At 41.1% G+C, this 143,326-nt stretch overlaps 7 protein-coding genes and 3 pseudogenes across 9 annotated transcripts; all 10 read right to left on the bottom strand.

The window, feature by feature from the left end:
- Positions 1–39,203: 39,203 nt before the first annotated feature.
- On the bottom strand, positions 39,204–41,427 carry LOC102782243 (perforin-1-like). The gene is made up of 3 exons (XM_087842628.1): positions 41,410–41,427; positions 40,768–41,303; positions 39,204–40,572 (listed from the first exon to the last, which is right to left on the bottom strand). The coding sequence occupies exons 2-3, from the start codon at positions 41,301–41,303 to the stop codon at positions 39,393–39,395; spliced, it is 1,716 nt and encodes a 571-aa protein (XP_087698754.1). The 5' UTR covers positions 41,410–41,427; the 3' UTR covers positions 39,204–39,392.
- Positions 41,428–46,143: 4,716 nt separating this feature from the next.
- LOC102782536 (perforin-1-like) lies at positions 46,144–48,247 on the bottom strand. The gene is made up of 3 exons (XM_006790570.2): positions 48,163–48,247; positions 47,525–48,060; positions 46,144–47,311 (listed from the first exon to the last, which is right to left on the bottom strand). The coding sequence occupies exons 1-3, from the start codon at positions 48,169–48,171 to the stop codon at positions 46,144–46,146; spliced, it is 1,713 nt and encodes a 570-aa protein (XP_006790633.2). The 5' UTR covers positions 48,172–48,247.
- Positions 48,248–55,211: 6,964 nt separating this feature from the next.
- On the bottom strand, positions 55,212–71,285 carry LOC148102612 (perforin-1-like; annotated as a pseudogene). Its single transcript, XR_015719201.1, has 3 exons — positions 71,182–71,285; positions 57,647–58,173; positions 55,212–56,382 (listed from the first exon to the last, which is right to left on the bottom strand). The product of XR_015719201.1 is annotated as a perforin-1-like (transcript).
- A 1,807-nt stretch (positions 71,286–73,092) lies between these two features.
- On the bottom strand, positions 73,093–80,568 carry LOC102785881 (perforin-1-like). The gene is made up of 3 exons (XM_006790839.2): positions 80,527–80,568; positions 79,753–80,288; positions 73,093–74,335 (listed from the first exon to the last, which is right to left on the bottom strand). The coding sequence occupies exons 1-3, from the start codon at positions 80,566–80,568 to the stop codon at positions 73,093–73,095; spliced, it is 1,821 nt and encodes a 606-aa protein (XP_006790902.2).
- Positions 80,569–81,017: 449 nt separating this feature from the next.
- On the bottom strand, positions 81,018–84,627 carry LOC148102611 (perforin-1 pseudogene; annotated as a pseudogene).
- Positions 84,628–91,690: 7,063 nt separating this feature from the next.
- LOC102782830 (perforin-1-like) lies at positions 91,691–102,512 on the bottom strand (annotated as a pseudogene). The gene is made up of 4 exons (XR_015719200.1): positions 102,491–102,512; positions 102,101–102,190; positions 94,138–94,574; positions 91,691–92,861 (listed from the first exon to the last, which is right to left on the bottom strand). The product of XR_015719200.1 is annotated as a perforin-1-like (transcript).
- Positions 102,513–115,413: 12,901 nt separating this feature from the next.
- LOC148102610 (perforin-1-like) lies at positions 115,414–119,113 on the bottom strand. The gene is made up of 2 exons (XM_087842626.1): positions 118,578–119,113; positions 115,414–116,557 (listed from the first exon to the last, which is right to left on the bottom strand). The coding sequence occupies exons 1-2, from the start codon at positions 119,111–119,113 to the stop codon at positions 115,414–115,416; spliced, it is 1,680 nt and encodes a 559-aa protein (XP_087698752.1).
- Positions 119,114–119,855: 742 nt separating this feature from the next.
- On the bottom strand, positions 119,856–123,581 carry LOC148102609 (perforin-1-like). Its single transcript, XM_087842657.1, has 2 exons — positions 123,046–123,581; positions 119,856–121,023 (listed from the first exon to the last, which is right to left on the bottom strand). The coding sequence occupies exons 1-2, from the start codon at positions 123,579–123,581 to the stop codon at positions 119,856–119,858; spliced, it is 1,704 nt and encodes a 567-aa protein (XP_087698783.1).
- A 671-nt stretch (positions 123,582–124,252) lies between these two features.
- On the bottom strand, positions 124,253–128,061 carry LOC148102608 (perforin-1-like). Its single transcript, XM_087842625.1, has 2 exons — positions 127,526–128,061; positions 124,253–125,493 (listed from the first exon to the last, which is right to left on the bottom strand). The coding sequence occupies exons 1-2, from the start codon at positions 128,059–128,061 to the stop codon at positions 124,326–124,328; spliced, it is 1,704 nt and encodes a 567-aa protein (XP_087698751.1). The 3' UTR covers positions 124,253–124,325.
- A 10,049-nt stretch (positions 128,062–138,110) lies between these two features.
- LOC102783118 (perforin-1-like) lies at positions 138,111–140,904 on the bottom strand. The gene is made up of 2 exons (XM_006790572.2): positions 140,369–140,904; positions 138,111–139,284 (listed from the first exon to the last, which is right to left on the bottom strand). Exons 1-2 carry the CDS (start codon positions 140,902–140,904, stop codon positions 138,111–138,113), a joined length of 1,710 nt encoding a protein of 569 aa, XP_006790635.2.
- Positions 140,905–143,326: the final 2,422 nt, after the last annotated feature.

Here is a 143,326-nt window from a genome sequence, read left to right as displayed (position 1 = left end):
AGAGATCTCACGGAGCAAAGCTGATTTTCATCAGACGGCCATATTCTCAAACTCAATTTTGTTGACACTGCAGTAGCAGCTCAAGGGCATGGGGGTGGCGTGGGGCAGCTGGGTGATAAAAGGAGATGGAGGGGGGCTACTTGAGAGACAGAAAAGAGGGAATCAGTTGGTTTGCCCATGAGCTGCGCTTTTAATTTTTTCCCCCTCACGTAGCTCCCTGGTAGGATGTGTGAGTATGGTACAGAGGTGAGCACGCTTCCCTCCCTCCCCCCTGGAAAGCTTGTGCCCAAGAGCTATCCATTTGAACTTCAGTGAGAGGCAGCCTTCTTGTGAGGACTTGAAACAGGCATCTTTGGGAGGCTGTTAGAAGTGCCCAGGCATGCCTTCTTTATCTGATGTGATGTGAAGCTCACTTTTGTTTGATGATTTCATACATAGATACAAACTGGTATCCTTGGCTGGAAAAGAGTGAGAAAAAGGAGCAGAGAGGGGAAAGGAAGATGGAAAGACAAGACAGGTCTGACATTATAGCTGCACCACACCTGTTACAGAGTGTTGCTGAGCCAAGAGTAGAAGGCAAATAAGATTTAGAGGGAAAGCTCTGCTCTCCCCCACCAACAGTCACATGTGTTGAAAGAATTACTAATCACTATAATCATTTGTCATCTCCATGTGGGCCTTGAAATATTCCTTTACTAATGAAATTATACTGTAAAATAGCTGAATACAAATGCTTTGCTTTGTTCAGATCAGGCAGCTGCAAGACTTTGTGAGCTTTATCGATGACCTCCCCATCCAGTGACCGAGCAGGAAGTTTGCTCCCTCTCCGTGGCTTTGTAAGGAAACACTGACTTAAAAAGGAAAGGGGAAGTGAAAGGTACCCTGCTCTCCACAAACAGCCCAAAACAATCCAGAAGAATTCATTGCTGGGGAGTTTTGTAGCTTCACCAGTCAATAAAACAATTTAGTGTGATAAATGAACTCCAGCTTGAACAACAGATCTATGAGTATGAAGGTTTTTCAGACAGTAAAAAGTCCGTTTTTCAATAAACTAAAAAGAAAACACAGCATTTAATAAATTTGGAAAAAAATTCTATCATTTGATCACCGTGACTTTTCGCTATAGAGAAAAATACCGTGTTGTCCTTAAGAACCAGGAACACACATTTGCGTATATGCCATTAATATTTGTTCAATATATGTGAATGGTGATGTCCATGATGCATCATTGGAGTTGTCTGTTGCACAAATCATAGACTGAAATGATGTCCCATTGTTCCTAAAAATGGAGAAAAACTCTGAGATCTATTGTGTCTGTGGAGGTTCTCAGTCATCCAGGTCATCCAAGCTCCTAGACGCCTCTGAGATCTACATGGACACCGGTAACGACTCCAGGCCTAACCCTATGTAGTTTTTTCTTCAACAGTTCTCCCAAATCCTGGAAATCACGGAACAAGTAAAATGATTCCAGGTAAGATAAAAACTACTCACATTTTGTTTTCAAAAAAGCCAAAAAGTCAGTTTTCACATTCTCCAAAATACTGGATTAGAGTTGCTGCCTATTACAAGTTGGACCTCACTGGGTTTAAAATGAGAGATTAATCTCTCTACTGCTATTAAGGAGAAAAGTCTGATTTTTCAGCCTACATAAAAGATTATAATACATCTACATCTGTTGTGTGAGCATTCAGTCTTCACATTGTGGTTAGATAGAGTTATGGAAACTTGACTGTGAAAGTTTGATGTGCCTTTCTCTGTTTCAACATCCATATTTTCCTCTGATACTGAGATGATTTCTCTAGCAAATGTGCGGCAGATGTCTCAACACTCCATGCTGAATACCTAAAATTTCACAGTGCATTTAAGGTTTTTTTACGGCCTTTGTCTGCAGCGGTTGCTGTTCAACTTTGCATGATAATATATCAAAGATTTCCCAATCTAAGTTTGTTTGCCTCTTGAAATGCAGTGTTTGTCTGTGCGCTTTGTAAAAAATTCCCTTTTGAGAGGAGAAAAAGTAGCCCTGGGATGACAGGCATCATGTTAAAATGGCCAAGTAGCAAAAATGTCACCAAAAAGCGCTTTCTGCGTTACTTTTGATGGAGATCCGCCTTTTAACAAGTTCTGCTTTTAAGCTTGTTTCATATCATAAAGAGAGAGAGAAAGGGCAGAAGACAGCAGACAAAAGACCCAAACGCAGAGACTTCACTTCTCTCTTGAAGATGTTAAAATTAGTGTCTTAAAAAAAAAAATCAAAGGCTCAACATTAAACGCAGAAAGATGCTTGAAATGTCGACACTGCAGTGTTTTAGAAAAAAGGACATAAGATGAGAGATACTTGCAACAGACTTTGGTGTCACTTCAAAGCCTGCGCTTTAAGAAAGTGGGCTAATATAATACTGATAGGAGAATCTTTACCTGGCTCTGCTGACCCCGTCTGAAGCTTCTGACAGCCCAGCCGCACATCTCGGGACAATGCCTTCACACCATGAGGTACGGGAGGAGGCAGGGGGGGGATCCGCGAGGGTCTCTGGGTCGAGGGGGCTAGGTTTGACGTGTAACCCCGGAGGTCGTTTTGGTCTCCTGCTTTGTGACGGCCTCTTTCTTTTCTTGTTATGCTTAGAAAAAGATGGCCGCCTTTGAACTCCACAGTAGCTATAGAAACGGCTGGAGTTCCTCCACTTTAGCGCTTGGCTGTCAGTGTCTGACTGGGCTATCGTGATGGGCCAGCATCATTAGAAGCTGCCGCACATAGGACACACATTGACACATTTGCTGAGACAGGGTGTATAAACAAGGCCCCGTGGACGTATGTATGTGCGAGTGTGTTTGTTTTTAGGGGGGTAGGGGGGTCACTTTAATTGGCTTGGCCTACGAACTTACGAGCATCAAAGAACCTATGAGCAACAGAGGCCTGATGTGTTTGGACAACTGAGAACTCACTTTTTCATGTCAGAGATTTAAGACTTCGCCAACAAAATAAAAGTTTCACATCTCTTGTTAGCGTTGAATCATGCTGAATCAGGGACAAAAACCCGTGGCAGCATATCTAAGCCCCCATAGTTTAGCTCCGCTGCCATAGGTGGAAGATCAAAGGTTATCGTCTGCTATATAGCACGATTATGACAAACAAGATGAATAAATTCATCCAACATAACTGTAAGTACTTGACATCTTCAGCTTTGTGTTCCTTCGCCAGCCCACTGAATCATAAAACCTTTCTCCTCCTCTAATTTTTTGTAAAGACTTTAATTTTCCAGTTTCTGGAACTTCAAAGAACTGACGATTCGCAAGTCCACATCCCTCTGAGCACTCTGTGAATCTCCATTCTTTCATTTCGACGGCCCCTTCAGTAAATATGTGCAATCGCCCCGCTTTTCAAACAGATTCGTTTCCCATGTATTTATTTTAAATGAATATTATTAGCTGGCCTGGCAAGAAAAGGTTCTTATGCTAATCCACAGGAATCGCAGGCATTTCCATTTAATGCCTACTTATAGGCCATTCTTTAACGACTATTTGCCTCACAGTCTTAGCAAATGAGCTCTGCACCCCAGACTCCACTGCGCTCCTAATTTCATTGGAAAGAAGAAGATTCCCCCCCCCCCCCCCCACACACACCCCCACCCTCCCCTTTTTACTTTGATCCCAGAATGTGTTTTTGAATTTGCTGGTTGTGTATTCGAACATCAATGGAGCCACGGTTGCAAGTGCTTGCTTTCATTATTTTTCACAGAGATAAAACGAAACAACAGAGGGATGGGAGGGACGTGGTGGGGTGGTGGAGTGGTGTGTGTTGAGGGGGGAGGTGCATGATGGGAGGAAATGAGGGAGGGTAGGTGACTGTCCAGGACGAGCATAACATCACCCGAGAGACTGTGTGAGTGTGTGCGTCAATGTGGAGTTGCATCCTTATCAGATTGTGTACCCTGCTTATTAAAAGTGCTGACCTTCCTGCCAACGCTCCTGTTGCCTTCGCTGTACCTCTCCCGTCTCTCTTTACAGCCTCATCCTTCCCCCTGAGCAAAGAGACAGAAGTAAGCCATTATCTTACCTATACTGTCAATTTGTCAAACTCGTTCTAACATTTTCCTAGATGGCATATTAAAAATGGAAGTAGCCATCGTGCTGTGGCTTTATGATACAGTTTCATCCCCATTCTTTTCTAATGAGCAAAGGGTAAAGCTTACTAAAGTACACATAAAATAATAGAATTTCACTCATTAATCACATGTATACTATTGACACAATTAACAACACAGATATTTGTCAGAAAATTGTATCAAAAATGATCAAAAGACAGAAATTCAACCAAACCAGCTGAGCAATCGGTGTACTGAAATAAGATACCCATCATCTTCAGCTGCCTATGTAAGAACCTGGCTGTCAGAGTGACCGTGTCCGTAATGATGCACAACTTTAAGGTTTGATTACATTTAAAAGAGCAGGGAATTTAGCTATAGGCACCAAAACTGTTTTTTCCTACGCTGTAAATATGTAATTTAATATTTGAAGTGTGACACATTTCCATTCTGACATGGAAGTCTGCATGAGCCTTTTTGGAGGGAACCTCGAGTGGCCATTTGAAGAACTACAGTTTTTGATATTTACACACATGGCTCGTCTTTCAGCCCGGAGGTTTCTGGGTATTTTTTAGCCACTTTCCAGTCTAGCAAGGCTACAATTCTCTGAATTTTAGTACCTAAAGGGATATTTGAGATGCCCTCTTTGTGTTTGACAGATTTCAATCATTTTTGACCTCCACCTGGAATCCTCTGTCCACCCAGCGTGGCATTCGGCACCATGACTGCAGTGAATCTGGATTGAAGCATGCCCACCAAGGTAAAGGTATAATGAGTGACGGGACTTCTTTGATTAATCGAAAGCTTTCATCTTCAGTCAAGGCTTCCAGTGGAAGACGGCACTTTCTCCTTTCCTGTTCTTCTTTGTCTCTTGCCTTGATGTTTGATGGAGAAGACGGAGGGAAAAAGATCTTTAATATGGTCCCCATTCGATTATCACTGTCCTCTCTGTGATTCTCACATCATGCATCCTTTCTCCCTGCCTTCATGGTTTCATAATTGGGATGCCATCACTGAACGGCAGGAGCCAATTTTGCCTGTTGTCAGTGTGCGCTAAAAAGTTAGCAAGGCAACCTTTTTGTGTATGCAACAGCTCAAAATCATTACTGCCCGGGCTCATAACAACCCTCTGAGAGAGGCTTTTTGGGGGGCTTTAAGAGCACAGCGAGTCACTAGGAGGCAAAAAACAAAAAAAGATTTGCAAGATTTGTGGTAAAAAAGAAGCAAACTTGAAAGGAAAACAACAAAGAAAGCATTTGTTCTTTCTCTGTGCTTGCACCCTCAGTCGAGGGTTCTAATCTCTCATTGTTTCAGACCCAAACAGAGACAAAGGAGTCGCAGATCAAAACAAATGACTATCAAGCTATCAAACAAGCACCACCCTGCTATGATTCCAAACGCTGACTGCGGGAGAGCGAGAAGAGAGTCAGAGTCAGGCGGGTCGCATATTGTTTCCAGTCACTTTGATGCAGAACTTAAAACGCTGGCAAAAAAAAAAAAAATCAAACGTCTGCCATAAAAGAAGGAAAGAGGAAAAGGAGAAGAGGGAGAGAGGGGAGAAGAGAAAGAGGGGGCGATGCGAAACATGCTAACACCGCTTGCATATGTGCACTCGCCTTTGTTTCATTAGTGGTCCGGCTGATAACCTTTATTAAGCCTGATCTGGAATTAAACTCGCAGACCAGCGGCGCTTTGAAGCCACTACTGGCTCTTTTCCTGTTTGTGCTGTAAATGCAGGTTGTGGTGTGAAGATAAAGCACTTCTGAAGGATATTAAGACTTGAAAGTCCCTTGGCTATTCACTGGTACATATTTGATGTTGTTCTTTTGCTCCTTGGCTAAATTAGCATATCTCTTTCAAAGCCCCCCACCACCTCCCCCCACTGACAAATGTAATCCTCTGCCATCATGTGTTCACTAAAAGTCATAAATGATAGAAGTACATTATGTACGCCACTGACACATCAAAGTATGATAACACGATTAGCTGTGATGACTTGGGTTTGTTTTCTCCCCTCCCCTCCTCTCTCTTTCTTCCTCATCATTGTAATCAGCACCCGTTTGCTCCCTCCTGTATTTTTGTCTCTTTCATTTTAGCGCACATCATAGTCACTGTTTCAAAGTCATCATACCAGTTGCGATGGGGTGAGACAACCTTTGCCTCGCTTTCATTCAGGCTCTCTCTCCAGAAAATCTTGCCACTATCTAATTTTAGTACGAGATTGCATCGTCTCTCTGTGTGACAGCTCTTTCTTATCCCGCTCCTTCCTCTTCCCAAATCGAGTCATGTGCGGCGGGTGATAGGGCAAATGTGCCACTCTACTGTAGATGAGCAGTAGTCTGTAAGTTAAACTGCAAGGCACATTCTCTGGCTCATCACAGTGCACACATCAGAACAAAAGACAGTGACAGCCCCATTGTGATCTATTATTTAGCCCCCTCCGTATTTGATCACTAGCGCGTGCCATAGTGATGATCATGCAGATTAGGGCCTGTTTCTTGCAGCCGCCCTGCTAAACTTCTTTGCTTTTATTGTTAAGGAATTTTCATTTTTGCCTCTCTTGGAGGTGTCGATGAGCCAAAGCAGCGATACTTTATATATATACCCAAAGAAAGTCTGAAAGTCACTGTAGACCATCAATAACAAAGCACTGCTTAAGCTGCATACACACAACAAGAAAAGTTACTGCCAGGGTGCTTATTGGAGCCATGGAATGACCATATTTGGAAGGCAGGACAGAGTGCTTAGCTATCAGCTAACGCTAGCAAGGCTGGTTACCACGCTGCATCCATAAGGTGTATGGGTGCATCCCAATTCTATAGTAATACTAATAATCACACAGCAAACCATTTCATTTATATTACTTATCGATACGCAATCAACGATACTAAGTTTGGGTAGCAGCCACAGACTGTGCATAAAAGATTTGAAGGTGAAATCCTGTGAAAGCACATGCTGAATATTTTGTTACCTGTCTTCCTTCTTTACCCGAATTTGACCATAATAATGAAATTAACATAATGCATTCAGTAAGACTTAAAACTAGTGGCTTAGACCATAAAGTCATCAGCTATTTACTGAGGCCACAGACAAAGTAGACTAATAGACATTTTCCATAGACTTTTATACAACCGAGTGTTGTTTTGAAACCAAAGGTTTTGCGCTCTGCTGGAGGGTGTAATGCACTTCTGCTCTGGCCTCAGTTTCAGGTCTAGAAGCTGCATTCATCAGTAAATATATCTATATCTGTAACTGTATCTATAACTATCCAGCAAGAGAAATTAAGCAACAGAAGAAACAAAGCAAGGAGAGAAATCTGGAAATATAAGTTGTCTGTGTGTTAGTCTGTGTCTTTAGTTCAGTCTGTGTCATGTTTCCTGTTTTATTTTGAAGGTCCTTGTCTGATGTTAATGTATCTGGTTTCGCTTCCCCTTGTCTCGTTAGGCCTGATTTGCCCCAGCTGTGTTTCCCTCCTGTTACCCATTCCCTGATTGCTCCCTCTGTGTATTTAAGCCCTGTGTTTCTCTGTGTCGCGATCTACCGTTTATCTAGCTGTGTGTTCTGTCAGTCTTCCGGTGTAAGTTTATTTTGATATTTCCAGTTATGTTATATTTGAGTTTAACATTAAAGCTGTTTTGAGTTCAAGTTTTGCCTCCGAGTGTCTGCACACAGCTGTTCCATAACACCTACGAGCTGTCCTGTCTAACAGAGGAACAAACTACAACTTAAAAAAAACAAAGTCCTTATCAGTGCCTCTAAACCAGATCTGGGAGTCAGCTTGTGAGCAACACAAGATGAACTTATTCTTGTATACTTTGAATAGCTTAAATGCTTGCCAATAAAGGAGGGCTTGTAATGTCAGAGCGTACTTGAATGTATCACTAAGACGAATTGGTACAAAATCCTATGTTTGCAGTCATATTACACACAGACACAAACACACACAGCGTGAGACATGCTGCTTATTTCAGGATTTGAAAGGACATTTTCACTCTGTGGTAAAACGAACGAGCTGATTCCCCACCAAATTAGTCCAGCAACACGTCTTGGAAAGCAGTCAGCATTAATACACAGTGTACACCATTTGTGGTTAATGGTTTGTAGATTCAAAACCACAGTTTAGAAAAAGAGAGGGACTGTTTAAACATTTCCCGTCTCAGTTCCTCCTTTGTCTCTCTTTTGCTGTGTTCCTCCCTTTTATTCTCCCAACTCCTGATGATATCAAGTCACTCGTTATTTAGACATAAACACTGACAAAACAAAGACTGTGAGCTTTTTACTTTGCGCCAAATTAGAAATAAAATCCTTCACTTTAAGCCATTTTGCTTAAATCCGAGTTTGGAAAGCATCTGAATTGCAAAAGAGATTTTGCCTTCATCCCCCCCCTCCTCCTTTCAGGCTGACTCCAAGAAAAGAAAGCAGTAATTCAGGTACTTTATTAGGTAAATTATTCCTGAGAGGGCTGAAGGGACACACCAATCAGAGCTAATCTTGTTTGATTCCAAACATGAACGCTGCTCCCTTTAACCTTAACCACTCAGCTGTGCAATTGTTCACTCAGTAGAGAGAGCAACTCTGTACGTAATTAGCGGAAGACCCCTTCATGAATGGAATTAGCATCATCTTTGTACTCTCACCAGGAGTGTAGCCCTAATTATCCATCTGCATGTTCCAAGGGAGGCTATGCACAAGGCAGAGGAGGACAATTGTATTCCGGCCCTTCTGGTGGCTCTCGTTTACTGAGTTGTAAAAAAACAAAAAAAGATTTCGAAAGGAGAGACTTTTTGTCCAGTGAAATGAGGGCAAACTCTCGAGTGCTAATTGAAGTGTGACTGCAGATGGGTCTTGTTAATTTTCCACCACCGGGCCACTCTGTAACCTTAGACATGGGCTTTTAAGCCGGCGAATATGTGTGTTTGTCTAAATGTAGCAATGGTCTGTGTGTGTGTTCGATGAGATCATTTTAAGGGGAGAAGAGGGGGCGCCCAGAGATTAAAGTAACAATCCAGTGCTGGGTGCCTGCACAGCGTCCAGCCTCTCCCCTGATTAAAAATGCTAATGTCCTTCCTTTGTGCTTTGATGTGGGATGAACAATGGTGGCGGCGCTGGCGGGGGGGGATGTTACCATGAGACGATGTAATCCTTTATTTGTCGCCATGCAGTGACACCCAGCTGAGCGCTGTGACAGTCCAAATCAATCATGTCACAGGGAGCCGCCATGAGTCCGCCAGCTAACTATCCCCCCTACTCCTCAACTTCCAAGGCTGCGCAACTCTAATTAGCTTCCCTCTCTCAACATGGTTCAGAAGGGAGGGAACTAAGAAAGATATGAAGAAAGTTCTTCAGCATCGGTGTGAAGTGCAAACATTAAATACACTCGCAGGCAGCACAAACATGAAACACACTATCACTCTATCACACAACAATCAGATGTTTGAGAATAAATGGGAGCATTAGTACAAAATATTTCTGGTTGAGTGCAAAGAGAACAAATGTTTCTTTTAGAAACTCCAGTTAGCTACACACTCTCAGCTGAGATGGTGAGCTAAATGCTATTAAAGCTAAATGCAAAAAGCTAGCTACTGAGAGTAAATGCATGCCTGTGAGCAATCAGAAAGTTAATATATCAGAGACATTATAAGGTAGACACGTGGTTCCTAAATGCAATGTCAAAGATGCAGATTATCCCATTAAATTGTTATCAAACTATAACGTGAGTTTGCACTTTTAAGGCCAGTCACAATGGTCACATCAACACTGTGCTCAACAGGAAAGGTAGAAACACATAGTTTTAAACATATTTGTGGGGAGAGCACTCTTCTTTCAGGACTAGCATTATGTCTGGACTCCTAATAATTCTAAAATAATAATAATAAGCAGCCACCTCTGTAACTTGTAAAGCAGAAATGGCAAATTACCAACTACCCAACATATAATTTATGTGATTATTTTAGTCTGTGTGAATTGAAAACTAGCATTTATGTTAGGTCTGTAGTCTTCGATCATATTTTAGTAAAACAGACCACAGGAAAAACACACGAGTAATTTCTAAATTACATAAGGTTACTGGATCTAGCAGTCCCATGCAAACAGGACTAAAAGTTTTTAAATTATTGTAAAAAAAAGTATCGAGAGCTATGTCTTTTTTTTTTAATCATTTGGACAGTGGCTTTTAAAGCACATTGCTAAGAAGGCTTCCAAGTTTAAGACTTCCTTGTAAAAGCTTTTAGGCAGGTTAAACCCAAAAGCTTAAAACAAAAACTTAAAACAAAATGTGCAATATTTGTTTTTTGTTTTTGTTTTGTCTTTTTTTCTTATATTCGACTGTGCAATAATCACTGTGCAATATACTCACTCAAATGAGCAATCCTATTTATCCATATTGTATATTCTGTATCTATATATGTGTATATATGGTGTATTTATGCTTATATCCTTACTCTCATTCCCCTTAATGTATCTGTAACATGCAACTTCTTTCGGTGCTTTGCTACTGGAAACTGAATTTCCCGGAGGAACCCACCCGAGGGATTAATAAAGTTTCATCTAATCTAATCTAATCTAATCTAAAAGTCTTCTTTCAGCTCACCACCTCACCAACTATTACATTAGTGATTTAACAACCGCACAACAAAAGTGCTCTGTTAAGGTCTGCTTTTTTATGAATCGTCTGCAAAATATAGGCCAATACTAAAAAACTGGAAAAAAAAGTTCATAATCAGTGTAGCAAAAGATTTTTCTCCAAAGGCAGTCAAGTCTTTAACATTTCACGACTTCACTTAACCTAAAAAATAACGAAATTTGAGCACATTTTATATTGAAAGTCTGCCAAATTCTTCTCTTCTTCAGTGAAGAAAAACGTGAGGAACATTCACAGAAGCCCTAAATGTGAGTTTTGCACTAAACCCCCATTGACTAAAAACACAAGTTTAATCCCTGATCTACTGCCTGTTTCTACTTGCTACCATATAATTCTCATGTGATATTTGTTGATCTAAATTTTACTTTTGCAAGTAAATTATGTGCATTTTAAAACTCTCTATAAAAAAAATAGTACAGGTAAAAAAATTATTGAAATATAATAAAGTAAAGAGTAGCTATTGTTGCCTCTTCTGTAATTACAGAACATTGTTTGTGTCACTGTACATGATTTTCAAAAAACATCACATTCCTATTTACCCGCAGACTCCTCCTGAGATCCAGTGTCACTGACACTGTCATTCTGACTGTGGATAGAGACTGTTTCACTTCTCAGACGCTCACGTCCACCCATTGTATTGCTCGCTTTCAGAGTTTTGACCAAAATTTCCTGGCATGTTTACCATGTTTACTCTACTTTCATCGCACCACGATCAGGATGTGACACTGCCGTGACTCTGTTTCAAGACGTCTCCTCAGCTTGAAACCGTCATCGTTGTCACACCCTGGCGATCTGTCGCTCAGCTGCACGCGCACAAAGCTTGAAGATATTCTCTTCAGAGAGAAGTGTGTGTGTGTGTGTGTGTGTCTGGGAGACAGAAAAGGGGGTGCTGGGATATGAAGTAGAAGGGCTTTTATCAGCCTCTGAGTTGGAAGTCTTTGAGGGCCTTCTCAGAAGCTCAGCATTTCTTCCATTGTTCTATTTCCATCCCTCGCTTCGCTCCTGTCACATGTAAAATTACAAAAGGCCTCCTATACCCCTCCGCCCCCCCCCAACCCGTACACCTCCCCTTCACTCATATTCCACCCCTTTCCCCATGTTCCAACGTCACAGAGGCATATAACCCACTTAGATTATTCTCAAAATACTTCACAACTTTACAGTCTTCCTGCCGCAAATTGGAGTTCAGGCAAAGAACTGGAACTGGAAAGCTGAGGTTGTGAACCTCGTTTGGTTTGAAGCATGAAGCACATCTCCCAATTTAAACCAAGACATTCCCACATACTGAAAACTACTGTAGCTCCACTGTGCCACACACTGTGTACACATGATAACTGTGTTATGGGAAGGATTTGTCATCTTGAATCCCCCCACCCTCAACTTTGATTCTGTTATTGTAAATATGTGCAGCTATAACTGGAAACCTGCTGCTCACACAGTCTCCATCTAACCCAAGGGATGGGTGGACAGAGTTCACTCGGTTTGTGCGTGTGATCCTTGGGCAAGATGGCGTATTTACTGTACACGGTAAGTTGAAATCCTATCGCAATGATAGCTGACTCCGTCTTTCTCTCGCAAACATGCATACAAACACTGATATCTGAGACCTTGAGAGGCCTGCCTGCAGGCCCGCACCCGTTAACAGGTGATTCTAGCATGACATCTCATCTACAAGCTGCAGAGGTCTTCCCCAGCTCTCCTTTCTCTGTTTCTATTATAGTCACATTTTTTCTTGCCTTATCTCAGCCATATTTCCCCCTTTCCTGACTCTGTCCCTTCTACTTTCCTTTCTGCTTGTGATCATCCCTTCCCTTCTTTCCACCCTAAGGCAAGAGGTGACTTCAGGTTTCAGTGGCAGTTGCAGGGAAATAAAAGGATTAGTTGGCCATTTCCCTAAACATAAACTGCAGCAGGTGTATTGGAAATACCCCGTCCGTGCCTTTGTGCAGCAGAGATCACCTTTGATTTTTGAGACGCATCGCCTGAGAGCATGTGAATGCAAATAGAGTTATGTTTCCGTCACTGTGCACTAAACATTAACTGCCCATCGCCGCGGGGTGCAATGTCTCCAGCATGCACCGCTGATCCTGCCTCCCCCCCGCTCTTCTGCACACCAACACAGCTGATCCTCTGTCCGATGTAATCAAATATGACACCAGCTTGTGCAAACAACAACTTGGCTATGTAATCTGTGCCATTTTCCTCCCCCCTCTCTCTCTTTCTCCCCCTCCTTCACCCCTCCTTGCCCAGCTACTTTTTCTTCCTCATTCCTTCGCCGTAGATAACCAGAGGTGATTTCAAACCCTCAACAATCATATGTTGCGGGAGAGCTTGTTCTTCTGCATGTCGGCATGTTGTCTGAGAGTTCACACGTGTGTGTGTGTGTGTGTGTGTGTGTATGTGTGTGTGTGAGGTGAATAAAGGTATCATTGTTGGTTGCAGGTGTGTGCTTGTGCCAGGCAGGCTTCAGCAGAGGATCCTGAGAACAATGGCTCTCTGTTGGAGAACACACCTGAGTCACAGAGGGGAGGTGAGAGGGCCCGATCACAGTAAGATTACACAAGAGCAGACTTCATTAAACGTGAGGGGGGCAATGGAGGGATGGAGGGAGGAAAAGATAAAAAGGTGCAGGAACGTGGAGGAGAAAAGGAACGCGGGGGGAGAAACGAACGAGGGGGAATGTGGCGAGTGGAAAAGGAGCTTGTAGTGAGCTCAATGATGAATGAAAACTAATGTAACAATATGAGGACAGAGGAGACAAGGTTACAGTGGATGCACAGCAGGTGCAAGTTCACATGGCAGGCAGTTGCCTCCATTTATTTTGTAGAAGAAGAAAGTAGTCCTGTGTGCATATGTCAACAGATATGGCCACGGACAGACCAGGATATAAAAGCAGCACTGGAATTTGACTCAGTCTCACAACCTGCCGAGGGGTTGTCTCATTAACCTGATGATACCATGCCGTATGTCTGTATTTGTACACTTGTAGCTGCTCATTCACTACTAACTAAACTTTAACACGGCCACATAAACACTGTAAACTACACCATAGATCCACAGCACTGACTGAAATAACCACAACACCAAACAACAATTTGGATGTGAGCAACAGTCGCATTTGTTAAGTTTTAACTTAACTGAGAAATATTTTTTAAAAAACCATAAGACTGTAAACCAGCTTTCTGTTCTTATCCAGGCTTATTTCAGTCAATTAATTCCAATGTACTGACATTTTGATTGGGCCCTCGCATCTCGGCACATGTTGAGGCATGCCGCGGTGAAAGTGTGCTGAGGGTCGGGCGTGGTGCATTCGAGGCATTTCATGCAGTCAATGAGATGTCTTATACCCTCAATTCACATTTGGCTATTGCACAAACAAGTTGCTCATGACATCTTGTGCCCCATGGATGGTTTATTAGAACATAAACTAAATATATGTCATTTTATTGTGTGAAAACATGAATGAAAATTTCATGTAGATTACACACGGTTTATTGCCTGTTGCTGATTTCCCCGCATATACAGTAGATATCTCCAGATTCTGATTCTGATTCAGCATGTAAAGTTTTGTCTAGATAGACAAAAGTATGAATGACAGCAAATCAGAATTTTTGATTTTGAAAACACTATATCTTACATTCAAAATGTCAGACTCCTCTGAGGGTTGAGTTTGGGATATGGGGCTTTTTTGCACATCTTGAGACACACCAAGGGTGGAAACCCGGTCAGTCAGCTAGTGAAAATTGCCCCCTTGGTACTACTTAGTAGTACCATTTAGTAATACATTCCCAGTATTAGGCTACGTCCACACGTACACGGGTATTTTTGAAAACGGAGATTTTCCGTTTTCGTTTTAAAAAATAATCCCGTCCACACGTAAAGGCAGAAATGAAGGAAAACGCTGCTAGGAACATGCCAAAGCAGCAGGTGGCGCTATATTCCTAACCTTGCAGAAATGTTGGCCAATCAGAAGTCTAGAAGCCTTGGTGGGAAAAAGTAAACAAAGCTGGGGCATAGAAGCAGAACCGAGTCGTATGTGTGGAGGGACAGTAACTGTGTGTGTATATGTAAGCATTTAAACACTGCAGAGAGTACAATTAACAGTAACAGTATTGTAGAAATTAATTTCACCGAAACAATAACGTGGCGCACAGTGTGACGTCAAAAAATGCGCACACCTTTGACGCTGCGTTTTCTCCGTTTTTCTCGTCCACACGTAAATGCAAAAACTGAGTTTTCAAAAATATCCACCCTGGCCGGAGTTTTTAAAAATCTCAGTTTTCAGTGACCAAAAACGCCGTTTACATGTGGACGAAAGGTGCAAACGCATAGAAAAATCTGCGTTTTCAAAAATAGCCGGGTACGTGTGGACGTAGCCTTAATCATAAATATTCAAATAAGGTTGAAATCATAATATCTGTAAAGAAATAAAACAGAATGTTACTGAGCTGCTATCATCATTACTATCTTCTAAACTTTAAAGCGTCACTTTGTGAATAAAGTAGACATAAAAAAACACATGTATGTATGGGAAGAGGGTTCAATCCCACCACCTCATCTGTCAAGTCAACATTTAAAGATGAAACACTGCGGCACCGCGCTTTCAACTGTATAGCAGGTCACTTATGGACTAAAGGGATCTCCTTTGCGACTGTCTGTTGATGAAAGTCCATCCCCAAACAGCTGGGGGGATATAAGCAGAACAGTCACTCCATATGGAGAATGTACAGCGCCAGCTCATAAATGGCAGGCTTTGCAACAACACCAGAGCAGCTTAGGTGCAAAGCAAGATGAGGAGTGAGCACGTCACAAGAGGCAAATCGAGATTCATGAGGAAACCTAGAAATCTTCTCCTGTAAATTTTGTTTGATCAAAATGAATCCAAAAAAGAGCCTCATGTGCAGCTGGATGACACTGCAGGTCACTGGTAATATGACCAGACACTAACGCAGACTAATCACATGCATATACTGAGGTCAAAGACATGTATAATGCAGAAGTATTTTAAACAAAAGCCATTAATTGTTGCATGCTGCTCTAATTTTGTAGGCTTCCTGTAATTGTTAACGCCAACTCAGACGTTAGTCAGATAAAGATACTGCTAATGTGACTGTACTAGACATGAAGAATGCTCAGCTCTGTTAGATTACAAATGATTAGAAAGAAAAAGAGAAAATCAAATTCAAAGGCTTTTGTCACTAATTTATGTTCACTCTAAAGTTGGATAAGAGGGAGGAGAAGCGGTGACAAGATGACAAAAGAAAATCCTAGCGAAAAACTTTGAGAGTTATTTCACTCTTCATCTCCCTTCCTCCTCCTCTGTCCTTCAATCATCCCTCCCGCCTCTCTCTATCTCTCTGCAAAAAGTTCAGAAAGTCAAAACATCCCTACTTTCACACAGGATGAGAGCTGTTTCTGTCTAAACTCCTCAAACATGAAACACAAATGGTATGTAAATGTCGTCTTTGATTCTGTTTAATGTATCCGGGGTACAAGGTGCAAAGAAAAAAGGAATCTTCTCCTCTCTGCCTATAAAGCATTACCGTACCCCTTTACAGGACAGTGGACCACCTACTGGGAGGATAATAGGAAGAAATTGTTTTGCTATGAGATGAAGCAATAAAGGAAAAAGTATGATTTTTCAAAGAGTTTTCTTCCTCTCTTCAACATTCTCCACGCGTTCCTTCTGCAGTGCATTAGACAAAAAATTGTTGAGCACTAATTGAGTGATACCTGATTGCTGAAGTGTTCATCTTTGATGTTTTTTTTCTCCTATTTCCCTCATGTTAATTTAACATCAAGAAAGTGGCAGGTGTTTTCAAGGAATTACGACAAAGTTTGAAAGGGGATTTTGTGTGTGTGTGTAAGCATCTACTAACGCGCATGTATGGGTGTAAAGTTTTTAAATCAGGTGGGAAAGTGTGTTAAAGACAGAACATCCAGAGACTGTATATAAACGATGGACTAACCACTGCGATGCATTACTGCCATCTTGGTTTTTCCGCAGCCTGAAGTTACCGTATTTGGACATTAGGTTAATATGTTAAATTATTAGCTATTCTTGACTATATGAATTCAATGCAATATCACAGATACCTATAGTGATACGCAAGAAAAATCACCTACTAAGATTTTACTCACCAAAAACTGGAGCATGGAATTCTTGGATGGTTTATGCAGCATTCCGTTTACAGTAGGACTAGATGGAAAAACACCTTTAAAGTCTTGGCTGTTTACAGAACGGTAACCCTAAAGTTACAGTGTTTAAATGTCACCACTAGATGTCAGTAGATTGCAGATTTTGGTCAACTTTCAAGTGTGTCCTCTTAGCTACGGCGGCCGCTATATGACAAGCAATATTTTAACCCAGCGGTCCCCAACCTTTTTTGCGCCACGGACCGGTTTATGCCCGACAATATTTTCATGGACCGGCCTTTAAGGTGTCGCGGATAAATACAACAAAATAAAACTAGTACCGGTACTGAAAAAAAGAAAATTTATTCGTAACACACGTGAAAAGACCCAGGAAAACCGAGTAAACGATAAAAACGATAACAAAATAACGCTGAAAACCGATAAAAAACCCTGAAAACCATACATTTCACACCTGAGCCTCAACTCTCGCGGCCCGGTACCAAACGACTCACGGACCGGTACCGGTCCAAGGCCCGGGGGTTGGGGACCGCTGCTTTAACCAGCCAAGACCATAACCTCATAACAGCCCCGACCAGCCAGTGTGTTTCTACTTCTGTTTATGTACAAAATTTGTACACACTATCTTGTAACATATGTTAATAATATCAACACTTAGCAATAACTTTGGAATAAATAACAGATATATGTAAATCAAATATTTTATGGTATTTTAAGCTTGTATCCCGGTCGCCTTTCAAAAAATCTGTCCACCATTCACCTAAGTGAGTGTACCCAGAGGTGTGTCCAGATTGGATCCGCGTCAGAGTTTTTCCCTGTCTGTGTAGGCTGTTTACCTCAGTTGTCAATATGCTGGGTGAGAAGCATCCACATCTCTGGAGGAGGCTGTAAAACTTTGTTAAAGGAATCTGATACGACTTGATAAATCAGTGAATCTGAGTTCTGGCTGATGATAGATATGTACTAAGGTAAGTTGTTGAGGATATCCTGAACTATTCTGTTGGTAAGTTCTGCTGTTGTTACCATTGTTAGCTGCTGTTACCCAGTATTAGTGAAGCACATCTAACATAGTTGGACATTTCGGGAATAAACTCTTATATGATGAGAGAATGTAATGAAACTGTTTATCAAAGAGAAAGTGTGATTTTCAGGACACTAACTAGCAGCTAACATTAGCTGCCATAGTGTTAGCTTATAACCAGCAGTTTAGCTAGCTCGTTATCAGATGTCTGAAAATGGAAGGGTTGCATGTCTCATCTGCTGCCACTAAGTTACTGTGACAATATCAGAAACAAATAAGCATTCTTTGCAGATTTTTGTGTGTGTTCAGTGTTGTGGAGTAACGGAATACATGTACCGCCGTTACGTATTTAAAATACAAAATATGAGTAACTGTATTCCATTACAGTTACCGTTTAAAAAGGTGGTATTTAGAATACAGTTACTTTGTTGAAATAAATGGATTACACGGCGGTACTTCCCTGTTTCATATTGTGGCGGGTCAGGACTGTTTGGGTTTTGTTTGACAGCTACGTTCTGACGTTCCAGGCGGCAGCGTTACGGTTGCCATGGTTACAGGGTGTTGTTGTTGTTGTTGTGCTAAGCTAATAGGCAGAATGCTACCAGTATAGCTCTAAAGAATGTAGCATCATAGGCAGTGTAGTCCGTGCTGCAGGGAGAATGGACTGCCATACACGTTATGTGTCTGTGAGCGAGGGAGGGAGAAAAAGGAAAAGTACGAGCTGTCATCGAGCAAAAACGGGAGCTGGAAGCATGTAAATATAATAATAACCACTGCAGCCAAGAAGAGAGCCTGACGAGCCCAGTTGTAAGTAAGCTATTAAGACTCGACTGTACACCGTGTTCATGTTTTCCTCCAAAAACAATAAGTTCCGTTGGAGCAGCCTTTCAACGCCTCTCTCTGTCTCTCGCTAGCAAAGTTGACCTAGACAACAAAGTAAAGCTAGTTTTGGGTTACGAGCCCGACACAGAACCCGCCGTATTAGTCAGAGGTCCCTTTACTACGGTTTGGAGCCGCGGACCTTCAGTAACAGTAATAAATCACAGCAATAGTACATTCACGTAGTTGTAAACAGCATGATAATATATTAAGTAATCCAAAGTATTCAGAATACGTTACTCTCATTGAGTAACGTAACGGAATACGTTACAGAATACATTTTGGGGCATGTATTCTGTATTCTGTAATGGAATACATTTTAAAAGTAACCTTCCCAACACTGTGTGTGTTGGAACCCTGACTTCAGATCAAGGGATGAGGGTTGAGTCAAAAAGGAACAGGATGATGTTTTATGGCTCTAGCCACATACACAAAATGAGATGAGGTGTCCATCATGGTCACTGTATTTAAGATGGTGGGGCAACACAGCGGTTTCCACAAATTGGAAGATGTAATTACACATTAACCAATTGTATATTCAGGAATACATTTTTGTCTTTGAATAAACTAAACAAACATCCAAAAATCAAATTTATCATCCATCAAGTATACTGTTAATGGTTGCCATGATTTCCTCATGGGTAGGCACCGACTTCCTTACACACAATGGTCGTGTCCAAATTCATGGGCTGCATCCTCCTGAGGACCCGGCCTTCGCGGTCTACGTGGGCCGGGTCCTCAGAAGGTCGGGTAGGCCGGAAGTAAACGGCTGTGAAATTGGACGGTCTAGCCTTCTGATTAGCATCACAGCGTCTGTTCCTTGCTATCTAAAATATAACAGGACACTGGCGTAAATTCTCGACCGTCTCATGCTTCTGTTTAATTAGTTTTCTGTTTGACGTTTAGTCAGCTGTGTAAAAACCAAGGAGGAACCCACCCGGGGGATTAATAAAGTTTTATTTTATCTAATCTAATCTAATAACTTTAATCTCAGCCAAACCGATTTACTCACGAACAAACAAAACACTGAAAAAAGCCCAACAATAACATTTTTAGGTTGTCTAAGTGACTTATATATTACGCTTAACCCGAGTAGCCAAAGTCCGCGGTGATCTGAAAATGATGTGCGGGGAGTTGTGCCATTCTCGGCGGCTTCAGTGACCCTCGAGCTCTCGGCTAGCTGTCGAGCTGGTGGGTAGCAGACGTCTCCGAAAACGTCAAAGCACTTTTGCAAATATGCAATATCTTGATAAACCGAGAAGATATTTGATGTTTACACAGCTACTTTCTCGCCTGAAAATATGTTAAAAGTTTATTTTGTGACTCAGAAAGATTAGTATGAGTAATTTTAAAACTTAGCAGCGGTTGCCATTGTTGGAAACTGGAGTTCGGCTGGGCCGCGCTATGAATTCTGGGATATGGTAGGCCACGATGGACACACCCGACCCATCCTTCAAATTCGGGGAAAAGGAGGACGCATTTGTCGGCTGCATTCGGAGGAGTCTACGAATTTGTACAGCCTTCAGCCTTTGTAATTGGTCTACAAATGCGGCCTCAGGAGGATGCAGCCCATGAATTTGGACACGACCAATGATACAACAAATGGATGTAGTTTCGTGGAAAATAGTCCCTAAAACTTTTCACGGCTAGGTGTTGCTGACCTACATGTCTACAGCGCACTAAAGTAGCTTTGAATAAAAAGTTTCCGTTAGTTGCGCGACTCGGGAAATGTGATACTTCCCTTAAAGACTGTACAGAAAGATTTTTTTCTCAGTCCAAACTTGCCATTTATCATAAATAAAAAAAAGAAATGAAAATATGTCTATTATGCACCCTGTTAGTATCATTTTAACATAAATGCTAATATCTTACATAAATGCTACAGACATAAAAGGCCTTGCAAGACATGGGTTTAGAACTGCCTGTTTCAACACCAACAAAGACTGCATCTGACTAGACTGGCAGGCCTGATCCAGCTGGGCTTGACAGCAGAGCACACATGAAAGAAAGGGATGGAGGGATGGAGTGGTGAGCGCAGGGGAGAAAAGCGAGGGATGAACAGAATCACACACTGGGATCCTGCTGTTCACAGCAGCAGGTGCAAGGGGAGAAGGGAAGGGTGTAGAAGTGATGGGGAGGGGGGGTTCAGTGGTTTTGTGGAATGGAAAAAAGAGCATGTGATGGGTTCGTGGGTAGGGGGGGGTAACATATGGGTAGCATTCACTAAATCATACTCACTGCTTATAAGCCAATGAGACGGAGTCCCCACATGGGTTCCAATAAATAGAATCCCTGTTTGATTTTGTGCTAGCGTGAAGCTTTTCATTATGATCCATTGAACTTCTGATGACGCTCCGGACTGCGAGCGGCATTCGAGCCGACACTGCCGACAGCAGGAAGGCACACGCTTTGCTGTCTGCTGCCCGCTGTGTGAAGGTAAACAGCGCAGATAGCAGCGACTGGCTGTCAAAAGGCACATCAAGAAATATCTTTTGACCTAGCTGAAGATTGTAAGTGCAGTCTTTTTTTTTGTTGAATCACATGCCATAAATCTTCCATGTTGCTTGAAATATGTGAACCATGTAGCCACAAAAGTCCCATTTCTCTCTGCTTTTGCCTTTCTGCAAAGCATGAAGCTCTACGATTTGGTTCTGAAATATTGCTTTGAACCTTTTAAGGCACGTGGAAATTAGATATTTAACCTTTAAACAAAATAATTTCATATTTTTGTGAAAACAGACCACGTTTGTGAGAGTGTTCAGCAGGTAAAGAAACCAACTGCAGGGGTTTTTGTGTTTTTTAGTTACTTTTGTCATTAAAAAAACGATAACTAACTGATTGAACCAGTGCTAACGTCTTCGTCTGTGCTCCCCTGAGCTAGTTTGTGCCCTAACAAAGATTTTTTTCAAAAAAAGTAGGGGAGGTGGAGTGGGGAGTGGGGGTGGGGATATATCAAATTACAGTACATCAGTCTTGAGGAGAAGCATCTTTCTTGAAGACTGGGCGTTGACAGACAACAAGCGAACAGGCAAGGGAGGATAGCTGAAGATCTCTGCCTTTGATGAGACGTAACAATATCCAAATCCCCGACCGCCTCTTATTTAAGTTACTGAGGACTCTAAAAAAAGGGAAGTTATTCCAAAGTCGCTCAGAAGCTTGTGCGCTTTAGGTGAAGGGAGGGAATGGAGGGAGGAAGAAGTAGAAGAGGGGTGGAAGTGGGGGGAAAGAAGATAATGTTTATGCATTAGATTTTCAAAGTGCTTTTTTCTGCAAGGAAATTCAGATTCAAAAGGTGTACTTCTTGCAGGAAGATCTAAAGGATTCTTTCTCCCTTTCCCTGTTATTGCTTGAGTGACAAAGTCTCTCTGTAGCTTAGCCAGGACTTTGTATGCACATTGTAACCGAGCGTGAGAAGGCCCTACATAGCTACAGTATATGCACCAAGAGGACCGAGTGATGTATAACTGTATATTTTTTATATAATATTCTCTACGTTCGAACTACATATTTGACATCAAAGAGGAAAGTAAGTCTAAAGAAGCACCTGTGTTAACTCAAGTCAAGCCCCCTGCCGCCCACAAGCAATGCAACCGTGCCCACAATGGAGCCTGAACTGTGTGCCCACAGTTATCGCTCTAAATTCAAACTCATCGGAGCAATATTAACTGAGACTTTTTCTAAGTGGAAGTTTGAACTCCAAAACTTCAGAGGCAGAGCACTTTGAAAGAGCTGAAGGAGCGGAGATGAGAGCGCGAGGGTGTGTATGTGCATGCTTGCGTCGGATAGTTGCTGAGCGCAGCACTCGTACATACGTGTGATTAAAAATTCAAATGAGCGCCTTTAGAATCGATGGAAGGCTTTGAGGCTCCGTAATGAGGCTGATATATGAAGTTTAAACATTCGAAGCTGCTGGAAGTGCCACCGTAGAAAAAGAGACAGAGAAAAGGGGAGGGAGGCAAAGAAAGAGGGGAAGATTTGTGGCTTTGATGCAGGGATATCACCGTGGGGCATGGCTGGTTGGCTGGGGCTGGCTGGTACCGGGATCCGGAGCGCTTTCAGAATGTCTGCAACGCTCCCTGAGATACCATTTCGAGCAATCTCTCGCCAACAGTTTAGGACAAACCAGGAGCGAAGCGGAAGAAATGCAGAAAAAGAGAAAGAAAAAGTGGATGGAAGAAAGCAGAAAGGGAGATGGGTGGATCAAAGAGGAAGAGGAAGAATTCCCGCTATCAGTTTGCCGTATACACCTGTCAGTCACACGCACGCTTGTACACTCAAGTGCATGCACAAACACACACACAATAGGGTTTGGTGTGAGGACTTCGGACAGAAGAGGTAATAGTTCACATGCTACACTGTGTGTGTGTGTGTCCACATAGGGATGCGGTCTCACACACACTGTTCTACTTCTATCTGTGGAAGCAGTGGGAGTCTAGTGCCACTTTGAACTTGCCTACCATTAAAAGCCTGACAGAGTTTTGAAGAGGCCTATTGAAAGGGAACCTGTGCATTTATGATGTAAATGTATTTTTTTCCAGCCCTTTCTTCTTCTCCCCCCCTCCATTTTTTTTTATTTTGACAGCCTTTGAAATTTGTCATATGCACATCCAATTTAACAGCCAGAAAAGACTTCTTTGGCCCCCTTTTTTCTTTTTCGCAACAATCCATTTTCATATCAACTTGAAAGGAATTGGCTGAATATTTTTGCTTGATTTTCTTTAATGTGATCATCACTGTTCCAGTCGCTCAGCGTGTTGGAGTTATATTGTTTTAGTCAGATAATTTTCTGTCAGATTTACTCTCATAACCAATTCTTCAAAGGGAGAAAACAAGTGATTTTCTCAAAAGGACAACAGAACCTTCACTACTTGCGTATCGCCTTTTCTTTCACTTTAAACCAATTCGGGTAACCTTTTCTTTCATATGCGGCACGAGACTTCTTCGACTGCTCCGAAAATAAGTTTCCGGGTTTCTATCAACCCTATTTTTACTGGGTCAAACAGCTCCGGCAGTCTCCATTAAATTGTCAGTCAGCAAAGATATTTAAAAATGATGAGGCTCATTCTAAGGCCTGTGTTGTGGTAAGCCTACATGCTGACCATCTCTGGGTCTGTAGTAATTATATATGCTCATACTAGATGATGCAGGAACAGACAATTTATTTCCAGCACCAACAGTTGCTCTGCTGGAAGTAGTCTACCCTTCATTTTTCAAGAAAAGAGATGGCGTCAAGAGGTGCTGCAAACTTGTGACTTTTAATGAAGACGCCTCCGTCACAGCTAATCCTTGCCACTCAAACTGCAACACTTGGGGCTGAAAAGTGAAGCCAACACAGAAAAAATTGCTATTGTACTAATGGGCACTTAAGGCTAGTTCCGACAGAGAGTAAATCCCTATAAACTTAGGCAAAAAACCCCCCAAAAACGTTGCAACCTGGTCTGTATTTCTCGTTCAGATCAATTGATTTGTTCTGCAGCCATGAATCAACCAACCTCACATGAAAGCACAAGAGACAACAAATGAGCATAATACAATATACTGAAAATTAGAATTTCTAATAATTTTGAGCATCATGTTACTGATAAAACAATATAGACATAAATTGTTCATCGGCGTGATGGATGCTGGAACAAAGCTGTTTTTAAACCTCTTTGCTTTGCACTTTGGTACCAGAAACGTTCGTCCAGGGTGAAGAAAGTGAAACTCACTGTGCAAATTGTGTGAGTCATCAGGAATGCTAGGTTCAGCTGTATTTGTTTGATTGAGTTTGATTGAGTATAAACTATTGCCTTATTTTTAGCAACTACACAGGAGGTTTATTATTTGTAACCAGAGATGGGCAGTAACGCGTTACTGTAATCCGATTACTTTTTGCAAGTAACGAGTAAAGTAAGGGATTACTATTGAAAGTAACGGTAATTAGATTACCGTTACTTTCCCGTAGGAACGCTGCGTTACTGCGTTACTAAAACCGTGATTTTTTTGCGATAATGTCTCATGACAGTGACGTAAGCAGCTGTGCGCAGATCAACAATGGATAATATATCGAGTGGGGAGAGAGTATGAGCGTGCAGCGTTTAAAGCGTGGAAGTACTGACCTTACTTTGAGTTTGATTCCATAAAAAGTGACAAAAACATTAGTGTACATTGTGCGTGGGAAGAAAACTTCTTTTTACAGAGAAAAAAACCCTAAACTTCCAAGCAAGCACCGAGTAGCTACGACGTAATGGGAAACTCACAGAGAAACTCGCGGATTCTTCAACTGACCATCGCAGCACACCTGCACCAGGGTAAACCTCCGCCTACCCTACTCCTGCTTTGCAGGTGAAAATAGAGCAAAAGGACCGCTGAGTCTTTGACTTAAACTGTGTAAACACAAAAAAATATATATATTTTATGTGCTGAAATGTGCAGAAAATAAGTTTAAATGTTAAACAAATTTCTTCCAGTCAGTAAATGTTGCATATAATTCAATTTTTGCTTGATGCATAAAGTTAAAAGATTAAAACTAATAAAACAAGTTTTAAAAAGAGACTTTTTCATTTGATTACATTTTGTATGATGGATTATGCAGAAAAAGTAGAATTGGGCTGAAAGATCTATCGCTTTATCACCTATTCAGGTTGTAAATCGTGTTTTTAAAAAGTAACTAGGTAATTAATTACTTTTGAAAATAAGTAATCAGTAAAGTAACGGGATTACTTTTTTGGGGAAGTAATCAGTAATTAGTTACTGATTACTTTCTTCAAGTAACTTGACCAACACTGTTTGTAACTCCTTCACTTTTAAACTTTATAGAGTTTTAACATAAGTGGCATGGCTGCGTTGACTGGTAGGTGGCTGTTGATGTAGCAGCCCTCCATTAATTGGGGCTAATTTGCAGGCATCGGGACAATCTTATAAAACATGGAAGCAGCCTGCTAATCAAGCTCGGGGAGTCCACTCATTCATCTAAATATGGTCACTACTAGTTCAAAAAAAGCTACACGGTGGTGACCAAGAAGCAAATGCTGAGGCCTCGCAGTGTGGAGTCAAAATCATGGTGACAACATCGACTTTTACTTAGATTTACCCCAGACCACTAAATGACAGTTCTAATCATCACAGATACAAATCTCTGTCTACAACTCTCTTACTGTTCATGAAATAGTGGAATAGGCTTTGAAATAAATGTCTTCTTTAGTTACTCTTTTGATCTTTTGATCAGTCTGAACAGATCTCTACTACTTTTTTCAATCCATCTGTGTGTGTGTGTGTGTGTGTGTGTGTGTGTGTGTGTGTGTGTGTGTGTGTGTGTGTGTGTGTGTGTTTGGGCCAGTTCAAAGCTTCCAGCTGGACGCAGCAGTGCTCGGACAAGAGAGGATAGTTAAGGCATGAGAGCAAAGATGGGGGAAGGGGGTGGATGATGTGGATGTGTTAAAGAGTGTTTGGGAGGCGTTTCACGACAGCTGGAGCCTGACAGTGCTTCGCTTGCTTTCCCACCTGTCAGTAAGTCCCCATATCCACCCACACGCACATGAAGAAAGTTTTAATATGAAAATATATGCAGTGTTGGCTCATTCACAAACGTATGCATATTGATCACAAAGGGCAAAGGGCAACTCAGAGCTTCATCAGAGTCAAGTTATAACAGAGTTATTTCAAGTATGGGTTTTGGACTTGCAAATTGTGTCCATATCCAAGCTGTAGTCTCTCCTGGGAGACTCTGAGTTGTATACCCACCATGTACGTGTCAGTGAAATTCTTGTAAATTTGAGCTCAAAACAGGACGTTCAGATAAGAGATCCTCTTCGGCATTTCTTTTCCACAATATATGCAGCACCTAAAAATACTTGTCATTTCTGCATACAAAGGTTCTCTATAAATCCCAAAGCATGTTAACAGCAGATTAAGATCAGACTTTGTGATACACATCAGCAGTTTTCATTCATTTCCTTTGTGTGGTTGAATTTGAAGCAGTTTTTAAAAAAGGAATTGTAGAATTTCAAAATCTAAATTTAATCAAAAGGAATCATCCAGCAGCACCGTGCAGTTCTCTTTTTTCATCAAGAAAACTAAACGTTGTTTGGAAAAGTCTTTGCAGCATTGCTGAAAAAGTGCAAATGTTTTATACTCGTGCATCACAGTTCATCCCAAACCATCTTCATGGCCGTAGCAGTCATCACATGAAGGGTCTGAGGCATTTTCCTTTTGTTGCTTTGGGATGAACCTTTTTCTCCACCCAGATTGTCAGCCAGCCTTCTTCCATCCATTCTAGTTAGAATATTTCTTATTTCAGTACAGTATTGCTGTAATAATGTTACACCGTTTGCACCAACAGCATTTTATCACAGACAGATTTGACAGATGTTTGTGCTTATATTGATTTTTTTTTCTCATATGGGATTGTTGTATGATTGGCTCCCATCTGTGATGGTGTTGTGTCTTATACACTCAAAAATAATATTTATGCTCAAAATACTGACTTTAAGTAATTTGATTTCTTGAAAAATTCCCATTATTTCTGTTTAATGAGTAAAAAGTTTATATTTACAGTAGTTATTTTAGTCACAATTATTGCTTTGTGTTTATGAAAACTAATAATTTTCTTTTTCTTTTCTTTTTTAGGGCAGATGAGGTGACTTTAAGAAGCCAATTAGGTTATTTTCTTGTTGTCCAGGAAACCTGTCATACTTTGCTTGGAAAAACCGGAGTGTTCGTACATTTTTCACTTGTACTGTATAAAGTAATTTAAAACGAAGCTTTTCCTTTGTTAACAGTACACTTCAAATGGCATTAATAAAGCATTGCTCAAAGTGTTAGAGGCCTCACAATGTTTTTTCATGTTCTGCTATTTAAATAAAAATTAGTATGCATCACAATTTTAAATATTATGAGACTTAAACTAAAAGTAAAAATTGCTAACAGAACACACAAATCCTTTACAGGCCTATACATAATGAGAAATCCCCATATACTCCATATATACTGTCAGTATATGCTGGTGAACAATGTAACAGTACAGTTTGGAAACATTCTTCAAGAAAGTAGTGAACACTTTCAGACATGAGATCCCTATTAGAGCTGATGTGTATCTTTCTTCACTGCCGACCACCTATAGGTTGAGAAAGATCTTTGAGCTGTATATCCTTCACTTATTCGCTCACACACACACACCTGCATGTTGTGTTGTTGTGCCTATGAGTGGTGGCAGAGTCTTAATAAAGCCTAATCCCCGCCGTGCATCCTCTCTCTGTACCTCAACTCCTGCTGCTCGTCTGTCTCAAGAGTGCTGTAATTTACTGTCACAGAACTCCTCAAACCGGCCACCACACCGTGCACTGAGGGGGAGAGGAGACTAGGTAATACAGATCACCGTCAAAAAGAAAGAAAAAAAAACATTTCCACTTCTCCTTCTGGAAAAAAAAAATCGAATAAAGTCTTTAAAAAAAAGGAGAAACTGTTTTTCTCAGACTCAAACACACACAGCAGTTCGCCCAGCTTTGTTTAGGTTTCTGAGAAGAGAAAAAGGAAGGGGGGAAAAATTGCTAGGTGGTTGTCAACAGTTGAAGCTACAGCCGCACCTGGCATCGTGCTACTGGTCTTTGATCACTTGTCGAGTGAAATTCTGCCACTGGATTAAAGTGAAGGAGGGGGCAACCAAGGGTGGGAGGACTAGAAAGAGTGACAAAGGAGAAAAATACAGAGAGGACGACTTGTCTGAAACGTAGCCCTGTGTGTTTTGTGCCTTTAATGTTGCATGCAGTACCCTGTTGGCTTTAATTAAAATCAGCGTGAATTGTTGAATTTGTCCAAAGCCCCCCCCCCTCTATTCACACCCTAACATACCACACGAGCTTTGTTTGTTGGATTTGCATGCAAAGTAAAGAATGTCACCTTTGAAAGTACAGAATCCAACAAAAGACACATTTGTGATTAGCAATTTTATCCTCAGTGATATATTGGACAAATCAACACAACCCAACACTAATCCAGGGTAGCTAGTGTTTCAAAAAACTAACTGAGGCAGGTTAAAGATTCAGCAGTGTCTGCTGTTTTGTGCAGACGATGCTCTCAGCTGTGCTTTGTTCCCATATGGAAAAGATATATATAAATCTTATAAAGTTTGTATCTGTGTGTGTGAAACTTGTATGAAAAGCATACAAGAGTGAAAACAGATATAAGATCCCTTGATAAATTATATAATGAAACTTGTATGTTTTGGATACTTACTAAAACAATATATGAAAGTATTGAGAAAGTGGCCACTTTCATGAGTAAATCATATAAGTTTTTACTATTTCTTTTCCGTATGGGTTATTAGGAGTAATATTTATTTATCAGCACTTAGCTGATTTTTTTTCTTTTTTTAAATCTACCCTTTAGTGTTTGCTGCTTTTCCTTAAATAAAGCTGCAGATGCCTTTGCTGCGACCCCACTGTGTGGTGCGACAGGTGCCGATCGCACACTGTAGCCCTGCTGTGCAAATGTAAAGCAGCAATTAAGTCTCTCTTAGAAATGCCAGGACGTCCAAGCTAAACTGTGAGCGATACCAAGTTAACACCTTGCGTGGGAGTCCTGGCAGAGCACCATTACTTTGAATGGTGGGAGCGACCTTCATCGAAGCACTAGGAATTCCCTCCACTTGACAGCTGGCTCTCACGTACGCCCTACACTGAGCATGTGCTAATGCTGTCAGAGATGTTTGGGAAGAGAACTGCTGGCATGCTAATCTGTGCTATGTTTGCCACAAGGCTGAGCTGAACTGAGCAGTCCGTGGCAAATAAAGCGAGGTGCTGACAGTAGTGCTACCAGTTGTTCAGGCTTCACCACTGGGGTGGTACTGGGAGATAAAAGGGAGCTGTGATTTCCCAGGTTACCATGGACGGTCACAACAACTGGGGGAGTCTAATAGCAGGGGCGGTAGCCGCAGCAGCTGCTTTATGAGTGATATCACCATGGGGGTCCACCAGCATGGAGCATGCAAGCTACACTAATTCAGTCATATACCCACATGTGCTGCATGTCATATAATGAGGGTTTGTGTGAGATACAGACGTCATCATTGTCTGCAGAGCACATTAATAAAGTTAGCTCACACTTCAGCTGTCACGGTGATGAATCTGTTTCTGTGACAGTTTACTTTAATCTCCAAACCACCGATGTGTACGTTACTGAAGGTTTGCCCTCCGTTACACAGAATTGACAGTATTCATTCATTCATTCATTTCCACACGCGGAAAACAGAAGCTTTTTATTTTCAGTCCAACTGTACTATTAATCAAACCTGGGAGTTCATGTTAGTTGCATGTGGCAACCAAAGATTATTTTTATTCATTTATTATTTCTCTGTTTAGTTTAATTTTATTTTAGTAAATAAAATCTGTAGAGGTTAAATCTACAGACAATTTGATGAGTTTGTGCTTAAAATAAATATGTATGTTCTCATAAATTCCTTTTAATTTGGTATTGTCTTAGAGACCATTCAAAAACTTAAAAATATGAGTTTTAAAACTTAGAAACAGTTAAGATTAAGTTAGTTATTATTAATCTCTGGTTCTCTTCCACAGCGTGTCTGTGTCTTGTCTTTCTCCTTTCAGCCCCAACCAAGCAGCAGACCAGCAGATGGCCACTCCTCCCTGAGCCTGGCTCTGCTGGAGGTTTCTTCCTGTTAAAAGGGACTTTTTTCCTTCCCACAGTCACCAAAGTGCTTGCACATAGAGGGTCATATGATTGTTGGTTTTTTTTTTCTGTTTTCTCAGTGTCATTTCTTTAGCTTACAATATAAAGTGCCTTAAGGCAACTGTTGTTGTTATTTGGCATGAGAAAATTATTTTATCATTTTATAATAATATGAAATTGAATTGAACTGAATAAGATCATCTTATGATTATCTAACCAGTGGCAGCAGATGGCTGACCTCCCTAACCATGGTTTCCTGGACGTTCTTCCTCCCCACTTTCCCCTTGTACAGTGGAACCCCGACTTACGAATACCCCATTTAACGAAAAATTCAAGTTACGAAGGCACTTAATGGCAATATTTCTGCCCGTGTTACGGCAAAATGCCCACGTAACGTAATCCGCTGGCTCTGATTGGCTGAGCCCAGAGTACCCACAATGCCCACAATGCCTTCCGAATCATGTGACAACCCCTTGGCTTTCGTACTTGCTCTTCACTGTTCCACTTGAACAACGTATTGTTGTTGCAGTTAGCAATTAGCCTATAGCCCATCGTTCACTCAAAAGGTGCGATGGGTGCTTCGACTTACGAAAATTTTCGACTTACGAAAGACCCTCGGGAACGAATTAATTTCGTAAGTTGGGGTTCCACTGTATATAGGGGATTGTCTTTAGCTTACAGCAGTATAAGATGAATAAATAAATAATAAATTCACAAGTAAAACTAACTTATTCAAATAGTTAACATATAATCAAATAATTTTAACTCCCAACTTACGTTACTTTTTTTTTAAGTTTAAAAAACAGACATACTGGAAAGTAGCTCTGTGTCTTTAACACATGTTAAAGTAAATCATGGTTATTTATTTTCATAACAATGGAAATAATTTTAAAATACACTTTTTTTTAGTTGAAAGAAATCCAACTCAACTGGGAAAATGAACGAACATGCGAACACGCATATTTGTGGCGTATTCCTGCATGCTGGCTTCATAAACCGATGGTATTAACATGTCGTCTTTGTTAGACACAGGGCATGCTTTAACTGGCTTTAACTGAGTTAACAGGATTAAACAAAGTACTTTAAAAAGAATTTAAAATAAAACATTTAAGTTACATTAAATTTGAAATACAGAATGAATTTTACCTAAATATAATATATGAAGTATATATATATTTTCTTTTTGATAAGCTTACACAGCAGTAAGTTTAAGACCAACACCACTCCTTCTTGGTGTGCTATCTGATTAAATCTTCCAGCAAAACTATAAAACTCATTTGCACAAAAAAAACCCTAATTATTATTTTTTGAAAGAAATTAAATTTAAATGCAACAAGATAATGTACCAAACATTTACTTCAGATTCTTGGTACATAAACAATGAAAATACATTTGGCACCAGCAGATGGCAGCAGCTCAGCACCAGCATGGAGCATCAGTGACCTCCTCATCTTACTGCAAACAGGCTGTGAGAACATTGCTTCTGCACTCGTCCCACTCAGAAGAGCACAGCTCTTACCACTGTTTCACTTCTGCTGACCAAGTGATTTCAAGAACAAGAGACCATCTGCAATATTTTTATCACCTGAGTATGCAGTATGTTAAAAATGTTCCTCGTCCCCAAGGTGAGAAGTTATAATATTTTATCTCAACTGAAAGGCATATTTATTGAAGTAGAAAAAAAGCAAATCACCAAATACGTAGATTCAAGAAACTAAAGAGAGTGATTTTACTTTTATTTCGCAGGTGCAGCTAGATACAGTAGAAGTGACTACTAATAACACAGGATGTTGTGCTTCTCTGTGTGGGCCATAAAATACTGTAAACAGAGACATTACATTTAGAATTACAAAGGACATCTGAAATCTAGAGTTCGGTCACAAGCTCTAAGTTTTTGAAACCAACTAATTCATCTTTTGTTTTTTTGCTTGAATTCTTCTTGGGCATGCTGGAGATCACAGCTCATGGTGGGTGTATTCTGGATATAAAGAAAAATTTTGCTTTTTTCAAAAAAAGAAAACCAAACAAACAAAAACCGCACCAGGCATTTTGACTTATCATACCATAGTGTGATGCATCACTGATGTACTAAGTAAAACCTGAGAGGACCAGTAAGCCACTACAGTCTGAGGAAGAATTCACCAAAGCACCAGGCAGCAGCACAGTGACGAGATTTCTTATTTCAAACTTCCTGGTTGGTTAGGGTCTTTCTGTGTAAAGTTAACTTGTCTTCTTTGGCCTGCTTGCATTTCCCGAGTGCTCCCACATTACAAATACATGCATGTGATTCAAAAGCTGACTATAAGTGTGGATGTGATGGTTGTCAGTTCCCCTGCAGTGGAAAGGCAGTTTGTCTATGGTCTACCTTCTAGCTGGAATAGCTGGAATAGGCCGCGACGCCTATGTTCAGTTCAGTTCTTTTTTATTTCAAACATATACATTCACCAACGTTTTATAAAATCATTCCATGCAGTTGTTTGAAAAGGAGTAGGCAGAAGTATATACTTATTTAGCCCTACCCCCTCAGGTTTACATCCTTATCATCTAAATTTGAACAACAAAAACATATACAACGCCTTCAACTTAGAACATAACATCACAAAAAAATATTTTCTCATGTTCAACTAAAACTATTTTTAGATTTGCTAATTTGCAGAAGAAAATAAACATCAGTTTGACTGCTGTCTTGGGTTAATTGCATTTTCTTCATTCATGTTGAAGAAGCAGTTAAAAAATTGATGGATAATGATAAAACCTGAAGCAGCTTATCAGCAAGAGCAGCTTTATATTGCATGAAACATCCATTCACACTATCCATAAACTGATTCCCTGGCTCCAGAATGATTTGTGGTATTTTCTAGAGAACATGAAGACAACTTCTCCCAATTTTTTGTACTGTAATTTGAGATGTATTTGTGAAAATATGAAGCAAAATGTCTCTTCAAAATTTCTGATACGGGATACAAATACAGAAAACCAAAAACTCAAATTCTTTTAGAATTTTCTCACAAATTTGTTTTTAACTGTGTGAAACAAACTAACAAACACATAAATCAAACTAGGTACATAACCTCTTTAGTTGAGGTAATTGTATCTCTATTTTCCCTAATAAATTCCTACTGGGACCTAAAGTATGTTTGCTACTGTTTAGTCGGTTTAGAGTATCTCACACAAGAGGCGAATACAACAGGCTTCAGAAGCAAGATGATTCATTTTAGCTATAAAGAGAAATTGATTATATTTACTTATGCATTTCAGGATCTTTATTTAACCATCCTAAGTTTAACTGTGGTTAACTATAGATCGACCAGATATTAAATCCTGCGCTGCGAGTTAAGAAGGACCAGAGTTTGTGAAGTAAACAGCAAACCAGCCTAGACAAGACCCACCTACTTACTTACTGTTTCTGTGCCCATGGGAATGTACTTTGAGGACAGGTGCAAATTCTTGCGTGCTGTTCATATCTATGTTTTTGTTCACATGTGTGTACATGCATGCATGCATATCTAGTCAAGTGGGGGTGTGGCGACCTCTACAAGCCCTCTCCATCTCGCTGTGGTTCCATGGGAACCTGTGTGCAGTTAATCCCCCTTTTGGTTGGAGAGGGCTTCTCCAAACAAATCATCCAGCTCTAAGACCCGCTGCTCGTCAAGTGGGCTCCTGGCTCTCTTTGCCAAGCCTCACCAAAAAAACTCTTTTTTCATATGCTACACATAAAACAGCTACCTACCGTGAGGCAAATCCCCTCGTCTCTGTCTCTTTTCTTCTAAGAGCAAAGGAAGGAGGAAGGAATGGGGTGTGGATAAGCCAGACCAGCAGGAGACTGTCAAGTTGAAGAACTAAGATGACCTGTTTTGGAAATGGGAGTGAGTCTGAATAATGGCTGCTGGTAAAGGGGTCATTGTTTGATAGCAAGTTCGAAGAAATTGAGGATAAAGGTATAGATCTCAGCACTTTGATGTACTTTCCTTTATTATACATAACAGTACTGTACTGTGTAATGAACTCTGTGTCAAAGTATTTGTCTGGACTGGACTCATTTTCTTTACTGTGTGGATTTTTTTTTAATATCTGCACAGTCTGAGAGGAATGATTGTATCACTCTAGTAAATCCACTGATTCTCACAAAGATAAGCAGTAAACCCATCATCGTTTATGTATGGTCAGTTACGTATACTAATATACCCATTCGACAGTATCATTTGGTCTGTGATTTTAGTCCATTGTGGTTGGTTACTAGTAAACATGATGATGTATCGTGCACCATTTAAATTTTAGGTAAATGCTATTGTTATGAAATGAAAATATGCTTCAAAAAGCATTGTATCATATTAAGTTTTAGATTTGGATTAATAAGTTGTTACTAGGCAACACGACCATATACAATACAATACATATCATCACCATCATCACCTCTGATACAGGTTGGACCCTTCACAGTCCTAAAACATACCTGTGTGCTAATTTTATTTACTCAACTCCTCATCTTACCTCCACCAAAGAGCTCATGTGCTTGGTTCTGATTGTAGGAGGAGTTTGTGGGCAAACAAAGAGATTTTATAAATGATATTAGACCATCACCCGTTTCAAAGAAACATGAGTATAGTTACTCTTAATAATACAAACTGTTTACTGATTTAAATTGGATTTAATCTGAACCAATTAAATTTTCAGTGGACAACCTACATGTTGCTGTGACTGTGCTTATTTTTATCAGCTAATATCACTTAGGTTGGTTAGCAAGTTACATATCAGCTGTAGTTAGCACTAATTACATTACTATTTACTAATTGCTAAATAATGTATTATAAAAATATGAGAATTTCACCACATTAACTGAAATACTTCTTGGATGGTTTGTACGAGCAATAATCTCAGTCACATATTCCATGAAAAAGGGTCCAACAGTGGAAAGACGTCTACTTCAATGGCATGAAGCAGGATTGTGTCAAGCAGATGCTTTCCAGGTAGCTCACCAGGTAGATTACAAAACTCACCCCCACTGTTATGAAGAGGCAAACTATGCAGGTCAAATTTACCATTTGTACCATTCTCTAAATATCCATTTAATTCCATAAAGTTTAACATTTAAATGTTGCATTCTGTGAGAACTGCTTTTGTAAATAAATTCCTGTTTTCTTATTTTTTTCTTCTGTATTGTCTTGCAGTCCTGATCAGATTGCATAAAATAATTCGATTATTTATTACTGACTCTTTGATTTGTGTAACCATGCACTTAAGAGTGTGAAATAGGGATTTTAATTCCACAGATTTATCAAAACCAAAACATATGGAAATATTGTATGAATCGGGATGTGCACTGGCAGACTCTTCGGGCTTCTGGTTTTACCTCTTCATCTATTGGTCTGCTCGTTATTGTTCAGCAATGCAAATATATTTTTAAAAGGTACTTATTCTACATATTCTTGTGGCACTCCTTTAAGACAAGCAGGGCAAGCAGTGCTTGTGTTGTGAAGTCTAAAAATAGCCATAAATTAAAATGTACCAAAGTAAATCTGTGTAATGGTATACATGTCTGTAAACCCACCAACAGTTCCTAAAACATGGAAACACACCACCTTTGAAATATAAAATCTGCAGTGGGCTGAGATAACAGTCCATCCCAGTTTAGCTGACTCCTGCACCACAGCGTAAACACCAATGCTGAAACGGTCTTTTAGGCATCTGTTGCGTTCTTTGCCATCTCACGCTAGCTCCAAAATCATATAGTGGGAAGTTGCCTAGAAATATTCAACATTATAAGCCCTAGCGGGAAAGGTTCCTGATCCTTCAAATACTGCGACATGATCAGGGACTTTCTTGGGGTAAAACAATGTCCCTAGAGCTTCATTTGGACCTCTGGTTGAAACAGGAAGACAATTTGAATTCTTCAAAAGCTTCTTGGTCCCTGCAGGGACTTCCCATGGGGGGAGTTGCTTCAGTGGCAACACATCGCCTCATGTTTTAGATTCTGAAGTTATGACTGTCAGCACCGAGGACAACACAGAGTGTGCACGCTTGATGCATGCTGCTACTCTATACGGTGCAAAAGCTTTGATGGACCTTGAATACACACAATTGTAGTCCTTGAAACCCAGTCTTTTTCAAAGCCTGCAGCACAGAGGTTACTGCCTGCCCTGACTGCTTAATGGTAACAGGCTAAAGCTGCTGGTATCTGTGCTATTTATATGTGCAAGTAGGAGTCACGTCTGCAAGTGTAATCTGTCTATACTTAACAAACCGCATTCACACATTTTTGTATTTATTTATTTTAAGTATTTAAAGATGAAAAGATTGTAGAGACGATGCTCTGTAAAGGAAAAGAAAGCTCAAAAAAGCTTTATTAGTTCTTTTACAGAAGGCTTAAAATGGTCTTTGATGTTACGTATTAACATTAAAGGATGGTTTATATTTAAAAGTTAATGCACCACAAAGCTGATATTTTATTTTATTTTTACTATTTTATTTTTTCTTGATTCTTTTTCAAGCCTGTTTGTTAGGATTGAGGGACAGTTATATTGGTAGTTATCAAGCATCCACAAGACTGAAAAATGAAGCCAACATGGAAGTGTCAAAACTGCAGTTCATCTCATAACAGGCTGCAAAAATGTACAAATACCGTAGACGTCATATTAACGATGGTTAAGTACTGTTGTAGCAAACGTATAGAGAAAGGTGTTATTCTACTACATAACACACATACACAAACACCCAAGAAGCTGAGCACAGTATGAGAACTAACTCTAATATGAACCTGTTTAGATTTACTTGTTAAATGTTTTGTTGTCATTGTGTAAAAAAGCCAAATGCCATGAAGCCTGTCAGACTCTTACTGAATATTTTAACACAGTCTTTGTTGTAAACATGTCTTTATTTATTAACTAAGTCTTTGTTTATTTCACACGCAGTAAGACATTCTGAATGCAGTAAGAAAAATAAACCTGTAACCTAACACTGGTTGGTACGCTGTCTTAAATATCCTGATCATATCAGCCTATCCGTTCCTTTTATTGTTAGTTACTTCCTCTCAGTAATCAACAGGAGCCATAAGCCAATCAGAATGCAGCCTCAGTCTCGCTTGAACTTGTTAATTAAGGGATTCAATCTAACAGATAGATGCTACAGTTGACCTAATGCTGGTTGTATTGATGCATTGGAACATTTAACAAAGCAGACCGTGACTGTGGAAGGCAGAGCTGTATCAGAAGCACTAACGTCCAGAAACACATGTCAAAGTGACCGGTTCAGTCCAGCAGAGGGAAGTATTGACTGTCTAACGACTGATGTCTGAGGTCTTGGCTATAATTGTGTGCATTCAGGTGTTTTATCTGTTGTTTTTGTTGTTGCTAGCCACAGGTTTTAGATTATACTTTATGTTCTTTATATTCCTGGTGTTTCCTAAATACATATACTTATAGAAGAAAGTGCACAGCTAATGGACATAAAATATTTAATCCACAATAATAATAACTGTGACAAAGTGGGTGAGAAGACCATTTGTCTATATTCTTAGTTAACATTCTTGTTTTGATTTAACCATATTTCACATGTAATCTGCAATAGGCAAACATCTACTATCCCGGGTTTGTTTATGTTTTGCACTTTTACAGATTATATAATATAACATCTTGGTTTAAATCAATCCCTACAAGTTTGTTAAGTTAACATGTTATTTATTTCAACTGTTAATTTGTATTGTTTAGAACTTACCTTACCTACCTGTAGGAGGAAATGTAGTTTTACTTTCTGCTTTATACCTTCTGGGTTCATTTGAGGTCACAGGAAGAGACCAAGTGCAGAAGGGGAAGAACTCTTATAATTTAATAAAGTTGATTTTAGAGGGTTTATGAAGAAATAGATTTATTGTTGTAATATGTATTGATTACACCACAAAGTTCATGTTGCCAGTAAAGAGGAGTAGTAGAGGTTTGAATATAATCATGTTCATCTTACCTACCTACTGAATGGAATAGTCCAGAGGAGAAATTGTTTGGTTAAGTGGACTATTTAAGCAGAAGAACTCAGGTGTTTCAAGAAAAGGTTCAGGTCAGTGTAGCTGTGTGCAGTTTGACCTTAATTTCCGTTGATTTAAGTTCAGTTATGTTTATTTGAACTGAGTTAATTATAGAGTTGAGTTTCTTATTTGTTTCTTTGTAAATATTGTTTGGGTCACAAAATGGTGAATAAATCACTTGCTACACTGGACAGCATCAGTCTCCTGCACTTCTTTGACCGCTTAAGTCGAGTCCTACCACAATAACTAAAATAATACTGTAGTATGTAGTGATGAAATAAAATCTATAGATGAAGTACTTTGGTTTGAAACCATGCACAGTTATTATTTTTTTAAATACATATTAGAAAATAAAATATTCCGCTTCAAAACGAGTCTTACAAAACTAATAACTAGTGCTTAATGTTAATAATAATACATATTTTAACATAATAACATAATATTGTATTATATTATCTGTAACTCTGCGTTTTACTAGGCCTGTTTGCCTTAGCTGTTAACTTAGTGCTCCACTCTCTTATGTTAAAAAAAGTGGGCATTGTAACTTGACTGTGGACACAGTTTATGGAAAATATTGGCTACATATTCAGTGATCAACACTGTTTTAGACAATGCTGAGCTTAAGCAGTTAAAACAAGACCCATCTGCAGGCTATTAAGTTAGTGTGCTATTATTAATAAAAACATTTAGCTGTGATCTGGCAATATTATTGAAATAATTGCACTTAATAAGACAAATCACACAAAAGCAGCGCTGTCTTTGCCGGTGCTTTAATTTGCAGGTTTTGTAACATTGATAGTACAAAGAAAATTCTGAAAAAGAATCAACAATCCTTTTCATAAAGCTGCCTGTGAATGCATTTGATGAATCGCAAAGATATGTTTTTACATAAAACACAAAGCAAAATTAAAAAGCAAAGAAATAACATCAAAGGTTAATGAAAAATCAGATTTCGGTATCATCATTCAGTCTTTTAGCATAAATCTTTCCTGGCTCTACAACAAGCATCTCATAGCTGTTGGCGAAGGCCTCCGTCAAAAAGGGACTAGAAGTTATCGGCACGTAATCTTGACAAAGCCTACCACCGAGATTTGGCGCACACTCCACTTTGTATGAAAAGAAGAAGGTGCCGTGCTTAAACATGCAGCTTTCGGTCACGTTTCCGCTACGCAGGTCAATCGAACACTTGCCAAGCAGATCACTGTTCCAGTATGTGTCTTCATCATAAACCATAAAACTTAGTTTATTTTTACCGTTGAGCTTGATGGGTCCAAACTCAAATACCTCTGACCATTTGGGATTATCATTGTTCCGTATAATGGCAGTGCGCTTTACCTGTTTACCATATTTAACCATCACTGAACCATCTGTCTTAGTACAGCAGTCACCATACAGGCCCTTTGCATAAAGTTTGAACACCTTCAATGTTGCGAGGCCTTTCCCAGCAGGGCAGCAGTTTGCCTTGACATTCTGGTTACTGCTGCAGACACAAGCACAAGGATCTCTTTTGTTCACTCTGTGGCCAATCTTACAGGTTTCTGAGCAGTTTTTCAGCAGAGCATTTCTCTTAATGTACTTCTCCACCTCCAACTTCAGTCCAGCAATGGCAGAATGATTAGTTGGCAGTATGGTGTGCAGTGGCTTTAAGTTGTATTGGACCACATCAGGGGTAGTTTTTAGTGAGTTGAGCCATTTCTTATAAACAGAAGCATCTGACTGCGCTTGAAAGAGTACATCAGCTCCATCGATGTTTCCACCAGTGACCTCTGTGAACCGCTCGTGAAATTTACCACTAAAGCTTGGCACGGACAGCTTTTTCTTTATCGAGTTACAGTACTGCATCATTGACTTAATGCTATTAGAATGAGCAAAGCGTCTCGAAGCCTCGACCAACAAACAATCATTGATTACTGTTGCTGACAGGCCGTTCATGGTCGCTTCGCATGTCCTGACAGCAGTGATGGCCTTCATGTCTCCTCCGAGAAGAACTTGTGTTATGTAATGCGTGCCATAGGTATCGATCAAAATGCGATACGATTCCTCTGTTTTTTGTGAATAAGCGGGAAGGGAGTTCACAGCTGATTCAAATTCATGAGTCAGTGGAGGTTTTGCTGCCAGTCTGTAGCTGTAAAAGACATGGATCACAAGCAGTGGTTATAACTTCTTAATTCAAATCTCAATCAAAGAAAAAGTTAATTCATTGTCTTTTTTTAACCAATTTGCTTTTTAACTGCTTTTGCTATAGATTTAAGAAAAATTCAAGCTAAGGATTTCCAAGTTAAGCAACATACACATTTGGTAAAGAGCAAACCAAACTCACCGGTAAACATTACAAGAGAGAGAATGACGGAAGAAGGTGTAGCGGTCTTTCTTTGACTTTTGCATGGCAAAGGTGCATTCTTTTGACCGGGAACCTCCATAAATTGGCTGAAAAGGCAGAGTGGCGTCTACAGAGAAATTAAGGCCGCTTTCCCAGTCATTGGAGACAGCTGACACAGAATCATTGGCAAACTTTTCAACGGAGTCGTAGACTATGCTGTAGACCTTCAAATCACACATGGGGATGATTCTCCAGTCCACCACAGCAACAGGCACCTTCTGCTTTTCTTTTTTCATGAAGGGGTTTCTCTGCAGCTTACAAGAGCCATTCCCAGTCTTCCACGTTTCAGTGTCGATGACGGAGGCTCCTTTCCTCTCCATTTTGACAATGTCAAAACCTTCTCCACCCAGATTGTAGCCGGGGATGAAATGAGCCTTTTTACACTCCTCTGATGTACCAATGAAGCTCACGCTGGAAGGAAGGCACGGAGGACTCCAAGCCCAGCACAGGAGCAGGAAGTGCCACAGCATAAACATCTGTGTAGATGAAATAAAAAAATAAAATGGTTAAACAAAGCAATCTTTAAATTGACACTTTCAGCCCAGTGCAATCGTTTCATAATGACTATGAAGAAGACCTTACCTTGACTGTGAACAACAAACTGTGATCGGGCTGTCAAAGTCCGACTGACTGTATACTGTAACATTAATATGCAGGAGGTGGAGTCGATAATGTCTCATCTAATTATCAGCATTCACACATTATGTGCACTTCATACGATGTTCAAAAAGTCTCACAGAGACTTCTTTAACCCTCCTCTTGTGTTAGCTTTCTGTTATCATCTCTTATGTTAACGGGTCGGTTTTGACCTGTGAATTAAATCAGTTATAAAATACACTAAAAACAATAAGTGATCATCCAATTTGTTTCTCATCTCTTGGTTATCTTGTTAGGCTTCCTTATCCATGAAAATGTTGGTTTTAATACTTTTATTGTGGGCCTGTGGGTCTTTTTTTGTCACTATACCCCTCAATTTCTATTAAAAAAAATTGTAAAATTAACCTCAAGAGAATCATATTAATAAATAAAAGGTTTTTGTGTTACCTGACTATTACTGAGGGGTATAGGACACATCTCTTAAATAAATCTGTTTTATTGATTTTTTTCATTTTAAGATTAATTACTAAAATGACATCTATGGTGTTACGGGTCAATTTCGACCCATAGATATTTACATCAAGAAAAGACAAAAAAAAATTGTTGTTTTTTAGCAGTAGACCTTTAATATAAAGTGATAAAAAGAAAAAGTCCACTCCTCCTTTCTTTTGGGTATAGTCGTGGGTAACTTTGGGTTGACTGTGAAAATCTGTACATTCTAGCCATAGTTGGTTTTTGCATCACAGGCTTCCCAGTTTTTTCTGCCGTATTTCCCTGGCTTACTGGGTATGTATTGCCGGTAGGGGCATTTTCCTCGAAAAGTGGACAAGACGTTCATCCACTGTCACATCTGGCCCTGGGATGAACATCAGGGGAAGAAGCTGCACCCATCTCTCCCAGACATCCCTGATGGGAGCAAGCTTGTCAGACCTCGGTCTGGTCTCTCTGTTGTCAAATCTGAGGACTCCTGAATCAAAATGATATCAAATGTGTGAAGTGACATCGTTGCCCAGAAAATGATCAGATGTGTTTGTGTCTTCTGGATGATAGTCCACATTGTCTTCCTCCTAGAAACCTGCCCATCTGAATCTCTATGCTGCTCTGTGTCCTCTCCTTCATTTTCACCAAAAATATGATGCAGAACTTGGCTCAATGTGAATCTTCTTCTCATTTTTGTATGCTGCAAATTGTAAATGTGCACTCTGGAAGTCAAATAGCCACTCAAATGAGTGAATTCTTGACATGTCCCGTCTTTATTTTGTTTTGTTTTTGTGCAGGTATACTGCAAAAAACACGCAAATTAAGAATCCCCTAAAGCTCATATGATTAGGAGAGGAGCTTGCTGTCAATGTTTTAGCTGACAGTGCACTTATGATTTCAGTTTTGGCTTTAATTATTGCTTTATACTCATAATATTATACCTGGGTCGAAACCGACCCTAACAACACAAAGGTCATAATTTCAACTAGGGCATTTTATAATTTAGTGAAAATATTTTTTTTTGTTTTATTCTGTAGAAATAGAGGTTCCTGACAAAGTCAAAAAGCCTTGATATAATAAACAAATGTTTGTGATTTGTTTTATGCATTTGAAATTTAAAATGGGTCGGTGCCGACCCTAACACGAGAGGAAGGTTAAAACAGTTTTTTTTTTGTTTTTTGTTTCACATGAAGAATTTTCTGAACAAAAAGAAAAAGAAAATGTTTACTTGTCAGACTGAGTCCCAAATAAATGGATTCATTTAGAAAATAAATACGAAAGCAAAACAGAAGCAAAATGCATCTTTCAAGACATCTTTTGTTTTAAGGTTTGCTTTGACTTTACTTTCATATGTCCTGTATCCCAACCCAAAATGAATAAATGTGAAGCCCAGAGAAGTATTTAATAAATAAAAAATGTGAAGCGTATTGATTGTGGGCGTACAGAATAAAATTAATTGTATGTCTGGAACTTCTCACTACTGGATTCCGCATTTTTAAAGGAGTTGGTCGTATAGAAACTACTAAACACAAGAACCTAAAAATGTGAGAGTGAAAAGTTGACAACGGGCTGAGTTAACACCACTATGGCTCGCCTCGCCCTTACACGTACACAAACAGCCTGTTTGCGATCACAGGGCGTAGTTCTGTTTCTGAGAAAGTAATGTGATACTGTGTTCTTTAAATGTGTTGCACAATGTTAGAGGAAAAACTTCCTATCAATGTAACATGTTTGTACATAAGCTTACAGAATCCTAATCCTGTGTATATATATATATTTTTAAAAGCTGGTGAGATCGAGTAAGCTTTTGACATCCTCAAACGTCTGAGAGTCAAACAATTTCCACTCCACCTTTACTTTGACCTTTTTGTAAAAAAATTTCACAATAAAAAACAGAAATGAGTCCAAACAGATTCCTTCCATCAAAAAAAACAAACAATAAAACCATCTATCTGCCCATCCATTTTCTTTTGTTTCTCCAGTTTGGACTTACAGGTATGCTTCAGGTGTCATGAGGTGGGTTTTCACACCTATAACAAATTTAAAATCACCAGTCGCTCAAGCATGTGTGTCTTTGCTCTGGCTGAAGAAGCCAAAAAGCCCCAAAGATTTTATTAAATTACCAGTAACTTGACCAGCGATATTTCACTACTTCTGATGTGTTTATTTTTTTTGTTTGTTTGTTTTTTACAAATTAGTTATATAATATATGCATTTCTTCATTCATCCATCCATTTATTCATTTTCCTTCATCTTATTTTATTAGAAAAATTTGTGGATTGGAGGAATGTCTCTGTATTTAAATACATATGTGGACATAATAGTTGCAAAAACAGTGTGTATGTTCAGATCATGACAGGTGGGGTTTGTACAGGGAAATATCTGGAATTTTGCACATGTGCATTTAGAACAAAGGTTTCCTTTATTTGCATAAATGTGGATGTTTGGTTTGCATAAAGATGTTCGGCTTCTCCTGCTGCTGTCCATCCTGTGCTGCAGGGTTACTGCACACAGTTTCTGCTTCAGTGCTGTAAGTAGTTGCAGTTCACATATGTACCACAAAGCGGCGCTAGTTTCATGTAGAAATGATGGAAACACACATAACAGACTTCAAACTTTTCCATCGCTTTTTTTTTTTTTTTTTTTAGATTTTCTGTATAATTGATAAACCTTCCATGTTTCTCTGTGCAGGAATAAATAATGTTATTAATATTTCAATGTGAAATCAATGATTGGTCAGGATCCTGCTGGCTGCATAACCGTCAGAACTATAAACATGCATTTTACCCTTCATTATGCAGTTAACACATTATAACGTGACTCTGTAATAGCAGGGTTACACTGTTTACCAGCTACCGTCTGTCTTTGTGGAGTGTGCCTTTTTCCTTCTGTCAAAACAGCCAGATGAAGTTTTTGAACTTGAGCTGTTTGACCCGAGGGAATTGATGCATCTATTCTCTATTTATAACGCAGACAGGAGGTGTGCCATCACACAGAGGCAAAGTGATTGGTGGATCCTCAGAGGACTCTTTGTGCTTCTGTAAATACGCAATACACATGGGGAACATAGTTGCATCTGCTCTGTGAAAACATGTATGCATGCAACCATCCACGCATTGATCTACCGAAATGAATTCTTTGGAGATTGCAGATGTGTTCATGCATGCCCTATATGCATACAAGAAGGCAAACAAATTCACATGTATGCTTTAATGCTTATACACTTTCACAATGAAAGAGTTACAGCTTGCTGCTGGCACTCCCACATTATTGAAGCATACGTACGTATTTTCAAGATGTTCTGCACAAAATGAGCTTTTTCTTCCTTAAGGGTTCAAAGAAGCTCAACAAATACACACATATCATCCTAATATAAGTTTCCCACGTGAAGCTTTAAACTTCACGTTAACAGATACTCACGGAGAGAACTGCCTCAGTTTTCTTTCATTTAAGAGTGAAAAGTGGCACATGTCAAATCACTACCCACAGACCTTTAATGCCTTAAAACTGGCTCATGGATAGCTTTTAGTCTGACATCTACTGACACAATAATTCAGATAGATAACAATCTGAATGGACAAACAATGCAAGAGATACATGCAAATGCACGCAATGATGTTGTTTTACAGAGTGCAAGAATACTGGGTTTTGAAAGTGTCACAAATATGTTTGTCATTAATAAATTGAGCAAAAATATTTTTTTTTAAAAAAAGTGATGCTGTGTAAAATCTAAATAAAAGTAAAGTGTTATCATCTGAAATCTCATGAACCCATATTTTGTTCATAATAAAACAGAAAACATTATTTAACAGTATTTTGAATTTGATGGTAGCAACATATCACAAAAAGAGTTGAGACAGGGTCACGTTTACCCCCCTTTTTTAACATCGGCCTTTAAATGTCTGGGAGCTCAGGAGACCAGCTCAGTCTTTTGAACTTCTCATACAAAATTCTAGCTGCTCAACAGTCCTGAATCTTCTTTCTATTATTTATCTTTTAACAATGTTTTCAAGTCAGTGAACATCACCACAAATGAAGCAAACGCACAGACACCGATGTTGTTTTTGTGACTGCTTTACTGGCACGTTTTATTTTGGAAAAATACATGAATGCAGTATTAATATATTTGCGATTACTATATGAGGCAGGAATGGTTCCACATGATAAGCAGTTAAGCAGAAATGAGAAGCAACAATATAAAAGTAATGTATGCATCACATAGTCTCCCTTTGTCCTACTTCAAGTTCTGACTGATTTGCCATGCTGCTCACCAGCTTCTCCAATAAGGATACCGTTTCTGGTATGAAAGACTTTGGCCAAAGCGGGACTCATGGGTGAGGGGATATACTCGTCACAGTAGTCACCACCTAGGCTCGGTGCACACTCTACTTTGCAGGAAAAGAATAATGTACCGTGATTAAGCATGCAGCTGTAATTAACCCAGCCTTTGCGTGGTTTAACCTGACACTGCCCAAGATGATCACTGTTCCAGTATCTATCCTCGTCGTATATATTTAACACCAATTTGTCTTTCATGTTAATTGTGATCGATCCAAACTCAAATACCTCCGACCACCTGGGATTATCATTGTTTGGTATAATAGCAGTGCGCCCTATCTGGTAACCATATTTAAGCTCTACTGAACCATCTGTCTGAGTACACTGGTCTCCATATAGATTCTTTGCATAAAGATTGAACACCTTCAATGTTGCACGACCTTTCCCAGCAGGACAGCAGTTCGACTTGATATTTTTATTACCGTTACAGACACAAGCGCAGGGATCTCTTCTGCTGGATCTGGATCCAATCTTACAGGTTTCGGAACATTTTTTCATCAATGCGTTTTTCTTAATGTACTTTTCCACCTCTAGCTTCAGTCCCGCAATGGCATAATGGCTGCTTGGCAGAATCATGTGCATGGGCTTTATATTGTATCGGACCACATCAGGTATGGATTTAAGAGAGTTGACCCAGTCCCTCATAACGGATGTTGATTGCCCTTGAAAGAGGATATCAGCTCCGTTAATGTGTCCACCAATGATGTCTGTGAATCGCTCACTAAATGTACTGCTGAAACTTTGGCCATGGTTTAACTTCCTTTTCATTGCCTCGCAATGTTTGTTCATGGTTTTAATGCTGGCAGAGCTCATGAAACTAACTGAGGCCTCCACTGTGAGACAGTCGTTGACATCTGTCGCTGACAGGCCATTCATGGCCGCCTGGCAGGTCTTGATGGAAGTGATGGCCTTCATTTCTCCTCCTAGATACACTTGTGTGATGTAATGTGTGCCATATGTCTCAACCAAATTCCGGTATAAATGCTTGGTTGCGGATGAATAATAGGGAAGGGCCTTCACAACTGATTCAAAATCATGACTCAGTGGAGGATTTGCTTTTAGTCTGTAACTGTAAAGGACAGAAATAAAAAAAAAATTAAAAAATGTAAGCAATAATATAATATAGGTGATACATTTTTACCCATATGATAAAATACTGTGGATGAGTTTGTCTGTCTGCAAATAACATAACTACTGGAATAACATAGAAAGATTTGCATATATAGGACTATTTATTATTTGTAGTTTTTAGGAACTGAATTAATTCTGTTCAAATACTCACCTGTAGAAGTTACACTTGACAGAATGGCGAAAGAAAGTGTAGCGATCTTGTTTTGACTTTTGCATGGCGAAGGTAGATTCTTTGGAGTGGGAGCCTCCAAAACCAACCCCAAGTCCAACGCTACCAGAAACAGGAATATCAAGGCCAACTTTCCAGTCATTGGACACAGATGATGTGGAATCATTAGCAAGCGTTTCAGCAGAATCATGGAGTGTACTGGAGACTGATAAACTGCACTTGGGGAGCATTCTCCAGTCCAGCACTGCAGCAGGGACCTTCTGTTTTACCTGATTCATGTAGCTGTTTCTGTACATTCTGCAAGTGCCATCTTGACGTTTCCACGTTTCAGTGTCGATGACATAGGCGCCTTTTCTTTCCATCGTCACAATGTCAAAGCCTTCTCCAGCCAAGTTGTAACCAGGGACAAAGTGAGCCTTTTTACACTCCTCTGGTGTACCAATGAAGCTCACACTGGATGAAAGGCACAGGGGGCTCCATGCCCAGCAGAGGAGCAGGAGGTGCCACAGCCTTGCCATCTATATGAAGGAAATAAAGAATAGAAGGAAAAATAATAAAAGGCAATACAAGTTAAAATCTTGGGAAATTCAAAGCCAGAATGAAGGTTTTAGGTGTCTTACCATCAGCATTAACAGGAAGTTCTGTTTGATGCCTCAAAATGGACAGCTTAAGATATTAGTGTCCAGGAGGTGGAGTCTTGAAAGGGTATTTAAAACTAGGTTCCAACAAATTTCTCACAAGTTTTATATTGAATCAGTTTTGTTCACACATTTTTACACACCCCACACCCTCCATTAGGCGTTGACGATAATTAATGAAACTTCTGCTAAGAACTAGAAGAAGAAAGAAGGCGACTTGTTAAAGACAAATAAATAAATAGCCAGAGGGTCAAACAGACACCAGAATGAGAGGTTGGAACATTATCACGCAATACCTGAAGTGTCAAGTGTAAAGCGAATTATGATGATGTTGATGATTATGTTTTGTGTATTTGATCTTCATGTTTGACCTCCTCTTTTTAAGTTGCTGTCAATAGTTTTTGGTTATATATTCTTTAAAATATTTATTACATTTAACCTAAATGTTTTATGACATTAATTTTTTATATATATCTAGAAGGCAAGGCAAGTTTATTTGTATAGCACAATTCAACAACAAGGTGATTCAAAGTGCTTTACAGAGACATTAGAAACAAAAACAAATAAAAAGCATAATTTAAAATTGATTCAAACAAACAAACAAACAAATTAACAAACAAACAAACAAAAAAACAAAACAGTATATAAAATCAAAACAGATAAAATCAGAACAGTAGATAAAATCAGTAGTTAAAATGTAAGTTTTGAAATTTAAGCTTAAGTGCAGATTTGGTGCTTTATTCAAATGCAGCTGAGAACAGGTGAGTCTTCAACCTGGATTTAAATAAACTGAGTGTTTCAGCTGATCTGAGGCTTTCTGGGAGTTTGTTCCAGATATATGGAGCATAAAAGCTGAATGCAGCTTCTCCGTGTCTGGTTCTGACTCTGGGAACTGATAAAAGACCGGATCCAGATGACCTGAGGGATCTGGAAGATTCATACTGGGTCAGGAGGTCACTGATGTATTTTGGTCCTAAACCATTCAGAGCTTAGACCAGCATCAGAACTTTAAAGTCTATCAAGGATTCAAGCAATTTATCATCCTGGAAGCAAAAGGGAATGTTAAGTTGTAAATTTAATTGTAATTGTACTATTTTGAATTCTGAACAGTGCTGTATTGTAAATGGTTTTTCCCCTTTGCTTAATGCAAAGACTCACTGAAATTCAATGGCTAACAGCACCACACTATAAAACTTATATTTTCTTGACAACACAGCACCATAACCCAGTAAAAAGCTTTGCTCTTGCAAACCATGAAAACAGAGTTTATTGCTGGCAAGCCCAGCTGCCAGAACTCTGTTGCAATTTGATACAATTTCTTATAATGTAATTTTGAAAGGATATTAATAGCTTACACACAGATGAGTGTTATCATTCCTTTTCTTACTGTAACTAATGTTTGATAAAAACACAGACACATTCAGGCACAAGGAAATTCCAACATGCCTACCAGGATACTGTCACGGACCCGGCTCTGGGGACTCGGGGTCCGTGGGCAGTGGGGACTATGACTGTTGTTCTTGTTGTTGTTATTATTATTATTATTATTATTTGTGTGTTATCTGCACTGCCCCTGTGCACATCTGTATGTAGGCAGGTATGTGTGTGTGTTGCCTTTCTTCTGTGGCCAAGTTACAGGCACCTTCAGCCCTGGGGGCGTGGCCTGACTTGAGGGCTGGCCACACCCGAAGTCCTTGCCGCACACCTGCTCCTCATTTGGGCTCGTCGGGGGAGCTATTTAGATGAGCGATGGAGCGTCCACAGACGCTGGATTATTGCGTTTGACTACACGTCAGTCTTCAAGCACAGTCAAGTGTGAGTGTTTGCCTGCTGGGATAAGTGTGTAGCGGCTGCCTCTATTGTTTTCCCCACAGGAGGAGTGTGGGACGAGAAGGAGCAGTGAGCACGGGGAGTGCAGGGACACTGGGGTAGAGAGCACTACACGGGAGTCTGGGAAACTGGGGATTTATTGTTGTTTACTTCACCACCTTGTAAATAAACACTGTTGCACTGAAGAGTCCGGCGTTTGGGTCCTATTTCCCCATCTCCCCACGGTCTGCCAGTCAGACCGTGACAGATACGTACAAAGAATTTTGAAATATAAACCTGCTTGTCATGTTTATGAAGTACAATAGGAAAGCATATTTTTATATATCCCGGATAAAAGAAACATTGGTGTTTTGTGGGGTGCGTCAGGTAGCCCACAGTTGGTTAGGCATTGAGATGGAGGTAGTTAGTGCCGTAATCATCTTAAATAAGTTTCTGTTAACGTATTGTAGTAATAGCCCTCGAATCAGAGACTCGGGCCCTTTGAACGGAGAGACACTCAGGACTTCTGTCCAGAGGTAACTGGGCTGAGCAGATGTTATTACACAATGAATATTAAATAAACAGATGCAAGAGCAAGAATTCACACCAACACTTCACACCTCACCCTTACAAGTTCTTAAACACGCTGTTTATGTTCACAGGGCGCCGTTCGGTTGAAAATTAGTCCTGCATTTAGTTGACGCTTTGCAAATGTGTTGCACAGTTAAAGTCTTTTGCAAAAGTTTTCTTGTTTATGCAAAAATGACAGTTTTCGATACTCATCAGACAGTGTGGACTTCACAGGAGTCCCACATCAGGAACACACTTGTTTATTTGTTTGTTTGTTTTTCCATGTGCAAAATTTCAAGACAGGAAACAATGCTTCTAGAATGTAGAAGCATGTAATAAAATCGCAGGTCAAATGATGCCAAGTTTCAAAAATGTTAAGCATGTCGTCCTGGGATGTGGTGGAGCGTCACCAGGCAGAATGACTCCAGAACAGTTCAAAGGTATTACACTTGAGTATTTTACTTTCAAGCCACTTCATACTTACTTATCAAAAATTATAAAAAGGAAAAATACTCTTTACTGAGTTACATGTACGTGTCTATTTTCAGCTCTTTGGCTTTTTACTTCTTGAAAATAAGATTAAGAAACTTATATAACTAGTGACTTAATAAGAATTATCTAAAAAGTAAAGGCTTTACAAACATTTTGTAAAAACTTCAATAATATTAGTATTATTAAAATATTTCTCTGCTGTAATAGAAAAACTCATTGCTATAGGCTCTTGCATGCTGCAGGCTGATATGATGTGAAGAATATGTAAATGGCAATAACCAACTAAAAGGTTTTAACCTTTTAGATCCTGTATCCTGATGTTGGGAAATTTACAACTTTGCTTTTCTGAATCTTATATATTCTTTTGTTTTAAACAATGGGGACTAAATTTTGTTATGCTCTTAAAAAAAACCTAGGATGTACTTGTTTTGTATTTTGTTTTGACTTTGGATGTTTAAGGAGATTAAAGACTCCTATGAGTTTTGTTTTTCAAATATGAGTAAATGTAAAATAATTTGACCAAATTGTGTTTATTTACAGGTTGGCTTAGTTCATTAGTTCCAGTGTAATAAACTCTTAATTCTCCAGCATACCAAGACACTTTGGACAAATTCATGATCCCAACTTTGTGGGAACAGTTTGGGGTTAGCCCTTTCCTGTTCCAACATGATTGAGCACCAGTGGACCAAACAAGGTCCATAAAGACATGGATGATGGTTGGTTTGGAAGAAACTGACTGACCTGCAAAGAGTCCTGACCTCAACCCAACAGAACACCTTTGAGTGGAATTAGAGTGGAGACTGCAAGCCAGGCCTTCTGTAACATCAGTGTGTGACCTCACAAATGCACTTATTGAAGAATCAATCAATCAATTTATTTATAAGCACATTTAAAAACAACACAGGTTGACCAAAGTACATAGTAAACAAGTAAAAAGTAGATCAAGCACACACAAAGAACAAAACAAAACTCAGTCACAATTAAAAGCTAGAGAGTAAAAATGTGGTTTTAAAAATGTCAAGGGGCAGACTGTTCCAAAGTTTGGGCGCAGCAATCGCAAAGGCCTGATCTCCTCTGTTTTTTAGCCTGCTTAGGGACAACTAGAAGCAACTTATCAGCTGACCTGAGAGTTCTATCGTATTTTAGAGTATTTTTAGTTTAAAATGGTGAAAAATTCCCATAAACACATAAATTCCTCCTAAATCTCTCCAGAAAAGTTGAATCTGTTACAGGTGGAAAGGGTGACATCATATTAATCCCTATGGATTAAGAACAGGATGTCACCCAAGTTCATATGTGTGTGAAGGCAGACGAGTGAATATATTTGTCAATGCAGTGTACGTAAAGGAAAAATCATCTTCTCATCTTGTTACTTTAATGAATGTCCAGCAGGTGGCGGTGTTGATATAAATTTGCACTATGCTGATCTTATTTCTCAGTTATGGCACATGCATTACAAGCCTAGTGCAAAGAATTGACAGATATAACTTTTCCTGGCTTTTTAAGAAGAGTAACTTTGTTTTTAGTTAAATAAAGTTATTATTTTTTTCAAATGTAAAATATAAAATATATGTGAGTATTTGATCACAACCATATGTTAACTAAATGATATGACACATGCTGTATATTTTATATATCTGTTTGTGCAAACTTTGCAAGACAAAGTGATGACTGCCAACTGCATCAACAAAATTGGATTTTTCCTGCTGCCATGTGAGGGTAAAATATTCTGCTTCATTTTCTAAAAACATTATTAAAATTACAGTTCATTTGAACGGCCACATTTTCTTTTCTAATATGACCACAATGGGTCACCAAACACAAGTAATATGTGCAGACTTAATATATGAATCAATTTGACGGAAGCCATACAACTAATTGACATGAGTCATCTTAAGTTTCTTTTTTATATTATAAGGTTAAAAAAGCACACATAGCATATTAGATAGAGAGAATCACAGTGATCAGATGATTCCCTATGAGTCAAACACTTGGCGATAGTAAGAAAGAAGAAATCCCTTTGTGACGGAGGTGTGGTTTGTGGGCTCGAGGGACCAAGAAGGCTGGCAGGGCAGCTGAAAACCAGTAATTGTGGTCTCTCTATTTCAGTTATGGCGAGACCTCGAAGAGTGGGAGAACAGGTGGAGAACACAGGGCAGTGGAACAAGAATTGTAAATAAACCACGTGACTTGCAATGCTAAGTGATGTTACAAATTTTAGTGCTGGCAACACTCGAGTCTTTACTGGTGTTTACATCCTTTTAACAGGAAGATCTGCTACGAATGGTGCAGAAGGCCAGGGAATAGAAAGCACAAACAACCAATGGAAAAGAAAGGAAAACACAAACTATGGCAAAGTTTAGATACAAGTTAATGGCGTGCAGTAGTGGCATGTAAACACAGCAGGACAAAAAGTGGTGAATGCAGAAGAATTTAATGCTAATAGATCAGTGGAAGTCCTCCAGCAGCCTGAGTCTATAGCAACATGACTAAGATATGTTTGAGGGTGAGCTGAATGACAAAGGATGGTTTGAACCCAAACTGGCAACTGGATCAACAAAATAGCGCTCTGGTTGTTTTTCTGGTTGTAAGGTGCTATTCACCCCTCCACTCCCTCTGGTGCTTTTCTCGCCTTTATCTCTGTAGCTATATTGATTGTGGCTTGTCACATTTGCTGTGTGTCGTTTTTTTTTTTCTCTTAGCTTTTTCCTCACTCGAACACGTCCCTGACTCTTGTTCTGCTGGAGCTCTCCCCATGCTGAAATGGACTTATTCACTCTCCACTATCACCAAGTGCTGCTCATAGGCGTTTTCTCTATGATCTTGCAGGGACTTCATCTGTAAGTTGGCACTATGTAAATAAATAATAGTTTTAGTGAAATAAGTTTATACTTCTCAGCAGCGGCTGTATTTCCTGAGGAGGCTGAGGAAATTTGGTATGTCGGCCAAGATCCTCTGCAGGTTCAAAGACCCCACACACCCCGAACACAGACTATTCACACTTCTGCCCTCGGGACGAAGGTTTAGAAGTGTGAAATCTAGAACATCTCGACTCAACAACTCCTTCTTCCCCACTGCTATCAGACTCTTGAACAGCTGATCCATTTTAAAAGTAATAATAATTTTTGCACATCAGGTCATCTTACATATCAAACCAGCTCTTTTCGCTCACAAATCTATTTAAAAGTTCGATTATTTTGTCTCTATTTATTTATTTATTTATTTATTTATACTATTTGTATTTTATCTGTTCTAGTTCGATTGTAGATATTGATCAGCATCTGTGTGTGGACAGCAGAGAAAGAATTTCATTGCACAGAAATGCTTTTCTTTGTACACATAACAAGAAACATTGCCCACCCTCTTGGATCCAAATGTGTTCTCTTTACTTCAGGTTAAATTTACTCTCTGACATCTCTGCATAATACGTACATTTGTTTAAATGTCATCTTGATACAGTATGTTATTTATAAGTTATTTATATAATTCATGTGTACTTTAATAATTAGGAAGAGACAAAATCCCCTTGGGGTTAATTTCAGGGGTGCACAATAGAAGTTAGTGTTTCTCTCCATGCTGAAATGGACTTATTCACTCTTCATTGTCACCAAGTACTGCGCATAGAAGAGTGTTGGATTTTTGTCTAAACTCTTGCAGGGACTTTTCCTGCAAGTATTGTGTAAATAAATAGTAGTTAAGGGGAAATGAGCTCATACTTCAGCACACCCTCGTGGGTTTATTTCAGGTTTCCTTCAGATGTCATTAATGATACAATTGTTGCTGTTACAGTTGTCCAATTATTCATGTGTACTTCAATAATTAGGAAGAGTTGAATTTAGAGGTGCCCTGGTTCAAATACATGACAGACTTTAACACATCAAAAGTTAAGATAAAAGTGTTTCACCAGATCCATAAAGTGATACATTCTGAATATTACAAAGTAAGACACATGTGTTGTCTTTGCAGATGCTTTATTGCGAGTATTTGGAAAAGCCAAGAAAAAAAAAATTCCATACTATAAAGATTAGAAATTACAGATTGTAATTTGACCAATTCTACTTTCTCGAACGCACATAATTTCTTAATTTTGCAAGAAAAATGCTATACAGTACAAGCAAAAGATATTCAGCATAAAATCGGATTGTTATTTAGTCATCAACTCATTTCACATCAACAGCTGCTCTTAGACTGACTGACTAGCCATACTTCTCCCCTGACGTTCCAAGAAGGACTCCGTTTCTGGAGTAGAAAACGTCAGCCAAAGAGGAGCTCATAGGAGAAGGGATGTACTCCTGACACGAGTACCCACCAAGATTTGGTGCACACTCCACTTCATAGGAAAAGTAGAAAGTCCCATGATTCAGCATGCAGCTGTCGCTCACCTTCCCTGCTCGCAGATCAAATGAACACTTGCCTAACAGATCACTGTTCCAGTAACTGTCCTCGTCATAAACAACAAATCTAAGTTTGTTTTTCATGTCAATGGTGATGGTTCCAAATTCAAATGTTTCTGGCCATGTAGGATTGTCATTATTAGGTATGATAACAGTGCGCATTTTCTGATCACCATATGTCACCTCCACTGAACCCTCTGTCTTACTCCACCTGTCACCATACAGACCCTTTGCATAAAGTTTGAACACCTTTAATGTTGCAAGACCTTTCCGAGCAGGACAGCAGTTTACCTTAATATTCTTGTTACTGTTGCAGACACAAGCACAGGGATCTCTAACATTCAATCTGTGCCCAATCTTACAGGCTCCTGAACATTGTTTCAACATTGCATTTTTCTGAATGTGGTCCTCTATTCCTCTCTTCAGTCCTGCCCTAGCTGGATGATTTTTTGGCAGTAAGGTGTGAAGGGGCTTTAAGCTGTACTTGACCACATCAGGTGTACTTTTCAGTGAGCTAAGCCAGCTGTTATAGACAGAAGGGTCTTTTGCTTGAAAAAGGATATCAGCTGTGTTACTACTTCCACCAATGACCTCTGTGTGTCGCTCACTAAATTCACCACTGAAACTTGGGATAGATAGCTTCTTCTTCTTTGAGTTACAGTGCTTTATCAGTGAGTTAATATTGTTGGGATGCTTGAAACCACTCAAAGCTTCAACTGACAAACAGTCACTAACATCACTATCTGTTAGTCCATTCATGGTTGCCTTGCAGGTCCTGACAGCAGTGATTGCTTTTATATCCCCTCCAAGAAACACTTGTGTGATGTAATGTGTTCCATAAGTGTCAATCACATTATTATATGCTTCCACAGTATGAACGGAATCCACAGCGGACGTGAATTCATGACTCATCTGAAGATTTGTTGCCAGTCTGTAACTGTGGAACATAAAACAACAGAAAAGTAATAAACACTCATCACATTGTGCTTTATTGGTGGTATTTTTCTTTAAGTAAACCTTTTGACTGCCAGAAAACACCAGAAAACATGTCAGAGAAAACCCCAACAATCAAAGAAACCCCTTTGAGCAAGCACTTTGGTGACCATGGGAAGGAAAAAACCCTTTTAACAGGAAAACATCTCCGGCAGAACCAGGCTCAGGGAGGGGCAGCCATCTGCCATGCGTGGTTGGTGGTGAAGGGAGAAAGAAAGGACAAAAGACATGCTATGGAAGAGAGCCAGAGACGAATAATAATAAATGATAAAATGCAGTGAGATGTATAAACACAGTGAGTGAAGAAGAAGCACTCACTACATCATGGGAATCCCCAAGAAGTCTAGACTATTTGCAGTGTAAGTAAGGGAGAATCCATGTCACCCAATCCAGCCCTAATTATATGCTTTATCAAAAATGAAGTTTTAAGCCCAATCCTAACATAATGAGGCTGTCTGTCTCCCGAATCCAAGCTGAGAGCTGATTCCACAAAAGAGGGCCCTGAAAGCTGAAGACTTTGCATCCCATTCTACTTTTAAATATCCTAGGAATCAGAAATAGCCAATAGCAAAGTGCTCTATTGGGGTGATACGGTACTATGAAGTGTACTATGTGAGGAGAAGGATTTTAAATTCTATTCTGGATTCATCAGGTAGACAATGAAGAGAAGCCACTACAAGAGAAATGTGCTCTCTTTCTAGCCACCGTCAGTACTCTCGTTGCAGCATTTTGTATCATCTGAAAGCTTTTTGGAGAGTTTTTAGGATAGTGTGATAATAATACGTACAATAGTCCTAGAAGCAATAAATGCAGCACCACACGACCCCATGCAAAGATTCATATAGTAGAAAGTATCAGGCCAGACTGCCTACATTTACTAAGTGTTAAATGTAAGAGAAACAACAATCATTGTGTTCCAAGATCCTAAATATAGATAATGACAGTGGTTGTCCAAACTGTTAATTTAAGCATTTTCAGAATGTTTTTATGTGCAAAAAAACCCCATTTTTTTATGTGAAAGAGAAGGGAACGATTATGTGACATATTAAACAGTGGTTTACTATTCAGACTCACTTAATATTTGATTAGGCTGTATATGACCCATTAACTAGCTCTAAACTAAATATTTAAAAGAAAGACAAAAAAATATAAATCTCAGTGAATCAAATAAATAAAATATGAAGACAAATATTCATCCAAACACTCACCCATAGTATTGACAGTTGGTAAAATGGTGAAAGAAGGTGTAACGGTCTCGTTTTGACTTATTGATGCCAAAGGTAGATGCTTTGGCGTGGGAACCTCCTAATGCAACCCCAGGCTTTGTCGAAGAGAAATTAAGGTCAGCTTTCCAGTTGTTGAACACCGATGCTGTAGAATCATTGACAAGACTTTCAACCGAATCATAGACCGTGCTGGAGACTTTCAGATTGCATTGGGGGAGGGTTCTCCAGTCCACCACAGCAACAGGGACCTTCTGCTTCTCTCCATTCATGTATCTGTTCTGGTACATCTTACAAGTGCCATTTCCAATCTTCCATGTTTCAGTGTCGATGACATAGGCACCTTTTCTCTCCATCGTCACAATGTCAAAGCCTTCGCCGCCCAAATTGTAACCAGGGACAAAGGGAGCTTTTTCACACTCCTCTGGTGTACCAATGAAGCTCACACGGGAAGGAAGGCACAGGGGACTCCATGCCCAACACAGGAGCAGGACGTGCCACAGCTTTGCCATCTATATGAAAGAGTTAAACAATAAGAGAAGAAAAAAATGATGGAGATAAACAAAGATTAATCAGTACACTAAAGCAATGATTGTCAGACTTCACAGGTTCACATTCGCATTACAGAAGCCATGAAAGTATCACAACCCTTATTATCAGTCATTGGCAGCGACAGGAGAAACAAGAAATAAGAGAGCATCGCAAATCGGCATTAATAACATCAAGGACAAATAAAGAATCAGAACAAGTGCACTAAAATGAGAATGTGCACAACTTAAAAAATAATACAAGGCAGGACTTAGCAGTCTTACCTTCAATGTTGACTCTGCTCTGATCAGCAGCTTCTGACCTGATCAGCAGCTTCTGACCTGATCAGCAGCTTCTGACCTATTTTATAGTTTTAATGTAGGGGTGGAGACCTGATCGCTAATCTCCCAAATATTAACTTAAGAACATCCAAGATAACAATGTGTGAATTTTACTTCCTTCCTACCTCACACACAGACAGTATCATCTTCATATTTTAATGGATGCCCAGTGGATGGTGCTGTAGACATAAATTGGACTTTCTGCGGCTCTTGTTTCTCAATTATGGGATATCCATTGCAAGGCTGATTCGACGAATTGAAAATAATTTGATTAATTTTCTTAACTGTCTTCAGTTAAAGTACCACAAAAGTATTTCTTTCTTAAAATGTTAAATATATACAATTAATAATGTGACTGCTCCATAAAACCATATTTCAAGGCTAAATACTTTGCAACACAAAGTGATGATTGCCAACTGCATAAACAAAATTAGATTTTTCCTGCTGGAAACTTTAAAAGAATTTAAAAAAAAATCCCACAAACTATGGCAAAGTTTAGATACAAGCTAATGACATGAAGTAGTCTCATATACACACATTATGAGCAAAAAGTGGTGATTGCAGAAGAAACTGATGCTAATAAATCAGTGGAAGTCCCCTTGAAGCACACGTCTATAGCAAGGAGGTGGAGACTGAGAGTGACTCCACCATCATTCCTGTCCCCCAAAAGACTGGTATAGACAGCCTCAGTGACTACTCACCTATAGCCCTCATATCTGTAGTCATTAAGTGTTTCGAGCGGATAGTCTCTCAGCACATCAGACATTGTGTACCCCGCTCCCTTGACCACCACCAGTTTGCTTACAGAGCAAATTAGCCCACAGAGGATGCCATCACCGTCACCCTTCACGGAGCACTGACCCATCTGGAGAACAGGAAGAGCAATGTGGCGATTCTCTTCGTGGACTACAGCTCAGCATTCAACACCATGATCTCAGACATCTTCACCACCTTCAAATCCCTCCCCGACACCTGCCTCTGGATCAAAGATTTCCTCGTGGCCTCAATCAGTCCGATTCCCCCCCCCCCCAACTGTCATTCAGAACTGGATCCCAGCACGACTGTGTTCTCAACCCCCTACTGCAGGGTTAGGCAACTCCAGGCCTCGAGGGCCGGTGTCCTGCAGGTTTTACATATCACCCTGGGTCAACACACCTTGATCAAATGATTAAGTCATTATCAGACCTCTGGAAAACGTCAAGACATGTTGAGGAGGTAATTTAGTAATTTGAGCATCAGCTGTGTTGAATCAAGGACATATCTAAAACCTGCAGGACACCAGCACTCGAGGCCCGGAGTTGCCTACCCCTGCCCTACTGTATGCATTGTACACATATGACTGCACACCAACCCACCCAAACAACATCATCGTCAAGTACGCCGATGACACCACCATGGTTGGGCTCATGATGGTGGTGAGACAGCGTACAGGGCCAAGGTAGAGAACTTGTCCCACTTGTGCTCAGGAGGCACAGACAGGTGCATTGCCCTCTCATTATAAATGGCAAACAGGCAGAATCTGTCTCCATTTACAGGTTTCTGGGCATCCACCTCTCCTTTGATCTCACCTAGACCCACAACATCAATCCCCTGGTAAAGATGGCCCAGCAGTGGCTATATGCCTCCATGTCCCGAGGAAGAATAACCTGGACCGGAAGCTGCTGCTGGCCTTCTGCTGCTCCTCAGTGGAGAACGTGTTCTCCTACTGTCTGGGCGTTTACTACTCAGGGGCCACTACTGAGAACAGGAAGACTGCACAGAGGGTAATTAACCCCCCCCACCCCCCAAAAAAAAAAAAAAAAAAATCATTGGCTGCCCTCTGCCACCCTTGGAGACCATGGCCAGATCCTCTTGTCTCAGGAAAAACAGGGCCACCACAGGTGACCCCTTGCACCCCATCCACCACCTTTTTGACCAGCATCCTTCTGGTCTGCGCCTCAAATAGCTTATTCCCCTGGGCCATCGAGACTGTTAACAAACACTATCCCCCCACAGCCCAGCCCATTATATTATATTATATTATATTATATTATATTATATTATATTATTGAAAGAGTGTCCACTGGCCTGTAGGTGTGAATAGACTGCAGAGTCATGGGCTGACAAGTTAGCTCCTCTGTGTTGTGCCAGCCACTTAATCAAAGGTTGTTTGGGCTTCGCAATGTATAAATCATGTCGGTGATGCAAAACCAATCCGGCAGAGGTGCTGACAGCCAGTCCAGTAGGTGGAGCAGACCCAATTACAGACGCGGCACACCTGAGAAGGCCAGTCCCAGTGCATTATAAAGCCACTTTGACTGAACCTCCAGCTTCCTGTCTGTGGCTCATTATGCTCCCTTGGTTAAGTTCAGTTATGGCTGTTGTACCATTTAATCTGTGTTTGGCTTTCTTTACTTTATTTCATTAAAATATCTTAGAGCCTTTAAAAGCCTGTGTGTTGTATAGAATAGATTCCTTAATATACATCAGACTTAAAGAGATTATAGTTTGGGATTGCTTGCAACATTATAATATTGCGGTTAATGGGTGTAAGAATACAAAATAGAAAATAGGCCTGGAATAGGAACAAAGAACTGGGGTGCAGGGCAGGAGGACAATCAACCCCCACCCCCAGGGTAGAAAGCAAGAGTTACTGAGATTGAGGGGCAGACAAAGGGCAAACGGACACTACCTTAAAAGGAGATGGGGGTCAGGGTGTCAGCACCCTTGGCCACTGTAGGGGGGAGGGGACCAGAGGTTATTGTGGGCGACCGTGGCAAAAGAGTTGGCCTTGTAATTGGAAGGTTGCCGGTTCGAGTCCTGGCTTGGACAGTCTCGGTCGTTGTGTCCTTGGGCAAGACACTTCACCCGTTGCCTACTGGTGGTGGTCAGAGGGCCCTGTGGCGCCAGTGTCTGGCAGCCTTGGCTCTGTCAGTGCGCTCCAGGGCAGCTGTGGCTACAATGTAGCTGCCATCACCAGTGTGTGAATGGGTGGATGACTAAATGTGTTTTGGGGTCCTTAGGGACTAGTAAAGCGCTATACAAATACAGGCCATTTGCCATAACTAGCCTTTAGCATAGGACTGCATAGGAATGCAGTGTGCGGATCTCCAGATGCATCTGTAAGAATAATGGGCAATAAAAGGATTGTGTAAAACATGGAAACATCTCAGCGTGAGCTCTACCAGGACCAAAAGAATTGTTGTCTCAACAGTGTGGTCTCCCACTTACTTGTCACATCCTTTGAGCTGGGTTGTGACATTACAGTTTCTTTTATCTGACCTATTTAATAGTAGGTCACCCGATTAACAGCAAAGACCTGGAGGACATCTTAGGTCAACTGAACTCCTCCTCTTGCTGTTTAGATGTCCTGCCAACAAGTTTTTTCAAAAAGGTCTCAAAGACTTTAGAGTCAGACCTGTTACAGATCGTCAATTTTTCTTTATTATCAGGTGTGTTTCCAGAATCACTAAAAACGGCTGTAATAAAACCTATACTAAAAAAGGACAATCTTGACAAGACACAAATGAACAACTACAGGCCGATCTCAAATCTCCCATTTTTAAGTAAGATCATTGAAAAAGCAGTTTCTCAACAGCTCAATTACTTCTTAAAACAGAATAACTGCTATGATGCCTTTCAGTCAGGTTTTAGACAGAACCACAGCACTGAAACCGCTCTGACCAAAGTGTTTAATGACATATGTCTGAATACAGACAGTGGAAAAATGTCAGTCTTAGTTTTACTGGATCTCAGTGCAGCATTTGATACAGTTGACCACAACATATTACTCAAACGACTGGAGAACTGGACAGGTCTTTCAGGAACTGTACTAAACTGGTTCAAAACATACTTAGAAAACAGGAAATACTTTGTATCAATAGGTAACTTCACATCTGAGCAGACAAGTATCACATGTGGAGTTCCCCAAGGTTCCATTTTGGGACCTCTTCTGTTTAACATTTACATGCTCCCACTGGCACAGATCATAAACAACAACAAAATAAACTATCACAGCTATGCAGATGACACACAAATATATATCACAATGTCACCAGGAGACCGAGGCCCTGTACAGGCTCTTGGTAAATGCATTGAGGAAATTAATGACTGGTTGTGTCACAATTTTCTCCAGCTAAACAAAAACAAAACTGAAGTAATAGTCTTTGGCGCCAAAGAAAAACGATTACAGGTCACCAGAGAACTTCAGTCTATACACCTAAAAACCACAAACCAGGCGAGAAATTTGGGTGTAGTGATGGATGCAGACCTAAACTTAGAAAAACACATTAAGACAATAACAAAATCAGCTTACTATCACCTCAAGAATATATCAAGGATAAAAGATCTGATGTCCCAACAGGACCTGGAAAAACTAGTCCATGCATTCATCTTTAGTAGGCTTGATTACTGTAACAGCATCTTTACAGGTCTACCTAAAAAATCAGTCAGACAACTACAGCTCATTCAGAACTCTGCTGCTCGAGTCCTCACTAAGACCAAAAAAGTGGACCACATCAGTCCAGCTCTGAGGTCTTTACACTGGCTGCCTGTCCGTCAGAGGATAGACTTTAAAGTTCTGATGCTGGTCTATAAAGCTCTGAATGGTTTAGGACCAAAATACATCAGTGACCTCCTGACCCAGTATGAACCTTCCAGATCCCTCAGGTCATCTGGATCTGGTCTTTTATCAGTTCCCAGAGTCAGAACCAGACACGGAGAAGCCGCATTCAGCTTTTATGCTCCTTATATCTGGAACAAACTCCCAAAAAGCCTCCGATCAGCTGAAACACTCAGTTTATTTAAATCCAGGTTGAAGACTCACCTGTTCTCAGCTGCATTTGAATAAAGCACCAAATCCGCACTCAAAACTTACACTTTAACTACTGATTTTATCTACTGTTCTGATTTTATCTGTTTTGATTTTATATACTGTTTTGTTTGTTTGTTTGTTTGTTTGTTAATTAGTTAGTTTGTTTGCTTGTTTTAATCAATTTTAAATCACGCTTTTTATTTGTTTTTGTTTCTAATGTCTCTGTAAAGCACTTTGAATCACCTTGTTGTTGAATTGTGCTATACAAATAAACTTGCCTTGCCTTGCCTTGCCTTGCCTATTAATGTAGATGTGTTGACCTGATTGCTAATCTCCCAAATTCTACACTTCAGAACATGCGCGATAAAAATGTGTGACTTTTATTTTCTTTACACCTCATCTAATTAAAACTGTTGTTTTACTGTGATATCTCTGACATCTGAAAAAAAATAACACCATTCACTATCCACTAACGCTATCTATTCTGACAAAAAAGCATCTGTTTTACTCAGAGCCTACTGTGCTTAGGTGGAGCAGAAAAGTGCTCTGTACAACCAGGCCTAATAACATTTAATTTTTCTTTTCAGTTTTAGTTGTATTTAGCTGTTTTTAGTTTAGTAGCTTTGTTTTTAGTGAAAGAAAGTATTTACTTTATGGTGTAAAATATATAGATTTAACAATGGGACTGCTCCATCACAACTACATTTCGAGTAAGTGACACGACGCATTCTGTGTATCATATATGGACATCTATTTGTACAAACTTTGGAAGGCAAATTGATCAGAAAAATTAGATTTTCCCTGCTGGCATAAAAGGTAAACTATTCTGGCTTATTTTTTAAAAAACATGCATGGAGATTGCAGAAGGAAGCTCATGTAAACTGCCACTGTCATCCTAAAGGTGGATGGGCCCATGTCGCTTTTTCAGGCTGTTCCCGGCTGGGCTCCATAAACTAAGGCCCGGCCACCAGACGCTCGCCTTCGGGCCTGGCTCCTGGGCAGGGCCTCAGTAACCCTATCCTAAAGGGGTGGACTGTTCCCTTGATTGTACACTCATAGGGGTCCTTTGAATCGCTCTTTGTCTGGTCCCTCACCAAGGACTGATTTTTTTTAAAAAAAACATGAATGTAAATTACAGAAGGAGTTCATGTGAAATGTCACAATCTCTGTTTTTAATATGACCACAATGGATCTCCAAAGACAAGTCACATGTTTAGACTTAATAAATGAAGCAACCTGCGGTTTAAAATTCAGTTCAGCTGAAGTCATATAAGCTGTTCACGCAAGAGTCATCTCAAGCCATGTTTTAATATTATAAGGTAAAAACAGCATACACTATAATAGAGAGAAAGAAGCCCAATGATTGGATGATTCCCGATGACACTTGATGACAGAAGGAAAGAAGAAACCCCTTTTAACAGGAAGAGAGCTAAGGGAGGGTGTAACGTGCGGTGGAGATGAAGCCAGCCGTGGAGGTGTGCAGGTGGATATCGAATGAGCAACAGCTTTGAACTTTCCACAAGCACTCATTTATTTAAAATATCAAAATAAAAAGTGCCACCTCTACCACACATTACCCGAGAGCACACTAGTCCGCGTGCACACGGGACAATCCATTACAGGGAGAGTGCGAAGAAGAACAAAAAGGGGGTGACACACGAGTCATGAGACAGGAGGCGCCGCCATGTGGTGATACACTGCATTACAACAGCAACTGTTACAAGGGGTAGCCAGGTTTGAGGGATGAGGGAAGGCCAGAAAATAGAGACCATGAACAACAAACAGAAAAAAAGGAGAAAAAAAACAACTCAACCTATGGCAGAATTTAGATACAAGTTAATGACATAAAGTTGTGGCATATGGCAAAAAGTGGTGAATGCAGAAGAAACTGATGTAAATACATCAATGAAAGTCCCCTAGAAGTCCGAGTTTATAGCCACATGACTAAGATATGCATAAGGATGAACTTTATGACACACTTTGGAGAGGCAAAGCATGAAATTTCTTGCATTAGTCCATCCCTGGCAAATGATCTGATGGCAGTTAGGTGTGCCGGAGTTTTAAGCTGTACTGACCACATCAGGCTTTTATTTTTTTCAATGAGCTAAGCCGACATTTATAGACATTACTAGTTCCACCAATGACCTCTGTATACCGCTCACTAAATTCATCCCTGAAACTTGGGATAGAAAGCTTCTTCTTCTTTAAGTTACAGAGCTTTATTATTGAGTCAGTACAGACTACTCAAAGCCTTGACTGACAAGCAATCACTGATTTCTGTAGCTGACACGCCATTCATGGTTGCCTTGCAGGTCCCGACTGCAATGGTTGCTTTTATAACCCCTTGAAGAAACACTTGAATGTGTACCATAGTGTCAAACAAATTATGATATGCTTCCACATTATCGACGGTGAAAGAAGGAAGGCATTTCACAGCTTATTTGAATTCCTGACTCAATGGAGGAGTCAGGAATTCAGGCTGTGGACAACAAGTAACTCTCATTACAGTACTTAACTTTACATTTAAGGACATCTGCAATAAAAATGTGTTACTTTTACTTCCTTCACACCTCATTTGATTAAACCCTGGGCCAGCGTGCAGTGATATCTTTGACATCTTGAGCCTAGTGTGTTTTTAAGTCTGTGGCTATTGTTCACATCGTCTTCAGTTTCAGTTGCCCTATGCACACAAAGCACACACAGCAGTAAGGCAAGTGAGGATTTAAGGTGAAGGTGAAAAGCACCTCAGTGCAGGAGAGATGTCAAGAGGTGTAAAAGACGTCAAGACATAAAATAATGTTACTCTGATGTGCATTACCAAGTAGCATATAATTAAAAGAAAGGAGACAAAATAACAGGTCAATATTAATTTTCAGACATGTCAGGCATGTTGTACATGACAGCGGTAGATTATAACTAAGCAACCTCCTTCATTTGATCCTTGGAGGACACACACATTTATTGTGGGTTGCATCAGCAAAGGCAAACGGTGTAAAACTCCAAATCAAACATGCAGCTGAAGAACATTTTCTGTGGTTACTATAGGGGCAGTCATTATTAACATGTCCATATTACATTTATTGTTAAAATGTATGTTTAATTGACAATTTAAAGTTAGGGTATTTGAGTCAAGCATGTCTTATGTCAGATTCCTGCTGGTTCAGCTCCTCTATAATCATATTGTTTCTTCACCGTTTGTCATGGTCCTGGGCCATGTTGGCCCAGTATTCTTAGTTTTCGTGTGTTTTGTATTTTGTTCTTTATTTATGCCGTGGTTCCTAGGTTGTTTAGTTAAGATGTTCCTTATTTGGTTGCTCCCTGTGTGCCCCTCTGTGTATTTGTGAACCCTTGTTTCCCCTCCTTGTGTTTTATTCCATGTTTCCCCCAGCCCGTTATGTCCGTGCTCTCTCTCCTCCTGTCTGAACCTCTGTGTACTTCCTGTTTTACTTTGACAGTCTCCCGTCAGTGTTGCATTTACTCCTGCCGTGTCTCGTTACGATTATCTGTGTCAGCTGTGTTCCCCGTGTGCTCCTACTTCCCTCGTTAACCCTCTGTGTATTTATGTCTGCGTCTCCCTCAGTTCTGTGTCGTGTTCTCCCTCATGACTGTGTGCCCCTCCGTGTGTTTCCTCGTGAGTCAGTTCCTTAGTACTTCCCAGTTTAGTTTCATATTATTTTGTATCGCCTTTATCCTCTGTCAGCAATAAAGCTGTATTTTGAGTTCAGTCCTGTTTTCCCGTGAGTTTGCGTTTGGGTCCTCTCCTGCCTGCACACAGCCTGATCATGACACCGTTGCTTTTCGCAGCTCAGCACACCTGTGCCTCCAGGTCCCAGCATCACTGATATAGGGAGAGCATGATTACCGTATTGGATCCAGTTCTCTTGCCAGCCATACTCGCACTGCCCCCTGATCCCACTGCACCACCTCTCCTCTACAGCAGAGCTGCAGACTATACTACACTCACCATTTCCTGATCATTGTGCTAGTACTTATCATCATAAATACTAAATACAAGTGTGTCTTAAAGCTGGCTGGGCCTTAAGGACCATAGTCATTTATATTATCAGTGTTTTGGTTTAATTTGTTTTTTTCTGATCACCATATGTCACCTGCACCTTCTGTTGCAGACACAAGCACAAGGATCTGTAAAATTTGATCTACATCCAATCTTACATATTTCTTAATGTGCTGTAGTGTGCAGGGACTTTGAGATGTATCAGACCACACCAGTTGTGGGTTTAAATGTGCTGAGCCCATTTTTGAATAGAGATGATTCTAATTGGATATCAGCTCCATTGTCTCCACTAATGACCTCTGTGTGTTTCTCATTAAATTTACTCATTAAACTTGATAACTATATAAATAACCGGAATAAAGCACACAAGAAATGTTCTTAGTTTTAACTAAGGTAGGTAGGTAACTGAACAGTTAAAAAAAATAAACTTAGCACACATACTTGTAACATTATTCAGTGACCACAGACGACGCCTTGCTCTCACACCACATTAACCAAACTGTCTGTTTTAGTTTATCTCTCATGTGTTTAGGTACTTCACACTGAGACTCATGCCTGACTCATTTACTTGAATGAGGAAGCTTCATTTTGCAGGAGATCTTATCAGTTTTCTAATAAAATGCTTTTATGTGTGACGATATTAAAAACATCATTTTATTTATATTTATTCTTTATGTTGCATATTAAGGTTTTAACTATATGTCCTTCTACAATAAAAGTGCTGAAACCAGTTCCTGATAAGGAAGCAACCTTCAGTAAACTGACATTCTTTCTGATTCTGATTCCAGACTAATGCGTTCTTGTCTGTAAGGCCGTTGTGCGTGTGTTTTGCTTTGAGGCAGCTGTTATGATTCAGCACTAAATAAATAAAATAAAATAAAATTGGACTGAATTTCAGCTGTGCACTATATAAAACAGCTCACATTTAAATAAATGTGTCACTCTTTTAAAGGTTCGTACCACTTCCTCTGTAAATTTATTTCACTTCACAATATTCTTTGCATACATTTTTGCTGTTAAGTGTACAGAATCATTGTTATTTTTATTGAGTAGGCAATAAAAGTGAATGAAGTCTGCTTTCTTTTCTACTGTTAACACTGCACTGGTTTGAGTCTTGATAATAGAAAAAGGACTTTTCAAATTTACATCTATCAGTGCTTTGAGCATGAGATTCTCCAGCAAATCCCTATTGATGACTTGCATATGACACTATTTAGCAGTAAGTATGTAGTCATTCACAGTTTATCATCCAGGGCAGTGGTCACCCAATGATCGGAAGGTCAGGGGTTCGAATCCACTGAACGGCTACCCTGAGGTACCCCCGAGCAAGGTACCGTCCCTACACACTGCTCCTCGGGCGCTGGACTGGTGGATGCCCACTGCTTCACTGAGTGAATGGGTTAAATGCAGATGACTAATTTCCCTGTGGGGATTAATAAAGTATACATAGTATACATTATTGCAATGAAGTGCTAATAGCATTCAGAGTTAAAAGTAAAAAGGCCCATGACAGTCATCTTCAGGGCGATCGTGGCTCAAGAGTTGGGAGTTGTAATCGGAAGGTTGCCGGTTCGAGCCCCGGCTCGGACAGTCTCGGTCGTTGTGTCCTTGGGCAAGACACTTCACCTACCGCCTACTGGTGATGGCCAGAGGGGCCGATGGTGCAATATGGCAGCCTCGCTTCTGTCAGTCTGCCCCAGGGCAGCTGTGGCTACAACTGTAGCTGCCTCCACCAGTGTGTGAATGTGTGTGTGAATGGGTGGATGACTGGGTGTGTAAAGCGCTTTGGGGTCCCTAGAGGGGACTAGTAAAAGCGCTATACAAATACAAGCCATTTACCATTTACCATCTTAGGGGAACGCCCTATCATCTCTGTTAATACTGAAACTGTTGAGTCAAAACTTTATCAGCTCTTTATCTTCTCAAAGATAATTGAGTTTCATGGGAGTTTTGCCCAACCAGTGTATGGTGTACAGGAGAAATCATTCGATCGTGTCCCTCAGGTTTCCTTTATGGACAGGATTTTTAGGCATAGCCAAGTGGCGGAAGGCTTTCACTTGGGTGGTCTCAGAATCTCACCTCTGCTTTTCGCGGATGATGTGCCTCTGTTGGCTTCATTGGGTGATGGCTTCACCCGATGAAGTCGAGTGCAGTCGAGTATGAAGCGGTGGGAACAAGAATCAGCACCTTCAAATTGGAGGCCATGTTCCTCAGCTGGAATAGGATACCTCCTGGGCACCTCCTGGGTGAGGTGTTCTGGGCATATCCCACCAGGAGGAGGCCCCGGGGCAGGCCTAGGACACGTTGGAGAGATTTTATCATTTGGCTTGCCTGGGAATGCCTTGGTGTTCCCCTGTACAAGTTGGAGGAGGTGTCTGGGCAGAGGGAGGTCTGGGCTTCTCTACTTAGGCTGCTGGTCCCCACAACCTGACCCCAGATTAGCGGAAGAAGATGGATGGATGGACAGTCTTTGACTTGAAGAAATTTATTTAACATTTAAACCTATTTTCTGCATATTCCAGCATATAATTATTTTTTTTTTATGTTTACACTCACTCTTTCAAATAGATGCAAGTAAAACACAGCAAAAAATAGATAAAATCAAAGAGTCGGCGGCACTAAGTCCTGTTGTTCTTAAATCTATTTTCACCTGTTTAGAAGAAGTGGAGCAGTCTGAGATTTGCCCGGGGGGATCCGGGGGTTTCTCTGGGAATTTCACGTTCTCGTGGCAGCATGCTATGTGTTTGCTCACATTTGCAGTTAAATTTTTCTCTGTAGAAAGAAGTGTTACTTGTAACACGTTACTGCCCATGTCTGCTCTTGACACTGGTTATCACTAAGACTTGGTGCACACGCTAAAATGAATGAAAAGAAGAAAGTTCCATGATTCAGCATGCAGCTGTCACTCACCTTCCCTGCTCCTAGATCGAGATTAAATCATCTGTCAGAATTATCAACATTAAAGGAGTCACTTCTCCAAACTAATACTGAGGATATCTCTAGTTCTATTCTAAAACTAAAACTTCAATACAATCACATTTGGGATCCAAGTCGGAAGCGATATTCTTAACTTTGAATTAGGAGATAAACCCCATAAATTACTTGCCAGACAATTAAAAGATGTCCAAGCCCAATGGACCAAACATAAAATTGCCTCCTCTACCGGCATATTAATTCCTGACCCAAAGGTCAGGAATTTTTTTTAATTTTTTTAAAGAAGAAACTGAACAAACAGTTACCAATATAAACTTTTGTAAGTCGATTAGTTTTATTTTTATGTAAAAAGGATCTTATTCAGGGGGCTTGTTTTGATGTCTTTGTTTGTCTTTATATTGGAATTCACTAACTCCGTGACACATTTTTGATCATTCTAATTATCATGTACATTTAGTTTATGTTAGGAGTTGGTGGGGTTTCTCTGGTGTGGTGTCACGGGGTCTGCTTCTGTTTTCAGCTCAGGTAGGCGGGGTGGTGTGTCACGGGATGCTGACACACCGGCGTTGCATCAGACGTCATTTGATGGAGCGTTACTTAGGAGCAGCGCGACTGACGTCTGGTGTCGGAGTATTGCCACCTCCTCGAGTGGTAACGTGTTTAATTCTCCGCGGTGTGCATTACGGCCAACCTATGTCTTGGATTTTGTTTGCTTACCTGTTGTCCTGTATCCTCAGCCGGATCCATCACCCGCTTACCTGTCAGCTGTTTGTGAAGCCGCATTTCCGGGATCACTACGGAGATCAATTACAGCGTTTCTCCCACATCCCGAGAATCCTCGCCCGAGCCCGTACAGCCAGTGTGACAAGTGAGCTCTCCAACTCTCCCCATGTTTATTGCTGTTTCTTACCGGTGGTTTGGCGTCTCCCCCTAAGGTTTCGTTTTTCTTTTTCTTATAGATCCACCCTGCGTGCGCGGGTAACCCCTTTCCCTCCGAATGCGTGTCAGCCTCCTCCCCTGGTTTCCCTCTGTTTATTCCTCAGTATAATCTCATCCCGTTTAAATAACTTTGACACAGCAAATAAAGAGCACTCCCTGCATTTTCTGCGCTTCTGTGTATTCTGCCATAGAGTCCGTTCACTCAGCATAACAGTTTAAATACCACTATGAAATTTTGTATATTTTTAATACATGATTACTTTATGTCTTTGTTTCATCTATGTCAATAGCTCAGTAGGTAGAGCATTTGCCCATGATTGGAAGATTGAGGGTTCAAATCCACCGAACGGCTAACCTGAGGTACCACTGAGCAATTTACCCTCCCTACACACTTCTCCTCTGGTGCTGAACTGGTGGCTGCCCACTGCTTCCCTGAGTGAATGGGTTAAATGCTGAGAATAATTTCCCAACAGGAGATGAATAAAGTATAACCAGTGTTGGGAAGGTTACTTTTAAAATGTATTCCATTACAGAATACAGAATACATGCCCCAAAATGTATTCTGTAACGTATTCCGTTACGTTACTCAATGAGAGTAACGTATTCTGAATACTTTGGATTACTTAATATATTATCATGCTGTTTACAACTACACGAATGTACTATTGCTGTGATTTATTACTATTACTGAAGGTCCGCAGCTCCGAACCGTAGTAAAGGGACCTCTGGCTAATACTGTGGGTTCGTGTTGGCCGAAAAATAGCTTTACCTTGTTGTCTGGGTCAACTTTGCTAGCGAGAGACAGAGAGAGGCGTTGAAAGGCTGCTCCAACAGAACTTATTGTTTTTGGAGGAAAACACGAACACGGCGTACAGTCGAGTCTTAATAGCTTACTTACAACTGGGCTCAGGCACTCTTCTTGGCTGCAGTGGTTATTATTATATTTACATGCTTCCAGCTCCCGTTTTTGCTCGATGACAGCTCGTACTTTTCCTTTTTCTCCCTCCCTCGCTCACAGACACATAACGGGTATGGCAGTCCATTCTCCCTGCAGCACGGACTACACTGCCTATGATGCTACATTCTTTAGAGCTATACCTGTAGCATTCTGCCTATTAGCTTAGCACAACAACAACAACAGGCTCTCTCACCCAGGAAACACGCAGAGAGACCGGCACCCTGTAACCATGGCAACCGTAACGCTGCCACCTGGAACAACAGAACTAGCTGTCAAACAAAACCCAAACAGTCCTGACCCGCCACAATATGAAACAGGAAAGTACCGCCGTGTAATCCATTTATTTCAACAAAGTAACTGTATTCTAAATACCACCTTTTTAAACGGTAACTGTAACGGAATACAGTTACTCATATTTTGTATTTTAAATACGTAACGGTGGTACATGTATTCCGTTACTCCCCAACACTGAGTATAAGAAACAACTTTCAACTTTCCTTTGAAACTTTAATAATTCCAAAACTGGTGAAACCCTTGTAGATTCATTAGTGTTTCTGTTTAAACTCCTGAGTCTCCTAGTATTAGAGTTAATGATGGGTTGTTTCAATAAGATGCTAAATTGGATGTTTCTGCTTCTGGCAGAAACATTTACTGGTGTTTAAGGTGAATGTTAGATTCAATTCAATATTCTAATGTTTTTATATAGACGACACACTTTTGCACTCTCTATGCAAAAATGGATAGAACACCCTTCATTGCCATGTTATATCAAAACCAAAAAAATATCGCAGTATTTTTTTTTGAATACTTAAAAGAAACACAGGCGTTGTCTTTGCTGATGCTTTATTGCTAGATAGTTGAAACAATATGGAAAAAGAAGCATAGGAAGTGCATTACAGTTCTGAGTTCAAAAAAAATATTTTTTCACATAAAAGTTAAAGACAGAATGCCTTGAAGTACAAGCACATAGATATTCAGCATGTCGTCAAATCCATACCCATATCCATTAGCTGGCTTCTTATACTTATTCGCAATCTTTCCAAGAAGAACCCCATTTCTGGTGTGGAAAACCTCAGCCAAAGACGGGCTCATGGCCGAGGGGATATACTCCTGACACTGGTTCCCACTAAGACTTGGTGCACACTCCACTTCATAGGAAAAGAAGAAGGTCCCATGATTCAGCATGCAGCTGTCGCTCACCTTCCCTGCTCGCAGATCAAATGAACACTTGCCTAACAGATCACTGTTCCAGTAAGTGTCCTCATCATACACAGCAAATGTAAGTTTGTTTTTCATGGTGATGGTGATGGTTCCAAACTCAAATGTTTCTCTCCATATAGGGTTGTCATTATTACTTATAATATCAGTGCGCTTTTTCTGATCACCATATGTCACCTCCACTGAACCATCTGTATGAGTCCAGTCATCACCATACAGACCCTTTGCATAAAGTTTGAACACCTTTAAGGTTGCAAAACCTTTCCCAGCAGGACAGCAGTTTGACTTGATGTTCTGGTTACTGTTGCAGACACAAGCACAAGGATCTCTTACATTTGATCGGTGCCCAATCTTACAGGTTTCTGAACATTTCTTCAGCACTGCATTTTTCTTAATGTACTGCTCCACTTGTTGCTTCAGTCCCGCCCTTGCCAGATGATTTAATGGCAGTATGGTGTGTAGGGGTTTTAAGTTGTATTGGACCACATCAGGGATAGTTTTAAGAGAAATGAGCCAGTTTTTATAGACCGAGGGGTCAGATTGACCTGCAAAGAGGATATCACCTCCATCAATATCTCCACCAATGGCTTCTGTGTGTCGTTCATTAAATGAACTGCTGAAAGTTTGATTAGACCCTAACTTCTTTTTCTTTCTCTGACAGTGGTCAATTGTGGCATTAATACTGGCAGAATTTGCAAAAGAAGCTGAAGCTTCAACTGACAAACAGTCACTAACATCAGTATCTGTTAGTCCATTCATTGTAGCCATGCAGGTCCTGACAGCAGTGGTTGCTTTAATTTCACCTCCAAGAGACACTTGTGTGATGTAATGTGTTCCATAAGTGTCAATCAGATTGTGATATAATGGTGCAGTTTTAGAGGAATAAGGAGGAATATCCAAAGCTGACTTAAATTCCTGACTCAGTGGAGGACTTGTTGCCAGTCTGTAGCTGTGGAACAGAAAAGCATATAAATGCATTAATGTCTGAACCATTTCATTTGAATCACTTTAGATTTTCTTTCTATTAATTCAAAACAGAATCACAATACTAAGGAAATGGCAGCAAACTGTTGAGAAACAGGTGTGTCAAACATCTGACCCACAGGTGAATCTGACTCAGTGTTTTGCACCAGGAAGCATTTTTTTTAAATCATTATGAAAAGATTGCATCTTTTCTCAATCTTAACTACAGGAAAATCATCAGTTTTACATCGTCTTACTGAAAAATACATTAACCACGGCCAGCAATACTGAGGAACAATAATTAAGCTACAGACAGAAACAGGAAAAACTCAAACTTCCATCCATCCATCTTCATCCGCTTTATCCGGGGCCGGGTCACGGGGGCAGCAGCCTAAGCAAAGAGGCCCAGACCTCCCTCTCCCCAGCCACCTCCTCCAGCTCGTCCGGGGGAACACCAAGGCGTTCCCAGGCCTGCCGAGAGATATAATCTCTCCAGCGTGTCCTGGGTCTGCCCCGGGGCCTCCTCCCGGTGGGACATGCCTGGAACACCTCACCCAGGAGGCGCCCAGGGGGCATCCTTGTCAGATGCCCAAACCACCTCAGCTGGCTCCTTTCGATGTGGAGCAGCAGCGGCTCTACTCTGAGCCCCTCCCGGATGGCCGAACTTCTCACCCTATCTCTAAGGGAGAGGCCAGCCACCCTTCGGAGGAAGCTCATTTCCGCCGCTTGTATCCGCGATCTAGTCCTTTCGGTCACTACCCACAGCTCGTGGCCATAGGTGAGGGTAGGGACGTAGATCGACCGGTAAATTGAGAGCTTCGCTTTTACACTCAGCTCCCTCTTCACCACGATGGACCGGTGCAGCGTCTGCCTTACTGCAGCTGCAGCCCCAATCCGTCTGTCGATCTCCGGCTCCCTTCTCCCATCACTCGCGAACAAGACCCCGAGATACTTGAACTCCTCCACTTGGGGCAGGAACTCATCCCCGACCCGGAGTGGGCACTCCACCCTTTTCCGGCTGAGAACCATGGCCTCAGATTTGGAGGTGCTGATCCTCATTCCCGCTGCTTCACACTCGGCTGCGAACCGCTCCAGTGCGAGCTGGAGGCCCTCACCCGATGAAGCCAACAGAACCACATCATCCGCAAAGATCAGAGATGAGATTCTGAGGCTACCAAAGCGAAAGCCCTCCGCCACTTGGCTGCGCCTAGAAATCCTGTCCATAAAAATTATGAACAGAACTGGTGACAAAGGGCAGCCCTGGCGGAGCCAATCACCCACCGGGAACGAGTCCGACTTATTGCCGGCAATGCGAACCAAGCTCTTGCAACGGTTGTATAGGGATCGAATGGCCCGTAGCAATGGGCCAGACACCCCATACTCCCGCAACACCTCCCACAGGACACCCCGAGGGACACGGTCGAATGCCTTCTCCAAGTCCACAAAACACATGTAGACTGGTTGGGCAAACTCCCATGCACCCTCAAGTATCCTCGAGAGGATGAAGAGCTGGTCCAGTGTTCCGCGACCAGGATGAAAACCGCATTGTTCCTCCTGCATCCGAGGTTCGACTAGCGGACGAACTCTCCTTTCCAGCACCCTGGCATAGACTTTCCCGGGGAGGCTGAGGAGTGTGATCCCCCTGTAGTTGGAACACACCCTCCGGTCCCCCTTCTTAAAGATGGGGACCACCACCCCGGTCTGCCAATCCACGGGTACTGCCCCTGATCTCCACGCAACATTGCAGAGGCGTGTCAACCAGGACAGCCCTACAACATCCAGAGCCTTCAGGAACTCGGGGCGGACCTCATCAACACCAGGGGCTCTGCCACCAAGGAGTTGTTTAACTGCCTCAGTGACCTCGCCCCCGGAAATTGGCGGGTCATTCCCCTCATCCCCAGACTCTGCTTCCTCCTCGGAAGATGCGTCAGTGGGATTAAGGAGGTCCTCGAAGTATTCCTTCCACCGCCTGACAATTTTCTCAGTCGACATCAGCAGCGATCCGCCAGCACTATACACAGTGCAGGTAGAGCACCGCTTTCCCCTCCTGAGACGCCTGACGGTTTGCCAGAACCTCTTCAAGGCAGTCCGAAAGTCTTTTTCCATGGCCTCTCCGAACTCCTCCCACACCCGAGTTTTTGCTTCAGCCACTGCCCGAGCCGCATTCCGCTTGGCCTGTCGATACCTGTCGGCTGCCTCCGGAGTCCCACAGGCTAACCAAGCCCGATAGGACTCCTTCTTCAGCCTGGTGGCTCCCTTCACCTCTGGTGTCCACCATTTGGTTCGGGGATTACCACCACGGCAGGCACCAACCACCTTGCGGCCGCAGCTCAATGCAGCAGCTTCGGCAATGGAGGCGCTGAACATGGTCCATTCGGACTCAATGTCCCCCGCCTCCCTCGGAATGCTGTTGAAGCTCTGCCGGAGGTGTGCGTTGAAGATCTCGCGGACTGGGGCCTCTGCTAGTCGTTCCCAGCACACCCTCACTACGCGTTTAGGTGCACCAGGTCTGTCCAGCGTCCTCCCCCGCCACCTGATCCAACTCACCACCAGGTGGTGATCAGTTGACAGCTCAGCCCCTCTCTTTACCCGAGTGTCCAGAACATATGGTCGCAGGTCTGGTGATACGATTACAAAATCGATCATTGATCTACGGCCTAGAGCGTCCTGGTGCCACGTGCACTTATGGACACTCTTATGTTCGAACAAGGTGTTCGTTATGGCCAAACTGTGATTAGCACAGAAGTCCAATAACAAAGCACCGCTCGGGTTCAGATCAGGGAGGCCGTTCCTCCCAATCACGCCCCTCCAGGTCTCGCTGTCGTTACGCACGTGAGCACTGAAGTCTCCCAGCAGGACAACAGAGTCTCCAGGTGGAGCACCTTCCAGCACCCCCCCCCCCCCCCCCCCCCCCCCAGGGACTCTAAGAAGGCTGGGTACTCCGAACTGCCACTCGGCGCATAAGCGCAGATGACAGTCAGGACCCGTTCCCCGACCCTAAGGCGCAGGGAACAAACCCTCTCGTCCACCGGGAAAAACCCCAACGTACTGGCAGCAAGCCGAGGCGATATTAGAATACCCACCCCAGCCCGCCGCCTCTCACAAGGGGCAACTCCAGACTGAGACAGAGTCCAGCCCCTCTCCAGGAGACTGGTTCCAGAGCCCAAGCCATGCATAGAGGTGAGCCCGACTATATCTAGCCGGTACCTCTCAACCTCACGCACTAACTCAGGCTCCTTCCCCACCAGAGAGGTGACATTCCATGTCCCTATTGCCAGTCTTGGCAGCCGGGGGTCAGTCCGCCAGGGCCTCCGCTCCTGGCCGCCACCCGGCACACAATGCACCCGACCCCTACGGCGCCTCCTGCGGGTGGTGGGCCTGCGGGAGGATGGGCCCATGTCTCCTCTTCGGGCTGTGCCTGGCCGGGCCCCATGGACTAAGGCCCGGCCACCAGACGCTCGCCCTCGGGCACCCTCCCCGGGCCTGGCTCCAGGGCGGGGCCCCGGTAACCCTATCCCGGGCAGGGTAAACTGTTCCCTCGGTGTTTTTTTCATAAGGGTCTTCTGAATCGCTCTTTGTCTGGTCCCTCACCCAGGACCAATTTGCCATGGGAGACCCTACCAGGGGGCAAAAGCCCCCAGACAACATAGCCCCTGGGATCCCTGGGACACACAAACCCCTCCACCACGATAAGGTTGCGATTCACGGAGGACTTAATGAACTTAATGATCTGATTAGTAAAGTATGATACAATGAATATAAAAATTTTCAGTATGTAATTTCTTTACATTTAAAGTTGTTTTTAATATTTTTTTTATGTGATGGTTTGGCTGCTCCACCCCACATAAAGTGAAATTGGGTTATATATGGCACATACAGTACTGGGAAGGTCACCTTTAAAATGTATTCCACAGAATACAAAGTATATTTTGTAACATATTCATTGAGTAACGTATTCTGAATACTTTGGATTACTTAATATATTATCATGCTTTTTACAACTACATGAATGTACAATTGCTGTGTGATTTATCACTATTACTGCAGGTTACTCGCCATAGCAATACCAACTAGATTTTTAAATGTTAATTTAAAATGACTAACAGTAGGGTGGACATTAGGTAAGGCTGCACTTTTTGCAGCGATCTTGTATATAAAACACGTCCGAACCGCAGTAAAGGGACTTCTGGCTAATACGTCGGGTACCGTGTCGGGCTCGTAACCGAAAACTAGCTTTACTTTCTTGTCTGGGTCAACTTTGCTAGCGAGAGACAGAGAGAGGCATTGAAAGGCTGCTTCAATGGAGCTTATTGTTTCGGAGGAAAACACGAACACAGTGTACAGTCGAGTCTTAATAGCTTACTTACAACTGCGCTCGTCGGGCACTCTTTTAATTTTATATTTACATGCTTCCATCTCCCGTTTCTGGTCGGTGACAGCTCGTACTTTTTGACTCTCCTTTTTCCTCTCTCCCTCACGCTCACAGACACATAACGGGTATGGCAGTCCATTCTCCCTGCAGCGCAGACTACACTGCCCATAAGGCTACATTCTTTAAGGCTATGCCTGTAACACTCTACCTATTGGCTTCATATTAAATGCTTTTTTGAATAATGATTTTTAAAAATATGTCTTCATGACATTATGCAGGGGTGACATGGGGCGCGGGGTTGAGACACAAGATTTTCAAGATTCACGATTCTTTATTTGTCACGTGCATGGTTATACAGGTATAACACGCAGTGAAATGTGACCTAATACGCTCCTCGACTGTGCAAAGACAAAAAGAGAGAGGGACAGACAGAACTTTATATACAGTGAATGAGTATATACAAAGAGGACATTATGTGCAGCAAGTGGGTGAGTTATGTAAATTATAGAAATAGAAATAAAATAAAACAATGTGGAAATTTACAGCTTGTGTACATTGCGTGGGAAAGGCGTTAAAGTGTCTTGTGCTTTAGCGAAGCCAGAAGGGTCAGGATGATATGAGAATGTGGTGATGAGTCCTGTCTCAGTCACTTAAAGATGATGGGGGGGCTGATTCAACACACAAGCAATAGAGCCTCTTAATGCGTGTTTTGTTTGGATTTCCACCAGCGTGGAATTACCAAAAATAGGGCACAGCCTAACACGTGAAACAGGAAAAGACCGCCGTGTACTCCATTTATTTCAACAAAGTGACTGTATTCTGAATACCACCTTTTAAACGATAACTGGAACGGAATACAGTTACTCATATTTTGTATTTTAAATACGTAACGGCGGTACATGTATTCCGTTACTCCCCATCACTGGGAATATAATTACGAATTGTTTGACACCTCTGCTGTAAAATCAGATAAAACAAAAATTCTCAGTAAATTAAAAAAAAAAAAGACAAATATCCACTGACATACTCACTTATAGAATTTACAGTTGATGGAATGGTGTAAGAAGGTGTAGCGGTCTTGTTTGGACTTTTTCATAGCAAAGGTGGAATCTCTTGAGTGAGAACCTCCAAAGCCAACCCCAACTGTTACTGAAGGATCTACCGGGATGTCAAGGCCAATTTTCCAGTTGTTGGATACAGATGATGTCGAGTCATTGACTAGAGTTTCAACAGAATCATAGACCACACTGGAGACCTTCAAACTGCACTTGGGCAGGGTTCTCCAGTCCACCACAGCAACAGGGACCTTCTGCTTCTCTCCATTCATGTAGCTGTTCTGGTACAACTTACAGTTACCATTTCCAATTTTCCATGTTTCAGTGTCGATCACATAGGCACCTTTTCTCTCCATCATCACAATGTCAAAGCCTTCGCCGCCCAAATTGTAACCAGGGACAAAGTGAGCCTTTTCACACTCCTGTGGTGTACCAATGAAGCTCACACTGGAAGGAAGGCACAGGGGACTCCATGCCCAACACAGGAGCAGGACGTGCCACAGCTTTGCCATCTGTATGGAATCATTTAACAATGAGAAGAGGATAAATTATTTTTTTATATATATATAAGTTTGAATATTTCATTTTTTCTAATACAGAAAAGTAGTTTTCACACATGAACAGCAGCCCTGACCTTTTTTAGGCATTTGACAATTAAGATACACGTGAGACCAAAAATGAACCAGAAACGTACAACAAATGCTCAAGTCAAGAAATTTCTTTAAACAAGATATAATTCTGTCGTCTTACCCTGACAGTTGACAGCCAGCTCAGATCAATAGCTTCTGTCATCTGAAGTATGCTTAAGTACTAATGTAGAAGTTGAGACTTCATTGTGCTCTTTTCACAGATTTTATTTTTAACTGCTCTAACACCCACAGCAAAAATGTGCACTAGTTTTATTTCCCCTCACACCTCAAGCACATGGGGCAACTGTAGCTTGTGATAACCTCTTGATGCATTACAGAAACCTACTAAACAGTAACACATTATTTTTTGAATAATTCAATGAAACACACACGTTGTCTTTGCTGATGCTTTATTGCTAGATTTTTGAACTAATATGGAAACGAAGCATAAAGAGTGCATTACAGTTTTGAGTTCTCACAAGCATGTTTGAGTTCAAAAAATATTTTTGCACATAAAGTCAAAGACAGAATGCCATGAAATACAAGCACATAGATATTCAGCAGATGATCAAATCCTTATTCTCTTATTGACTCATCTCTCATCAGTGACATTTAGCATTGAACTGACACATTTACTGACTCCTCATATTTATTCCCCATCTTTCCAAGAAGAACCCCATTTCTGGTGTGGAAAACCTCAGCCAAAGACGGACTCATGGCCGAGGGGATATACTCCTGACACTGGTTCCCACTAAGACTTGGTGCACACTCTACGATGTAGGAAAAGAAGAAGGTCCCATGTTTCAGCATGCAGCTGTCGCTCACCTTCCCTGCTCGCAGATCAAATGAACACTTGCCTAACAGATCACTGTTCCAGTAAGTGTCCTCATCATACACAGCAAATGTAAGTTTGTCTTTCATGTTGATGGTGATGGTTCCAAACTCAAATGTTTCTCTCCATCTAGGGTTGTCATCATTACTTATGATATCAGTGCGCTTTTTCTGATCACCATATGTCACCTCCACTGAACCATCTGTCTGAGTCCACTTGTCACCATACAGACCCTTTGCATAAAGTTTGAACACCTTTAAGGTTGCAAAACCTTTCCCAGCAGGACAGCAGTTTGACTTGACATTCTGGTTACTGTTGCAGACACAAGCACAAGGATCTCTTGCGTTTGATCGGTGCCCAATCTTACAGGTTTCTGAACATTTCTTCAGCACTGCATTTTTCTTAATGTACTGCTCCACTTGTTGCTTCAGTCCCGCCCTGGCAGGATGATTTAATGGCAGTATGGTGTGTAGGGGTTTTAAGTTGTATTGAACCACATCAGGGATAGTTTTAAGAGAAGTGAGCCAGTTTTTATAGACCGAGGGGTCAGATTGGCCTGCAAAGAGAATATCACCTCCATCAATATCTCCACCAATGGCTTCTGTGTGTCGTTCATTAAATGAACTGCTGAAACTTTGATCAGACCCTAACTTCTTTTTCTTTCTCTGACAGTGTTCATACTCTGCTTTAATACGGGCAGAATTTGCAAAAGTAGCTGAAGCTTCAACCGACAAACAGTCACTAACATCAGTATCTGTTAGTCCATTCATTGTAGCCATGCAGGTCCTGACAGCAGTGGTTGCTTTAATTTCACCTCCAAGAGACACTTGTGTGATGTAACGTGTTCCATAAGTGTCAATCAGATTGTGATATAATGGCGCAGTTTTAGACGAATAAGGGGGAATATCCAAAGCTGACTTAAATTCTTGACTCAAAGGAGGACTTGTTGCCAGTCTGTAGCTGTGGAACAGAAAAGCATATAAACGCATTAATGTCTGAACCATTTTATTTGAATCACTTTAGATTTTCTTTCTATTAATTCAAAACAGAATCACAATACTAAACAGGTGTGTCAAACATCTGACCCACAGGTGAAACTGACCCAGTGTTTTGCACCAGGAAGCATTTTTTTTAAATCATTATGAAAAGATTGCATCTTTACTCAGTCTTAACTACAGGAAAATCATCAGTTTTACATCGTCTTACTGAAAAATACATTAACCACGGCCAGCAATACTGAGGAACAATAATTAAGCTACAGACAGAAACAGGAAAAACTCAAACTTAATGATCTGATTAGTAAAAGTATGATACAATAAATATGAAAATTTTCAGTATATAATTTCTTTACATTTAAAGATGTTTTTAATATTTTTTTATGTGATGGTTTGGCTGCTCCACGCCACATAAAGTGAAATTGGGTTATATATGGCATATACAGTACTGGGAAGGTCACCTTTAAAATGTATTCCACAGAATACAAAGTATATTTTGTAACATATTCCTTTACGTTACTCAATGAGAGTAACATATTCTGAATACTTTGAATTACTTAATATATTATCATGCTTTTTACAACTACATGAATGTACTATTGCTGTGTGATTTATTAGTATTACTGCAGGTTACTCGCCATACCAATATCAACTAGATTTTTAAATGTTAATATGAAATGAGTAACAGTAGGGTGGACATTAGGTAAGGCTGCACTTTTTGCAGCTCGTATAGAAAACTATTCTGCGCGTATATAAAACAGGTCTGCGGCTCCGAACCGCAGTAAAGGGACTTCTGGCTAATACGTCGGGTTCGTGTCGGGCTCGTAACCGAAAACTAGCTTTACTTTGTTGTCTGGGTCAACTTTGCTAGCGAGAGACAGAGAGAGGCGTTGAAAGGCTGCTTCAACGGAGCTCATTGTTTCGGAGGAAAACACGAACACGGTGTACAGTCGAGTCTTAATAGCTTACTTACTTACTTACTTACAACTGGGCTCGTCGGGCACTCTTTTAATTTTATATTTACATGCTTCCATCTCCCGTTTCTGGTCGGTGACAGCTCGTACTTTTTGACTCTCCTTTTTCCTCTCTCCCTCGCGCTCACAGACACATAACGGGTATGGCAGTCCATTCTCCCTGCAGCGCGGACTACACTGACCATAAGGCTACATTCTTTAAGGCTATGCCTGTAACACTCTGCCTATTGGCTTCATATTAAATACTTTTTTGTATAATAATTTTTAAAAAATATGTCTTCATGACATTATGCGGGCCGCAAGTAGGGGTGACATGGGGCGCGGGGTTGAGACACAAGATTTTCAAGATTCAAGATTCTTTATTTGTCACGTGCATGATTATACAGGTATAACAGCAGTGAAATGTGACCTGATACGCTCCTCGACTGTGAGAGGAAAAAAGAGAGAGGGACAGACAGAACTTTATATACAGTGAATGAGTATATACAAAGAGGACATTATGTGCAGCAAGTGGGTGAGTTATGTAAATTATATAAATAGAAATAAAATAAACAATGTGGAAGTTTACAGCTTGTGTACATTGCGTGGGAAAGGCGTTAAAGTGTCTTGTGCTTTAGCGAGGCCAGAAGGGTCAGGATGATATGAGAATGTGGTGATGAGTCCTGTCTCAGTCACTTAAAGATGATGGGGGGACTGATTCAACACACAAGCAATAGAGCCTCTTAATGCGTGTTTTGTTTGGGAATTACCAAAAATAGGGCACAGCCTAACACGTGAAACAGGAAAAGACCGCCTTTTACTCCATTTATTTCAACAAAGTGTTTTGACTTTTGCATGGCGAAGGTAGATTCTTTGGAGTGGGAGCCTCCAAAACCAACCCCAAGTCCAACGCTACCAGAAACAGGAATATCAAGGCCAACTTTCCAGTCATTGGACACAGATGATGTGGAATCATTAGCAAGCGTTTCAGCAGAATCATGGAGTGTACTGGAGACTGATAAACTGCACTTGGGGAGCATTCTCCAGTCCAGCACTGCCGCAGGGACCTTCTGTTTTACCTGATTCATGTAGCTGTTTCTGTACATTCTGCAAGTGCCATCTTGAAGTTTCCACGTTTCAGTGTCGATGACATAGGCGCCTTTTCTTTCCATCGTCACAATGTCAAAGCCTTCTCCGGCCAAGTTGTAACCAGGGACAAAGTGAGCCTTTTTACACTCCTCTGGTGTACCAATGAAGCTCACACTGGATGAAAGGCACAGGGGGCTCCATGCCCAGCAGAGGAGCAGGAGGTGCCACAGCCTTGCCATCTATATGAAGGAAATAAAGAACAATAGAAGGAAATATAATAAAAGGCAATACAAGTTAAAATCTTGGGAAATTCAAAGCCAGAATGAAGGTTTTAGGTGTCTTACCATCAGCATTAACAGGAAGTTCTGTTTGATGCCTCAAACTGGACAGCTTAAGATATTAGTATCCAGGAGGTGGAGTCTTGAAAGGGTATTTAAAACTAGGTTCCAACAAATTTCTCACAAGTTTTATATTGAATCAGTTTTGTTCACACATTTTTACACACCCCACACCCTCCATTAGGCGTTGACGATAATTAATTAAACTTCTGCTAAGAACTAGAAGAAGAAAGAAGGCGACTTGTTAAAGACAAATAAATAAATAGCCAGAGGGTCAAACAGAGACCAGAATGAGAGGTTGGAACATTATCACGCAATACCTGAAGTGTCAAGTGTAAAGCGAATTATGATGATGTTGATGATTATGTTTTGTGTATTTGATCTTCATGTTTGACCTCCTCCTTTTAAGTTTGGTTATATATTCTTTAAAATATTTATTACATTTAACCTAAATGTTTTATGACATTATTTTTTTATATATATCTAGAAGGCAAGGCAAGTTTATTTGTATAGCACAATTCAACAACAAGGTGATTCAAAGTGCTTTACAGAGACATTAGAAACAAAAACAAATAAAAAGCATAATTTAAAATTGATTCAAACAAACAAACAAGCAAACAAACAAACAAACAAACAAACAAAACAGTATATAAAATCAAAACAGATAAAACCAGAACAGTAGATAAAATCAGTAGTTAAAATGTAAGTTTTGAAATTTAAGCTTAAGTGCAGATTTGGTGCTTTATTCAAATGCAGCTGAGAACAGGTGAGTCTTCAACCTGGATTTAAATAAACTGAGTGTTTCAGCTGATCTGAGGCTTTCTGGGAGTTTGTTCCAGATATATGGAGCATAAAAGCTGAATGCAGCTTCTCCGTGTCTGGTTCTGACTCTGGGAACTGATAAAAGACCGGATCCAGATGACCTGAGGGATCTGGAAGGTTCATACTGGGTCAGGAGGTCACTGATGTATTTTGGTCCTAAACCATTCAGAGCTTTATAGACCAGCATCAGAACTTTAAAGTCTATCAAGGATTCAAGCAATTTATCATCCTGGAAGCAAAAGGGAATGTTAAGTTGTAAATCTAATTGTAAATGTACTATTTTGAATTCTGAACAGTGCTGCATTGTAAATGTTTTTTCCCCTTTGGTTAATGCAAAGACTCACTGAAATTCAATGGCTAACAGCACCACACTATAAAACTTATATTTTCTTGACAACACAGCACCATAACCCAGTAAAAAGCTTTGCTCTTGCAAACCATGAAAACAGAGTTTATTGCTGGCAAGCCCAGCTGCCAGAACTCTGTTGCAATTTGATACAATTTCTTATAATGTAATTTTGAAAGGATATTAATAGCTTACACACAGATGTGTGTTATCATTCCTTTTCTTACTGTAACTAATGTTTGATAAAAACACAGACACATTCAGGCACAAGGAAATTCCAACATGCCTACCAGGATACTGTCACGGACCCGGCTCTGGGGACTCGGGGTCCGTGGGCAGTGGGGACTATGACTGTTGTTGTTGTTGTTGTTGTTATTATTATTATTATTATTATTATTTGTGTGTTATCTGCACTGCCCCTGTGCACATCTGTATGTAGGCAGGTATGTGTGTGTGTTGCCTTTCTTCTGTGGCCAAGTTACAGGCACCTTCAGCCCTGGGGGCGTGGCCTGACTTGAGGGCTAGCCACACCCGAAGTCCTTGCCGCACACCTGCTCCTCATTTGGGCTCGTCGGGGGAGCTATTTAGATGAGCGATGGAGCGTCCACAGACGCTGGATTATTGCGTTTGACTACACGTCAGTCTTCAAGCACAGTCAAGTGTGAGTGTTTGCCTGCTGGGATAAGTGTGTAACGGCTGCCTCTATTGTTTTCCCCTCAGGAGGAGTGTGGGATGAGAAGGAGCAGTGAGCACGGGGAGTGCAGGGACACTGGGGTAGAGAGCACTACACGGGAGTCTGGGAAACTGGGGATTTATTGTTGTTTACTTCACCACCTTGTAAATAAACACTGTTGCACTGAAGAGTCCGGCGTTTGGGTCCTATTTCCCCATCTCCCCACGGTCTGCCAGTCAGACCGTGACAGATACGTACAAAGAATTTTGAAATATAAACCTGCTTGTCATGTTTATGAAGTACAATAGGAAAGCATATTTTTATATATCCCGGATAAAAGAAACATTGGTGTTTTGTGGGGTGCGTCAGGTAGCCCACAGTTGGTTAGGCATTGAGATGGAGGTAGTTAGTGCCGTAATCATCTTAAATAAGTTTCTGTTAACGTATTGTAGTAATAGCCCTCGAATCAGAGACTCGGGCCCTTTGAACGGAGAGACACTCGGGACTTCTGTCCAGAGGTAACTGGGCTGAGCAGATGTTATTACACAATGAATATTAAATAAACAGATGCAAGAGCAAGAATTCACACCAACACTTCACACCTCACCCTTACAAGTTCTTAAACACGCTGTTTATGTTCACAGGGCGCCGTTCGGTTGAAAATTAGTCCTGCATTTAGTTGACGCTTTGCAAATGTGTTGCACAGTTAAAGTCTTTTGCAAAAGTTTTCTTGTTTATGCAAAAATGACAGTTTTCGATACTCATCAGACAGTGTGGACTTCACAGGAGTCCCACATCAGGAACACACTTGTTTATTTGTTTGTTTGTTTTTCCATGTGCAAAATTTCAAGACAGGAAACAATGCTTCTAGAATGTAGAAGCATGTAATAAAATCGCAGGTCAAATGATGCCAAGTTTCAAAAATGTTAAGCATGTCGTCCTGGGATGTGGTGGAGCGTCACCAGGCAGAATGACTCCAGAACAGTTCAAAGGTATTACACTTGAGTATTTTACTTTCAAGCCACTTCATACTTACTTATCAAAAATTATAAAAAGGAAAAATACTCTTTACTGAGTTACATGTACGTGTCTATTTTCAGCTCTTTGGCTTTTTACTTCTTGAAAATAAGATTAAGAAACTTATATAACTAGTGACTTAATAAGAATTATCTAAAAAGTAAAGGCTTTACAAACATTTTGTAAAAACTTCAATAATATTAGTATTATTAAAATATTTCTCTGCTGTAATAGAAAAACTCATTGCTATAGGCTCTTGCATGCTGCAGGCTGATATGATGTGAAGAATATGTAAATGGCAATAACCAACTAAAAGGTTTTAACCTTTTAGATCCTGTATCCTGATGTTGGGAAATTTACAACTTTGCTTTTCTGAATCTTATATATTCTTTTGTTTTAAACAATGGGGACTAAATTTTGTTATGCTCTTAAAAAAAACCTAGGATGTACTTGTTTTGTATTTTGTTTTGACTTTGGATGTTTAAGGAGATTAAAGACTCCTATGAGTTTTGTTTTTCAAATATGAGTAAATGTAAAATAATTTGACCAAATTGTGTTTATTTACAGGTTGGCTTAGTTCATTAGTTCCAGTGTAATAAACTCTTAATTCTCCAGCATACCAAGACACTTTGGACAAATTCATGATCCCAACTTTGTGGGAACAGTTTGGGGTTAGCCCTTTCCTGTTCCAACATGATTGAGCACCAGTGGACCAAACAAGGTCCATAAAGACATGGATGATGGTTGGTTTGGAAGAAACTGACTGACCTGCAAAGAGTCCTGACCTCAACCCAACAGAACACCTTTGAGTGGAATTAGAGTGGAGACTGCAAGCCAGGCCTTCTGTAACATCAGTGTGTGACCTCACAAATGCACTTATTGAAGAATCAATCAATCAATTTATTTATAAGCACATTTAAAAACAACACAGGTTGACCAAAGTACATAGTAAACAAGTAAAAAGTAGATCAAGCACACACAAAGAACAAAACAAAACTCAGTCACAATTAAAAGCTAGAGAGTAAAAATGTGGTTTTAAAAATGTCAAGGGGCAGACTGTTCCAAAGTTTGGGCGCAGCAATCGCAAAGGCCTGATCTCCTCTGTTTTTTAGCCTGCTTAGGGACAACTAGAAGCAACTTATCAGCTGACCTGAGAGTTCTATCGTATTTTAGAGTATTTTTAGTTTAAAATGGTGAAAAATTCCCATAAACACATAAATTCCTCCTAAATCTCTCCAGAAAAGTTGAATCTGTTACAGGTGGAAAGGGTGACATCATATTAATCCCTATGGATTAAGAACAGGATGTCACCCAAGTTCATATGTGTGTGAAGGCAGACGAGTGAATATATTTGTCAATGCAGTGTACGTAAAGGAAAAATCATCTTCTCATCTTGTTACTTTAATGAATGTCCAGCAGGTGGCGGTGTTGATATAAATTTGCACTATGCTGATCTTATTTCTCAGTTATGGCACATGCATTACAAGCCTAGTGCAAAGAATTGACAGATATAACTTTTCCTGGCTTTTTAAGAAGAGTAACTTTGTTTTTAGTTAAATAAAGTTATTATTTTTTTCAAATGTAAAATATAAAATATATGTGAGTATTTGATCACAACCATATGTTAACTAAATGATATGACACATGCTGTATATTTTATATATCTGTTTGTGCAAACTTTGCAAGACAAAGTGATGACTGCCAACTGCATCAACAAAATTGGATTTTTCCTGCTGCCATGTGAGGGTAAAATATTCTGCTTCATTTTCTAAAAACATTATTAAAATTACAGTTCATTTGAACGGCCACATTTTCTTTTCTAATATGACCACAATGGGTCACCAAACACAAGTAATATGTGCAGACTTAATATATGAATCAATTTGACGGAAGCCATACAACTAATTGACATGAGTCATCTTAAGTTTCTTTTTTATATTATAAGGTTAAAAAAGCACACATAGCATATTAGATAGAGAGAATCACAGTGATCAGATGATTCCCTATGAGTCAAACACTTGGCGATAGTAAGAAAGAAGAAATCCCTTTGTGACGGAGGTGTGGTTTGTGGGCTCGAGGGACCAAGAAGGCTGGCAGGGCAGCTGAAAACCAGTAATTGTGGTCTCTCTATTTCAGTTATGGCGAGACCTCGATGAGTGGGAGAACAGGTGGAGAACACAGGGCAGTGGAACAAGAATTGTAAATAAACCACGTGACTTGCAATGCTAAGTGATGTTACAAATTTTAGTGCTGGCAACACTCGAGTCTTTACTGGTGTTTACATCCTTTTAACAGGAAGATCTGCTACGAATGGTGCAGAAGGCCAGGGAATAGAAAGCACAAACAACCAATGGAAAAGAAAGGAAAACACAAACTATGGCAAAGTTTAGATACAAGTTAATGGCGTGCAGTAGTGGTATGTAAACACGGCAGGACAAAAAGTGGTGAATGCAGAAGAATTTAATGCTAATAGATCAGTGGAAGTCCTCCAGCAGCCTGAGTCTATAGCAACATGACTAAGATATGTTTGAGGGTGAGCTGAATGACAAAGGATGGTTTGAACCCAAACTGGCAACTGGATCAACAAAATAGCGCTCTGGTTGTTTTTCTGGTTGTAAGGTGCTATTCACCCCTCCACCCCCTCTGGTGCTTTTCTCGCCTTTATCTCTGTAGCTATATTGATTGTGGCTTGTCACATTTGCTGTGTGTCGTTTTTTTTTTCTCTTAGCTTTTTCCTCACTCGAACACGTCCCTGACTCTTGTTCTGCTGGAGCTCTCCCCATGCTGAAATGGACTTATTCACTCTCCACTATCACCAAGTGCTGCTCATAGGCGTTTTCTCTATGATCTTGCAGGAACTTCATCTGTAAGTTGGCACTATGTAAATAAATAATAGTTTTAGTGAAATAAGTTTATACTTCTCAGCAGCGGCTGTATTTCCTGAGGAGGCTGAGGAAATTTGGTATGTCGGCCAAGATCCTCTGCAGGTTCAAAGACCCCACACACCCCGAACACAGACTATTCACACTTCTGCCCTCGGGACGAAGGTTTAGAAGTGTGAAATCTAGAACATCTCGACTCAACAACTCCTTCTTCCCCACTGCTATCAGACTCTTGAACAGCTGATCTATTTTAAAAGTAATAATAATTTTTGCACATCAGGTCATCTTACATATCAAACCAGCTCTTTTTGCTCACAAATCTATTTAAAAGTTCAATTATTTTGTCTCTATTTATTTATTTATTTATACTATTTGTATTTGATCTGTTCTAGTTCGATTGTAGATATTGATCAGCATCTGTGTGTGGACAGCAGAGAAAGAATTTCATTGCACAGAAATGCTTTTCTTTGTACACATAACAAGAAACACTTTGAATCTACTTCTTTCAACCTTTTATTTCCTTTTAAGACTTTGCCCACCCTCTTGGATCCAAATGTGTTCTCTTTACTTCAGGTTAAATTTACTCTCTGACATCTCTGCATAATACGTACATTTGTTTAAATGTCATCTTGATACAGTATGTTATTTATAAGTTATTTATATAATTCATGTGTACTTTAATAATTAGGAAGAGACAAAATCCCCTTGGGGTTAATTTCAGGGGTGCACAATAGAAGTTAGTGTTTCTCTCCATGCTGAAATGGACTTATTCACTCTTCATTGTCACCAAGTACTGCGCATAGAAGAGTGTTGGATTTTTGTCTAAACTCTTGCAGGGACTTTTCCTGCAAGTATTGTGTAAATAAATAGTAGTTAAGGGGAAATGAGCTCATACTTCGGCACACCCTCGTGGGTTTATTTCAGGTTTCCTTCAGATGTCATTAACGATACAATTGTTGCTGTTACAGTTGTCCAATTATTCATGTGTACTTCAATAATTAGGAAGAGTTGAATTTAGAGGTGCCCTGGTTCAAATACATGACAGACTTTAACACATCAAAAGTTAAGATAAAAGCGTTTCACCAGATCCATAAAGTGACACATTCTGAATATTACAAAGTAGGACACATGTGTTGTCTTTGCAGATGCTTTATTGCGAGTATTTGGAAAAGCCAAGAAAAAAAAAATCCATACTATAAAGATTAGAAATTACAGATTGTAATTTGACCAATTCTACTTTCTCGAAAACACATCATTTCTTAATTTTGCAAGAAAAATGCTATACAGTACAAGCAAAAGATATTCAGCATAAAATCGGATTGTTATTTAGTCGTCAACTCATTTCACATCAACAGCTGCTCTTAGACTGACTGACTAGCCATACTTCTCCCCTGACGTTCCAAGAAGGACTCCGTTTCTGGAGTAGAAAACGTCAGCCAAAGAGGAGCTCATAGGAGAAGGGATGTACTCCTGACACGAGTACCCACCAAGATTTGGTGCACACTCCACTTCATAGGAAAAGTAGAAAGTCCCATGATTCAGCATGCAGCTGTCGCTCACATTCCCTGCTCGCAGATCAAATGAACACTCGCCTAACAGATCACTGTTCCAATAACTGTCCTCGTCATAAACAACAAATCTAAGTTTGTTTTTCATGTCAATGGTGATGGTTCCAAATTCAAATGTTTCTGACCATGTAGGATTGTCATTATCACGTATGATATCAGTGCGCATTTTCTGGTCACCATATGTCACCTCCACTGAACCATCTGTCTGACTCCACCAGTCACCATACAGACCCTTTGCATAAAGTTTGAACACCTTTAATGTTGCAAGACCTTTCCGAGCAGGACAGCAATTTACCTTAATATTCTTGTTACTGTTGCAGACACAAGCACAGGGATCTCTAACATTCAATCTGTGCCCAATCTTACAGGTTTCTGAACATTGTTTCAACATTGCATTTTTCTGAATGTGGTCCTCTATTCCTCTCTTCAGTCCTGCCCTAGCTGGATGATTTTTTGGCAGTAAGGTGTGAAGGGGCTTTAAGCTGTACTTGACCACATCAGGTGTACTTTTCAGTGAGCTAAGCCAGCTGTTATAGACAGAAGGGTCTTTTGCTTGAAAAAGGATATCAGCTGTGTTACTACTTCCACCAATGACCTCTGTGTGTCGCTCACTAAATTCACCACTGAAACTTGGGATAGATAGCTTCTTCTTCTTTGAGTTACAGTGCTTTATCAGTGAGTTAATATTGTTGGGATGCTTGAAACCACTCAAAGCTTCAACTGACAAACAGTCACTAACATCACTATCTGTTAGTCCATTCATGGTTGCCTTGCAGGTCCTGACAGCAGTGATTGCTTTTATATCCCCTCCAAGAAACACTTGTGTGATGTAATGTGTTCCATAAGTGTCAATCACATTATTATATGCTTCCACAGTATGAACGGAATCCACAGCGGACGTGAATTCATGACTCATCTGAAGATTTGTTGCCAGTCTGTAACTGTGGAACATAAAAAAACAGAAAAGTAATAAACACTCATCACATTGTGCTTTATTGGTGGTATTTTTCTTTAAGTAAACCTTTTGACTGCCAGAAAACACCAGAAAACATGTCAGAGAAAACCCCAACAATCAAAGAAACCCCTTTGAGCAAGCACTTTGGTGACCATGGGAAGGAAAAAACCCTTTTAACAGGAAAACATCTCCGGCAGAACCAGGCTCAGGGAGGGGCAGCCATCTGCCATGCGTGGTTGGTGGTGAAGGGAGAAAGAAAGGACAAAAGACATGCTATGGAAGAGAGCCAGAGACGAATAATAATAAATGATAAAATGCAGTGAGATGTATAAACACAGTGAGTGAAGAAGAAGCACTCACTACATCATGGGAATCCCCAAGAAGTCTAGACTATTTGCAGTGTAAGTAAGGGAGAATTCATGTCACCCAATCCAGCCCTAATTATATGCTTTATCAAAAATGAAGTTTTAAGCCCAATCTTAACATAATGAGGCTGTCTGTCTCCCGAATCCAAGCTGAGAGCTGATTCCACAAAAGAGGGCCCTGAAAGCTGAAGACTTTGCATCCCATTCTACTTTTAAATATCCTAGGAATCAGAAATAGCCAATAGCAAAGTGCTCTATTGGGGTGATACGGTACTATGAAGTGTACTATGTGAGGAGAAGGATTTTAAATTCTATTCTGGATTCATCAGGTAGACAATGAAGAGAAGCCACTACAAGAGAAATGTGCTCTCTTTCTAGCCACCGTCAGTACTCTCGTTGCAGCATTTTGTATCATCTGAAAGCTTTTTGGAGAGTTTTTAGGATAGTGTGATAATAATACGTACAATAGTCCTAGAAGCAATAAATGCAGCACCACGTGACCCCATGCAAAGATTCATATAGTAGAAAGTATCAGGCCAGACTGCCTACATTTACTAAGTGTTAAATGTAAGAGAAACAACAATCATTGTGTTCCAAGATCCTAAATATAGATAATGACAGTGGTTGTCCAAACTGTTAATTTAAGCATTTTCAGAATGTTTTTATGTGCAAAAAAACCCCATTTTTTTTATGTGAAAGAGAAGGGAACGATTATTAAACAGTGGTTTACTATTCAGACTCACTTAATATTTGATTAGGCTGTATATGACCCATTAACTAAACTCAGTTTCACACGCGTGCTCTAAACTAAATATTTAAGAGAAAGACAAAAAAAAAAAAAATCTCAGTGAATCAAATAAATAAAATATGAAGGCAAATATTCATCCAAACACTCACCTATAGTATTGACAGTTGGCAAAATGGTGAAAGAAGGTGTAACGGTCTCGTTTTGACTTATTGATGCCAAAGGCAGATGCTTTGGCGCGGGAACCTCCTAATGCAACCCCAGGCTTTGTCGAAGACAAATTAAGGTCAGCTTTCCAGTTGTTGAACACCGATGCTGTAGAATCATTGACAAGACTTTCAACCGAATCATAGACCGTGCTGGAGACTTTCAGATTGCATTGGGGGAGGGTTCTCCAGTCCACCACAGCAACAGGGACCTTCTGCTTCTCTCCATTCATGTATCTGTTCTGGTACATCTTACAAGTGCCATTTCCAATCTTCCATGTTTCAGTGTCGATGACATAGGCGCCTTTTCTCTCCATCGTCACAATGTCAAAGCCTTCGCCGCCCAAATTGTAACCAGGGACAAAGGGAGCTTTTTCACACTCCTCTGGTGTTGAGGAGTACTTGGTGAGGGCTAGTTCTTTTAGGTTCAGCAGCTAACAAGATGGTGTATCGGTCAGGATACAGGAAGGAGAACAACAGGCTTCCACTTTGCTGGATTGTCACCGCCAGCTGTTTTATTGCCACCTAGATGCTCAGTGTTGCCAGCAGTCTGTAGTAACAAACAAGTTGCCATGAGTATATAAATATATACAGCAAAGCTTCACTAAGATAAACATAAAGAATTAAATGAAATAAACCAACACGTCCATCTGAATATACACATGACACAACATATATGATTTGAACTATGCCAATCTTACATCTCTTGCTCCAAACAGAGAAAGGACACAATAAACACAGTGAGAATGTCATACATAGCCGAAACATCCACTCTAACTGTAAACAAAAGGACTTTGGCGCCATCGTGTGGCCGAATAAAATTACTACATAATGGCGGCGGCCAGCGGCACATGCCTTTAGTCGCGAGATGAAAAATGCGGTGCTACAACGCGGTAGAATGTAACTAAAGCCGCGGCCAACATCAGAATCGGAAAATAAACATATTTAAGGAAACTTACTTCCAGTCATGAACTTAACACTCGGAGCATCACCGTGAAGGATGGCAACCAGGAACACAGCTTACGAGGTAAACAGAACTAACACGGAAAAAACACTCCCCTTCTCGAGTAGCATAGCGTTACCCCCAACTTCTGCCTACGTCATTTCCTACGACCCCACCCCACACAATATCGCAGAACATAGACATAAATCCCAGAGCCTTTTATACAGCCGCCCCCAAATGTGGTTACACATTTGCTCCCCAAAAAAAGGCTCCCTAATCAGTTCCAGGAGGCGACTTGCCATTCTTCTCAGTATCGCTGGCTTCCGATGGCACGGCAGGTAAAACTACCAACCGAGCAACTGGTCTGGTGTAAACACGTCCATTAACGTTCACATCAGCAGATCTGACAAGTCCATCATCACTACGATGAATCTTGATCACATGGCCTATTGGCCACAAGGCTCGAGGCAGCTGCGGATCTGCAACCATAACAACTGCCTTTTCCAGAAGTTCAGGAGGAGTTGACTGCCACTTCTGCCTCGCCTGTAAGCCAGGCAGGTATTCCTTGATGAATCTTGCCCAGAACTGATCAGCAAGAATCTGTGAATGCCTCCAACGTCGCCGACTGAGGTTCTCTGTCTCTGAGTAGACCACCTGGGGTAGTGATCCATCAGGCCGCCCCATGAGGAGACTATTGGGTGTCACAGGGTCCACATCGGCTACGTCAGTGGAAATGTAGCCTAAGGGCTTTGCGTTAAGGATCAATTCCACCTCCAGCAGAACTGTACGGAGTACCTCCTCGTGAAGAGGTTGGGAACCCACACAGGTGCGTAGAGCTGTCTTCACTGAACGGATTTCCCTCTCCCATACACCTCCGAAATGTGGGGCTGCCGGGGGGTTGAACTGGAATCTGATCATCTGACGGGCGAGCTTCCCCTGCAATGTCTCTGACATGTTGGCAAAGGCTTCTCTGAGTTCTCGTTCTCCCCCTTTGAAATTGGTCCCACAGTCAGACCATAACTCTGCCGGTGTCCCTCTTCTGGCTATGAATCGCCTCAGGGCCATTAGGAACGCATCCGCGTCTAAGCTACTTAGGAGATCCAGATGTACCGCCCTCGTCGTCATACACTTGAAAATGATTCCCCAGCGTTTCTCGTGACGTCTTCCTACCTTCACAAACATAGGCCCAAAACAGTCAACACCGGTTGAGTAAAAGGCTGGTTTGTACAGTCTAAGCCGAGCAGCAGGGAGGTCAGCCATCTTGGGAACAGAGGGTTTTGCCCTCCAACGCTGACACTCAGGACAGGTTCGCTGGTGCTTGCGAATTGCCTCTCTTCCACGCAGTATCCAGTAAGACCTCCGCAGCTCCGCGAAGACCCGTTCGGGGCCTGGATGATGCAGATCAACATCATATTTCTGGATAAGCAGACGTGTGAAAGGGTGTGAAGGATCCAGGACAATCGGATGCAATATAGGTCCGCCAAGACCTTCTAGGCGTCGCAACCGACCCCCTACTCTGATGAGGCCCGCTGAGGTATCCAGTTCAGGTGCCAGGGTAAGCAAGCGGCTTCTGGATGAGACAGGTTTCCTTTCTGAAAGCAATCTGCACTCCTCGGGAAATGACTCCTGTTGAGCCTGCTGAAGGATGGCCTGTTCAGCATTCTGATAGTCCTCGGCACTAGATGGCGCAGTCGAGAGTCCCTGACCACAAAGCTCTTTGACAGTAACATCCAAGAGCTCCTGCCAAGCCTTGCACGCCATTCCATCCTGACAGGTAGGTGTGGAGGTGATAGAGGTTCCACAGAAGACTGTCTTCCGAAGCTCAAGGTCGTCATTACTGGGCTCGGAGCTCGGGTTCTCTGGCCATGTGTCAGGACTGTTGAGCAGAAAGGGGGGTCCATTCGACCACCGATTAGGCACTTTGAGCTCGGCCAGGGCCTTCCCTCTCGTCAGGTCATCCGCTGGATTACTCTCTGAGTCTATGTAGCGCCAGGTACAGTGTTCCGTCAACTCCTGTATCTCAGCTACCCTGGCTCCTACAAAAACCTTGTAGCGGCAGGACTGTGAGCTCAACCAGGTAAGAACAGTGGTCGAATCAGACCACAGGACTGTTCTTTCAATCGCTGAGGTGAGTTCCCTTTTCAGGGTACTGGCCAGCTGCGCTGCCAGCAAAGCTCCGCAGAGCTCGAGGCGGGGAATAGAGAGAGCTCGTTTGGGGGCTACCCGGGAGCGAGCTAGGATGAAGGTGAGGTGAACTTGCCCATCCTGTTCTACAGTCCTCATATAGGACACCGCTCCATAAGCTTTCTCAGAAGCATCCCCAAAAATGTGCACCTCACGGATGGCCCCCTTTGAGTTAGCACTGGCAGGAACATAGGCACGTGGGAAGGTAAGGTGAGGTAAAAACTGAAGCTCCACCTCCCAGTCAGACCAAGCTTGCAGGAGGGTGGAGGGGAGATTCGAGTCATCCCAACCATGCTTCTTATCCCATAGCTGCCTGAGGAGGAGCTTGGCCCGAGTGGTGAAGGGTAACAGATAGCCCAAAGGGTCGTACTGTGAGGCTAGGACTCTATAGATGTTTCTGAGGGTTGGCATCTCATAGGACACGGGCCTGTGCTTATAACCCAAGGAGTCGGTATTCCAGTCCCAGCTGAGCCCGAGCGTGGTCTCTAGCGGGTTGGATTTGTCCTCGGCTAGCCACAGATCCAGACTCTGTGATCTAGCTTCTGGAGGCAAATGGCTCAGGACACTTGGATCATTACAAGCCCACTGACGTAGCTCGAAGCCAGCTGATTTCAGCAACTCTCTTAGCCGATCCACCAGACCTCTAGCTTCTTCTGGTGAGCCAACACTCTGTAGGCAGTTGTCTACGTAGAAACACCTCTCGATGGAGAATCTCAGGCTGTCGTCAGGCTGTGTGTGCTCCATCACATGACGCTGCAGGGCAGATGTGGCGCAGCAGGGGCTTGAAGTTGTCCCAAATGGCAGGACCTGCCACTCGAAGATTTTAGGGGGTTCATTCACCTTTAAGTCCCGCCAAAGGAACTTCAACAGAGGCCGGTCTTCAGGGAGGAGCAGTACCTGATGGAACATCCCTTTGATGTCTCCACTCACAGCTATGGGGTGTTCACGAAACCTGACCAGCACCCCCAGCAGGGAAGCTCCAAGAGTAGGGCCAGGCAACAGGAACTGGTTCAGGGACTGTCCAAGGTATTTATGGGAACAGTTAAACACCAGGCGATTCTTCCCGTTATGACTGACAAGATGATGCGGTATGTACCAGTTCTCCTTGGGCGAAGTCTCATGCGTAACTTCCTTCACGGCTCCTGATTGGATCAGCTTCTGCATTTCTGCCCTGTAGGCATCAGCCCGACTGGGATCCTTTAGCAGGCGCCTTTCTGTGCTTCGAAGCATGGGCATGACTGATTCCTTTGGTGCATTCAGTGGCGGCATCTGTGGGTGACGGAGTAGAGGTGTAGCATACCTGAAGACTCCATCGACCATCCTGCGAGTTGTTCTTGCCTCAAGCAGGGCCACAGCCTGCTGATCCTGTTTTGACCGAGTGACCTCTTTCTCGGATCGGTAAGGCACCACGTCCACCTGCCAGAGCCGCTCCACATGCTTGAGCAACTCGTCTGATTGGGCGGATGTATACAGGGATAGGACAGGCTGGGTCTGCCGCCCCATGAAAAGACTTGGCCCTTGAAGGGTCCAGCCAAGTCGGGTGTGGACTGCTGCTGGGCCTCCAGGTGGGCCGAGGCGGACTGGTTCTATGGGGGTGATCAGGTGTGGCTGGTCTGAACCAATGAGGAGCAGAGGCTTGGCTTCCTTCAGGGCAGGGACCGGGATCCCATGCAGGTATTTGTACTTCCTTCTCAGCTGGTCAATAGGATAGGTATGGTGAGCTAAGTTGAGGCGATCAGCTGTAAACGCTCCATCAATCTTGTAGTAGGATCCAGGGTTGGTAGCAGCAGAGACGCTGAAGGATACGGTATGTCCATGAAGCATCTGAATATCTTGGCGGACGGTTCGTAATGGCAGGTCCTCCGGGATGCCTGCCAGACCAAGAGTCTTTGCAGCAGCAGGGAGCAGCATGGTCCTCTCTGAACCGTCATCAAGTATAGCAAAGGTGTCTAGAGTCCGCTCTCCATGGCTCAAAAGCACAGGTACAATCTTCAACATGACACGATTGCCAGCCCCGTGGCGATCAAGGTAGAGTGAGCCCGAAGCTGAACTGGTTAGGCAGCTTTCCTCCTTTGCAGCCATGTCAGCGTTGTTTCCTTCTGTCCTGGCATTTACCTCGTGAAGAGCCAGCAGATGTTTACCCTGGCAGCGGCTGCAGGGTTTCTTTAGCGTGCACTGAGCAGCTAAATGAGTTCGGGCACAGCGCCAGCATCGTTTGTTGACCTGTATCCAGTCCTTTATTTCCTCTTTGGAGAGCTTGGCTACATCATCACATTGGCTAAAATAGTGTTCTGTGCTCTCACAGTAGGCACAGTAGGCTTTGCTCTTGACCTTCCCTCTAGCTCGACTCTCCTTCACTGGTGGAAACGTGTGTTCTGATGGCCCCTTTAGGTTATGTAGGACTGTCACGGTTTGTCGGCCTGGACGGGCCTCGGCCTTTACACTGGTCCTTTCTCTACTGCTTCTTAACACTGCTTGGCCGTCAAATCCTTGACACCAGGACTCCTGACGAAGCCATGCAGATAGGTCGTACAGAGTGTAGGTGCTCCCGGGCTGCTTAAACTGGTGTCGACGAAAATCAGCTCTCTGTTCGGCAGGAAGCTTACTTATTAGTCGGGCAACGTGGGACCCACAGTTCAACTCCACTTCTCCTTCCGGTCCTAGTGTTTGTAACAGCCCAACTAGTGACTGCACCTGAAGGGAGAACCTTTGGAAGGCTACTGTGTCACCTCGCCTTATTTCAGGACCATCCAGGACACTTGCTATCTTTCTCAAGGCGAGCTGATGAGGTTGTCCAAATTTGTCGTGGAGGGCTGCCATGGTGTCAGTATAAGGCTTGGGTGAGTTCAGGTAAGCATCGGCGATAAGTCGAGCTTCATCTAGTTTGAGGTGGTCCACAAGTATCTGATACTTGAAGAGCTCAGTAGCATTAGGAGGGAGTAGGTTCTCTAAAGCCATGCGGAGCCTAGCAAACTCAGAGGGATCAGAATGAATGAACCTTGGAATGGTTGGTGTGGGCCCCCTGTACACTAGCTCAGCCGAAAGAGGAGCAGATGGGTTATTGCAGTGCCCACTGGTTACTCCAGTGACAAGAGAGGGGGAACTGGCTGGAGCAGGCTTGGTTGGGAGAAAACCTGTCTTACTTGGTGCCCAGCAGGGGGGTGGCACAGAGGGTTGTGGAGGCGCATGAAACGTGTTTCCATCTTTAGCCACAGGGTCCTGATATGGGGTGCAGCGATGACTTGGCAGCGAAGGCTCACCAGCGAAATATGCTGTGCGGGGTAGAGGGTGGTACTGTACACCATCATCGGAGTATTGTTCATCAACCTTCATTTGGGAGAATCCTGTGTGCAACTCTTCCACCGGTTCAGGCCATGGTGGTGGGTCGGGCCACACCTCCTCATCCTCCTCCTGTGGCATTGTCTCAGGGGTTGTGTATATCTCTCCTGAACCGCGCTTGGGGGGATGATTGGTGCTATGCTGTGAGGCAGTCAGCTGGGCCATATCCTTCCTCAGCAGGTGAGCCACTTCAATCAGCTCTCTGAGGTCACTCTTTGCTTCCTTCAGTTCTCTGAGGCCCTCCTGTAAAACTTGCTGTGATTGGAGTAGCTGCTCTCTTTCGGCCTGCAAGGCTCTGAATTCTGTATGAAATGTGTGTATTGAAGACCCTGGCCAATTGGAAGGTGCAAATTCAGGTGAGTGGCTTCTATTAAGGTCCACATCCTGTTCACTTCTTCCCAGTGGAGGGGGTGTGTTGTAATAGGCCACATCCCTGTCGCTGTAGAGGGGTGGCGTATGACTATACTGAGGCTGAACTCTCGCGCTTCTTGTGTGAGGCTGTGGGGTATCCCACTGCAGCATTTCCCTAAAGGGGTGGCCTGTATAGTTAACATCAAAGTCCTCAAACCGGCTTGGTCGACGTGTATGGCGTTTAGGCCTTACATCAGGACATGTCGCTCCATCTGGCTCCATCTTGATAACTGCCTCCGGCTCGAAGGACCAATGTTGAGGAGTACTTGGTGAGGGCTAGTTCTTTTAGGTTCAGCAGCTAACAAGATGGTGTATCGGTCAGGATACAGGAAGGAGAACAACAGGCTTCCACTTTGCTGGATTGTCACCGCCAGCTGTTTTATTGCCACCTAGATGCTCAGTGTTGCCAGCAGTCTGTAGTAACAAACAAGTTGCCATGAGTATATAAATATATACAGCAAAGCTTCACTAAGATAAACATAAAGAATTAAATGAAATAAACCAACACGTCCATCTGAATATACACATGACACAACATATATGATTTGAACTATGCCAATCTTACATCTCTTGCTCCAAACAGAGAAAGGACACAATAAACACAGTGAGAATGTCATACATAGCCGAAACATCCACTCTAACTGTAAACAAAAGGACTTTGGCGCCATCGTGTGGCCGAATAAAATTACTACATAATGGCGGCGGCCAGCGGCACATGCCTTTAGTCGCGAGATGAAAAATGCGGTGCTACAACGCGGTAGAATGTAACTAAAGCCGCGGCCAACATCAGAATCGGAAAATAAACATATTTAAGGAAACTTACTTCCAGTCATGAACTTAACACTCGGAGCATCACCGTGAAGGATGGCAACCAGGAACACAGCTTACGAGGTAAACAGAACTAACACGGAAAAAACACTCCCCTTCTCGAGTAGCATAGCGTTACCCCCAACTTCTGCCTACGTCATTTCCTACGACCCCACCCCACACAATATCGCAGAACATAGACATAAATCCCAGAGCCTTTTATACATCTGGTGTACCAATGAAGCTCACACTGGAAGGAAGGCACAGGGGACTCCATGCCCAACACAGGAGCAGGACGTGCCACAGCTTTGCCATCTGTATGAAAGAGTTAAACAATAAGAGAAGAAAAAAATGATGGAGATAAACAAAGATTAATCAGTACACTAAAGCAATGATTGTCAGACTTCACAGGTTCACATTCGCATTACAGAAGCCATGAAAGTGTCACAACCCTTATTATCAGTCATTGGCAGCGACAGGAGAAACAAGAAATAAGAGAGCATCGCAAATCAGCATTAATAACATCAAGGACAAATAAAGAATCAGAACAAGTGCACCAAAATGAGAATGTGCACAACTTAAAAAATAATGCAAGGCAGGACTTAGCAGTCTTACCTTCAATGTTGACTCTGCTCTGATCAGCAGCTTCTGACCTGATCAGCAGCTTCTGACCTATTTTATAGTTTTAATGTAGGGGTGGAGACCTGATCGCTAATCTCCCAAATATTAACTTAAGAACATCCAAGATAACAATGTGTGAATTTTACTTCCTTCCTACCTCACACACAGACAGTATCATCTTCATATTTTAATGGATGCCCAGTGGATGGTGCTGTAGACATAAATTGGACTTTCTGCGGCTCTTGTTTCTCAATTATGGGATATCCATTGCAAGGCTGATTCGACGAATTGAAAATAATTTGATTAATTTTCTTAACTGTCTTCAGTTAAAGTACCAAAAAAGTATTTCTTTTTTAAAATGTTAAATATATACAATTAATAATGTGACTGCTCCATAAAACCATATTTCAAGGCTAAATACTTTGCACAAAGTGATGATTGCCAACTGCATAAACAAAATTAGATTTTTTTAAATTAAATTTAAAAAGAATTAAAAAAAAACAAACAAACATACCAAATGGGGGAAAAATCCCACAAACTATGGCAAAGTTTAGATACAAGCTAATAACATGAAGTAGTCTCATATACACACATTATGAGCAAAAAGTGGTGATTGCAGAAGAAACTGATGCTAATAAATCAGTGGAAGTCCCCTTGAAGCACACGTCTATAGCAAGGAGGTGGAGACTGAGAGTGACTCGTGCCATCGTTCCCACCTGTCTGAAGGCCTCCGCCATCATTCCCGTCCCCCAAAAGACTGGTATAGACAGCCTCAGTGACTACTCACCTATAGCCCTCATATCTGTAGTCATTAAGTGTTTCGAGCGGATAGTCTCTCAGCACATCAGACATTGTGTACCCCGCTCCCTTGACCATCACCAGTTTGCTTACAGGGCAAATTAGCCCACAGAGGATGCCATCACCGTCACCCTTCACGGAGCACTGACCCATCTGGAGAACAGGAAGAGCAATGTGGCGATTCTCTTCGTGGACTACAGCTCAGCATTCAACACCATGATCTCAGACATCTTCGCCACCTTCAAATCCCTCCCCGACACCTGCCTCTGGATCAAAGATTTCCTCGTGACCTTTCAAATGAACATTTAGTTTGTGTTTTATACTCTTGACTACTAAATGTTTTGTATGTGCTGATCCGTTTGATGTCAAGTTTCTGAGCACCTTTGAATGTTTTAAACATGAGTCTTGAGGTCTGGTTTAGTTCATTCGTTTTGTTTTTGTGTTTTGTTTTGTTTTTTTGTTAAGCCCCCCCCCCAACTGTCATTCAGAACTGGATCCCAGCACGACTGTGTTCTCAACTTGTGCTCAGGAGGCACAGACAGGTGCATTGCCCTCTCATTATAAATGGCGAACAGGCAGAATCTGTCTCCATTTACAGGTTTCTGGGCATCCACCTCTCCTTTGATCTCACCTAGACCCACAACATCAATCCCCTGGTAAAGAAGGCCCAGCAGTGGCTACATGCCTCCATGTCCCGAGGAAGAATAACCTGGACCGGAAGCTGCTGCTGGCCTTCTGCTGCTCCTCAGTGGAGAACGTGTTCTCCTACTGTCTGGGCGTTTACTACTCAGGGGCCACTACTGAGAACAGGAAGACTGCACAGAGGGTAATTAACCCCCCCCCACCCCCCCAAAAAAAAATAAATAAATCATTGGCTGCCCTCTGCCACCCTTGGAGACCATGGCCAGATCCTCTTGTCTCAGGAAAAACAGGGCCACCACAGGTGACCCCTTGCACCCCATCCACCACCTTTTTGACCAGCATCCTTCTGGTCTGCGCCTCAAATAGCTTATTCCCCTGGGCCATCGAGACTGTTAACAAACACTATCCCCCCACAGCCCAGCCCATTATATATTATATTATATTATATTATATTATTGAAAGAGTGTCCACTGGCCTGTAGGTGTGAATAGACTGCAGAGTCATGGGCTGACAAGTTAGCTCCTCTGTGTTGTGCCAGCCACTTAATCAAAGGTTGTTTGGGCTTCGCAATGTATAAATCATGTCGGTGATGCAAAACCAATCCGGCAGAGGTGCTGACAGCCAGTCCAGTAGGTGGAGCAGACCCAATTACAGACGCGGCACACCTGAGAAGGCCAGTCCCAGTGCATTATAAAGCTTGAAGTTAAGTTCAGTTATGGCTGTTGTACCATTTAATCTGTGTTTGGATTTCTTTACTTTATTTCATTAAAATATCTTAGAGCCTTTAAAAGTGTTGTATAGAATAGATTCCTTAATATACATCAAACTTAAAGAGATTATAGTTTGGGATTATAATATTGCGGTTAATGGGTGTAAGAATACAAAATAGAAAATAGGCCTGGAATGGGAACAAAGAACTGGGGTGCAGGGCAGGAGGACAATCAGCCCCCACCCCCAGGGTAGAAAGCAAGAGTTACTGAGATTGAGGGGCAGACAAAGGGCAAACGGACACTACCTTAAAAGGAGATGGGGGTCAGGGTGTCAGCACCCTTGGCCACTGTAGGGGGGAGGAGACCAGAGGTTATTGTGGGTGATCATGGCTCAAGAGTTGGGAGTTTGCTTTGTAATTGGAAGGTTGCCGGTTCGAGCCCCGGCTTGGACAGTCTCGGTCGTTGTGTCCTTGGGCAAGACACTTCACCCGTTGCCTACTGGTGGTGGTCAGAGGGCCCGGTGGCGCCAGTGTCTGGCAGCCTAACCTCTGTCAGTGCGCTCCAGGGCAGCTGTGGCTACAATGTAGCTAGTGTGTGAATGGGTAGATGACTGAATGTGTTTTGGGGTCCTTAGGGACTAGTAAAGCGCTATACAAATACAGGCCATTTGCCATAACTAGCTTTTTGCATAGGAATGCAGTGTGCGGATCTCCAGATGCATCTGTAAGAATAATGGGCAATAAAAGGACTGTGTAAAACATGGAAACATCTCAGCGTGAGCTCTACCAGGACCAAAAGAATTGTTGTCTCAACAGTGTGGTCTCCCACTTACTTGTCACATCCTTTGAGCTGGGTTGTGACATTACAGTTTCTTTTATCTGACCTATTTAATAGTATTAATGTAGATGTGTTGACCTGATTGCTAATCTCCCAAATTCTACACTTCAGAACATGCGCGATAAAAATGTGTGACTTTCTTTACACCTCATCTAATTAAAACTGTTGTTTTACTGTGATATCTCTGACATCTGAAAAAAAATAACACCATTCACTATTCACTAACGCTATCTATTCTGACAAAAAAGCATCTGTTTTACTCAGAGCCTACTGTGCTTAGGTGGAGCAGAAAAGTGCTCTATACAACCAGGCCTAATACCCTTTCATTTTTCTTTTCAGTTTTAGTTGTATTTAGCTGTTTTTAGTTTAGTAGCTTTGTTTTTAGTGAAAGAAAGTATTTACTTTATGGTGCAAAATATATAGATTTAACAATGGGACTGCTGCATCACAACTACATTTCGAGTAAGTGACAAACTTTGGAAGGCAAATTGATCAGAAAAATTTGATTTTCCCTGCTGGCATAAAAGGTAAACTATTCTGGCTTATTTTTAAAAAACATGCATGGAGATTACAGAAGGAAGCTCATGTAAACTGCCACTGTCATCCTAAAGGTGGATGGGCCCATGTCACTTTTTCAGGCTGTTCCCGGCTGGGCTCCATAAACTAAGGCCCAGCCACCAGACGCTCGCCCTCGGGCCTGGCTCCTGGGCAGGGCCCCAGTAACCCTATCCTGAAGGGGTGAACTGTTCCCTTGATTGTACACTCATAGGGGTCCTTTGAATCGCTCTTTGTCTGGTCCCTCACCAAGGACTGATTTTTTTTTTTAAAAACATGAATGTAAATTACAGAAGGAGTTCATGTGAAATGCCGAGCCCGTTCTCACTCCCGAGGCGTAACATGCCGACGTTTTGTCACGTCCCGCGGGGTTCCTGAGGAACGCAAAAGGAGACCTTCGGCGTTCTTATGGTACGCGGCGGGTTATGGCCGAAATCCAGTGCAATGACGCTCCCGCGGTAATAGACGTTCCAGCCCTGTATTCCAGCCCTAAACCTAACCTTATCCCTAGCCCTAACCATAACCTTTTTCCTGAGCTTAACCATGACTTTAATGACGTTAAATAGCGTGTTTCTAAGCGATTTGAAGAAAAAGAGCGAACATGTGTAGATGGAGTCCATACGGTTCTCATATTTCGTTATCATTTTTCCGAGGTCGTCATTTAGGAACGTGGTGGGTAGCTGAAAACGTAATATGTTGACGATTTGTCACCTAGCGTAAAATGTTACGCTTTGGGAGTGAGAACGTGTTGGAAATGCCACAATCTCTGTTTTTAATATGACCACAATGGATCTCCAAAGACAAGTCACATGTTTAGACTTAATAAATGAAGCAACCTGCGGTTTAAAATTCAGTTCAGCTGAAGTCATATAAGCTGTTCACGCAAGAGTCATCTCAAGCCATGTTTTAATATTATAAGGTAAAAACAGCATACACTATAATAGAGAGAAAGAAGCCCAATGATTGGATGATTCCCGATGACACTTGATGACAGAAGGAAAGAAGAAAACCCTCTTAACAGGAAGAGAGCTAAGGGAGGGTGTAACTTGAGGTGGAGATGAAGCCAGCTGTGGAGGTGTGCAAGTGGATATCGAATGAGCAACAGCACAAGCACTCATTTATTTAAAATATCAAAATAAAAAGTGCCACCTCTACCACACTAGTCCGCGTGCACACGGGACAATCCATTACAGGGAGAGTGCGAAAAAGAACAAAAAGGGGGTGACACACGTGTCATGAGACAGGAGGCGCCGCCATGTGGTGATACACTGCATTACAACAGCAGCTGTTACAAGGGGTAGCCAGGTTTGAGGGATGAGGGAAGGCCAGAAAATAGAGACCATGAACAACAAACAGAAAAAAAGGAGAAAAAAAACAACTCAACCTATGGCAGAATTTAGATACAAGTTAATGACATGAAGTAGTGGCATATGGCAAAAAGTGGTGAATGCAGAAGAAACTGATCTGAATACATCAATGAAAGGCCCCTAGAAGTCCGAGTCTATAGCCACATGACTAAGATATGCATAAGGATGAACTTTATGACACACTTTGGAGAGGCAAAGCATGAAATTTCTTGCGTCAGTCCATCTCTAGCACAATGATCTGATGGCAGTTAGGTGTGCAGGAGTTTTAAGCTGTACTGACCACATCAGGCTTTTATTTTTTTCAATGAGCTAAGCCGACATTTATAGACATTACTAGTTCCACCAATGACCTCTGTATACCGCTCACTAAATTCATCCCTGAAACTTGGGATAGAAAGCTTCTTCTTCTTTAAGTTACGGAGCTTTATTATTGAGTCAGTACAGACTACTCAAAGCCTTGACTGACAAGCAATCACTGATTTCTGTAGCTGACACGCCATTCATGGTTGCCTTGCAGGTCCCGACTGCAATGGTTGCTTTTATAACCCCTTGAAGAAACACTTGAATGTGTACCATAGTGTCAAACAAATTATGATATGCTTCCACATTATCGACGGTGAAAGAAGGAAGGCATCTCACAGCTTATTTGAATTCCTGACTCAATGGAGGAGTCGGGAATTCAGGCTGTGGACAACAAGTAACTCTCATTACAGTACTTAACTTTACATTTAGGAACATCTGCAATAAAAATGTGTTACTTTTACTTCCTTCACACCTCATTTGATTAAACCCTGGGTCAACGTGCAGTGATATCTTTGACATCTTGAGCCTACTGTGTTTTTAAGTCTGTGGCTGTTTTTCACATCGTCTTCAGTTTCAGTTGCCCTATGCACACAAAGCACACACAGCAGTAAGGCAAGTGAGGATTTAAGGTGAAGGTGAAAAGCACCTCAGTGCAGGAGAGATGTCAAGAGGTGTAAAAGATGTCAAGACATAAAATAATGTTACTCTGATGTGCATTACCAAGTAGCATATAATTAAAAGAAAGGAGACAAAATAGCAGGTCAATATTAATTTTCAGACATGTCAGGCATGTTGTACATGACAGCGGTAGATTATAGCTAAGCAACCTTCTTCATTTGATCCTCGGAGGACACACACATTTATTGTGGGTTGCATCAGCAAAAGCAAACGGTGTAAAACTCCAAATCAAACATGCAGCTGAAGAACATTTTCTGTGGTTACTATATGGGCAGTCATTATTAACATGTCCATATTACATTTATTGTTAAAATGTATATTTAATTGACAATTTAAAGTTAGGGTATTTGAGTCAAGCATGTCTTATGTCAGATTCCTGCTGGTTCAGCTCCTCTATAATTATATAGTTTCTTCACCGTTTGTCATGGTCCTGGGTCATGTTGGCCCAGTATTCTTAGTTTTCGTGTGTTTTGTATTTTGTTCTTTATTTATGCCGTGGTTCCTAGGTTGTTTAGTTAAGATGTTCCTTATTTGGTTGCCCCCTGTGTGCCCCTCTGTGTATTTGTGAACCCTTGTTTCCCCTCCTTGCGTTTTATTCCATGTTTTCCCCAGCCCATTATGTCCGTGCTCTCTCTCCTCCTGTCTGAACCTCTGTGTACTTCCTGTTTTACTTTGACAGTCTCCCGTCAGTGTTGCATTTACTCCTGCCGTGTCTCGTTACGATTATCTGTGTCAGCTGTGTTCCCCGTGTGCTCCCACTTCCCTCGTTAACCCTCTGTGTATTTATGTCTGCGTCTCCCTCAGTTCTGTGTCGCGTTCTCCCTCATGACTGTGTGCCCCTCTGTGTGTTTCCTCGTGAGTCAGTTCCTTAGTACTTCCCAGTTTAGTTTCATATTATTTTGTGTCGCCTTTATCCTCTGTCAGCAATAAAGCTGTATTTTGAGTTCAGTCCTGTTTTCCCGTGAGTTTGCGTTTGGGTCCTCTCCTGCCTGCACACAGCCTGATCATGACACCGTTGCTTTTCGCAGCTCAGCACACCTGTGCCTCCAGGTCCCAGCATCACTGATATAGGGAGAGCATGATTACCGTGTTGGATCCAGTTCTCTTGCCAGCCATACTCGCACTGGCCCCTGATCCCACTGCACCACCTCTCCTCTACAGCAGAGCTGCAGACTATACTACACTCACCATTTCCTGATCATTGTGCCAGTACTTATCATCATCATCATAAATACTAAATACAAGTGTGTCTTAAAGCTGGCTGGGCCTTAAGGACCATAGTCATTTATATTATCAGTGTTTTGGTTTAATTTGTTTTTTTCTGATCACCATATGTCACCTGCACCTTCTGTTGCAGACACAAGCACAAGGATCTGTAAAATTTGATCTACATCCAATCTTACATATTTCTTAATGTGCTGTAGTGTGCAGGGACTTTGAGATGTATCAGACCACACCAGTTGTGGGTTTAAATGTGCTGAGCCCATTTTTGAATAGAGATGATTCTAATTGGATATCAGCTCCATTATTGTCTCCACTAATGACCTCTGTGTGTTTCTCATTAAATTTACTCATTAAACTTGATAACTATATAAATAACCGGAATAAAGCACACAAGAAATGTTCTTAGTTTTAACTAAGGTAGGTAGGTAACTGAACAGTTAAAAAAAAATAAACTTAGCACGCATACTTGTAACATGATTCAGTGACCACAGACGGCGCCTTGCTCTCACACCACAGTAACCAAACTGTCTGTTTTAGTTTATCTCTCACGTGTTTAGGTACTTCACACTGAGACTCATGCCTGACTCATTTACTTGAATGAGGAAGCTTCATTTTGCAGGAGATCTTATCAGTTTTCTAATAAAATGCTTTTATGTGTGACGATATTAAAAACATCATTTTATTTATATTTATTCTTTATGTTGCATATTAAGGTTTTAACTATATGTCCTTCTACAATAAAACTGCTGAAACCAGTTCCTGATAAGGAAGCAACCTTCAGTAAACTGACATTCTTTCTGATTCTGATTCCAGACTAATGCGTTCTTGTCTGTAAGGCCGTTGTGCGTGTGTTTTGCTTTGAGGCAGCTGTTATGATTTAGCACTAAATAAATAAAATAAAATAAAATTGGACTGAATTTCAGCTGTGCACTATATAAAACAGCTCACATTTAAATAAATGTGTCACTCTTTTAAAGGTTCGTACCACTTCCTCTGTAAATTTATTTCACTTCACAATATTCTTTGCATACATTTTTGCTGTTAAGTGTACAGAATCATTGTTATTTTTACTGAGTAGGCAATAAAAGTGAATGAAGTCTGCTTTCTTTTCTACTGTTAACACCGCACTGGTTTGTGTCTTGATAATAGAAAAAGGACTTTTCAAATTTACATCTATCAGTGCTTTGAGCATGAGATTCTCCAGCAAATCCCTATTGATGACTTGCATATGACACTATTTAGCAGTAAGTATGTAGTCATTCACAGTTTATCATCCAGGGCAGTGGTCACCCAATGATCGGAAGGTCGGGGGTTTGAATCCACTGAATGGCTACCCTGAGGTACCCCTGAGCAAGGTACCGTCCCTACACACTGCTCCCCGGGCGCTGGACTGGTGGATGCCCACTGCTTCACTGAGTGAATGGGTTAAATGCAGATGACTAATTTCCCTGTGGGGATTAATAAAGTATACATAGTATACATTATTGCAATGAAGTGCTAATAGCATTCAGAGTTAAAAGTAAAAAGGCCCATGACAGTCATCTTAGGGGAACGCCCTATCTTCTCTGTTAATACTGAAACTGTTGAGTCAAAACTTTATCAGCTCTTTATCTTCTCAAAGATAATTGAGTTTCATGGGAGTTTTGCCCAACCAGTGTACGGTGTACAGGAGAAATCATTCGATCGTGTCCCTCGGGTTTCCTTTATGGACAGGATTTTTAGGCATAGCCAAGTGGTGGAAGGCTTTCACTTGGGTGGTCTCAGAATCTCATCTCTGCTTTTCGTGGATGATGTGCCTCTGTTGGCTTCATCGGGGGATGGCTTCACCCGAGTGCAGTCGAGTATGAAGCGGTGGGAACAAGAATCAGCACCTCCAAATTGGAGGCCATGTTCCTCAGCTGGAATAGGATACCTCCTGGGCACCTCCTGGGTGAGGTGTTCTGGGCATGTCCCACCAGGAGGAGGCCCCGGGGCAGGCCCAGGACACGCTGGAGAGATTTTATCTCTTGGCTTGCCTGGGAATGCCTTGGTGTTCCCCCGTACAAGCTGGAGGAAGGGTCTGGGCAGAGGGAGGTCTGGGCTTCTCTACTTAGGCTGCTGGTCCCCACAACCTGGCCCCAGATTAGCGGAAGAAGATGGATGGATGGACAGTCTAATAAAATAACATAAAATAAATAAATAACAGGAATAAAACACACAAGAAATGTTCTTAGTTTTAACTAAGGTAGGTAGGTAACTGAACAGTTAAAAAAAAATAAACTTAGCACGCATACTTGTAACATGATTCAGTGACCACAGACGGCGCCTTGCTCTCACACCACAGTAACCAAACTGTCTGTTTTAGTTTATCTCTCACGTGTTTGGGTACTTCACACTGAGACTCATGCCTGACTCATTTACTTGAATGAGGAAGCTTCATTTTGCAGGAGATCTTATCAGTTTTCTAATAAAATGCTTTTATGTGTGACGATATTAAAAACATCATTTTATTTATATTTATTCTTTATGTTGCATATTAAGGTTTTAACTATATGTCCTTCTACAATAAAAGTGCTGAAACCAGTTCCTGATAAGGAAGCAACCTTCAGTAAACTGACATTCTTTCTGATTCTGATTCCAGACTAATGCGTTCTTGTCTGTAAGGCCGTTGTGCGTGTGTTTTGCTTTGAGGCAGCTGTTATGATTTAGCACTAAATAAATAAATTAAATTAAATTGAACTGAATTTCAGCTGTGCACTATATAAAACAGCTCACATTTAAATAAATGTGTCACTCTTTTAAAGGTTCGTACCACTTCCTCTGTAAATTTATTTCACTTCACAATATTCTTTGCATACATTTTTGCTGTTAAGTGTACAGAATCATTGTTATTTTTATTGAGTAGGCAATAAAAGTGAATGAAGTCTGCTTTCTTTTCTACTGTTAACACCGCACTGGTTTGTGTCTTGATAATAGAAAAAGGACTTTTCAAATTCACATCTATCAGTGCTTTGAGCATGAGATTCTCCAGCAAATCCCTATTGATGACTTGCATATGACACTATTTAGCAGTAAGTATGTAGTCATTCACAGTTTATCATCCAGGGCAGTGGTCACCCAATGATCGGAAGGTCGGGGGTTCGAATCCACTGAATGGCTACCCTGAGGTACCCCCGAGCAAGGTACCGTCCCTACACACTGCTCCCCGGGCGCTGGACTGGTGGATGCCCACTGCTTCACTGAGTGAATGGGTTAAATGCAGATGACTAATTTCCCTGTGGGGATTAATAAAGTATACATTACATTGCAATGAAGTGCTGATAGCATTCAGAGTAAAAAGTAAAAAGGCCCATGACAGTCATCTTAAGGGAACGCCCTATCTTCTCTGTTAATACTGAAACTGTTGAGTCAAAACTTTATCAGCTCTTTATCCTCTCAAAGATAATTGAGTTTCATGGGAGTTTTGCCCAACCAGTGTACGGTGTACAGGAGAAAGCATTCGATCGTGTCCCTCGTGTTTGTTTACACTCACTCTTTCAAATAGATGTGGAGCAGTCGGAGATTTGCCCGGGGGAATCCGTGGGTTTCTCGGGGAATTTCACGTTCTCGTGGCAGCATGCTATGTGTTTGCTCACATTTGCAGTTAAATTTTTCTCTGTAGAAAGAAGTGTTACTTGTAACACGTTACTGCCCATGTCTGCTCTTGACACTGGTTATCACTAAGACTTGGTGCACACTCTACGATGTAGGAAAAGAAGAAAGTTCCATGATTCAGCATGCAGCTGTCACTGACCTTCCCTGCTCGTAGATCGAGATTAAATCATCTGTCAGAATTATCAACATTAAATGAGTCACTTCTCCAAACTAATACTGAGGATATCTCTAGTTCTATTCTAAAACTAAAACTTCAATACAATCACATTTGGGATCCAAGTCGGAAGCGATATTCTTAACTTTGAATTAGGAGATAAACCCCATAAATTACTTGCCAGACAATTAAAAGATGTCCAAGCCCAATGGACCAAACATAAAATTGCCTCCTCTACCGGCATATTAATTCCTGACCCAAAGGTCAGGATTTTTTTTTTATTTTTTTAAAGAAGAAACTGAATAAACAGTTACCAATATAAACTTTTGTAAGTCGATTAGTTTTATTTTTATGTAAAAAGGATCTTATTCAGGGGGCTTGTTTTGATGTCTTTGTTTGTCTTTATATTGGAATTCACTAACTCCGTGACACATTTTTGATCATTCTAATTATCATGTACATTTAGTTTATGTTAGGAGTTGGTGGGGTTTCTCTGGTGTGGTGTCACGGGGTCTGCTTCTGTTTTCAGCTCAGGTAGGCGGGGTGGTGTGTCACGGGATGCTGACACACCGGCGGTGCATCAGACGTCATTTGATGGAGCGTTACTTAGGAGCAGCGCGACTGACGTCTGGTGTCGGAGTATTGCCACCTCCTCGAGTGGTAACGTGTTTAATTCTCCGCGGTGTGCATTACGGCCAACCTATGTCTTGGATTTTGTTTGCTTACCTGTTGTCCTGTATCCTCAGCCGGATCCATCACCCGCTTACCTGTCAGCTGTTTGTGAAGCCGTATTTCCGGGATCACTACGGAGATCAATTACAGCGTTTCTCCCACATCCCGAGAATCCTCGCCCGAGCCCGTACAGCCAGTGTGATAAGTGAGCTCTCCAACTCTCCCCATGTTTATTGCTGCTTCTTACCGGTGGTTTGGCATCTCCCCCTAAAGTTTCGTTTTTCTTTTTCTTATAGATCCACCCTGCGTGCGCGGGTAACCCCTTTCCCTCCGAATGCGTGTCAGCCTCCTCCCCTGGTTTCCCTCTGTTTATTCCTCAGTATAATCTCATCCCGTGTAAATAACTTTGACACAGCAAATAAAGAGCACTCCCTGCATTTTCTGCGCTTCTGTGTATTCTGCCATGGAGTCCGTTCACTCAGCATAACAGTTTAAATACCACTATGAAATTTTGTATATTTTTAATACATGATTACTTTATGTCTTTGTTTCATCTATGTCAATAGCTCAGTAGGTAGAGCATTTGCCCCATGATTGGAAGATTGAGGGTTCAAATCCACCGAACGGCTAACCTGAGGTACCACTGAGCAATTTACCCTCCCTACACACATCTCCTCTGGTGCTGAACTGGTGGCTGCCCACTGCTTCCCTGAGTGAATGGGTTAAATGCTGAGAATAATTTCCCAACAGGAGATGAATAAAGTATAAGAAACAACTTTCAACTTTCCTTTGAAACTTTAATAATTCCAAACTGGTGAAACCCTTGTAGATTCATTAGTGTTTCTGTTTAAACTCCTGAGTCTCCTAGTATTAGAGTTAATGATGGGTTGTTTCGATAAGATGCTAAATTGGATGTTTCTGCTTCTAGCAGAAACATTTACTTGTGTTTAAGGTGAATGTTAGATTCAATTCAATATTCTAATGTTTTTATATAGATACACTTTTGCAATCTCTATGCAAAAATGGATAGAACACCCTTCATTGCCATGTTATATCAAAACCAAAAAAATATCGCAGTATTTTTTTTGAATACTTAAAAGAAACACAGGCGTTGTCTTTGCTGATGCTTTATTGCTAGATAGTTGAAACAATATGGAAAAATAAGCATAGGAAGTGCATTACAGTTCTGAGTTCAAAAAAAAAAAATTTTTCACATAAAAGTTAAAGACAGAATGCCTTGAAGTACAAGCACATAGATATTCAGCATGTCGTCAAATCCATACCGACTTCTTTCCTAACAACGACATGTGGCTTTAAAGTCTCTCATTGGCTGGCTTCTCATACTTATTCCCCCATTTTTCCAAGAAGAACCCCATTTCTGGTGTGGAAAACCTCAGCCAAAGACGGGCTCATGGCCGAGGGGATATACTCCTGACACTGGTTCCCACTAAGACTTGGTGCACACTCTACGATGTAGGAAAAGAAGAAGGTCCCATGATTCAGCATGCAGCTGTCGCTCACCTTCCCTGCTCGCAGATCAAATGAACACTCGCCTAACAGATCACTGTTCCAGTAAGTGTCCTCATCATACACAGCAAATGTAAGTTTGTTTTTCATGGTGATGGTGATGGTTCCAAACTCAAATGTTTCTCTCCATCTAGGGTTGTCATTATTACTTATAATATCAGTGCGCTTTTTCTGATCGCCATATGTCACCTCCACTGAACCATCTGTCTCAGTCCAGTCATCACCATACAGACCCTTTGCATAAAGTTTGAACACCTTTAAGGTTGCAAAACCTTTCCCAGCAGGACAGCAGTTTGACTTGATGTTCTGGTTACTGTTGCAGACACAAGCACAAGGATCTCTTACATTTGATCGGTGCCCAATCTTACAGGTTTCTGAACATTTTTTCAGCACTGCATTTTTCTTAATGTACTGCTCCACTTGTTGCTTCAGTCCCGCACTGGCAGGATGATTTAATGGCAGTATGGTGTGTAGGGGTTTTAAGTTGTATTGGACCACATCAGGGATAGTTTTAAGAGAAATGAGCCAGTTTTTATAGACCGAGGGGTCAGATTGGCCTGCAAAGAGGATATCACCTCCATCAATATCTCCACCAATGGCTTCTGTGTGTCGTTCATTAAATGAACTGCTGAAACTTTGATCAGACCCTAACTTCTTTTTCTTTCTCTGACAGTGTTCATACTCTGCTTTAATACGGGCAGAATTTGCAAAAGTAGCTGAAGCTTCAACCGACAAACAGTCACTAACATCAGTATCTGTTAGTCCATTCATTGTAGCCATGCAGGTCCTGACAGCAGTGGTTGCTTTAATTTCACCTCCAAGAGACACTTGTGTGATGTAATGTGTTCCATAAGTGTCAATCAGATTGTGATATAATGGTGCAGTTTTAGACGAGTAAGGGGGAATATCCAAAGCCGACTTAAATTCCTGACTCAAAGGAGGACTTGTTGCCAGTCTGTAGCTGTGGAACAGAAAAGCATATAAATGCATTAATGTCTGAACCATTTCAATTGAATCACTTTAGATTTTCTTTCTATTAATTCAAAACAGAATCACAATACTAAACAGGTGTGTCAAACATCTGACCCAGTGTTTTGCACCAGGAAGCATTTTTTTAAAATCATTATGAAAAGATTGCATCTTTACTCAGTCTTAACTACAGGAAAATCATCAGTTTTACTTTGTCTTACTGGAAAATACATTAACCACGGCCAGAAATACTGAGGAACAATAATTAAGCTACAGACAGAAACAGGAAAAACTCAAACTTAATGATCTGATTAGTAAAAGTATGATACAATAAATATGAAAATTTTCAGTATATAATTTCTTTACATTTAAAGATGTTTTTAATATTTTTTTATGTGATGGTTTGGCTGCTCCACCCCACATAAAGTGCAATTGGGTTATATATGGCATATACAGTACTGGGAAGGTCACCTTTAAAATGTATTCCACAGAATACAAAGTATATTTTGTAACATATTCCTTGACGTTACTCAATGAGAGTAACATATTCTGAATACTTTGAATTACTTAATATATTATCATGCTTTTTACAACTACATGAATGTACTATTGCTGTGTGATTTATTAGTATTACTGCAGGTTACTCGCCATACCAATACCAACTAGATTTTTAAATGTTAATATGAAATGAGTAACAGTAGGGTGGACATTAGGTAAGGCTGCACTTTTTGCAGCTCGTATAGAAAACTATTCTGCGCGTATATAAAACAGGTCCGCGGCTCCAAACCGTAGTAAAGGGACTTCTGGCTAATACGTCGGGTTCTGTGTCGGGCTCGTGTCCGAAAACTCGCTTTACTTTCTTGTCTGGGTCAACTTTGCTAGCGAGAGACAGAGAGAGGCGTTGAAAGGCTGCTTCAACGGAGACTATTGTTTCGGAGGAAAACACGAACACAGTGTACAGTCGAGTCTTAATAGCTTACTTACAACTGCGCTCGTCGGGCACTCTTTTAATTTTATATTTACATGCTTCCATCTCCCGTTTCTGGTCGGTGACAGCTCGTACTTTTTGACTCTCCTTTTTCCTCTCTCCCTCGCGCTCACAGACACATAACGGGTATGGCAGTGCATTCTTCCTGCAGCGCGGACTACACTGCCCATGAGGCTACATTCTTTAGGGCTATGCCTGTAACACTCTGCCTATTGGCTTCATATTAAATACTTTTCTGAATAATGATTTTAAAAAATATGTCTTCACGACATTATGCGGCCGCAAGTAGGGGTGACATGGGGCGCGGGGTTGAGACACAAGATTTTCAAGATTCAAGATTCTTTATTTGTCACGTGCATGGTTATACAGGTATAACACGCAGTGAAATGTGACCTGATACGCTCCTCGACTGTGCAAAGACAAAAAGAGAGAGGGACAGACAGAACTTTATATACAGTGAATGAGTATATACAAAGAGGACATTATGTGCAGCAAGTGGGTGAGTTATGTAAATTATATAAATAGAAATAAAATAAAAAATGTGGAAATTTACAGCTTGTGTACATTGCGTGGGAAAGGCGTTAAAGTGTCTTGTGCTTTAGCGAAGCCAGAAGGGTCAGGATGATATGAGAATGTGGTGATGAGTCCTGTCTCAGTCACTTAAAGATGATGGGGGGGCTGATTCAACACACAAGCAATAGAGCCTCTTAATGCGTGTTTTGTTTGGGAATTACCAAAAATAGGGCACAGCCTAACACGTGAAACAGGAAAAGACCGCCGTGTACTCCATTTATTTCAACAAAGTAACTGTATTCTAAATACCACCTTTTAAACGGTAACTGAAACGGAATACAGTTACTCATATTTTGTATTTTAAATACGTAACGGCGGTACATGTATTCCGTTACTCCCCAACACTGGGCATATAATTACGAATTGTTTGACACCTCTGCTGTAAAATCAGATAAAATAAAAATTCTCAGTAAATTTAAAAAAAAAGACAAATATCCACTGACATACTCACTTATAGAATTTACAGTTGATGGAATGGTGTAAGAAGGTGTAGCGGTCTTGTTTTGACTTTTTCATAGCAAAGGTGGAATCTCTTGAGTGAGAACCTCCTAAGCCAACCCCAACTGTTACTGAAGGATCTACCGGGATGTCAAGGCCAATTTTCCAGTTGTTGGATACAGATGATGTCGAGTCATTGACTAGAGTTTCAACAGAATCATAGACCACACTGGAGACCTTCAAACTGCACTTGGGCAGGGTTCTCCAGTCCACCACAGCAACAGGGACCTTCTGCTTCTCTCCATTCATGTATCTGTTCTGGTACATCTTACAAGTGCCATTTCCACTTTTCCATGTTTCAGTGTCGATCACATAGGCACCTTTTCTCTCCATCGTCACAATGTCAAAGCCTTCACCACCCAAGTTGTAACCAGGGACAAAGTGAGCCTTTTCACACTCCTGTGGTGTACCAATGAAGCTCACACTGGAAGGAAGGCACAGGGGACTCCATGCCCAACACAGGAGCAGGAGGTGCCACAGCTTTGCCATCTGTATGGAATCATTTAACAATGAGAAGAGGATAAATTATTTTTTTATATATATATAAGTCTGAATATTTCATTTTTTCTAATACAGAAAAGTAGTTTTCACACATGAACAGCAGCCCTGACCTTTTTTAGGCATTTGACAATTAAGATACACGTGAGACCAGAAATGAACCAGAAACGTACAACAAATGCTCAAGTCAAGAAATTTCTTTAAACAAGATATAATTCTGTCGTCTTACCCTGACAGTTGACAGCCAGCTCAGATCAATAGCTTCTGTCATCTGAAGTATGCTTAAGTACTAATGTAGAAGTGGAGACTTCATTGTGCTCTTTTCACAGATTTTATTTTTAACTGCTCTAACACCCACAGCAACAATGTGCACTAGTTTTATTTCCCCTCACACCTCAAGCACATGGGGCAACTGTAGCTTGTGAAAACCTCTTGATGCATTACAGAAACCTACTAAACAGTAACACATTATTTTTTGAATAATTTAATGAAACACACACGTTGTCTTTGCTGATGCTTTATTGCTAGATTTTTGAACTAATATGGAAACGAAGCATAAAGAGTGCATTACAGTTTTGAGTTCTCACAAGCATGTTTGAGTTCAAAAAATATTTTTGCACATAAAAGTCAAAGACAGAATGCCATGAAATACAAGCACATAGATATTCAGCAGATGATCAAATCCTTATTCTCTTATTGACTCATCTCTCATCAGTGACATTTAGCATTGAACTCACACATTTACTGACTCCTCATACTTATTCCCAATCTTTCCAAGAAGAACCCCATTTCTGGTATGAAAAACCTCAGCCAAAGACGGACTTATGGCCGAGGGGATATACTCCTGACACTGGTTCCCACTAAGACTTGGTGCACACTCTACAATGTAGGAAAAGAAGAAGGTTCCATGTTTCAGCCTGCAGCTGTCGCTCACCTTCCCTGCTCGCAGATCAAATGAACACTTTCCTAATAGATCACTGTTCCAGTAAGTGTCCTCATCATACACAGCAAATGTAAGTTTGTTTTTCATGTTGATGGTGATGGTTCCAAACTCAAATGTTTCTCTCCATCTAGGGTTGTTATTATTTCTTATAATATCAGTGCGCTTTTTCTGATCACCATATGTCACCTCCACTGAACCATCTGTCTGAGTCCACGTGTCACCATACAGACCCTTTGCATAAAGTTTGAACACCTTTAAGGTTGCAAAACCTTTCCCAGCAGGACAGCAGTTTGACTTGACATTCTGGTTACTGTTGCAGACACAAGCACAAGGATCTCTTACATTTGATCGGTGCCCAATCTTACAGGTTTCTGAACATTTCTTCAGCACTGCATTTTTCTTAATGTACTGCTCCACTTGTTGCTTCAGTCCCGCCCTGGCAGGATGATTTAATGGCAGTATGGTGTGTAGGGGTTTTAAGTTGTATTGGACCACATCAGGGATAGTTTTAAGAGAAATGAGCCAGTTTTTATAGACCGAGGGGTCAGATTGGCCTGCAAAGAGGATATCACCTCCATCAATATCTCCACCAATGGCTTCTGTGTGTCGTTCATTAAATGAACTGCTGAAAGTTTGATCAGACCCTAACTTGTTTTTCTTTCTCTGACAGTGTTCATACTCTGCTTTAATACGGGCAGAATTTGCAAAAGTAGCTGAAGCTTCAACCGACAAACAGTCACTAACATCAGTATCTGTTAGTCCATTCATTGTAGCCATGCAGGTCCTGACAGCAGTGGTTGCTTTAATTTCACCTCCAAGAGACACTTGTGTGATGTAATGTGTTCCATAAGTGTCAATCAGATTGTGATATAATGGTGCAGTTTTAGAGGAATAAGGGGGAATATCCAAAGCTGACTTAAATTCTTGACTCAAAGGAGGACTTGTTGCCAGTCTGTAGCTGTGGAACAGAAAAGCATATAAATGCATTAATGTCTGAACCATTTCAATTGAATCACTTTAGATTTTCTTTCTATTAATTCAAAACAGAATCACAATACTAAACAGGTGTGTCAAACATCTGACCCAGTGTTTTGCACCAGGAAGCATTTTTTTAAAAATCATTATGAAAAGATTGCATCTTTTCTCAATCTTAACTACAGGAAAATCATCAGTTTTACATCGTCTTACTGGAAAATACATTAACCACAGCCAGAAATACTGAGGAACAATAATTAAGCTACAGACAGAAACAGGAAAAACTCAGACTTAATGATCTGATTAGTAAAAGTATGATACAATAAATATGAAAATTTTCAGTATATCATTTCTTTACATTTAAAGATGTTTTTAATATTTTTTTATGTGATGGTTTGGCTGCTCCACCCCACATAAAGTGCAATTGGGTTATATATGGCATATACAGTACTGGGAAGGTCACCTTTAAAATGTATTCCACAGAATACAAAGTATATTTTGTAACATATTCCTTGACGTTACTCAATGAGAGTAACATATTCTGAATACTTTGAATTACTTAATATATTATCATGCTTTTTACAACTAGATGAATGTACTATTGCTGTGTGATTTATTAGTATTACTGCAGGTTACTCGCCATACCAATACCAACTAGATTTTTAAATGTTAATATGAAATGAGTAACAGTAGGGTGGACATTAGGTAAGGCTGCACTTTTTGCAGCTCGTATAGAAAACTATTCTGCGCGTATATAAAACAGGTCCGCGGCTCCAAACCGTAGTAAAGGGACTTCTGGCTAATACGTCGGGTTCTGTGTCGGGCTCGTGTCCGAAAACTCGCTTTAGTTTCTTGTCTGGGTCAACTTTGCTAGCGAGAGACAGAGAGAGGCGTTGAAAGGCTGCTTCAACGGAGCTTATTGTTTCGGAGGAAAACACGAACACAGTGTACAGTCGAGTCTTAATAGCTTACTTACAACTGCGCTCGTCGGGCACTCTTTTAATTTTATATTTACATGCTTCCATCTCCCGTTTCTGGTTGGTGACAGCTCGTACTTTTTGACTCTCCTTTTTCCTCTCTCCCTCGCGCTCACAGACACATAACGGGTATGGCAGTGCATTCTTCCTGCAGCACGGACTACACTGCCCATGAGGCTACATTCTTTAGGGCTATGCCTGTAACACTCTGCCTATTGGCTTCATATTAAATACTTTTCTGAATAATGATTTTTAAAAATATGTCTTCACGACATTATGCGGCCGCAAGTAGGGGTGACATGGGGCGCGGGGTTGAGACACAAGATTTTCAAGATTCAAGATTCTTTATTTGTCACGTGCATGGTTATACAGGTATAACACGCAGTGAAATGTGACCTGATACGCTCCTCGACTGTGCAAAGACAAAAAGAGAGAGGGACAGACAGAACTTTATATACAGTGAATGAGTATATACAAAGAGGACATTATGTGCAGCAAGTGGGTGAGTTATGTAAATTATATAAATAGAAATAAAATAAAAAAATGTGGAAATTTACAGCTTGTGTACATTGCGTGGGAAAGGCGTTAAAGTGTCTTGTGCTTTAGCGAGGCCAGAAGGGTCAGGATGATATGAGAATGTGGTGATGAGTCCTGTCTCAGTCACTTAAAGATGATGGGGGGGCTGATTCAACACACAAGCAATAGAGCCTCTTAATGCGTGTTTTGTTTGGGAATTACCAAAAATAGGGCACAGCCTAACACGTGAAACAGGAAAAGACCGCCGTGTACTCCATTTATTTCAACAAAGTAACTGTATTCTGAATACCACCTTTTAAACGGTAACTGAAACGGAATACAGTTACTCATATTTTGTATTTTAAATACGTAACGGCGGTACATGTATTCCGTTACTCCCCAACACTGGGCATATAATTACGAATTGTTTGACACCTCTGCTGTAAAATCAGATAAAATAAAAATTCTCAGTAAATTTAAAAAAAAAGACAAATATCCACTGACATACTCACTTATAGAATTTACAGTTGATGGAATGGTGTAAGAAGGTGTAGCGGTCTTGTTTTGACTTTTTCATAGCAAAGGTGGAATCTCTTGAGTGAGAACCTCCAAAGCCAACCCCAACTGTTACTGAAGGATCTACCGGGATGTCAAGGCCAATTTTCCAGTTGTTGGATACAGATGATGTCGAGTCATTGACTAGAGTTTCAACAGAATCATAGACCACACTGGAGACCTTCAAACTGCACTTGGGCAGGGTTCTCCAGTCCACCACAGCAACAGGGACCTTCTGCTTCTCTCCATTCATGTATCTGTTCTGGTACATCTTACAAGTGCCATTTCCAATTTTCCATGTTTCAGTGTCGATCACATAGGCACCTTTTCTCTCCATCGTCACAATGTCAAAGCCTTCGCCGCCCAAGTTGTAACCAGGGACAAAGTGAGCCTTTTCACACTCCTGTGGTGTACCAATGAAGCTCACACTGGAAGGAAGGCACAGGGGACTCCATGCCCAACACAGGAGCAGGAGGTGCCACAGCTTTGCCATCTGTATGGAATCATTTAACAATGAGAAGAGGATAAATTATTTTTTTATATATATATATAAGTCTGAATATTTCATTTTTTCTAATACAGAAAAGTAGTTTTCACACATGAACAGCAGCCCTGAACTTTTTTAGGCATTTGACAATTAAGATACACGTGAGACCAGAAATGAACCAGAAACGTACAACAAATGCTCAAGTCAAGAAATTTCTTTAAACAAGATATAATTCTGTCGTCTTACCCTGACAGTTGACAGCCAGCTCAGATCAATAGCTTCTGTCATCTGAAGTATGCTTAAGTACTAATGTAGAAGTGGAGACTTCATTGTGTTCTTTTCACAGATTTTATTTTTAACTGCTCTAACACCCACAGCAACAATGTGCACTAGTTTTCTTTCCCCTAACACCTCAAGCACATGGGGCAACTGTAGCTTGTGAAAACCTCTTGATGCATTACAGAAACCTACTAAACAGTAACACATTATTTTTTGAATAATTTAATGAAACACACACGTTGTCTTTGCTGATGCTTTATTGCTAGATTTTTGAACTAATATGGAAACGAAGCATAAAGAGTGCATTACAGTTTTGAGTTCTCGCAAGCATGCTTGAGTTCAAAAAATATTTTTGCACATAAAAGTCAAAGACAGAATGCCATGAAATACAAGCACATAGATATTCAGCATATTGTCAAATCCTTATTCTCTTATTGACTCATCTCTCATCAGTGACATTTAGCATTGAACTCACACATTTACTGACTCCTCATACTTATTCCCCATCTTTCCAAGAAGAACCCCATTTCTGGTATGAAAAACCTCAGCCAAAGACGGGCTCATGGCCGAGGGGATATACTCCTGACACTGGTTCCCACTAAGACTTGGTGCACACTCTACAATGTAGGAAAAGAAGAAGGTTCCATGTTTCAGCCTGCAGCTGTCGCTCACCTTCCCTGCTCGCAGATCAAATGAACACTTTCCTAATAGATCACTGTTCCAGTAAGTGTCCTCATCATACACGGCAAATGTAAGTTTGTTTTTCATGTTGATGGTGATGGTTCCAAACTCAAATGTTTCTCTCCATCTAGGGTTGTTATTGTTTCTTATAATATCAGTGCGCTTTTTCTGATCACCATATGTCACCTCCACTGAACCATCTGTCTGAGTCCACGTGTCACCATACAGACCCTTTGCATAAAGTTTGAACACCTTTAAGGTTGCAAAACCTTTCCCAGCAGGACAGCAGTTTGACTTGATGTTCTGGTTACTGTTGCAGACACAAGCACAAGGATCTCTTACGTTTGATCGGTGCCCAATCTTACAGGTTTCGGAACATTTCTTCAGCACTGCATTTTTCTTAATGTACTGCTCCACTTGTTGCTTCAGTCCCGTTCTGGCAGGATGATTTAATGGCAGTATGGTGTGTAGGGGTTTTAAGTTGTATTGGACCACATCAGGGATAGTTTTAAGAGAAATGAGCCAGTTTTTATAGACCGAGGGGTCAGATTGGCCTGCAAAGAGGATATCACCTCCATCAATATCTCCACCAATGGCTTCTGTGTGTCGTTCATTAAATGAACTGCTGAAACTTTGATTAGACCCTAACTTGTTTTTCTTTCTCTGACAGTGTTCATACTCTGCTTTAATACGGGCAGAATTTGCAAAAGTAGCTGAAGCTTCAACCGACAAACAGTCACTAACATCAGTATCTGTTAGTCCATTCATTGTAGCCATGCAGGTCCTGACAGCAGTGGTTGCTTTAATTTCACCTCCAAGAGACACTTGTGTGATGTAATGTGTTCCATAAGTGTCAATCAGATTGTGATATAATGGTGCAGTTTTAGACGAGTAAGGGGGAATATCCAAAGCCGACTTAAATTCTTGACTCAAAGGAGGACTTGTTGCCAGTCTGTAGCTGTGGAACAGAAAAGCATATAAATGCATTAATGTCTGAACCATTTTATTTGAATCACTTTAGATTTTCTTTCTATTAATTCAAAACAGAATCACAATACTAAACAGGTGTGTCAAACATCTGACCCACAGGTGAATCTGACCCAGTGTTTTGCACCAGGAAGCATTTTTTTTTTAAATCATTATGAAAAGATTGCATCTTTACTCAATCTTAACTACAGGAAAATCATCAGTTTTACTTCGTCTTACTGAAAAATGCATTAACCACGGCCAGAAATACTGAGGAACAATAATTAAGCTACAGACAGAAACAGGAAAAGCTCAGACTTAATGATCTGATTAGTAAAAGTATGATACAATGAATATGAAAATTTTCAGTATATCATTTCTTTACATTTGAAGATGTTTTTAATAGTTTTTTTATGTGATGGTTTGGCTGCTCCACCCCACATAAAGTGAAATTGGGTTATATATGGCACATACAGTACTGGGAAGGTCACCTTTAAAATGTATTCCACAGAATACAAAGTATATTTTGTAACATATTCATTGAGTAACGTATTCTGAATACTTTGGATTACTTAATATATTATCATGCTTTTTACAACTACATGAATGTACTATTGCTGTGTGATTTATTAGTATTACTGCAGGTTACTCGCCATACCAATACCAACTAGATTTTAGATTTTTAAATGTTAATATGAAATGAGTAACAGTAGGGTGGACATTAGGTAAGGCTGCACTTTTTGCAGCTCGTATAGAAAACTATTCTGCGCGTATATAAAACAGGTCCGCGGCTCCAAACCGTAGTAAAGGGACTTCTGGCTAATACGTCGGGTTCTGTGTCGGCTCGTGTCCGAAAACTCGCTTTACTTTCTTGTCTGGGTCAACTTTGCTAGCGAGAGACAGAGAGAGGCGTTGAAAGGCTGCTTCAACGGAGCTTATTGTTTCGGAGGAAAACACGAACACAGTGTACAGTCGAGTCTTAATAGCTTACTTACAACTGCGCTCGTCGGGCACTCTTTTAATTTTATATTTACATGCTTCCATCTCCCGTTTCTGGTCGGTGACAGCTCGTACTTTTTGACTCTCCTTTTTCCTCTCTCCCTCGCGCTCACAGACACATAACGGTTATAGCAGTGCATTCTCCCTGCAGCACGGACTACACTGCCCATGAGGCTACATTCTTTAGGGCTATGCCTGTAACACTCTGCCTATTGCCTTAATATTAAATACTTTTTTGAATAATGATTTTTAAAAATATGTCTTCATGACATTATGCGGGCCGCAAGTAGGGGTAACATGGGGCGCGGGGTTGAGACACAAGATTTTCAAGATTCACGATTCTTTATTTGTCACGTGCATGATTATACAGGTATAACACGCAGTGAAATGTGACCTGATACGCTCCTCGACTGTGCAAAGAAAAAAAAAAAGAGGGACAGACAGAACTTTATATACAGTGAATGAGTATATACAAAGAGGACATTATGTGCAGCAAGTGGGTGAGTTATGTAAATTATTTAAATATAAATAAAATAAAACAATGTGGAAGTTTACGGCTTGTGTACATTGCGTGGGAAAGGCGTTAAAGTGTCTTGTGCTTTAGCGAGGCCAAAAGGGTCAGGATGATATGAGAATGTGGTGATGAGTTCTGTCTCAGTCACTTAAAGATGATGGGGGGGCTGATTCAACACACAAGCAATAGAGCCTCTTAATGCGTGTTTTGTTTGGGAATTACCAAAAATAGGGCACAGCCTAACACATGAAACAGGAAAAGACCGTCGTTTACTCCATTTATTTCAACAAAGTAACTGTATTCTGAATACCACCTTTTAAACGGTAACTGAAATGGAATACAGTTACTCATATTTTGTATTTTAAATACGTAACGGCGGTACATGTATTCCGTTACTCCCCAACACTGGGCATATAATTACGAATTGCTTGACACCTCTGCTGTAAAATCAGATAAAACAAAAATTCTCAGTAAATTTTAAAAAAAGACAAATATCCACTGACATACTCACTTATAGAATTTACAGTTGATCGAATGGTGTAAGAAGGTGTAGCGGTCTTGTTTGGACTTTTTCATAGCAAAGGTGGAATCTCTTGAGTGAGAACCTCCAAAGCCAACCCCAACTGTTACTGAAGGATCTACCGGGATGTCAAGGCCAATTTTCCAGTTGTTGGATACAGATGATGTCGAGTCATTGACTAGAGTTTCAACAGAATCATAGACCACACTGGAGACCTTCAAACTGCACTTGGGCAGGGTTCTCCAGTCCACCACAGCAACAGGGACCTTCTGCTTCTCTCCATTCATGTATCTGTTCTGGTACATCTTACAAGTGCCATTTCCAATTTTCCATGTTTCAGTGTCGATCACATAGGCACCTTTTCTCTCCATCGTCACAATGTCAAAGCCTTCACCACCCAAGTTGTAACCAGGGACAAAGTGAGCCTTTTCACACTCCTGTGGTGTACCAATGAAGCTCACACTGGAAGGAAGGCACAGGGGACTCCATGCCCAACACAGGAGCAGGAGGTGCCACAGCTTTGCCATCTGAATGGAACAATGAGAAGAGGATAAATGTCTTTTTTTATATATATAAGTTTGAATATTTCATTTTTTCTGATACAGAAAAGTAGTTTTCACACATGAACAGCAGCCCTGACCTTTTTTAGGTATTTGACAATTAAGATACACGTGAGACCAGAAATGAACCAGAAACGTACAACAAATGCTCAAGTCAAGAAATTTCTTTAAACAAGATATAATTCTGTCGTCTTACCCTGACAGTTTACAGCCAGCTCAGATCAATAGCTTCTGTCATCTGAAGTATGCTAAAGTACTGATGTAGAAGTGGAGACTTCATTGTGCTCTTTTCACAGATTTTATTTTTAACTGCTCTAACACCCAGAGAAACAATGTGCACTGGTTTTATTTCCCCTCACACCTCAAGCACATGGAGCAACTGTAGCTTGTGAAAACCTCTTGATGCATTACAGAAACCTACTAAACAGTAACACATTCTTTTTTGAATAATTAAATGAAACACACACGTTGTCTTTGCTGATGCTTTATTGCTAGATTTTTTAAACTAATATGGAAACGCATCTCAAACAGGAGAAGTAGCTGTTTTTCCAGGTGTCAGTGGAATACCTGGCCCACATAATTGATGGGGCAGGGTTACACAAATCACCAGAAAATGTATGAGCCATTATGAAAACTCCAGCACCAAGTGATGTCAGCCAGTTACATTCTTTTCTGGGAATGCTCAACTATTATGGATGTTTCTTACCTGATTTAGCTACAGTCCTCAACCCACTGAAGGAGCTGCTCAGTAAAGAGAGGAAATGGCAGTGGACATCAGCCTATGAGTCAGCTTTCCAGAAAGCTAAAGAACGTCTAGCATCACCGGAAATACTCGCCCACTATAATCCTGAACTGCCTCTCCGTCTGGCGTGTGACGCTTCACCATATGGAGTTGGAACCATGCTCTCACACATCATGCCTGATGGCCAAGAAAGGCCAACTGCTGATGCTTCACGAAGTCTCAACAAAACCGAACGAAACTGTGCTCAGATTGAGAAGGAGGCATTGGCGATAGTTTTAGGAGTATGCAGGTTTCTCCAGTATCTCCATGGTAAGTTCACCTTACTCACTGATCATTGCCCACTGACCTCCATTCACTGTCCATTCACTGTCCACTGAAAGGTACACCATCAATGGTAGCAGCGCGAATGCAGTATTGGGCACTCCTTCTGCCAGCACATAATTACACCTTGCAGTACCAGGAAGGTGTGCATCATGCCAATGTTGATGGACTGTCACGTTTACCTTTGCCTCTTGCACATAAAGAGAAATGGGGAGCAGTAGAGGTATTCTAACCATCTCAACTGGACACATTACGAGTCAGTGTTGCTGAGATCAGACGTGACACTGTGTCTGATGTCACTTTGTCTCGTGTCCTGGAAATGGTAACAACTGGACGTTTCCCAGCTGTAAAAGACGCAGATCATGAGCTGTCACCCTATCTGCTGCGCAGACAGAAACTCATTATACAGCAGAGATGCCTCATGTGGGGCGTGGGAGTGGTTGTGCCACCTAAGCTGCCACTCTCGTCAGCGTTTGCAAAAAGAGCCTGGGTTAGCGCCCTTGCACCCTTGGTTGTGTCCTTCCTGTCTGTGGGAATGGATCCATGTGGAATTTGCGGGTCATATGTACCTGGTTGTGGTGGATGCACATTCCAAGTGGCCCAAGGTGCATATTATGGATCGCACCACAGTCGGTAAAACCATACAAGTCTTTTTAGTTGCTATGGTATTCCTCACATCCTGGTGAGTGATAACGGACCACAGTTCTGTTCTGAGTAATTCAGGGTGTTCCTGAAAGCTAATGGAGTCAAACATATCCACTCTGCGCCATACCATCCTGCCACTAATGATTTGGCTGAGCGTTTTGTGCAGACATTCAAGCATGCATTGAAAGCTTCCAGGGGTACAGCACCTGTGCAGCAACAACTTGACACGTTCCTCTTGACGTACCGCAACACCCCCATGCAACAAGAAATGCCAGCTATGTTGTTCATAGGACACAAGCAGCACTCTCGCCTGGATTTTCTGAAGCCCAGTGTGGCCGGAGCAGTGCGTCACAGGATGCTCAACAACAGTGCCGACAACAACACTCCAGGGACAGACGGTTCACTGTTGGCAAGCCGGTCTTGGTGTGTGATTATAGGAAAGGAGAGAACAAGTGGACGCACGGTGTCATATTGGAAAAGATTGGGCCAGTGTCATACAAAGTGAATGTGGGAGCACAAGGAGTGTGGAAACGTCATGTGGATCAGATGCTGACATGTCCTGAGACAGTATCTCAGCAGGTTGCACTGGATCCTCTGACAGGCACTCTTCACCCTCCTGCCCTCTGCGAGATGCAACAGGAGTCACCGGACTAAGACCACCAGCTACCAGTACAGCTTCTTCCCTACAGCTGTCAGACTCATCAGAATCATTTAACAATGAGAGGAGATTAAATTACATGAACAAAAGGGAAGTTAAACAGTGCAAAATTCCATTCCAGCTTTCTTAGGGCAAGAGGCAGGGTACACCCTGGACAGGTCGCCAGTCTGTCACAGGGCTAACACATAGACACAGACAACCATTCACACTCATATTCAAACCCATAAGTAATTTAGAGTTACCAATTAACTTATCCCCACTAACTGCATGTATTTGGACTGTAGGAGGAAGCCGGAGTACCCAGAGAGAACCCACGCAAACACAGGGAGAACATGCAAACTCTACACAGACCCTGGACTGATGGACCTTCTTGCTATGAGACAACAGTGCTAACCACCATGCTGCCCCCCAGTGTAAACGTAAACACCGAAAATATCCACTATACCTCACCCAAAGTTCCTGTCTTTTCTGACTACATTTGATTTTGCTCATGTGAAGTATGTGCAGGTAACATTTGAATTCATAGCTAGCGAGCTGTCAACATATATCCTGCTTCTTCCGCACTCTATCCAGGCAGCTTTGTCTACTTTGATATTCTAATGTACATGAATCCTCAAGAGTGAAGAAGCAGTCACCATGTCAGCCTGGCTACAGTGCTGAAGAGAAACCTGGGGTTGTTCTTATTTTCTTTAATCAGTGATGAATGGCAAGGTGTAGCTTTACAGGGGGGTTTATTTTATAAAGCAAGAAACTCTTTTTCCAGTGTAGATAAGATAAGATAAGATAACCTTTATTAGACCCAAATTTGTTGTAGACCTTCTGAATTACTCAGACACCATCTCCTCTCCAGCTAATGGGTTATCTGCTTTAAGATGTGAGTACAAGAGTTACACCAGCAAGCCAAGTACTTCTGATTCAAGGCTTTCAAATTCTGAGGAGCTAAATATGATGTAAATTATAAGTAAATAAATATGATGATCAACTAGTAAATAATTTACTAACAGGGACTGTGAGGGAGATTATATCTCTCGGCCGTCCTCAGAACACTTTGGTGTTCCCCCGGATAAGCCACATTTCTAGAAATAAGAGTTGCTCCCTCCAAGTGGGATGGAAGCTGTCTCTAATAACAAAACATAAAAAGTTTTGCAGTTACCTATAAAGCCTGTGTCATTTTTTGGACACAACTCAGGCAGCCAGCAATTTAAGTAGAACATTTGGCTAAACATGTTACTCCTTGTAAACTATTAGGAACATATAATATTTCACGATTACAAAATAAACTGTAAGGAGTTGAATTTTAAAAAAACTCTTGTTTTGCATAGTTTTGTCACATTAACCATCTTATCTAGTTTCTACTGGTCATGCAGTGACTTTGTGCCCCTCCACTGGAGCATGACCAATATTTTCAGAGCCACTACACTAAAGTATTAAACAAACGGCAAAGAGAAAATCATATGGAACAAAGGACTTGATGGTCTTACCTTGACAGCTGACAGAAAGCTTTGGTCAGTACCTTCTATTATCTTACCTAGAGGGTAGTGAAGATGAAAGAGTGAAGTTTAGGTTGCACCAGGCTCCTTTATACCTCACAAATTTAAAACCCACAATCACGTGTTTTACCTGGTTCACACCAATATCACACATGGGGGAACTGTTTTGTTGTGGCTTGTTAATATGTTCCAGTAAGTAAAGACAGTCACGCACGTGAGAAAGAAAATGTTCTCAGGAGTGTACAAAATCCTGTGGAAAAGAATATGTACACCCCTTGTAAAACCACTTTGAGCAGCAAATTCTTGCAGTAATCATTTCATATATGGCTTTAATGGTCCTTAACACCATTGTGGAGGAGTTGTGGCTCATGCATATTTATATAATTGTTAGCTATGGTTAGGTATGAAGTCTGCAACAATAGTAGGGCACAATCAAAACTGAAGTTCTTTATTAGTCTCAGAAAAAAACGTTTTGTGAGTGTTGGGGAAACAGTGATTAGCAGAAAAGCATTTAGCCAACATATGAGAATTGCTCATCAAAGTACCTCAAACTCAGCACTGCACATTCTTAGCAATCCACAAACAGTTATCCATATAGGCAAAGAACAAGAAAGATTGACAGGAAATAGAGACCCTTTTACAAACATAGAATATCAGACTTTGAAACATCTAAGTTTCATCTTTTAAAAATAATTATTAATCCGAGCCTCACGTAAGTGTAAAGCTCAACCAAGTTTCCTATCTGAAAGTGTTCGCAGGTCCTCCCACCGTCACCACTGCAACTTGCTCAGAACTTTGCGGGTCTTTAAAGTAGGTCAGTGCCTCGAGAGGTGACAAGAGGCTTTTAAATTAGATTAGTCATGACCTAACTGCGTTATAATTGAATGATTATCTATCGAACACTTTTTTACTTCTTCTTCTTTTTAACCTGTGACGTGATACGTGTATTTAAACGTAAACTGGTTTAGAATTTACTACCATTAAAATCTAGACTGAGGTAATCTCAACGGCCAGCAGCCGACTGTCCGTGACGGGCTGAGAATCACATTAACCTGCCGTGAACAGCAATGAAATAACGAACGCAGGAATAAACTGACGGATCTCTCCGAATCTGTCATAAACACGTCTCTGGTTGCAGCAGGTCATGACACGTCTACCTGCTCTTCTACTATATAACGTAACATATAATATTTAGATAATCAAAGATTAGTTTTGCTGGTGTGGCGGAGGCGTGGTCTCTGGCCTGCTGCAGAGGAGGGGTGACGCAGTGAGGTCGCAGGGCGGGAAGAACAGGTGTGCAGGAAAGAAGTCGGTGGCAGCCATCCAGTGTGTCTGCGTGCTGAACTGAAAGGCTAAAAAACCGCAGTCCATGTTGTCACAAATAAAAAGGCTGTTGCTCACCTCAACCTGACACCGGTGTGTGCGTGTGTTTCGCGGGTCTTGTGGATATTCCCAGATGTGTGTGTTATGTGGTTTGGATAACTTTCCTACCAGATTCCATTCACTCGCAATATGGCATATTCTTGTATAGTTATTGTTTTTAATTTACTTCTTTTCTGTTGATGTTACAGTAAGTTGACCTTTCAACTACTAATGTTTCGATGTGCAGTGAAAATCAGATATTGTGAGGCCCTCTGCATCAAATAGGTTTAGCCTACACAGATAACAGTCTGGTGCAACTGAGTTGATGGGAAGGACTCATATAGTTAAAGCTGAGCAACAAAGGCCACAGAAACCCTTTCTGTGCCAGGCTGACCTGGGTGAATAGACAGCTCTGTAGGATCATGTTCTGTATGCATCGAACCTTTTAACACAAAATATACTTAAATGTATAAGTTACATTTTGCACTGAATGTTCTGACTGTATTCTGTGACCATGTAGATAAATTGTGTTTCTAAATGATTTTATGATTGTTATTTACCTTTGTAAAAAGCCATGCAGACTGCTGTTGTACTGTGTTATTGTTTGGCCCCTTTACAAAGGCGAATTAAAACCTCACAAACACAACTGGTTCACATGTGAATGGATTTACTTCACATTTCCAAAATAAGCTTCAAACATTTGACCCACAGGCCAACTGCTGGCTTTGTAAAGTGGACAGTTTCAGAGAAGGAGGGCAACAATTTTTGCTTCTCAGTGTTTTGAAACCAGGAAGAATGATCTTGCAAGTCATTATAAGATCACATCATGAGTGAATCTCATCATCAGCTTTACATCCTTCTTACTTGGGCGATCGTGGCTCAAGAGTTGGCAGTTCGTCTTGTAATCAGACTTGTTGCTGGTTCAAGCCCCAGCTCCAAGTCTCTGTCGTTATGTACTTGGGCAAGACACTTCACCCATTGCCTACTGGTGGTGGTCAGAGGGCCCGGTGGCGCCAGTGTCTGGCAGCCTCGTCTCTGTCAGTGCGCCCAAGGGTGGCTGTGGCTACAATGTAGCTTGCCATCACCAGTGTGTGAATGGGTGGATGACTGAATGTGTAAAGCGCTTTGAGGTCATTAGCGTATAAATGATGACACTGGACGCAGCGTGTTCGGGTGATGTCTTCCAACTTTACTCGTAACCCGGAAGCTCCCCCCACGCACAGCCTTATGGGAACAGTAGTCTACCGCTACACCTCCTCCTTTTAGCTAAAGACATACTTCATAATGACTCAAACAGCTCACTAGAACAGAAATGGGGAGCATCATGAAATGTGAAAATTATACACATCCCTCATTTGTTCACTTACATTTAAACGAAACACATTATTGTAAACATCTCTAACAGCTTAACCCATCTTTGAATAGGGCATGAATGGATAACTTCAGAGAATTACACATTCAGTCTTTCAGGGGGTCTCACCACTCGACCAGATCTGGTAATAGTCCCTGTTGGTCTGAGGTGGCTCCTATTTCTCCTCAGAAAACCCCTGTCTGTCTCTACCACATAGGATCTGGGAGCACTGGCAGGTCCAACTACTGCTCCAGTACTTCCTTCAGTGGTAATCCACACTTTCTGTCCTGACGATAGTTCCGGAAGCGGTCTGACTCTATGTCTGCGGTTGTAGTGTTTTGCCTGCTCACGCCTCCCCTCCTCATCTTTTTTGCGAAAAGCCTGTAGGTCAGGCCACTTTGGCACCAGCTTTGCCACAGCTTGTGGCAGCGTGTTTGGGTGATGTCTTCCAACTTTACTCGTAACCCGGAAGCTCCCCCCACGCACAGCCTTATGGGAACAGTAGTCTACCGCTACAATTAGGGACTAGTAAAGCGCTATACAAATATAGGCCATTCACTGACAAACACATTATCCAAAAAGAAACAGGAAGAACTCAAATATGTTCATTTACTTTATAAAGTATCATTCATTAAATGTCAAAGTTTTCAGCAATAGTACTTCATTGCAGTTAAAGAAGGTTTTTTTTAATAGTTTTTTGTTATAGTTCGACTGCTCTATCCCGCGTAAATTCACACTGGGTTGTATGTGACCCATGAAGTAAAACTCAAAGTGAACTTTATTGTCATCTCTGCCATGTAAATGTATGCAAAGAGACAAATTATAAAGCTCCAGGTTTACACATAGTGCAAATGGCAGGATACTGTGCTCTAAAATAGAGAATAAGTAGAAACAGACAAAGATACAAAATATCAATACAAACTTAAACTGTATGGTTAGTCTGCAGTAAACTCCAACACAGACAGTATAGAATGATGCTTGTATTGATCAGCCATGTCCTGAGTTTATGTACCGTACTCTGCAAGACACAAATGAAGTGGACAGTTGTAACTTATATGAGCTACACAGTTACAAATTTGCAGTACGTGAAAGTGTAATACAGAAGAAGCAGCGTAGTCTGAATATAAAATGCAATGTCTGAAACTTGAATAGATATGAACATGACAGATGCAGTTTATATTCTAAGCAGACAGCCCTGCAAAGAAGCAGGAGGTGCTGCAGCTTTGCCATCTGTATGGAACCATTTAAGAATGAGAAGATATGAAATGACATGGATAAAAAAACAAAAATAACAAAAGTTAAACATTCTTAACTTTTTACCAATACATTAAAGCAGTTTTCACACATGCACTGCAGCTCTAAACCTTTTCACACATTACTTACTGGAGACGCACGTGTGAACAATTGTGCAAATCAAGAATGTTTTAAAAATGACAGCATTTTGTAGTATTACACTGACGGTGAATAGCAGGCTCTGATCGATAGAGCAGCATAGATCTATTATTCGACCTATGCTTTACTAACTGACCTAGAAGTGGAGCCTTGAGTCTGCTGTTGTCACAGATTTTGTTTTTAACTACTTTAAAACCCACAAATGCGTGTTCTAGTTTTACTTCCTTCACACCTAAAACAAACTGGGGCAACTGTTCTTTGTCATGAATTCTTAATGCATTACACCCACTGAACAAATACATGTAAATATTTTAGCTGTTTGTAGCTCCATTAGTTACATTTCTCTCTTTTAATCTTTTGACAACTGCCAGGTTATCTATAGGTTAAGTCTATATCAGGGAATCTTCTTATCCCATATATTAGTCTGTTTATTGTATCATATATGTGACACGCTTTAGCACATTCTATGTAAGATTTCACAGGAAAGCCTTCTTTGCAATATTACACAAATGCCACAAATGAAGACAATGTTTTTGAATACATAAATGAAACACAAGTGTTTTCTTTACTGATGCTTTATTGCTAGATTCTGGAACAAAGAAGAAAGAAGCATGAAAAGTGTAATTCTTCTCACAAGTGTGTTTGTTTGTCAAACACAGAATGTCATGTAGCACAAGCAAACAGATATCCAGTAGGGGAGACTGGGGACAGCTGTAACATTTTTTACATTTCTGTCTGTAAATTGGAGCTCTTTTAAGGTAGTGGATTCAAAATGTAATGCAAAGTATTTACATGTCTCTGCTATTAAATAGTACAGCTATTTTCTCTGCAGCACAATTACCCATTGCATGGTATGGTCTCAAACACAAAGAGTGAAATGTTACAATTAACCCCATAGTCTGGGTTAGTTGTAACATATCCTGGGGTGAAATGTAACACAATGAAATAAGGGTACTGACAAAACATTAACATGTAATCTTTTTTATTCAGCACATGAATGCACTTAGAGCCATTTATGTAGCCATATGTGTGTGTGTGTGTGTGCGTGCGTGCGTGCGTGCGTGCGTGGCAGAATGCAGAAATCTAGCTTTTGAACATATTCCAACGCCCCAAAAAAGAAAAAAAAATATGGAATTTTCTGCAACTGGATATTTCATTAATTTTGGTTGAGTTGAGTTCCTTGAGTTTGGCCTCATTGGTTCAGTGGGCATTGTAACCTACAACTCTTGCACCAACTTTTGAACATAACAATGAAGCTGAAAAAATGTAGTTGTGCACCAGCATTGCAATTCCATTACTTTTTTTCATGGCTTACCTTGGTGTGGTTTGCAAAGTGCCTCAGAAAGATGAGGAAATCTGTTTCTTGCACTCATCCGGATTTATTTCCACTACCAATACTTCCTACTGGTCCATCTCTGACACAGTGGTCTGCATAATGTATGTGTGGGAACACAAACAGTGTTTGTGCTGCCAATGCCATTAACTGCATATACAAAGGTGACCAATGAACCTCTCTCTGCTGCATGTAATTGCCCCAACTTGTTTAATATAAGTTAAAGAAATAATGTGGTAAGTAGTAACATCTGCATTATTGTTACAACTAACCCAGACTGTTGCTGTTACAACTGACCCAGACTCCTATAGCCATGAACTACCTAACATTACAGCCAACGGCTAAAACATTAGCACTAAAGACCTACACAGAATATATCCCCATAGACATACAAATAACATAATTTAAGTTTGATGAGTTTAACTGCAAAGCAGATAATGCTATTAGAAATTGAAATAAAGTAAAAAAAAAACAACAACTTACTTTTTGGCATACAAATTACTTTTTTTCTTATTAAATTGTCTGTGTTTGACAAAATGTGCTGATTTTTCACATGTGATAGAAGAACTGAATTGGGCATGTACAGGATGAATCACATCATTTGAAACTTAGCCCTGATTGGAGAAACTGGAAGTGTTACAACTGGCCCACGTTACAACTATCCCCAGTCTCCCCTACATAATCATCTCCCACTGACTCATTTCCTAACGATGACATTTGGTTTAAAATCCCTCATTTACTGGCTTCTCATACTTATTCCCCATCTTTCCAAGAAGAACCCCATTTCTGGTGTGGAAAACCTCAGCCAAAGACGGGCTCATGGCCGAGGGGATATACTCCTGACACTGGTTCCCACTAAGACTTGGTGCACACTCTACGATGTAGGAAAAGTAGAAAGTCCCATGATTCAGCATGCAGCTGTCGCTCACCTTCCCTGCTCGCAGATCAAATGAACACTTGCCTAACAGATCACTGTTCCAGTAAGTGTCCTCATCATACACAGCAAATGTAAGTTTGTTTTTCATGGTGATGGTGATGGTTCCAAACTCAAATGTTTCTCTCCATCTAGGGTTGTCATCATTACTTATAATATCAGTGCGCTTTTTCTGATCACCATATGTCACCTCCACTGAACCATCTGTTTGACTCCAGTCATCACCATACAGACCCTTTGCATAAAGTTTGAACACCTTTAAGGTTGCAAAACCTTTCCCAGCAGGACAGCAGTTTGACTTGATGTTCTGGTTACTGTTGCAGACACAAGCACAAGGATCTCTTACATTTGATCGGTGCCCAATCTTACAGGTTTCTGAACATTTTTTCAGCACTGCATTTTTCTTAATGTACTGCTCCACTTGTTGCTTCAGTCCCGCACTGGCAGGATGATTTAATGGCAGTATGGTGTGTAGGGGTTTTAAGTTGTATTGAACCACATCAGGGATAGTTTTAAGAGAAATGAGCCAGCTTTTATAGACCGAGGGGTCAGATTGGCCTGCAAAGAGGATATCACCTCCATCAATATCTCCACCAATGACCTCTGTGCGTCGCTCATTAAATGAACTGCTGAAAGTTTGATTAGACCCTAACTTGTTTTTCTTTCTCTGACAGTGGTCAATTGTGGCATTAATACTGGCAGAATTTGCAAAAGAAGCTGAAGCTTCAACCGACAAACAGTCACTAACATCAGTATCTGTTAGTCCATTCATTGTAGCCATGCAGGTCCTGACAGCAGTGGTTGCTTTAATTTCACCTCCAAGAGACACTTGTGTGATGTAATGTGTTCCATAAGTGTCAATCAGATTGTGATATAATGGCGCAGTTTTAGAGGAATAAGGGGGAATATCCAAAGCCGACTTAAATTCCTGACTCAAAGGAGGACTTGTTGCCAGTCTGTAGCTGTGGAACAGAAAAGCATATCACAGAAAAGTGAATCACCTTAGATTTTGTTTCCTTTAAGTCAAATCATAATATTTTATTAATCCCAAAGGAAATGGCAGCAAACTATTAAGAAACAGTGTTGTCAAACATATGACTCACTGGCCAATCTGATCCAGTGGATGGCTTAGCAAAGTATAGAGACTGGGAGCAGGAGGGCATCATTTTTAGCTTTTCACAGTATATTGCACCAGGGAGCATTGTCTTTAAAATCATTATGGTAAGTTTGCATATTGAGTTCATGTCAACTAGATGTTCGTCATCCGTTTTACATCATATCTGCCAAATACATTAACCATTACCAGCCACATTGAGGAACAATAATTAATCCAAACACAGAAACAGGGAAAACTCAAACTTAACGATGTGCTTCTATAACTGTGAACATTTTTTATATATAATAGGGCTTTTTTACGCTGAAGTTTTTTTCTGTAATGGTTTACATACTTAAAATTAAAATAGGCTATATGTGACACATAATTGAAAATCTGTTTGACGCCACATAAATTCAGATGAAAAAAAATTGTTATTATTTAAAAAAGTGCCTTTCTGTCACTAAAAAATATATATTTATCCATAACACAAAATTTAGAGTTATTTTATCGAAATTTAGAATAAAAGTAGCTTGAAATTTTGACTTACTTTTCTCAAAATTTGGAGTTATTAACTCCAAATTTTGAGCCAGCACTGCCAATCAGTCATCTACGTGAATGATGTCATTTCCTTGTTACCCGTAAGCTGAAGCCCTCAGCTACAAATGCTACAGCTAAGCTACCAGTATTACAGTCAGTCATGAATGCACAAATTGCTGATTATTTTCAGCGTGGCTTCACAAATTATGAAATCCTTGTGTTATTAGATGAATCACATGGTGTTACTATCAGCAAACATACTCTCGAAAGCGCCGATTTGTTGCGATCCAGTTTTGAGTGAGCATTCCACGTAGATTACTGATTGGCAGAGCTAACTCGAAATTTTGAGTTACATTTCTCAAAATTTTGAGTTTCGGAAACAGGCTTCCATAAATATTCCCTGACATACTCACCCATAGAATTTACAGTTGATGGAGTGGTGTAAGAAGGTGTAGCGGTCTTGTTTTGACTTTTTCATGGCAAAGGTGGAATCTCTTGAGTGAGAACCTCCTAAGCCAACCCCAACCTTTGCTGAAGGATCTACCGGGACGTCAAGGCCAATTGTCCAGTTGTTGGATACAGATGATGTCGAGTCACTGACAAGAGTTTCAACAGAATCATAGACCACACTGGAGACCTTCAAACTGCACTTGGGCAGGGTTCTCCAGTCCACCACAGCAACAGGAACCTTCTGTTTCTCTCCATTCATGTAACGGTTACGGTACATTCTACAGTTACCATTTCCAGTCTTCCATGTTTCAGTGTCGATCACATAGGCACCTTTTCTCTGCATCGTCACAATGTCAAAGCCTTCACCACCCAAGTTGTAACCGGGGACAAAGTGAGCCTTTTCACACTCCTGTGGTGTACCAATGAAGCTCACACTGGAAGGAAGGCACAGGGGACTCCATGCCCAACACAGGAGCAGGAGGTGCCACAGCTTTGCCATCTGAACGGAACAATGTAAAGAGATTAAATGATGATTAAACTTTAAATATAAAAAAATGACCAATATAATAGACTATTTTTCAAATGTTCACTTCACCCCCAAATAATTTGTCATTTCGCAGTGAAGATGTATGTGAAACCAGAAATCACACAGTTGAACTTTTGTGTCTATGTAAGATAAATGCAGGTAACAGTTTGATGAATTTCTGGCTCACGAGTGGTCAACCTATATCCTGCCTCAGTACCTACCTCACTCTACCCTGGCAGCTCTTTAAATTAAAACAAACAGTGGTAAAGTTGTGTTTATTGTGATTTTCTATTGTACCTGTGCATACTAAAGTGAAGTACCAGTTCTTATTTAGCACAGTAAAGATACAAAAAGAGACTAAGAGAAATGTTAAAGTAGACCACTGCAAAACAATGTGATATAAAAGAAAAAAAAGATAAAAATTGTTTGCTTTTCATAATCTGGTGAGAAGTTGAGTACACTTTGAAAACATTTAGACAGACTTCACTGTCCTAAAAAAATTCCAGAAAACAAATGCTGCTAAGATATCTTTAAAAAAATCTAATTTCTCCACATTCATAAAGTGTGGGCATGCAAACAACAATTTATAGATAAAAGGCTATTAAACTTGTTAACCTTGCATGTAATCATTCTTAAAGAAAAGGACTTGGTGGTCTTACTTTGACAGTTGACCGCAGGCTTTGGTTAGTACAGTCTATGATCTGATCTAGACTGTTGTACAGATGAAGACGTTGAGTTTTTATACTGAACATATATGCGCACCAGTTTTACTTCCTTCACACATATTTAATGTGTGTGGAAACTATTGCTCTTTACACATTATTGAAATAAAACAAAGCTTAAGTACACCCATTGTGAAATCCTCCTTACCAGCAATATCTTGCAGTTATGCAGATATTGCAGCACTCAACAGCATTTCAGTCCTCTGAGTTCTGAACTGGGCCTTGATTCTTTTTTTTTTTCAGCCAAACTGTGCTTTGGATTATTGTCCTGCTGCAAGACCAAGTTTCGGTGGATTTAGGTGTCAGACTAACTTTGGTATACAAATAAGTTCATGGTCGATTCAGTGATTGCAAGACGCCTGAATGCTGTGGATGCAAAACAAGCACAAATCATCACCCAAACAAATTTGCTAGAACATCCACTCCTAGGAAGATTGTGCCATTGTGTTAATATACACCTGAATGCTGCAGACCAGCCCAAACTGCCAAATCCTCTGCTTCTATACACGTGGCCAGACATGCTGATAAACAGTTAATCAAGTGCACTGGATTATCAGCACCCGGCCGTTACTTACCTTGCATTCCTATGGAAGTAGTAACGGTGTCGTTTTTGATCAGCCTGCAGAGCCCCATGACAGCTTTGCTTTTGTCAGCAAAATTATATAATAATTTCTTACAAACTATTTTAAGAATTTATTATATAAAATGTATTATATAGAATTACAAATTTTAGATAATAAAATCTTACTAAGGAGAAAAGTTTATTTATTAAATGTGCAACAATAACAAGGCACAATCAAAACGCCACTTCTTCATCTGTACTAGAATCTAGGTCTAGTCAGTTTTGGGGCAACGATAATTAGCAGAAAAACTTTTAGCCAAAATATGAGAACTTTGTCACTCATCCAAGTGACTTCTTCAGTCTCAGCTGACTGCAGGTTTCCCCAACCTTTACATGTCTATAGATGAGAATACCCTTCAAAAGGTGTTTGAATTCACTGAGAAAAGCATGAAAAGTTTAAGACCAGGCAACAAAGGAAATTTGACTTACTTGCTGTGTGGTGGAAACCAAAGCAAAATACAGAGTGTGTCCTCAGAGGACGAAAGAGAGAAGTATGCCACACTGAGGATGGGGACAAGTGGGTAAAAAATTTGTCTGACAGACAATTCACCCAAGCAGAGAAAAACATCCTTGCAAAAGGATTGAACTTTGCTGTGACACCAAGATAAATCCAGCTAGTGGAACCGATCACAGGCACAGAAACAGCAACAAAATTGCAGACATGGAAGCAGAGCAACTGCGGACGAAAGCATCCAACATCAGCATGGAGGAGAGGTAGGCACTCACATCACTTAGTAATGACAATAACATTATCGTCCTTCTGGCAGACAAGAGTAGGTGTACGCTTTTGCCAAACCAGAAAGGCTATCATGAGAAAATGTTATCGCTGCTCAGTGACAAAAATATGAGCCCCTGAAACAAGACCCAGGAGGTGGTTACAGGAAGAAGGTGATAGCAGTTAGAAGAAGACAATACTATGGACCAGACCTCATACCACAGGCTATACCCAGGGGAAGCTACACCAAGTCTGTATGGTTTACCGAAGATACATAAACAGGGTGTACCTTTAAGACCAATTGTCTTCGTGATCAACTTGGTCACCCAAGTTTCT

Source organism: Neolamprologus brichardi, chromosome 6 (assembly GCF_056152115.1).
Source record: "Neolamprologus brichardi isolate AB-2024 chromosome 6, ASM5615211v1, whole genome shotgun sequence".
Lineage (NCBI taxonomy): Eukaryota > Metazoa > Chordata > Actinopteri > Cichliformes > Cichlidae > Neolamprologus > Neolamprologus brichardi.
Note: the sequence above shows the minus strand (reverse complement) of the source record. Positions and strands in the feature narration are given on the sequence as shown.

Bases quoted from the DNA above. Each gene is read 5' to 3' on its own strand.
- LOC102782243 (XM_087842628.1), bottom strand. From the start codon at position 41,303: ATGTTTATGCTGTGGCACTTCCTGCTCCTGTGCTGGGCTTGGAGTCCT. The intron at 40,573-40,767 runs GTGAGTTTGGTT...TGTCTTTTACAG, and splicing joins CTCTCTTGTAATGTTTACCG to CTACAGACTGGCAGCAAAAC.
- LOC102782536 (XM_006790570.2), bottom strand. The intron at 47,312-47,524 runs GTGAGTATTTGA...TGTCCTTTACAG, and splicing joins GTCAAGTGTAACTTCTACAG to TTACAGACTAAAAGCAAATC.
- LOC102785881 (XM_006790839.2), bottom strand. From the start codon at position 80,568: ATGACAGAAGCTATTGATCTGAGCTGGCTGTCAACTGTCAGG. The intron at 80,289-80,526 runs GTAAGACGACAG...GATTCCATACAG, and splicing joins GCTGGCTGTCAACTGTCAGG to ATGGCAAAGCTGTGGCACGT. The intron at 74,336-79,752 runs GTGAGTATGTCA...TCTGTTCCACAG, and splicing joins ATCAACTGTAAATTCTATAA to CTACAGACTGGCAACAAGTC.
- LOC148102610 (XM_087842626.1), bottom strand. From the start codon at position 119,113: ATGGCAAAGCTGTGGCACCTCCTGCTCCTGTGTTGGGCATGGAGTCCC. The intron at 116,558-118,577 runs GTGAGTATGTCA...TCTGTTCCACAG, and splicing joins ATCAACTGTAAATTCTATAA to CTACAGACTGGCAACAAGTC.
- LOC148102609 (XM_087842657.1), bottom strand. From the start codon at position 123,581: ATGGCAAAGCTGTGGCACCTCCTGCTCCTGTGTTGGGCATGGAGTCCC. The intron at 121,024-123,045 runs GTGAGTATGTCA...TCTGTTCCACAG, and splicing joins ATCAACTGTAAATTCTATAA to CTACAGACTGGCAACAAGTC.
- LOC148102608 (XM_087842625.1), bottom strand. From the start codon at position 128,061: ATGGCAAAGCTGTGGCACCTCCTGCTCCTGTGTTGGGCATGGAGTCCC. The intron at 125,494-127,525 runs GTGAGTATGTCA...TCTGTTCCACAG, and splicing joins ATCAACTGTAAATTCTATAA to CTACAGACTGGCAACAAGTC.
- LOC102783118 (XM_006790572.2), bottom strand. From the start codon at position 140,904: ATGGCAAAGCTGTGGCACCTCCTGCTCCTGTGTTGGGCATGGAGTCCC. The intron at 139,285-140,368 runs GTGAGTATGTCA...TCTGTTCCACAG, and splicing joins ATCAACTGTAAATTCTATGG to CTACAGACTGGCAACAAGTC.